Here is a 132,563-nt window from a genome sequence, read left to right as displayed (position 1 = left end):
GTCATCTCTGAAACGCTGGTGCAGGGCAGACGCTCGGGCATGACGGCGTTCCTGGTGGTGTACTGGGTGCATGTTTCTGGGTATGGGGGAGATGTAGATGGCCTTTTGAAAGTGAGGAGGTAGTGAAGTCTTGGTTCCATGTTGGATGGCGTACGGAATGCTTAGTTTCTGCTGTAGAAGGCGTCATGTGTGACTGCTAGATAATCGCTGGTATTTGGCTGTGCACTGCGCTTCTACAAGTTCCATTAGAGTATTATGGATCCCCATAGCCATGAAGCGTTCGGTGGATGCCGTGATGAGAATACCAGCGGCCTGCTTCTAGGCTTTGCGTATTATGCAGTCAATTTTATATTGGTCAGCTTTTTTGAGGTAGAGGTATGGATTGACATACGTGATACGGCTTATAATAAAGGCTTCCACTAACCGGAGGAGGTCGCGCTCCTTAAGTTCATGGTGGCGGTGCGCAATTCCTGAAATAAGATGGCTTATTTGTAGTGAACTTGCAGAGAGGGCTTTGATGGTGTCCGTATTGGAGCCTGATTGATGAATGCGGAGTCCAAGACACGTATGCATGGGACGATGGGAATAACACGATCTTCTAATGTGAGCTGAATGTCTGGAGTACCTGGACGATATTGCTTGCCGGGAGGACTGTAGAGAAGAAGTTCGGACTTCTGCGAAGAACACATCAGACCGCGCTCTATGGTGTAAGCTTCCGCTATGTCGACAGCTTGTTGTAGGCGGTCTTCGATGTGCGCTTCGCTGCCTCTAGTCGTCCATATCGTGATGTCATCAGCGTATAAACTGTGATGCACATGCGGGATGGTAGAGAGGAGATGAGGGAGCTTTATCACTGCTACATTGAATAAAAATGGCGATAGGACCAATCCCTGAGGGGTGCCACGATTACCCAGGGAGATGGTAGCCGATTCCATGCCCCCAACCACAAGTTTCGCCGTGCGGTCCGTAAGAAAGGCCTTTATATAGTCGCACATTTTGGGGCCCACATGGAGGTCTATCAGATTGTTAAAGATCGCATCGTGCCGGGCGTGCCACTATGGCTCTATAGTGTCCCCTGCTGGGCATGACTCGGGGTTAATGATCGGATGTTGTAATTGGAGAATGACATCTTGTGCAGAGAGTCGTGGCCGAAAATCGAACATAGACGGTGGAAATAACTGGGAAGATTCCATGGAACGATGGGGACGGGTCAAGACCACGTGCTCCATAAGTTGTTTCCCTACACAGGAGGTCAGCGAGATCAATCAATCAACCGGTTTATTTTCCCAGAAATACATCTGGAGGTGTCCATGGGCTAAAAGCAGACTTAACTGCATGATTGGGCCCATGAACCCTTACACAACAGTGTCAGTATGACGCACGGAACTTTTATACAAACTCTAACATTTCAAATGAAACATATGGATAGCAAACTGATTTTTACACAATGTGATACACAGTACATCATTTCGAAAAAATGCAATTTCACAAATACAAACAAAATGCAAATATGCAACGTCATAACGCTCTGAACTATAAAGAATTAAAATGTATAAGAATGCATAAAATGTATAAAAATGCATCAAGAGAATCTATAAATGGGAATGGGTAGGGAATGTATAAAAAAGAGAAATAACTAAAGAAATTGGGTATCAGCAAAACCATTTGCACTGCAAGGAGTAATGTTTATCAATCAACAAATGGTTGTTCCCAGTTTACTCTTTGGTGGCAAAAAAACAATTTGAGCTGTCCTAAAAAACAATTAGCTGCAAAATCGTATCTATTTTGAATTAATGGCAAATTGTGCTCTAGTGATTGCAACTTGTAGTTATTGCGGAATTTTCGCTGGTGCCAGTTTTCTGTGTTACGGGTATTTATAGGGTGAGTTCGGGCCTGGAGTGATGCCGAATGTATGAGAAAGTTTTTTTTTTATTGGTAACAAAGAAAAGTAGGAGCGGAGAATTCGGAAGTCGTACATGTAATTTGCCTTGATTATGTTGTAACGTGGGAAGAAAGTCCGAGTGGAAGAAGAATAATCAAGGTTTGCGATATGGCGAACGGCTTTCTTTTGTAAGATGGGTAGTTTACTGATGTTTTGTTTAGTTGTAGTAGTCCATACTAAGCTGCAGTAATTTATATACGAGGCAAATAAACCATTGTAGATGTTGAGTTTAAATTTTTCTGGGAAGAATCGTCGCGTGCGCGCTATTGCGCCGGCTACAGAAGAGAGTTCATTACGGGTGTTATCTACATGTTTATTCCAACAAAGCTGGGATTGGAACGTAACAACGAGGATCTTGTGATCATTTACTAATTCTACATCATGATTGGCATATTTGAGCGTATATTTCAGTTCAACTATTCTCTTTTTAGCTCGTAATAAAATTGCTTTTGTTTTCGTCGGATTAACCGTACTAATTCGGTTTGAAATTGACCAATGGGCCGCATACTGTCTATGTGGAGGCTCTTTCCGGGTTATGGTAGACCCACAACGGACAATATGCACGCGGAGTATGGTCGGAAGGGTCGCGCAGTAAATTTAATTTGTGGAAGCTGCCACTGGCAATTCTTCCTCCACGTCGGTTCAGTGGCCACGCGAGGTGGCGGGGTCTGTTCCAGGCCGCGGCGGCTGCTTACCTCGCGGAGGCGCAAAACGAAAACGGCCTTGCGTGGGAAATTTCGGTTCATGTGGAAGTGGTCGTGGCCCGCCACCCATAGTGTTTCATACTAGTATACACTCGAGGGAAAACTTCCGCTCATGTGCCGTATCCCTATATATTCCAGTACACTATAGTGCAGCAATGGGGACCATCATACGTTCCATTCCTACTTGACTTGGCTTGCAGCATGGCATCTTATCACGCGTGACAGGACGACGAAGGCAGCGTTGTTGTTGTTGTTGTTGTTCCTTTGAATATTGGCGCATACCCAATCAGGGGATCGGCCAAACATCAGTCGTTAATTCGAATGAGATTCAAAGAAAATTAGAAAATTAGAATGATTCAAAGAAAATTATAAAAATTTGGAAGCTTTTCTTTTTCTTGTGTTGGAGGAATTGAGTTTGGAATTTGGTTAATATTGAAACAAAAAAAAAAGAAATAAGTAAATAAATAATTAAATAAAGAAAAATAAGAAGAGGAAGAAGAAGAAGGAGGGAGAGGAGGAGAATAAAAAAAAAAAAAACTCAGAAATGGATGCTTTTGGAGGGCTCAGGTGAGGATCCAGAACAAGATACGAATTAGGTTGTAAATCTTTTAGAATTTTCAATGAAGCGCAGAAGAGCATAACAAACATCCCGGCGGCAATATCCCGTTTCTGAAGCCCCAAATGATAAAAGAGCCGGCACTGATAATACCAACCCCAGCCGATGAAGCGGCACTTCAAGGAGCTGACGTCTGAGGCTTGAAAATCGCCGACATGACAAAAGGAAATGGTCGACAGACTCTTCTTCATTACAGTAACTGCACATGGCAGTCTGCGCCAGACGAGACCTGTGGAGGTATCTGTTCAACTGGGGCACACGACATCGAAGGCTCGTTACAATCGCCTCCAGGTCGCGTGAGGGGCACCAATTCGGATTCCAGGAGAATTTTAGATGAGAAAAATCTCGCATTGACAATAAGACTGATTCGTGCTGCCCTTGCAGCTTCAACAATCTACGGAATCTTACAGCGGCTAATAAAGGCGTTGTCTCAATGACATCGACAACAGGCCCGGAGAGTGCTACCCTTGCCAGTGAATCTGCGGTTTCATTAAAGGTGATTCCCGCGTGCCCAGGGACCCAAAGAAGGTCAATTTCAGTAATATGAGGTGGTAGAAGGGATCGAAACGTCCGTAGAAGAGGTGAGTCTTTCGGAGAAGAAAGGGCTAAACCTACGGATAGGGAATCTGTAATTATAAGTGGAGACGACACCGATATGTCAAGCTTTCGTATTGCCAAGACAATTGCCAAGAATTCCGCATAGAATATAGGGATAAAATCCACCAGACGAACCGAAAAGTACCAATTTAAGGAAGGGGAAACTATACCTATTCCGGATTTTTCATCTCGTTGAGAAGCATCTGTATAAATGATAGTATCTTGCTGAATTGAGGCCAAATGATCTTCTAGGATACCATTGAGCAGTCTGGCAGGTAACATTTTAGCATTTTGGGGAAAGATGTTCCGGAAGTTGACCGTTATCGTATGACCCCTATCAAGAGATGGAAGTACGTTATTGAGCGCAACCCCTAATGGAGACACCAAGCTTTGTGCTACAGTAACTTGCGGTCGATAGGACCTGGGCCACTGGGCCGCCAAAAACACAGTTGGTTCATCTACAAAGATAAATTGTGCCCTGTTAACCCCCGCGCCATAGGCTCTCAGGAAAGTATCCACAGTGAGTATTCTAAATCGGTGTATCAGAGGAGGAACTCGGGCTTCCAAATAAAGTAACGCATTAGATGCATTTTTAGGTAGCCCTAAACAGCAGCGAAGAGCCTGGCGTTCCAGGAGAACTAGGCGATGGAGCTTATACGTAGCAGCACCCGAGAATAGAACACACCCGAACTCTAAAATAGGCCGCACGTACATACGGTATATCATCAGAAGAGATTCACGGCGCATTCCCCTTTTTCTATGGCTGAGGCGCCTCAACATGCCAACAGCACGTGCTCCTTTAGTAGCTATACGCTCTATATGTGGACTCCAGTCAAGTTGGCTGGTGTATACTACCCCAAGGTATTTTAAAGAATCAACCTGGGGTATGATGTGCTGACGGTAACAGAGAGTGATATTAAAGGAAAAAGTGGACTGAAAAGCTAGCACAGAGCATTTGCTGGCATTTATTGTGAGAGAGATGCTATCTAACCAGGAATCTAAAGAATTCAGATATGACTGCATTAATACATACAGTTCGTGTATGTCAGAAGCTGACGCGAAAAACGCGATATCGTCGGCATAAACATAAGTCTGGACACCCGAAACCCCAGGGACCGAGCTTAACAGGATATTAAAAAGAACCGGCGAAAGGACAGCTCCCTGTGGTACACCTCTTTTCTGTGAGTGCCGAGAGGAACAAATGTTACCCCTCACACACCAGAACTGCCTGTCCTTTAGGAATTCACGCAGCCATGCTATAATGTATCTAGGGAAATTTAATTTCTGCAAGCGAGACATTAACACAGGGTACTCCACGCTGTCGTATGCTTTTGCTATATCCAAGGTCACTAGAGCCGCAACCTGTTTATATCGACGGGCAAGTTTTATACGACTTTCAAGGTCGATGTGGGCACTCCAAATAGAACAACCTGGGCGAAATCCAATTTGACTTGGGCTGAGGATATTATACTCAGACAAAAATTCCATAATTCGGTGAAGTAAAATCCGCTCAATTAGTTTTACTACGCTCGAAGTCAGAGAGATAGGCCTGATATTATCAATAGCGAGGCCCTGACCAACAGTCTTCGGTATAGGAAGTATTTTAGCTATCCGCCACACATCGGGAATCCATGCATTCCTGAGAGAATAATTAATCATACTCAGCATGTCATCCGGTGCATGATCGTATAGTAGTTTTAACATTTCAGTAGTAATGTGATCCGGACCAGGGGCCGCTGCTGGCATTTTTGACATAGCATCAAAAAGCTCTGCATGCGTAATTTCTGTGAAGTCCTCTACCACTATAGGTGGAGGAGGCGAGGTAGCTAGAGCAGACGAAAAACGAATTTGCAGACCCCTAGCAATCAACTCTAGAGACTCGGAGATTTCATTGGAAGATAACACTATAGAGTCTAAATTATCAGATTGGGGAACCGCTTTCCTAGACCGAAGAAATCGAAAAAGGGCCCGCTTATTAGTGGGTTCAGAAAGAATTGAGCAGCGGTGACAGTCATAGGCCTGTTTGGCATTAGAAACTGCTCGTTTGAACATCGCGGAATGATACTTATAATTGCTCCAGTTCAGCGGGCAATGGTTATAGCAAAGCTTCTTCCAGGCTGCCTTCCTGCGTCTAAAGTTGCGTGTACATTCTTCATTCCACCAGGGGCTAGGTGACACAGCTCGCTTAGACCGTACTTCAAATAACGAGGACTGCGCCGAAGTGGTTAGGGCAGCACAAAGACCCGTCGCCCGTTCAGTTGTGTCTTCTGCAGGCAGAGAAGATACGGCCTCCTTCAGAGAGATTTGGAATTTCTTATAATCTACAAAAGTGCAACTTCGCCGGACGAGAGAGCGAACAGGGCACTGAATCTCAAACAATATTGGAATGTGGTCACTGCTAGTCCCGCTGTCAACAGTAGACCATGAAGAAACTTTAACACCCCTAGAACAAATAGTTAAATCTAAAACAGATCGAGTTATTCCCTGTATGTAAGTAGGAGAACCTGAATTTATACATGCCAAATTGTTGTCCGTAATCCAATCTAACAAGCGAAGACCGCAGGAATCCGTTCGGTAGCCCCAAGAAATATGATGGGAATTAAAGTCTCCCGCAACAACGACGGGAGGTACAGCCGCAGCAAGAGCGAGATCTAGGGGTTCCGAATCAATAACCCCAAGTGGAAAGTAAACGTTCGCCAAAGAGAAAGGAAGACAGCCAGGGAGTCTCATCTCCAATACCAAAATTTCACAATCTGATCTTCGAAGCTGGAAGGATACTTTGGTCTTATGAGCGAATTTTGTTGAAACTAGAATCAAAACGCCGCCCCCTCGTGAAAGTCTGTCTAGTCTGAACGTGTGGTAATTACATAAGCTAAAGCTTTGGTTGCTATTGAGCCAGGTTTCCTGAAGCAAAATTAGATCTGGATTGAACTGGGAGCTCAGACAAAGCAAGTCCGCGAATCCGGCTGTAACAGATCTGCAGTTCCATTGGAGTACTTTAAGGGACCCTATGACTCGGGGAGACCAGCCGCTGCAACTGCAGCGTCTAATATGCTTTCTTTGATCACTGTTCGCGGTTTATTTTTCTTGTTCTTTGGTTTCGGTTGAGTATCTAGGGACCCAGTACCTGGGGAGCCCGATCGTTTACTGGAGTGAGAGATTGAACCCAGAGGCCAACTTTGAAATTCCATGTCCGAATCTGAAGTGGGGGAAGCCGGAGGTAAGCACTCCGAGCCAGTTTTGGGATAAGACGAGGAGCCTGCATCTGAACAAGGAAGCTGCGCGGGTTCATCTCTTGGAGGCGTGACAACCGGTACTTCGTTAGCGGAGCTGGGGGCAGAACACTCTGCTGGCGGTAACGAAATGTCCGCAATAGAGGACACCTGTGGAATGCTATTTGGAGGAGAGTTGTAAGTGGCCGGAGCCAGCGGCAGGAATGGCGCCATCTGAGCCACTACTGTCCGGGACACACACTCCGTGATGCTAGCTGTTAACTGAGTCACCACTGAGGACACCACTTTCTCTACAGCCGCTGCTATAAGCGAAGCAAAAGCTGGATCAGCTAGCGAAGGCTGTTGAACCTTGGACACCGCTTTTTCAACTGCCGCACCGATGGCGTTCAACACAGCGGGCTCGGTCAGCGATGAAGTTTGTTTGGCGGCTATTCCAGCGTAGCCATGCGCCCTTTCTTTAAAAATGCCGAACGCTTCCTTACGTGAGCAGCGGCGCTTTTCTATGATATCAAGCACTTGGGCTTCTTGAGCCCTCACAGGACAATTGGAGTAATCTGCTGGATGACCAGCGCCACACAAACAGCATTTGACGTTCTCAGAGGAGCACGAGTCGGCAGAATGGCTGTCACCGCACGAACGACAGCGGGTAGACGATTTGCACGCCTTTGCAGTGTGGCCAAAACGCCAGCAACTGAGACACTGAAGAGGCCGAGGAGAGAGGCGCTCGACTCGGTAAACCAGAGGCCAAGCTTTAATCTCAGTGGGGCATGAGGAGCCCACAAATGTGGCGATCACGGACTCTGTTGGGACCCTGTTGCTCTCCACAACGCGGCTGCAACGGTACACTGATGTCACTCCTGCCACCGCAAACTCTTCGAGAATCTCGTGCGGAGTCATCTGGACATCGACACCGCGAATAATGCCCTTCACGCATGCCAAGTGGGGGGGAACAAATGCACTCACCTGGTGAGAAGCGAATGTTGTGCATTTGAGGAGGTCTGCCACACAGGTCTCATCTGATGACTTACAGAGGATGCCGCCCTTTCCAAACGGCCGAACCTCGGATATTTGATCAAACCTCTCGGTAACAGCCCGAAGCGCCGCCTGCACGATCCGGGGGTTCTTTAACCGGATGGCTCCGCCGCTCACTGGGACCAGAGCTACCGGGATGCAAGTCACTCCACTGCGCTTTAGAGTCTCCACCGGCAAGTCCTGAGGTCGAATGGAGGCCGCCCAGGGGGAACTCCCCCAGCCCGGCGAGTCACGAGACATCCCTGCGCAGCTAAGTGCACCTGGAAGGCAACACAGAGAAGCGACAAACGACCAAAGAAACAAAAACCGCCTGACGGTTGGCCGATCACCTGCAGCGCCAAACCTCTAGGGCGAAACTACGTCCTAGCAAGCAACCACGCTGGCAGACACGTCAGCGCTGCTACAAGTGCAACTTTTTCGTCGTCGGCTTTGCATGGAGCTGTTGAAAAAATTCCTGACAAATAAATGTAAGGAGAACTATATATGTCTTTTTTTCATGCAAAACCTTCAAATTGTCATTTAGCAACAATATTGTGGCTTTTTGAAGCCACCGAAAACTTTTGAGCTTATTCATGAGCCACGCCAAGTATAAATGAAACTCTCGTCCGCGGTACACGGCGGCACGCTCGTTGAAGTACGCCTGGCGTAGGCCCTAGCGCCAGATTCCCCTCTACTATATATTAGTATGAAACTCTAGGCCGCCACCATAATCCTTCCATTAGGGCACATCTCAGAGTCCAATTACCACTTAAGCGTGTCAAACCCCATTTTGAATGTTTAGTTCTCAATTGACCCTAGAGAGTTGGGTACGAGCATAGTGAGCGCAGGTGGGCAACGGACAGTGACGAATTCTGTCATCCTCTTCGTGTTTGGTGACCTGGTTTGCCTGTGCCTGCATATTGTCTCCCGCATCTAAATTGTGAACGTACACTCGGCCGCAAAATTTTGCGGGATCTGAAGTGCGTGGCGGAGCGGCGCAAAGCTAGGGTGCTTCGATGCCAGCGCCACCGTACCGTGAATCAAGGCACCCTACGCAAAACGGCATTGCTGCGCCATCTTCCGCCACATACGGCCGGGTCGAGGCATCTATGGGTTGAGGCTTACGAAACTTGCACGCCAGGCACGCTTTGCGTATGCCTGTCCTTCCTTTGTTATCAGGCATCTCTGGTCACTCGCTTCCCGGTGGCATGCTTATATCCGCGGCAGCCGCTGTGGCGCCGCGTGACCATCGCCGCGGGTCTGCCTTACTGATGCAACACATCGCGTAGCTCGCACCCGCTTTTTACGCGCGCATCAACGTCGTTAAAATATATGCTATCTCCCAAGTGATGTGCTGGTCGAACATTAAAGTTATAGAGCGAAGTTATAAGCTAGGTTCTGGCGAGAACTGCGTGCGTTCCCAAGGTGTGCAGAAAAAAGTCTCGTCGGCAAAATTCATTTTTGTTGCAAAGCCAACTTTCTGGTAAATGCTCTGTGGCTCAAAATCTAATGTCACTATCTTGGAAAAAAAAGTCATACTAAAATTGGCCGCTAAAATCCAGTGCAAGCGACAGGCGGAATCCAATCATCCAGTAGCCTAACTTTCGTGAAACACTGTGGACGTAGTCTTTCCAAAACCAAGCCAGACAGATCTTTCGCTTGTGGTAACTGATTTACATGTGTTAATCCTGGCCCATTTTGTTGGTCTCGGCCACTGTGCTTTTCTTAGCGGAGGGTATATGTACAGCGGAATAAAGTTGTGAATGACGAACGTCGGGCCATACGAAAGTACTTGATTGATTGATTGTGGGGGTTTAACGCGCCGACGCAACGCAGGCGATGAGGCGCGCCGTAGTGGAGGGCTCCGGATTAATTTTGACCACCTGGGGATCTTTAACGTGCGCCGAAATCTCGTACACACGGGCGTTTTTGCTTTTCGCCTCCATCAGAAAAGCGGCCGCCGCGGCCGGGAATCGAACCCGCGACCTCGTGCTCAGCAGCGCAACGCCTTAGCCACTGAGCCACCGCGGCGGGTCCGAAAGTACTTAGTTGCGTACCTGCAAATTTTCCGCGGTAGCCGTGCATACTTCGCTGTGAAATGAAAACACATAGCGGAATGGGTAACGAATCAACCGAGGGTAGCAAAAATCTCACTGCTGTGGCTTCTAAGCCTACTACTACTACTACTACTACTACTACTACTACTACTACTACTACTACTACTACTACTACTACTACTACTACTACTACTACTTAAAGGGATCCCTTTAAGGTTTTGTTCATGACTCCATTAACACCAATAAAAAATTCGCTAATTACAAATTGCGCGGGTCTGCAGCCCCTTGGGGCTGAACAATCTGGCCACAGGACGCGCCTCTCACTCTGTCGCCAACTTCCAACTCTACACCGGGAGCTCACTTTAAAGTCAGCAGTGTCCGACAACGCAGATGGCGTGGCAACCTACCTATCCCTGTTTGCACGTAATCGATATGGCCCTGTCCTTCACGCTGTCCGATAGAGTAGATTGTGGTGTTTAACGCGCCGAAGCTACTTCTGGGGCGGTATTCTCGAGTTTTGTCCCTTTTGCGTCCGTTTCAAAAGTGTCCCTTTTGCGAGCCCTGATTGGCTAAAAGCAAGCGCCGCGCAAAACGCAAGCGCCGCGAACCTGCTGCCAACCTTCCTCCATGCTGCCAACGTCCACTGCTTAACCGGAAGTACGTCATGATGAAAGGGACGCAAAAGGGACGTTTTCAAAAGGGACAGTTACGAGAATACCGCCCCAGGTCTATGAGGTGCGCCGTAGCGGAGGGCTCAGGATTAGTTTTGACCTCCTGGAAATCTTGAACGTTCTCCGAAATCTCTACCCATGGACGTTTTAGGGGCAAAGCTCCTTAGGGCGTGGGTCTGTCCATCCTCGACGTATGTATGTAGCCACCTCTAGTTTAGTTCTTGGATTGTTTACTAGATGGCGGTACTTGTATATGATGAAAAGATGCGCTTGGATTGTTTACTAGATGGCGTGGCTACCTCTAGTTTAGTTCTTGGATTGTTTACTAGATGGCGGGGAGCGTTGTAATAAAATCCGTTCGCTGTTGGCGCGCGCTCGGAGTCGCCCGATGGATAAGGCTGCAGATGGGCGAGCCCGCGAGGCAGAAGCGCTCCGTGAAGCTGCGCGACGCCGCCGCCAAGATCCTGCCGTACGAGAGCGGGAGGCCGAAGCGTGTCGTCTGGCTGCGCGACGACGCCGCCAAGATCCCAGCGTTCGAGAACGAGAGGCCCAAGCGTCACGGCAACGGCGCGAGGACCCTGCCGTACGCGAAGCGGCACGGCTGCGGCGCGAAGAGGATCTCCAAAACGTCAGAGAACGGGAAGCGGCGAGAAAGCGCGCGTATCGGCAGGCAGACCCCGATGCAGTGAGAGCTCGTGAGGCGTCTGCAAAACGCATCAGGCGAGCTCAGCCCCAAGGTGCCGACGCGCGGTTTAAGCGAGACTTTCTAGACGTTACGTTCGGACACAGATGTAGTGGGCGAACTTTCACTGAAGAGTCACGGTTTTACCGATGATTTCCCCTCAGGAGCTTCGCCCACTCATCATCATTCACCCCGTGGATATGCTGTGAATTTTTTTTTAAATTTTTTTTTCCTCCTCCATCAGAAAGGCAGCCACCGCGGCCGGGATCGAACCCGCGTCCTTAAGAGCAGCAGCCCAACCCCATATCCACTGGGCTACCGCGGCGGGTCTATCCGATAGAGTAGCGCAGATCCACCGAATGCCAGAAGGACGCTGCAAGCACGCCGGCTAAAATTGGTCGCCCAATATTGGCGAGGGGTGCTGATGCAAATCTTTAAGGCAGGCGTGGCGCGCGCCGTAACAGAAAGGAGTCACTTCCGGTTATGACGTCACGCCCACTTCAGTGACGCCATCGCCCTCGAGGTCACTGCTGTGCAGTGCGGTGAAGCAGCAACGCGTGTGGAACTAGGGGTATTCTGGGAACGACGTGAGTTCAGAACGAGCCGATTTCTAACTCAAATCGTCCATCTTACCAGATAAATTATTTATTCACACACCATAGAACTTCGCTTAGTCATTCATGACTGTTCAAAAATGTGTGTACCGATTTCCTGATCGCCGTGCGTGATTTCTGCTGTTAAACGGGGACTCCAAATAGGTTTTTCGGTTATGGAAAGCTTTGCCCAGCTAAAAATATAACTATGCGGTTGGCGGTCATTTCCGAAAACGAAGGGATAGGCCAAATCGGGAAATGATTACCCCGTTAAAAAAAGAAAAACAGATAAACATGCCTGCTGCATCGTCGGCGGATTATTTAATTTTCACTGACGAATTTTGATGCTATAGGTATGGGGGGTGCCCGTACCCCGTGCCGTGAAGGACAATGTGTTTTCGGAGAAAAATTTCAAGTGATTTGAAGTTAGAAGCGAATTCTGCATTATTTGATTGGGGTTTGGGCAAAATTTGGAGTTTACGGTAGGGCTAAGGTCGCGGTTAGTTAGTGTTTTGGCGATGTTGAGGGTGACGACCTCGACCTCAATGACAAGGTAGAGATTGAGAATAGCTGGGGAAACCTCATTTATGTTTGATGTAAGGTCAAAACTATAGTGCTACCTTTTGGTCACCTTTGCACTGCAGCGGTTCTTATCGGTTCGTTGTCTGCTTCTGGCTCTAAGCTTTTCCAAGTCAACGAGGAATTACAATACAAACGTTGGTCCAGACATACAGCCCTGAGACATGTGGCCCTGCGATCATTGTATTGCATGGTAGCCCTTGCATCGTTTTGAAAAATGCCTGGGGAAAGTAGTAGGTGTCCATTGTCATCTATAAAAGCGCGTTGAAGCTGCTGGCCTGATCAAATGCTTGTATCAACTGGCAGTAGTAAGTATGCGTTAAATAAGAGCAAAGTTATTGCAATGAATTAATCACACAGCAGGAGTCACAAGAAAACATTTTACTGCGATCAAACAAGCCGCATCGTTGAGAGGAGTGAGCTACGGTGAAAATTTTCAAATCATGGCTGAGGATTTGCAGCGAAAACATGTCCTTTTAACGATGAACAATTAATTTTAAAAAAAATGGAACCTAATAGTAGCTCACTGAACATTTTTGTTACTTACTCTGGTAGTGTTATTTGAGAACTCTGCACGTAAACTGGGCAAATTTTTTTTTTTGCACCTCGAAGGCATCTCGGACTCCTCGTTCCATGAGTGCTTCTTGGGTATGAATGCTTCTTGGCCTCACAACTTCGACTCCGACTCTCCAACAGCGCGGTAAGAACCGGGGAGTTTAGAAATAGTCAAACCTCGATATATCGAACACGGGTATATCGAATTATTGCCTATATCGAACACTTTATATATCACGCGGAAAATCACATGCATTTTTAATTTTTTATTTCGAACTGGGACGGACATGAAATGGGTACATCGAACTCCGCCACCCCAGACTGCCCAGACCGCTCGCGCTCTGTTGACAGGCGGCGAGCTATCCCGCAGTACCCTCGAGGATAGCGGTGGCGCGATGGGCGTTCCCGACTGCTGCGCATCGGTTGCACCGAAGTAGAATTGGACGGTGCAAAAGAAGAATACGAGCTTGAAGAAACCTGGGGCCAGCTGGAGCGCTATGTTGGTGCTGAGCCACGAAGCATGTGCATTGATGACTTTGTTGGCGGTGACGACAGCACCGGAACGGCGGCGGAGTTGACGGGTGTGGAGATCCTAGCGGAGGTTACTACTGAGCGCACAAACGAAGACGCTGCCGAGGTTGTACCCGCAAGCGCTGATAGTGCCCCGCTCCCGACTTCGACCGAGGCTTCAGTGGTGGCCCTACCGCACCGCTACTGCAGCGCCATAGAAAGCACCGGCCTGTCGCTTGTGGAACGTTTGGTGCATAAAGTGGTGTATAACACGCCAGGCTACCCTGTTGCAGTACTTTAAGCCAAAAGAATAAATACTTTGAAGCACCAAGTGAGTATTTACTGCACCATTCGTTCATTTATTGATTTGTACCAGTTTGTGACACGTTTTTACATGATTATTATATATAGAATTCTGATTATATCGAACTATTTCGCGGGCACCGCGCTGTTCGATATATGGAGGTTTCACTGTATGCACTCTTTTTTAAGTCCCACCACTAGAAGTAATTTTATGCCTATGCGCTTGAAAACAGACTTCTACCTCAGGTCTGTTCTGCAAACGCTCTGAGACCAGGCGCCAACATTGGCAGTTCCAGGGAGGCGCACCAAAAAGTAGCACAACAACCCCTACCTAGGTACTACCAAGCGCTACCACTGCAGTTCTACCAAGCCTACGGTATTCTCTGGCTTTGCTATGGCCTGGCTATGGCCTGGCTTTGCTATGGCCTTGGCTTTGCTTTGCTATGGCCTGGCTTTGCTACGAAGTGTCCACCTGACCCGTCCGCCCCATCACCCTCGTCGGAGTGTCACTCCGGATCCGCCTCCGTGCTCACAGCACCCTCGCAGCACCTTCAGGGCGCAACGCCTGTACACCGATAACGCTCTTGTCGCATTGCAATTGCATGGTAGTAATTTTTATCACTAGGATGACTCAACGAGAAAGTCTCCAATAATAAGAAGAGCGCCTAGAAGTTTGGGAGGCAACCGGATACTACACAAGGAAGACCTTCGTCGGAGGCGAGGATTCTCTCGTGTCGCCTCGCCGAATAGCGACAACCTGGGCCCGTCTTCGTGGACAGAAGAGAACGGCAGCGTCTACCGCGTCGCGGCAAAATAGCCGCGCGAAAGAAGCGCAAAGTGGAGCAGGAAAACAAATGAAGACTGCGATGCACGGCAGCGAGGAGAAGAAAGCGAGGAGAAGAACAAACCAGGTAAAGGCCGTGGTTAAGCGCGTGCCAGCGTCGCTGAGGAGGCGCTGTCAATGACCCGTAGCACACGTATCTGGCGGTAGGCGGGCAGCGCGTCCTCCGATCGTGGAAGCTTGCCCGCGTCACGTGTCTCTGTTCGGACCTCGAGACCAGTCAGAGAAGTCGGCCGCCCAATCCACTCGTGACGGTCTGTGTTCCCCAGCTAGCCTGCCATTTTGTTAACTCAAACGCTGGGTTTTTAAAGACTTGGCGTTGTCAATGTCACGTGCGATATCAGTTACCCCCAGTTAAGTGAGGTATGCAGCCGTTGCAATACAACAGGTATGCTTTCAACCCGTTTATTATTATTATTATTTTTTGCTTTTGTGGTTTACACCTCGGTAATCCGCCCCCTAAAAGCACTGGGGCGTACTTCCCCGCAACGCACCTGAAAGAACACTCACTGCTGTCAAGGGGGAAAAGTAGGCCAATGAATAGACCAGTAGACCAGCGCAACAGACCCCTTTCTATAGTCTAACCGTGCGTGTGGCCTCGTCATCGGTAACATTTGCTCTCTTGGCGGCAGCGATTGGTTATTCAGACGTACTGCAGCAAAGCCGACCCACAGCGCATATTTTTTTCTAGCTATACTTGGAACGAAGGGGGGGGGGGGGGGGATTAGCCTGCTTTTACGAACTTCTCCTCTGTTTTCAGGTCTGTTTTCTTCTACTCTAAATACTTCCCGTGGGATTTATTGGCTTGTTGCTTCCTTTTCTATTTATACTTTTTTTATCAACGTTGTGTTTTCATTGAACGGCCACATTTTCTGTTGCGTTCGAAACGATACTATATATTAATTCTGTGATTAACAGACTCATTGAAACTCATACATGCGCTCACCCGCGCAAACACAGACCACAGTGAGTTGTGTACCAACTAATCAGTACGTTTGTTTCGCAATAATTCCAAGCAAAAAGGAGTCTGGCCAGTACTCGTACCTCGGGAATCATTCCAATTGCTTGTTGCTACAGAAGACCCTTCACTAGTTTGTAATAACAGGCACTAATGCATACTGTCATTATACTAGCACTGATTGTCTGCCACGTTTGTACGAAGAGCAAAAAGAAAAATTACATCTACGCATTACGCCCGAAGACTACACCTGTTGGCCGTGACGTAGAGCAGCACTTCGCATTAATTTATTTCGAACCCACAATAAACGCGGCTGGCATGACAAGACACTAAACCCGCTACCTGGAGCTTATCAGCTGGACACCGTAGCCACTGAACAATCGCAGCCGTTACATCACAGATGAGAGGCAATTTCTTAAGGCTGCATTTTTTTTTGCATTTCTTCGACGTTATTATACAGTTATATGTCCCTGCATGTCCGATGTCGGCTCCAGGAATTTATACACCCCCCCACCCCAGGAGGATTTCGACACCCCCAAAAAGATTCCACAACCACGAGCACCCCGCCCAGGGATTTATACACACACCCCCAACAGCCTTCCTCCCCCCCCACCCCTCTCCACCCCAAATTCGAAATTCTGGATAAACCTTTTGGTCGGCTCAATGGCTAAGGCACTACTGACGAGAATGTCGCGGTTCGTTTTCCGGCCGTGGGGACTGTTTCTCTTCTGGAGGCGAAAAACAAAAATTCGCCTGTATCCGAGACTTCGGCTGCCGTTAAACATCCCTACACGGTTTAAAATAACCTATATGCCACAGCACGTCTCGTAGCCCACGCGAAGCGTATGCGCGTTAAACCCAAATTAGAATTTCATAAAGTACGCCATACCTACAGCTGTGCGGAAAATGCCTATAGTCACATCAGTCCACCAGTCACCGGCAGTGCACCACTAAAGAACTCCCGCGATAATGAAACTGCACTAATGACAGGAATGTGACGAGGATCTGCAGTGCCGTGCGCTCTTTTCTGTCGCAGAGTCTGCAGGGGTGGGTTCGGTTGAGCAGAGTGTGGAGTTACTATTGACCAGCACCGTCACTGAAGAACGGTAGACCCTCAGCGTTTCACTACAAAGAAAGCTAAGCAGGCTGCTTGCGTTGTGTGGCAATTATTGAGCGGAAACAGTCTATGAGAACTTCCACATTTGCGTGCGGTGAATGGCTGAGGAACACCGCAACAACGTAACGCCTGGCTTAAATTTATGCATACGAGGCGACAGATGTCATTAGAACGACTTTTATGAATGTCATGGCCTTAATGGCAAGACATGCCTATGAGGCTAGAAAGAGCAGTTTCTCACAGGACACTTGAAAAATACAGTAGTTTCGCACCCATACGACTCTCATTCCAGTCCCCATAACTCCGAAAATTTTAATTTTGTTTGTATACAGCGCATGTGCCGCACGAAGGGCGAGAAATTGCTTCGAGCGTTGCGGTGTTAACCAAAAGGAAAAAAAAAAAACATAGCGCACTTAGTTTCTGTATTGTTGTCAGTTTGTGTATTGTGAATTTGTCTGTGTATTATTTCTTTAGAGTATCCGCCCAAGGCATCTTGTATCACTAGTGCCGAACCAGACTCGTACAGCGTGCTTTCATCGATATCTCCTCGCGCACTATCAGACCCGTGCGCCGGAACTTCGCCCAAGATGCGCGTGGTTGCACGCGTCTTTCGTCTTCCACGATTTGGTGCTCCCCGAGCGTGTGAGCCGCAGGCAGAGGAGAGCAAGGGGGGTGCGGCAGATGGCAAGCTGCAAGCAGTTCACTCGCTCGTCGCCGGCAACATCCTCGAATCGCTGCCGCTACGGCCGAGGCATATGCCGGCCGGGTTGCGCAGCGGTTTGTGTTGTAGCCCACGGGCGTTCCTATCCGAGCGTGTAAAACCGCCGGCGGACGGCAGCAGCAGTGAATTCAAGTCGGCCGAACAGCGGCGGCGGTCATTGCCAGGCAACCGGTTCGGCCGCGCCCTCGCAAACTGGAGCAGGCCCGGCGGGGGGGACCGGGTGGTCTTCCTATCGCCCCCGAGGAGAGTCGCGGCCATTAGTGGGGGCCCGCTGCGAGTTCGCGCTACCCGAAACCAAGTGCGGCCTCCTTAGTCGAGGAAAGTGATCGCGGTTTCCCCAGTGACGACGGTGACGACGCCCCGATCGGTGAGCCTCGGGACACGTGCACGCACCGTCGGTATCCGACGGGGGATTTCGGGCCTCTGCCCGCGTACCCCCATTGCACGTGCGCGCGCGTATGGGCTGGAAGAGAAGCCGTTGCGTGCGGCTACCCCAAGAAGTCAAAAAAAAAAAAACATGCCGTTACGCATGTATAACATCTCGCAGCCACTGTCGGACATACGTGAATGAAGTTGGTTGCTTTATAGAACGCTTCCTCAATTACGCGTAATTGCCGCTTCGATTACTGCACGAAACAAGGCGCTTAGTACCAAAAGTGCATGGATGCTTGTGCAATACGTTACTGTGAGGGCATATAGAAGTCACAGTCGCGTGCAACTTGCAATCGCTCTCGTTGCGGTTACTACCGACATCGAAGGTGTCATTGCTGCTCGCAGCAGTCGCATTGTTGAGAGCGGCGGATAGCATCAATTCTTAGGCATGCATAAGGTTTTTCCTCACGCAAATAACCCGGAATTTTTCTACGCACAATAAAGCCTGGTATGAAACTACCGGTATGCAACTGCTACCACGCCGCGAATTGCGGAATGTTCAACGATCGCAAATAGTTGCTGGGAAGTTATTTTTGAGTGGTTGCCGTCACACTGTGGTGTCCCGGCTAATGCACTTGCTGCAGTTTTTTAAATGCAGAGCATTTCAGTAACTCACGATGTCACCCGCGTTGACGTCCGTAGTCGTAGTCCGCACCCCTCCCCCTACACTATATAAAAAAAAATACTATCCGGCGCCTGGTTTCGATCCCTCGACCCTGCGGGCGGAACGCAATGTACATGGTGATCTACCCACTGCGCCACAAAGCCGACACAGAATGGGAGGCTACGAACGCGCCTTATATCCTTGACTCATTCAAACTACGTCAAGAAGCTGCTGATACAACGCATTCACTACCACCAACTCCCCAAACACTAAACGTTAACGCAATACACCCACCCCCTATGCGACGCATTTACTCGAGTCCCCCTCGCGGGGAGATGGGCCCAATTTTTTATTTTCCCCGCTCCGTGTCGGACAAGCAAGGACAAAGTCCTAGCTATAGTCTTTTCAGGAAATAAACGTTTATTTCTCTTCTCCGCTCCGTATTTTTGGCCACACGGCATATAAAAGGAGGCTTAAAAGTGGGAAGAGAGAAGAACGCAGGAAAACAAGAGAAAGAGAAGAAAGTAGGAAATCAAGAGAGAGTGAGAGGGGGGTACAAAAATCACTGATAGTCAGGAAACCGATAACAGGGGTCCAGTCTACGGGTAGGCATGTAGTCCAGTTTTGTCCAGAAAGTTCACTAGCGACCTAAAGAATCTGTCTTCTTGCACCCAGCGGTTGAAGTCATCTGGTTGAGGTCACCGGAGACCAGCCCATCTGAACGCGTTGTCCCGTGCACATCCACAGACGATGCCTGGAATTAGCTTCAGCCGCCGGAACCGGACAATTGGGACAATGTCCTGGGTCTTATGGGGTGAGGGGGGTCCCCAAGTCCAGGTGACTGAAGGTTTGAGGGCCACCACAACCCGAAGCTTCTTGAGAGAAACTTCCACCACCCGGGAAAGGTTAGGGAGGAGGGAGCAGACACATGGGAAAATTAGTGCACGTATGTCCAGTCTCAGAAGAGATTTCCGGGCTACAGTTGCGCTCTATCGGCAGGAACCGCGGGGGACAGCCAGTCAGTTTTCCTGCTGCTTACTTGATCAGCATGCGCGATAGCGCCGCCCAAAACCTCATGCGGCCTTCGTAAATTCACCATTACGTGTAATTGATTCGCGTTAATTTGTGAAAACGGAAGGCTTCAGCGTTCCGTGCCGGTTGTGCACTCTCGGCAGCTCGCCTCCACCACCTTTCCACCACCCTTCGTGTTAAATGCTGCCGTGGAAAAAGCCGTGGAACAAATATCCATAGCGTGTCTGCAGAGCGCCGTGACCCTGTGGGCACTTTCCCTGGGTGCTTCCCACCTGAAGTATGTTTCAGGTTTCCACAGCTGATTGTCTTCTGTTTCCGCCTGGTGGCAGGAGCTTTCTATCTCACATTCAAACTTCCCGTGGATTTTCTGCACAGCAAACGTCTTGCGCAGGGTTGTAGCCAGAAATTTTATTTGGAGGAGTTTGGGGGTTATGAGTTTTCCGAAGGAATGAGTGTCGCTTACGCGCTGCCTGGAACAAATTTCGGAGGGGTAAAAACGCCTAACTCCACCCCCACCCCCCTATCCGCCTACGTCCCTGGTCTTGCGACTCGTTTTCAGTGATACCATGCGACTTGATTTTTCCTGTTTGTTTCCGTTTATTTTACCGTCCTTTGTGTCCCCCGTAGTTTAATAATTCCACCTTCACCCTTGCCCAAACATCCCCACGCCGCGCCTTCCATCTTCCCCGGGAACATTTCGTGCCCCGCATTTGCGACACAGTTCTGTTTTGTGCTTCCTTCCACCCTTTCTTTCGCAATATCTGTATTCGTTGCATGCAAGATCGTTGTACAATAAGGGACCGGGTAGCTGATCCGGTGACGCCACGCCTCGGCGCTCCCCTCGCTGCTGGAATGGGCCGGCGCATTGGAGTGCCTTCCCTTGTTTTGGTTGTGTTTGCTTCGCGCTTTTAATGTTTCGGTGTTGTGAGCTGATATGTCCAGTGAAACGAAGCTAGACGGACGTGTTGGCTGCACGAACAGTACAGAAACTCGTCGGGCGCTTCTAAGTTTGGGTACGAAGACTGATTGGTATGGACAGTTCTGCGTTTTGCGCCCCTGTGTACAGGCTCCGCCCGCTCTGAGTACGAATAAAACTATCAGAGCTACTATTCATTTGTGCCGGTTTCAATCACAACGGTTTCCGCACCAGCTCCTGTAAGGTGGGATACCTGAATACGGTTGGTTTGGAGAGAGATGCACTTACCTACGGGTTCGGTTACTGTGCGGTCGCGGAACCGTGGCAGTTAACAAATTTTTCTGTCGCCGTAAACTTTGTTCCCTCTGTTTCCCAGGATTGACGGCACACGACCGAAGCACCAGTTCTCAAGCCTGCTTGCGTGCTATGAATGCGGAATCATTGTGGCGATGGGAGTCGGTGAATCGGCTGTGGCCTCTGATGGCAGCTTTCGTCCTCACTAAGTTCACTGGGCAATCTTCCTGAGTGGATATGGTATGTGGAAATTGTTGGTGGGTATGTTGAAGTCACAGTCAATTAGGAATTGGTGATTCGGTTGCGAGCTTCAAGGGGTATACCTGACAAGATCGAATACGATTCCGGACTCCATACTGAGAAGCTACGCATCTGTATTGCGGTATTTTCAGGAAACGAGTATGACGCAGACACGATTCAGTAGCAAAGTATCGATAAGCAAAGCCATAATGGTAGCGACATAGATATGAAGAAAGGAAAACGAAGTCCCTGAAACTTATCGCCAGCGGAAGCCACGTAAGCAGACTTAAGTGGCCCGCAAAAATTTTCCTCTCTCCTCCGTCCTTCATGCTCCTCCCCCAGAGTAGTATGGAGGCGACGACGACAACTTGCGGCAACCGTATCTGCTTGCCTGTAATACAGAGCCTTCTTTCTCTCTTCCACCTGCTTAGCTCATACCCACCACAGTGCCACACCCAGAGGGAGAGCTTGGCCACAGCTGTTTATAAAACGGCTAATTAAATAGTTTCAATCAGCAAGTTTCAATTAATAATTGAAGGAAACAATCAATACATATATCTATTTTAATGAACCGCTGATGTAATCAATAATAAATTCAGCTTGCACTGACATTCGCAGCGCCATCGGGTGGTCGTCCTTTAAATTTTGAACACAAAATTACTGGGGGCATTTATGTAACTACGACATCAACATATACCCGCCGACATTTGGGCAGTGAAGGTGACGGCCGCTACCAGAGGCTCACGGCCGATTCACCAATTCCCATTGCCATAATGATTTCGCATGGCAGAGCACGTAAGCAGGCGTAATTAGTGTAAATGCGCCCATATTGTTTCACTGATTCTACATTTTTGAAAACAAAACCCTTTTTAACAAGAAATGAAATATCTATGGTTGGATATTTAAGAGTGCGTGACAACATTATTCCTCTTCCTCGCAAACGTGAAGCTGGGCTTGATGCGCCTGAATGTCACTACGTTTTGTAGTGTACCAGGGGTATAAAGTAGCCTCCAAGAAAATTGTCTCGCATATGGTTCCACTTCGACAACTTGAGCTGCGTGTTTCCTATTAGTCCGCCTTCGCTATCCTGAAAGTGCATGAATCTACGAGCTGTCATCGCAGTTCTTTTTTCAGAGCGTATACAAACTGACAGCGTCATTCCAAATTTGTTGTTTACTACAATTGATTTTTCACATTTATGTGTTATCATAATATGGGCCCCATAACAAGTCATGTTCAAGGGCAGGAATGTCGCTTCTCTTTCTTCTGCTAATCACTTTTTGGCAACACAAAGTTACAATTTTTAAGCGTATAGGCTTCCAGAATTCTGCGCGGTTTCTCACCTTCTAAAAATCTGAACAGTCCCCATCCCGTGCAGTAGCACATTGGTGACGGGGTCGGCGCATGGCTCAAGAACGATGATTAATCGATTTTTTACGGCTACGTGAGCTCAGTGTCGTTATGGGCGTACATCTTACCGCATGCTTTCCTCTAGTTTTTATTATTCGACATATAGCATTTGGTTGGTTTTCTTGCAAATACGTGGGTATTTTATATTTATTTATAATATGCACGTATAGTAATGCGTGCAAATTTCGGCGGCCAGCAATTCCTGTGCGTTATCTCGTGATTCATTGTTTCTTCCTGTATTTTGTCCCTTTTTTTGTCATGAAGGGGCAGGGGTACCGAAGGATCATCATCACTAATTCCTCTAACAAATAAAGTAGGGGAGAACGAGAGTCTTTATATATACCGTGGGCGCACGGGGCTCAGCCTAACTATTATGGCAGGTGCACTTTCGCGCCGCCAGTGTGATGCCTAAATGTCAGCCATAGTAACGGGCTTCAAGCAGAAGTCTGTACGCCAGCAACGTCAACTCTATGAATAGGCTTCACAATACTTTCTCGTCCTCCATAATCATAATCAGTCTATTTATGCTCACTGAAGGACGAAAGCATCTCCCGTTGACGAAAGCATCACCCGCTCCTGTCCTGCGCCGCCCGAGTCCATTCCTCGCCTCCTAATTCTCTTTAGTCTCCCCATCTCGATAAAGGCCTTCCCCTTCTTCTAGTCCCGTCTGTCGGTAGCCACTGTTACCCTGCAGGTTGGTCCACCCAGGGGCGGATCCAGGTTTTTTCTGAGGGGGGTGTCAGCCTCTATCAGCGATGATGATGATGATGGTTGTGATAAGGAGTGGGAGGATAGCAGCCTTTTTTATTCACCGAAATTTCGGAAATTCGAAATTATAAATTCTAAAATTAAGGAAGGGGGCGTGGGGTCAGGACATCCGGACCCCCCCCCCCCCTCTGGATCCGCCAGTGGGTCCACCTGCTGTCATTTCGTCTCACAACATTGCCAGCCCAAGTCTAATCCTTTTTCTTAATTTGAGCTACGATATCTTCCGCTCGAGTTTGTTCCCTGATCCAGGAGGCTCGTTTCCTGTGCTTGAGGGTTGCCCCTATCATCCTTCGTTTCATGGCTCGTTGAGCTGACCAAAGTTTTCTCTGCAAATTGTTTAGTAATGCGCCCAGTTTCCGCAACATACGTTATCGCCGGAAGCACGCATTTGTTGTGTACTATTCTTTTTAGGGGCAGAGGTAGCTTATTTTTCATTATTTGGGAGTGCCTGTCCAGTGCACCCCAGCCCATACATTGCGCCGGATTTCTTTCTCGTGGTTTGGATCAACACTGACAATATGTCCGAGGTACTTTTGCTCTTCTACTTGTTCCTAGCGTTGCGTTACCTAAGCTGAATAGGGCGCTTTCAGCATGATTATTAATCATCACTTTGAAATTATTCATATTTATTTCTATCCGCGACCAAGCTTTCTGATTGTAAATCATCACGCTATAATAACCTGACCACATAATTCGAGGTTCAGAACGGCGGATGTTTCCCGGACCCTTGTACAAATGATTAGGGACTACCCGAGGCAAATGTAGGCTCCAGACATATTTCAATTCTCGCTCGCAATTCAAACTTCGCCCATTGTGAATATTTTTTTTTTTGCGAATCTTTTGTTTGTCTGGTTTTCTAGCACGACTGCGTGTGTTGCTAAAAAGCCAGCTTAGTGAAGAGTGTTGTTCAAATAAATTCTGCTGTGATCGTGTGTTTAGACAAGCAAGTTCCACGGAGCACTTAATGAGGAAAATGAAAAGTTGGTTCGATATTCGCGACACTGCTTAGGGGGGTAAACTGGACAGAAGGCACCGATCTCCGAACTGGGCGATAACCGGCTGTTGTGGCTCGAAAATTACTTTACTCAATACATGAACCAAACACAAGCAAGCTCAATCGTCACCGAGAATGGGGCTTTCCCACGTGAAACTTTAAAGGTCCCACTTTTCACTGCAAAGTCAGCAGTGGAACCAAACCGCCACCAATACATCAATTACGCGCTTATTACTCCGTCGTTCCGGCCGACCCAATCCGAATCTTTTCCTCGTGGAAGACATGAGCGAAGTCTTCCTGAAATTGATGTTAGAGTGCACGTACACAATCATAGAGCGCTTACGATTAAGATTACAGCGCACGTACACAAAAAGAATTCCGTCCGATTTTTTTTTGTTTTTCTTCATTTTTGTTGCCTGTAAAAACAGTTTCCCTTCGATATTTTCAGTGTTTTTTTTTCCACAGCTTACATATCTATGTGTGAGCTCGACCTCCAAGATTAGCTCCGCCGGAGCTGATAGCGGAGATTGTGTCGTGAGGCTGCCGCCTGGGACTGAAAGGGGAATTACATACAGAGTGCAATCCTTTCGATGCTACCGCTGAGGTGTTTTGAAATTCGTAATCAGGCTAGAATTATACGCACCGCATATCTTGCTTCTTTCAATTTCATAAAAGACGAACGCTACCTTGTTTCTTTTCATAAAAGACGAATGCTGCGGGTTTTAATTCATAACCAACTTTAAACTATACAATTGCCGCCAGCGCAGTCAGCATAATTTTATGGATCAAAGTACTCCGCTACTTCTATCGCATCGTAGACTCTAAACGCACCCCTTGCGGGGAGAAAGCACAACCTGCTCTAAAAAAAGCGTAATTACAAACGATAATTAATTCCGTATGTTAATCTTGCGGGTGTTCACAATAATAAAACATTAGCCTCATCGCGTACATTGCCATCTGCCGCTTTCTTACACCTGTAGAGAACTTCAGCAGTATTGTGCGTTTTCATGCTATAGCGTTTATACGAACATGTTTTAATTTGATGTTTGGCAGTTTATATTAGTCGACCATAATGCAGTACTGCTTCAGTATTTTATCTGAATACTTCTTTGTTACTGCCAGCGTACTCGATAGAAAAATTTCATCCATATTCAGGAAGGTGCAATAAGCTACAAGACCATGAAGCTACCCCAAAATAAGGCCATACGTGTTCATATTGTGGATGCCAGGCGGCCCGCAATTCTGCAAGGAAATCTCGCGACACACGTTTAACCTCCATGGCACTCACACCGGCCATTCCCACAGGGTCACAACTCGCCCCACCCCTAACAAGGATGAAGAGGAGACCATTCCCCAACGAAAATATATTGATATACTAGAGACTTGCAGAAAGGGATTGAGACACTGGCTACGTCGACCCCATACGAACTTCACCAGGGAACAAGCAGTCGTTTGGAGAATGTTACAAACGGGAACCTACATCCCCAGCACCTGGCTACGTGCGATGTATTCGAGCACATACCCTAGGAACGATAAGTTTTACCTGTACGTTGATAATACTCTGTACCCCATATTGTAGGAATTCAAGAACCAACCAATTAAGGACTCCTCGAGGCCCACCATCAACCGAAGACCAATGGGTAGCTCTTTGACGGGTCTCGACGCCAATGACCATTATATGCTGGCCGCACAGGCAAAAGAAGCAGCGCAAGACTGGTTTCTTAGAATGAGGAAACCACCATTCTAGGGCTAAGACAAATCCCGGTCATTAAATAACGTTTACCCATACTGCCTCAAGGTGGCATATGCCGTTTGGCCGAGCGCTTGAGCGGGATCTTTTGCTTCAGAGGAATTAGAAAAGTCGCTATTTCAATCATCATTGTCATTCTTGACAAGCTACACCCCTGCTCCACCTAGGAAGAACAGAAAGCTGTTCAGCCGGCCGTGTTGGAGGGTAAGCCAAAGGCGATTCGCACTTGGGTACCTCGGGCACCACCGCCTAGCAGCGCATGTGACGAGTCTCTGTTCGCGATTCGACTGGACGAGGTCGAACGGGCGGGGAAGATGAGGAGAGGCCAGCGGCACAAGCGGGAACAGAATGCGGCGCATGAGCTGATGAGCGCCCGTGAAAGCGACGAAGATGGTAAAATGACGCCGGTTGTCAACCGCTTGAGCCATATGGACCTGGAACTGGATTTTGACTCTCCTCGTGGGTTCTGGGATGAGGCGGCCGCCGCATTGTCGAGGTCGAGGCCGGCGCGGCAGCGGCCCGCAGCGAAGCCTTCGAGGCCGGCGGAACCTGCAAGGCCGGCGGAGGCCGCGAAGCCAGCGGAGTCCCGGGCGGCAGCGAAGCCCATTTCGAGCTCCTATACCGTTCGCCACTCAAGGGCCCGACATCCCGCCGAAGAAGTGTTGAAGCTGTTCAAGGACCAAGCTAAAAAAGTGGCCACCGACGAGCTCACGACTTGGTCAGTGCGCAGGATGGCTAGCTATGCTTCTTACATGGACATTTCCACTGTGGTTGCCATTCTCAAGGACCTCAAGACTCCGGACGAGGTTCGTGATCATGTGAACAGCTTTTTTGGCAACGACGAAAACGCCGCGGGCTTCGCCAACGAGTTCCTGAAGAAGCGAGAGCAGTGGCTCAAGAAAAGCTCCGAGGCCACGTCGCAGGAACCAGTGGTGACTACGCCGAGGGAGGCTTCCGTGCCCGGTGGGGTGGACGACGCAGGCGGCGACGGTGCTTACAGGGCCGGCCGCGCCAAGAAGAAGAGGAGGAGGGCCCGCAAAGGGGACAAGGTCCAGGCCAACACGTCCAAGACCAACGCCGGAGAAACGGACCCGGGCGAAGGACAGTGACGCCTGTCCCAGTCCATGTGCCATTACGGCGAAAAAAGTAAAGATAAGCGTCGCGTGCATATGCTGTTCTGTAATTCAGGGTATGGAGCGGGGAGGATAGAGATGGAGCAAGAGGCAAGTAGCGGCGTAACATGGCCTGCTCCTTTTTTTTTTTTTTTTCGTCCTGCAGGACACGCATGCGAGAGCTGTCAAAGCGTTGTTTTTTCTGTGATCTTTCCGCATGTCGCTATACACCATTTATTTTCCAGCGACCGTCTTTCTGGTACGCGGATTTTTTTTTTGTGCCCCGACTTATAAGCAAACAGAAATGTTTGGGAACTTCTTACGATGCTGACAGCGTAGTTCTGTATATCTTAATGCTGCAAACCATGTGCGATAGCGACAGAATGAAGCTGTTCAGCTTTGCCAGCAGACCATATCACGGGTGTTTGCTCTTAAATTTCACGATGCTCGCAAAATGGTTTGTACCGTCGAATTTTACTTATTAACGAAAAAGTACACATTACCCTGCAGGTCAAAACAAGGTAATCAAGTTGAAAAGAAAATTGGGCGAATTTCTGCCTGTATGGTAAGTGAACCCACGACCTCCAGAATGCCAGACGAGCACGCTTCCTTAATGCCACGACGGCTCAATGTCTCTGGTTGACTAAAGGTCTGCCTAGTGAATTCGTTGAAGACGTCAGCTTTTAAAAAAAAAAGTTATGTGCCGTATGGACGCTGCGAAATTGTATGTACGCGAAGCTTTTACAAAATCACTGCACCTGCTGAAGGGGATATGCAGTGTTTTATTGCTTTTGAGTAATGGTAGAGGCTATCGATTTGTGGCCAAGACGAACGCAACCGCTATCCGAACCACGTGGTGGGTTGATGGCGATCGTTGTAGCATATGCATGTGAGCCCAAAGTTGTCTGAGACGAAAGCCAGGAACCAGACTGTCGTGTTTCGCCGGTGTTCTCGCTTCAGTCTTGCAAGGGGCTTACGTATGAAGGCGTCGAATGCTGTTTTAGATTTTCCAAGGGTCATGTACACTGTGAGGATTACCATTGTGCCGCTGCTGTTTACACCTCAGGCGTCCGCGCAGTCGGTGGCATTGTTTCAGCGTGGGCGCTAAATTCAAAGTTGGTCACATTGTGTGAGTATTGGGACTTGCACGAACCGGGAATTCCCACGGAAAGTGTCAGTCAGTACACCTGTGCCAGTAATATGTGCTGTTCTGTGGGAATGTCACAGACTCGCACCGAATGAAAGACCCTCTGGTATAAGCGTTGGTCAATATACCTAGCTGTGCGGGTGTGTACACAGTGTGCGAGTATTGGGGCTCCAACGAGGCGAGAAATACCGGACCATGGAAGTTATTGCTGTGGCGGGTGCCGCTTGAGCACTGCAGGACCCACCCGGATTGCCAGAGCCGCGAGAGCCGTCTGGATGTTCTTGTTGGGGCTGAGCAGTGCGGCCTCCCAGCTTGATTCGTCGTGAATAAAATTGTTTGTCTGCATGGTGGCAATGGTAAATCACTGCCATTTCGTGTGTTGCATGTTGGCCCAGACTCCGCAGAGTGGACCGAGCAGGCTGTATAAGGTAGGGTATACATTGCTGTGGAAGAGAGGGTGTTCGTCTGGATTTGTCATAATGAGGTCGCTTGGTATCGAGTGAGTGAGGCGTGCGGGTGTGGGTAAATGCATCCAGTGTCCTTGTAGTGAGTTAGGGCGTCTTGAAAACTAAGGAGGGGGGCTGAGAGAGGAGGAGTGACCGGACGAGGTGACGCCTGGTTGATGAGCTCGCAGGCCAGCTCATGAGCCACCTCGTTCCCCTCCAGGCCCGAGTGGGCGGGTTCCCAGAGGAGAGGCGTCTGGAAGGTAAGTGCGGTGTCTGTGGGATGGTGCAGCTGAGGGGCTGCACTTGCCGTTAGGGATGTTTTGCAGGGCGCTCTGAGAGTCAGTGACAACCGCGAGCGATCTGTGCAACCGCAAGGGTGATGACTGCCTCTTCTGCGTCTGTGATGTCGCCATGGACAAAGTGCATGCGATTTCCTGGTTATTGGGAAAGTTAGATATGACATCGCAGAGGGCGGGGCGTCCTTTATATGGGGAGGCGTCAGACATGTGTGGGGTCTTGAGAATGTGGGTGATGTAATTCGTTCGTGCTCGGCGCCGACCGTGTTGAGAGCCCGCTTGCATGTTGTTAGGGAGAGGGGTTGCCTGTATCATGGCGCGCCCGTAGAAAGGAATGGACGGGTTGCGCAGTAGGGCGTTCAAGTGGGACCGTACGGCTTAGCCGTTGTAGGATATTGTTACGGGAAAGAAGAGTTAAAGGCTGGTGCATTTGCGTAAACCACAGAAGCCAAGCCTTGGCAGAAAGAAGCTGGCGAAAGTCGACCAGGCTGCGTTTATCATCTTCCTTATCTTTTCCTTGTGCAGCGCCGGACACGATGGTCATTCCCTTCATTTTGATTCACCGCCACCTTGGTACATACTCCAGCTACATCAATTTCTCAGGCCGACCTCTTCTCCTTTTTCAATAAACATTTACTCTCTCTCTCTCTCTCTCGCAACATAGCCACCGGGAGCAAAAGCACCGACCAGGTGCTGGCTATGAAGCACGATATGCGGCAGAGGAATTGTAGGGCTTGAGTATTTCTGCTCGTTGGCGTGCGTGCGAGGTGGTGAATGTGAGAAGTGCGCTGGGCCTCAATGAGTTCATCAACCGTATTACGGATGCCCAGCTCCAGGAGGCGGTGGGTAGGAGCCGTCCCGGGAATGCCTAGCACCTTCTTGTATACATATAGTACGGCGCAGATTATATTGCTTTTCCATTTTAAGCTAAGTCAGCTGCAGATAGGGGGTGGCATAGGTTATCTTGGAGAGTATTAAGGCTTGTACGAGGCAAAGTAGAAAGTGCTGGGATATTCCCTGTCTCCCTGTCACCGATTAGCTACCCGAGTGAGCATGTGACCGACCTGGGTGGCATGAACATCGAGCAGGCGAATGGTTTAGGAGTTGAGACCGTTTGCTTGAATGTGCATCTCCAATATGCATCTCCAGAACGTGCCTCTCCAGAAGCAGGAGGGTTATGACGGCCTGGGTACATAGATAACTAACAGTTCGTATTTCTGCAGGGAGCACTGTAGCACCTTGGTGTTGGTGTAGCGTTCTACCGTTTGGATGCCTGCTTGAAGGGCGCCCTGGATGTCGCCGTCGCTACCCCCGGCTATCGATCGAGGGATATCGCCCGGGTATAAACTGTGGCGGAGATTACGTATCTGGAATAGGGCTGGCAGGAGATCCCGCATCACCACGTTAAATAGGAAGGGCGAAAGCACTGAGCCTTGGGGGGTCCTCACATCGCCCGGCAGGTTGGGATCGGTTTTGAGGTCCACGATTGCAAGGCGTGCCGTACGGTGGGATAGAAAAGCTTGTAGGTAGTGATAGGCTCTAGGGCCTGCATCATGTCCGTAAGACCGCGTAGGATGGCATCGTGGCTATATTATCGGAGACGATCTTGAGATCTAAACCAAAGACGGCCCGGGTGTCCCGTGGCGAGACTCCGGTGCCCAGTATGATGTCATGGTGTAGCTGTATCAACACGTCCTGCGCGGAGAGTCCCTGGAGGGACCCGTACATGGTTTCGGGGAGTAATTGGTGTGTTACCACATACGCAGCAAGACGGTGGAGAACCCCTTGGAGTAAGAATTGGCCAATGCTCGTTTGCGGGCATGTGCTGTGGTCCTTGTTAGGTTTAACATCTGTTAGCCACAACGTGGAGCCTGATGATGATGATAAACTTGTTTCGCCCAAAACTGGGTAAAAGTGGGAGGGGTACGTGGAAGTCTTCCAGGATTCCTTCCGCTTAGATGACGGCCTGCAGCACTTGGACGCGAGCGGCATCTTCGGCCAGTTGGACGACCTTCAGCTGTGTTTCGGGGTCGAAGCAAAGCAAAGCAACTGCTCCGAACTACTAATGGGTAATTGTACTCGAGTTTGTGGCTGAGCATCACACGTCCAAATTATGTGAGTAAGTGAGGCTCGCTGGATGAACCACTTGTAGAGTTCAGTATAGATGTCGCTGAATGTTGCAGGACGGGGGAATGCATTCGCCTGTAACTGACGTCAGGCTACAGGCTGACGTCTGTTAAGCATGCGGGATATTTCTAGCGCTCTATGCGATAGTGTTGCGTGGTCTCCCGGTAGGTCGCCAGCCTGTCTTTAGCCTCCTGGTCCGAGCCAGCAGCGTCGTCTGGGCAGTCCCGGGAGTTGAAACCTCGGGCCGCCTCATGTGCTAGCTCGCTGCGTGGGAGAGATGCATGGGTCGGTGTCCAGATTATTTGAACATTGGGCATCTGAGCGGCCGGGACCGAGCGTATAAGATGCGTACGGTTGTGTTGGAGATCCTGCCCATTTCGTAGTTCCGGAGGGCTGTTTTGGAATTGCTCACGATATATGTAGTTTTAGCAGTCACGGAGGCAATGGCAGGCGCGATAGCTGTCTCTTCTTCCGCAGCGTGATGCGTGTATAAATACAGGCTGATGCCAGAGAGTTGCCGATAGCGTATACTGTCACGATGGCATATATGGTGGTCAGCGGCGTCAGGATCATCTCGAAAACGCTTGTGCAGGGCATACGCTCGGGCATGACGGCGATCCTGGTGGTGTACTGGGTGCACAATCCTGGGTATGGGGGAGGCGTAGATGCCTTTTGAAAATGAGGGTGGATCCAAGTCTTGGTTCTGTGTTGGCTGGAGTACGGAATGCGATTAAGTTCCTGCATGCAGTAGAAGGCGGCATGTATGAGTGCTGGATAGTTGCTGGGCTTTGCGCTAAGCTTCGACGAGTTCCAGTAGTGTATTTGGATAACCGTAGCCATGAAACGTTCGGCGGACGCCGTGATGGGGATGCCCACGTTAAAGACTAACTTCTTGCCAGGCGGAGCCAAAGTGATTGTACATTAATCTGCGGGTATACACCATTACCCTCGTTACACTTCAAAGCGTAATGTCAGTCATGACGTCAGAGCGTTGGCCAATACTCACATGTGAATATGTACCACTGTTTAAGTTTTGGTATAAGGACGACACACGCACGCGCACGCACATACGCACACGCACACACGCGCGCGCGCACGCACGTGCATACATATACACACATGCATGCACGCACGCAGGCACACACACTCACGCACGCACACACACACATACACGTGCATACATACATACATACGTGCATACATACATACATACATACATACATACATACATACATACATACATACATACATACATACATACATACATACATACATACAAACAGCGCTTGTCATAAACCTTTTATTCATAAAAGGAAGTTTGCAGTTCTTCAGTACTAAGCATCGTGAAGCGAGTGTTGACTTATTTGGGAAGGATATCCGCTTCGTATTAGACCAGCGCTATACCACTCGTGTTAAGCCGCTCTTAATACAGACTACCATTCGCGATGTCATATAGACGAAACTCAATCCGGACAGGCATGCGGTCGTCATTACAAGCTGCAGTTGTCCCACGCTTTCTAATGCAAGGAAACGGAAAGGCGCCCATGTTCGTTCATATGGGCTGCTTTTTCCCGCTCAGTGTGATGGAGAGTATTAGAAAGCACTGCAAGCATTGCACAAATGCTTCCTCGATCGGCGATTAACCTCCGGAGAGATCGATGTTAACAGGCGCCACCCGGCGCACTGTGCGCAGAGGCGTATGCAGTTGGCCGTACCGCGTAGTTTAGGGAAAACTTGCGCTTCTAGATGCGGGGAACAGCGCCGTTTTTCTACGCACTTCTCAGCCACATAGACACCGGCACGTCGTTTCGCCTGGCCGTTTTCGGGCCTCGAGTGCGTTACATCGGCGCACAAGCGCCAACGGCAGTGCCGCAGCGCGCTTCCTTCGGCAGTCGCACGTCTCGGCGCGGGTCGGGTTTCAGTCGTGCGGCCGCCGCATAACTCCGTTCGGTTAGCGCGCCATTTCTATTTATACTCACGCGCACGCCAATAAAGCGGACGACGCCCGCGGGATCGTCGGTTTTGCGCGTTCGGCTGAGAAAGTATCATGATGCGAAAACGTGAAATAAAGAAAGGTATACGGCGGACAACGCAGGTCACGTTCTTCAATGGATTAGCCATTTTCGGCATTATTACTATACCGTGACCATAAGATGTGACACGTGTTCTGGCGCGAAACCACGTTGGCAGCATGCGATATTTATAGCCATCCAAAACTTGGTTGCAGGCGTCCATGCTGGAGACAGACAGCTTTAGGGACTTTATTGTGAGTCATCACGGCGTGACCTCCAGCACGAAGACTCCCGTGGCCACAGTGAGAGAACGTGGGAAGCCCAGTGCAGACGTGACACGTCGAAGGAATGTGGTACTCAAAATTTCTAAGAGCTCCGGGACAGCGCGTTCGCTCGCTGAAGCAGAACGGGCGAGGCAGACTCACCACACACAAGGAGTGTTATGTGCTGTTCACCCAATGGCACGAACATTGGCAGCAAAAAATGAATGCAGTAGTCAAATTAGCCTTGAAAAGGTACATCACCTAATGTTACACCCGACTCGTATACTCATCTACAGTGATGCATAGTTTAGTGAGCCCAATGTCAATAAAAGAACGGCGATGTCAGCATAACAGAGTGCGGAGCGCCGTGAGGCTGCAGAGTTTGGAAGTAAAGAAGCGGAAAAGCAGAGGTAGTATGACCTAGAGAAAGATACAGAAAGCTGAAGGAGAATTGAGAGAGATATACAGAAGACTCACGAAGATACGGGCTGCGAAAGAAGCACAGAGAAATAATGCAACGTGCGCAGAAGGCGCGGAAAGGAGAGCCTGCAGATCGTGAGAGCAAGGCTCGAATTACAACGCGTATAGAAAACAAACGAGCGTCTGCAGCAGGCCGCAGCGTTGGAAGGGAGGCTAGCTCCAAGCTTAGGGTCTGTGAGAAAGAGAAACGCCCTCGACGCGCGAATTCGGTGCGTGAAAGGAATCGCGCGTAATCAAAATTTCGGGAAGTTTCGTGGGCTACCTTGGGTATTAGAAAGCTTTGGTTATCGTAGGAATTTGTAAGGATTTGCACAAACGCCGGGACAAACAGGAGATAAGCATGCAGTGCTGTGCGGTGCGCTTCTCTTTCTGTCTGGCAGCCCCATCGTACGCGCAAAATCTTTCTGGTCATATGTCAGTGCATCGCAGGAGGCGATGGTCAGTGTCAGACCAAAAGCCACCTGTATCGCGTCGACGAGGCTTAGCAATTTTGTGCCACACGTTTAAGTTCATTTTTGCGTAAACTTTTTGATGTAGTAGTGGTAGTAGGCCTTTAAAGTTGCTGGTACACCAGTTTCATGCTCATCGTTAGCACGCTTTGCTTCCCTGCACAGCGTCAGGGTTGTGCAAGAAAACCAAGGGCGTCCGCAGAACTTTTTGCAAGAGGGGGGGGGGGGGGGCATCTATAGCTGGGGGGGGGGTGTGTGTGTGTGGGGGGGGGGGGGGGATACGGTTGGATAGCGCCAAAAAGGCGCTATTTGTGGTTTAAACTACGCATATGAAACAAATTATAAACAGCGAATTAGAACCAGACTTGGAGAATATACATTGGATCTTATTACCGAACAAAGAACTAAAGTTAATAACGAAAATGCGAAAAGTTAATGTCACTTCGTAAAGAAAAGTGGTAAGTCTCGTTGTGTAAGGCCAACTTGTACAAGAAGATGTGACGGCAAGGGAGGTTGTTACAGTCTCCCTTCTGAATGTAGCGGTCAAGATTTTTTCCGAGATAAAGCTGGCAATTTATTCGAAAGCTGAAGTTCTTGCGGATAAACTGCATAAATCTAGAGTTTAGAAAAAGAAAACGTCAAACCTTTCGGAATTGTTCGCTATCTCAGCAGCCAGCACAGGCAGTCTGTTTCACTGCCGTGACATGACCGGCAATGTTAGTCAGTGTTTGATGTGCAATGTTGACTCGCAGTCCTGAATGGCGTTTCATACGGATACGCAGGACCTGAATGTACTATTATTTGAATAGCGTGGATTGTTGAGCTAGTTGGCTCACGTACATAATTAAAAAAAAACTGCGCTAAAGGACTGGACAAAGGAGAGAACGTCGGTGTCCTTCTCTCCTCTCTTCCGTCCTTCAGGGCCAATTATAATTACGGGCCAACAAAGCTGTGCAGCTTTGTTGTAGTGCATAAAAATATCCGAAACTCCAGGGGGGGGGGGGGGGGGGGCGGTTCCCCCCCCTTCCGGACGCCCATGAAGAGAACCGACTTATTATGCATGCAATGTGAAGAAGCAACAAGTGTGCAAGCTCTGAGGCGAAGCCGGCTTTTTGCCCCATTTCCAAGGCTAGGTAGAAATAAACGGCGGAGGGGGGCGGTCTTCGACAGAATCTCTATCCGCTGGTTATCGGCTTAAGATTCGTATTGTTCTTTCCTTCCGTGACGCAGAGACTAGTTAGGACAGGATTAGTTGAAATTCCAGGAATATACTGAAAAATAGATCCAAGGTTTTTTTGTGTCCCTTATCTCCTGGCAAAGGGCTCCGATTGGTTTAAAAAAAAAGTAATTATGCGAAGGCGTTAAAGGCCCATGGAGCGAGAGTTTCCGTGTAAGCGTAGACGTCGGAAGCCGGATCCTAAATTCACGTGAGTGCGTAGTTTAATAATGCACAACTACTACAACAGCAACAACGACAACGACAACGACGTCGACGACGACGACGACGACAACAACAACAACAACAACAATTAACGACGACGACGACGACGACAACAACAACAACACCGACGACGACAACGACAACAACAACAACAACAACGACGACGACGACGACAACGACAACCGCGCTACTCAGAACACCGGGGCAGGCTCAGAGCCACGTGTATGCGCCGCGCTCGCTTCCCGGCTCCGCAACAGGCACCAGGAGCCAGGCCGCTTTGTGCGGCAGTATGAATTTTGAGCAATATCATTCTGATGATTCCGTTTTACAGCCAACATGCTAACGTAGAAACTCTAACAAGTAACCCGCACCAATATCATCGCAAAACTCGGAAGCATGCATGACCCGCAGCAAAGCGCGAAAACATTACTCGGAGAGCAAAACTAGGAGCGCTTAGCGGCTTTCAACTGGAATATACATGAATGCGTTAGCGCTCACAACTCATGAGAAGGCTTTAGTGTCCTTGGGTTTCTTGCGCCGAAATATTTCTGGTACACATTCAGCACAATTGAATTCAGAATTTTTTCCCAAATCAATCTCGAAAGAGCAGGATTATACTTTACAGAGGACTTCATTTATGGGCAGTACTGCGCGTTTCTGAGAGAGCATACTCAGGGGCCCTGTGATCGAAGCACCGTATGGAAGAACCGTGAAAATGATGTTCGAAATTAAGAGGTACGAAATTAAGAGGTTCTTAAGAACTGTAGAGTGCGCTACGGTTACTAGCGCACTGCACACAATTAATGCATGCGCGTCAGTGGTTATTATGTATTTCTGTATTTTTTGCCTTACAAGGAGTAATATGAACAGCGCTCTCGCATAATTTTTATGCGTTTTCATTTTGATAAGTGAGAGCCAAGCCAAGAAAAATTGTTTGTAAGAATGTGTAAACATTACTGCATTTTTGTACTTGCTTTTGTATTTTGCGATGAAGATCTCTGAGAAGCTCCTACTGTGAACATCCCGGTCGGTTCTACAACTTTTGTCTGTTACAATCTAGCTTCATCTATTCTGAACATGTCACGAGCCGTTTCCATGATTTTTCGGGCTTAATATGCTTATAAACTACTGCAGCGACAACAAACTACGTGGGAAAAGGCCGACGATATCACGCATTGATAAGCAATTAAGCAAGGTCCTTTCAAAACGCGCGCGCCCGTTGACATCCGGGTCCGTCTCTTAGGTGGGGTTGTGGACGGGGTGATACTATGGTCCCTAGGAAGTGATACCGTACATAAGCTATTATCCGTGAAGAAAAAAAAAAGTTTTTCTTCCTCCATGGCTCTGTCCCGGTGTTTAAAAAACCCGGGTTTAAAGAATTGCAGGTGGCGCTGGAAGCAACACATGGACATGGATAGAGGAACTCCATGAGGAACTCTACACATGGTACACATGGGTATTTCTACGCTTGTGGACAATTTTTAGCTCGTAATACTTGGTATTATCTAGTATTGCGACTTTTAAGGGGAAAATTTTAAAGAAAATGGCTACTTTTTGCGACTTTTTGTTCATCGTTCGGGGATATTGATGGGATATCGACTATACAAACTTGATGGCAACCCTGCAAGGCGGGTAGCGTTGCGTGTGCTTTGTGCCGCGAAATTCACTAGCCAGCGGTAAGTGTGGATCTGTCATATCTTGAAATGGTGCTCTTAATGTTTTCTTTGAAAAAGTAGTTGAAGCAACTTGTTTTACTCTATCTTTCACTTGTAATATTCATGTGCTTACCCCTGTTACTTTTCCAATTTTCTTGCTTCGCAGATTGCTCGCTACAAACGTGAACCCCCGCGTTTCACGATGCCCGCTGCCTTTCGCCTAGTCTAAGACCTGTCAATACAAGTCATAAACAAGGTGAGAATTTAGTACCAGCATCCGCAGTATCCGCCCGCTTGTGCTTTTCTTGAGTTCCGTGCGTTCGTTTTTCTTATAAGTCCTTTAGCTCGTACCACTCGCCGGCAGCGTCTCGCCATTGCCATGCCGAAGCGTCGGAAGACACGGTAAGTTTATGATATTCTTTCGCTACTTGTACTAATTAGTACAATTAGTTTCACTCACATAGATACGCAAAGCGGTACTCCCAAAGTTTTACCAGCCGGCATTTCGTTGTTTGCGACAATGAGCCGGCGGCTTCGCTTTTCATCCGGCGTCGTTACCCGATTAGCAGAGCTGCACAAAAAAAAAAAAAAAAAAAAAAGGTGCGAGTGTTAGTAGTATCGGACACCTTTGCGAGCCAGTTCGCTCAGGCTAAAGGCAAACACGTGCTTGTGCGTTCAGACATCTAGTTCCTTTGCTTGAACACAATGTTCGGCGCTAAATTATACCCGAGCTCCACTGGCCTTCAGAACGCGGTCAAAACAAATGTCATCCGACTCAAATGATTTACTTCAAGTGGGCATCCGTCGTGCTTTACTATGATTTCGGTCGAAGTATAAAAATGTATCATTCACTCGTTATGTTGCCGTGAGCTGCTGCCGGGAAGTTGCGTTTTCATACCGTAGTACAACTTTTAAAGTAATAGGTAATCTTTCGCAATGAAAGCATTGCCACCTGTATTGAAAGTTATAAACGAAGTTTGGCCGTTTTTTTTTTCTTTTCTTTACCAATTGCAGATCACTTTCGCGTTGTTTGCTCTCCGCATTGCTGGAATGGAGAGCAAGTCAATAAAACTTGCATGAGTACTTAAAATTCAGGGAAAATTAGATGCACGATGCAATTGTTAAAAATACTTCATGTTAACTGAGTTTTCGGTTCCCAGTATTAATTTTAACTGTGGCTAGCGTTCCGTCCAGATGGAACGATAACAAGTGCTAAAGTTTCGTCCAGACGGAACAAAGCGCTGCGGGTAACCTTCCATTTAGACGGAATCCAACTGAGAGCAGCTTATCGTTCCGTCCAGATGGAGCTGACAGGAAATTTATGTAGTTCCGTCCAGTCCAGATGAAAGCAAAACCGGCCGATTAATGCAATTCGGAGTTTCGGATTTTGTGTAAGGGTTGCACCTCGGATAATGGAACTGTCATCCAGGGTTCGATTCTCTCCAAGGTTGCATTTTTTTTTCTTTGTGGTTGTGTCAGCATTTTGTAACGGGTAACTTCATGCTCACCTTACGATTGACGCGGTGAGAGCGGTCGGTCTTGATTTTGTACTCAACCGGCCGCTCCGCTACCGCTCACTAAAGCCAAGGCCGACGTATCCATGGCCAGAGTTACATCCGCTTATCTGTAGTTAGTCAGTGAGCGCAAGCGGTTTGTTCGGCTGTGTAAATATCAAGACAGGCTGCTCTTGCTGTTTGCTAGCTGTGAAGCGGATGTGATCGAGCTTGGAGTTTCGTTTGAGGGCTGATCATATCTAATCATTGACAGGGATTAATAATCAAATGTGACTCTTGCTAGTCAATGAGTGGAAGTGATTTGACCTGTTGGGTAAAAATCAAGAAATCTCAAGAAAGGTGACCTCTAACTCCGTCAAACGAAACTCCAAGCTTGATCACGCCCGCTTCACAGCTAGCAAGCAGCGAGAGCAGCCTGTCTTGATTACACAGCCGAACAAACCACTTCTGCTCACTGACTAGCCGGAATCACCGTTAATTATTAATCACTATTAATAATTACAGATGAACGGATGTTACTCTGGCGATGGATACGTCGACTTTAGCTCTAGTGATCTGTCTGTAGTCGAGAGGCCGGTTGAGTACAAAAGCAAGACCGACCGCTCGCACCGCATCAACTGTAAAGTGTGTGTGAAGTTAGCTGTTACAAAATGCTGACACAAACACCAAAAAGAAAAAAAAAATTGCAAACTTGGGGAGAATCGAACCAGAGACGACAGTTTCATTATTTTTTCTGTGACAAAACGACAACAGTTCCATTATCCGAGGCGCAACCCCTACACGGAATCCGAAAACTCCAAATGGCGCAAAATCATCTGGTTTTGCTTTTGTCTGGACGGAGCTTTATCACTTGTCATTCTGTCGCTAGCCACAGTCATCAATTTTTCTCAAAAGCTTCGTGAAGGCAATGGGGCAAGGGTACAGACATCTGCGTCTCAATCATTTTGAGATTCTCAAATGTCCCCTGTGATGATCATTCGGCTCGAAGAACATTTGAGGCTGAACGTCATTGAAAAACCTAGTGAACAGCATAACATTCGCATTTGAGTTGGCCAATAATCGGTTTAAATGCATCAGTGACGCCAGTGGAACATGGGCATTAGACGGATGAAAAAAAAAAAAAATTGGCACAGTCTGGACTTACAGCAGGACTTGCAGCCCCTCTCCCGTCGTTAGAGGCCCGGCTGTTGCACCTCACATTTATTTCTGAACTTGCGGCTGAAAGTTTTCCATGACTGGCAGGCCCAGATTTTTTCGTCTGCAGGCTTTCACATCTCTTCCAAAGTGGACCGCGTCAGTATGCGCTAGATCCTGTGGCCAAGTCCAACGCCCACACTACAAACCCAAAGGAAATGCTGTGCGCCCGGAATGCGATGATAGCACAATTGGATAGATGGCAGTTTTGTAACATGGGGGACCCAGGTTCGATTCAAACCACTTGAAGCTTTTTCTTTTTTTCCTTTTCGATTGGCTGCACATGTTGTTGTTCCCCGCCGCTGCTAACGCCGTACGCCTCTGGCCTTTGGGGTGGCCCAGTGGTTGTGTTGCCGGTTTCGTGGCGTGAACGTGCCGGGTTTGACACTCAAGACCTCCCTAACCGCATTTTTTTCTTGAGGCCTCGAGGTTTTTTGGTGCGACGGGCAAACAGTTCGGCCTAAACAGCTCTGCTGTTGAAAAAATGTTGAATGCTGCTGCTGGCAACTGTTAGCAGAGCACTGGCCTGTTTAAAATGTGAGACCTGAGAACAGGGGCATAGCCAGGGAGTTGTTTCGGTGTCAGAACACCTCCTGACATTTATGCATGCATAAAAATGACTCGGATATTGTTTAGGCATCCAGCGCAGTCGCTCTTTCTTTATATATATTTTTATTTTCTCGGTAGCATATAACAGCCCCCGAAATATATTTCTGGCTACGCAAGGTTTCAACGAACGCAGGGTTTTAGAAAAGTTAAGTTGCTGCACACACTCATAGCAATTATCGTATTTGCTCGATTCTAAGCACCCCCTTTTTTCCACGATCACGATACCCGAACTGAGAAGGGGGGGGGGGCGGCGGCTTAGATTAAAAAAACCTAAATTACAGCCCCCACCGCCACTTTTTTTCGCGGCCGTATCTCGATGACACTGGCGCAAGGAACAATGTTTTACTTGGCCATTCAAAAGACGAATAGGTACAGACAGTGGACCCGCCGCTTACGTCTGATACTCAGTCACCCTCACTATCATTTGAGTCTGTTGTGCAGCTTGGGCCACCGCTCAGTATCCCACAGCAGGTCGTCTTCCGTTCCATTGAAGTGGTTTGTAATTGAAAACTTCATAAATGACTTGGCCCCATCATCAACTTGGACCCGCCTACACGCATTTGAAATCCACCTTGTGGTGGTTACTTAGAAGAGGGGTTGCTTAGATTCACATGCAAACTTTTTTCCAATTTTTTTTCCCCGATAGTAGGGGAGGGTGCTTAGAATTGCAAAAATACGGTAACTGCCAGGAGGTCATTTCCTAGCTGTTTTTTGGCAATTTTACTGTTTTATCTTGCGATACTAATCAGTTAGCTCTGCAAGATTCTAGAAGTTGCGTAACTGCGGCTTGGTGACTGGGAATGGGCAAGCATGCTCTTCCCGCCTTTTGCCAGGAGGAAGTTGGTTTTTAGCACAGCGTGTACATGCAAAGGAGGGAAAGCACCTTGGTGGGCTTCCCCTGTGCTGGCCGTCTAACACGTGTCTAAAACCGACCCACATGACACTCTTGCCACACTTCCTATGATCAATAAGAGGAGACATTGGAGCAAGTGGTGTCTCCTCTTCTTGATCCTACAGGTTTTAGCCGCCTCCTCTAACCCAGTCCATGCTGCGAGCTCTGCCTGGTGCTAACGTTACTTTGTGCATCAAGGACTTGTCCTGTGATGCTGTTATTCTCAGCTCGGTGCTTTGTGGCTTTGCTATGGCCCCTACATGCCACGGATGTGCCTAAGCTGTAGATGCACACACAAGCCTCTTACTGAGTACACTCGAGCAGATTGCCCGCATTAGTTAACGTTGATCAACACATGGTGTTTCAGTATTTGCTGGCACCTTTTTCTCAAAAGTCATTTTTTGGCTTGAAAATTTGCGCTGATGGATTCACATTAAAGGGGCCCTGCAGCACTTACCATTGGCTACTAGGAATGTATTTTGGGGTAAAGTCTATTGTCCCAGCAATCTCCTCCCGCAAGAATTTTGAAAATCCTTTCCCTATCACTGAAACTACACGCGATGAGGAATCGCGCATAAATGTTCCCTCTCAACTCGACTGCAGACAACGCGACGAAAGCTGCGCGCTCTCTCCCAAAGAGGGGGGGCGGCTTGCGGCTTTCTTTTCCGCGGCCTTCGATATATCACAGGCTGGGGAGTTTTCTCCGCAACGTGGAGGGGTCTGTTTCCGGTCTGGTGCCAGAAAAAAGCAGGCATGGGTGCCTGCTTGCAAGCGCGCATTCGGGCTGGTAGGGCGTTTTTGAAGCAATAAATGTTTGTTGTTGAGTGGTCTGGTTGAAAGGGAAGTATTGGGCTCATCACTCCAACTCCGTGCGCACTCAAAACACAAAAGAAACGGCAAAACTGTGCCTACAGGTCTGGGCATAGAAGAGGTTCGTGCACAGCGCCAACGACGGTGGATCGTCACGGGAAATACGAGAAATTAGCCACGAAGTTGACCGTGACAGTCGATCGGACAGCCATGGCTTCAATGACGTTGCTTAGGCCATGCCAGCGGTGTTTAATGAGGAGAACTGAAGAGAGCGCGGTTGGTTTTTCTGCGTCTTCCACAGCGATTTGCGCGCTCACCGCTTCACGTGCATGTTTAATATTTGGCTCAGGTATTTCTGATAGTGTAAGCTAAGCGTCGTGCAGGTTTACTTGCACTGCTCAAAGAGTGTTGTAGGGTCCCTTTAATAGTAACCAGCTGATAAGCAGAACTTTTTTGTCAAAAACACTAAATTATATCGTACCTTTTACGCTTGCTAAACGTACTTGCCCATACGTGCACAGAGGTTTCCCCCACAGCTTTTTCAGTTTTAGTTCGCATTTGAGGGAAGCTGTGCTCCACCTTGACGCTAGACACCAGAAACGAAAACAACTTCAGTGCTGCACCCGAGAGACACTACGTTAATACATTTGCAAAAAAAGAAAAAACACTGCTGCACTTTGGGCACCACAGTGTGGATTGTTTTATCTCCAGCATCCTTATACGTTACCCAAAGAATACCAGCCAGAAAAACACAGGAGTTGCTAGACAGCTTAATTTTGGTAATTCAGATCTTAACTCTCGTCAAGAAAGTGGAACACATGATGAACCTTGGTGGCTGCACGTTATGACTGTGTTGCATATATGTAGGGTCAATGCGCCCACTTGCCCTCTATAGGCTCACGGGTGGTAACAAACCCTTCAATTTGGCAGTATAAACCAGTACAAACCCTTCAATTTGGCAGTATTCTTCAGTATAAACCGGATTCTTAATGTTGGAATCAGGGGCCACTTTTCAGCATTTCTTGGTAAGTGCCAGAAAATTCGACCCCTAGTAAGAGGCCCGTTCGTCAGGCACAACATTTGGTAGTTGTTCTCTGTCGAAGGGGAACCAGGTTTAGGAGCGGCCTGTTGGTGGTGTCTCGTTTGAACGCTGTCGTTGGGCTCAAGTAGTCGCATACCTTTACGCAAAAGGGAAGGACCAGGATTTTCATCCTCACAGGAAGTTGTAGCTATGCAGTTCTTCCAAGCATTGTGTAGTTAAAGGAGCCATGAAGACAAAATGGTTTGGGTCATACAAAAGACGGCATTGACACGATAACAGTTGTACCAATTTTAACAGCTATGAAGACCAAATACAACTTTATTAAATTTCAAAGAACTAGACTTTGGTAATTCACTCAGCTGCGTTTCAGCTGCAATAGGCATTTTTTTATTTGAAAAAAAATGCAAGAAATATTGAAAAACTTTCAAATTTCATATTACTCTGATGTAATTATGGGCCAGAACTGTAGTTATCAGTTCGTAAAACGGAACTATAGGCCCCAGTAGAATTGCCCAGTTAGTTTTCTGGGCGCTGCTAGCGGCTGCCAATTGCACAAACTAGATTCTCTGGGCGCTGCTGGCGGCTGCCAATTGCACAAACTAGATTCTGTGATGTAAAGAAATAGACGGAAAGGGGCTAGGAAGTCTCCACTGCTTTTAAGTGTTTTCTTTAAAGGTGTGCCGACACGAAATTTCAAACCTCAGATAACTATGTAAAAAGCTTCCTTTGTATATAAAGATACCCCTCCCCAGAAGTTTAAACCATAACCGTTCAGTAGAACTTATTTTAAACCAATTTTAATCCTTCCGCGCACAAGAAAGCTCACCCGCGTCATCGCGCAAGCTCATGACATCATCTGCGCTTCGACCCAAACGGCTGACATCAAGGCTCCCATGGTGAATCGAGGCGGCCGCGGGGCTGTTGGTGCACGCTTTTCCAAAAGCCTTGTGCATTACGTCACAGTTTTTGGGACTGACGTCACATGCAACTTCGGCCGGTCTGACGCGCGTGCCCAGACCGGCATCAGCTGTGGTGCGATGAGAATAGTGACGTCAAATGCGTCTTCCCGTCATGGGGGCGGCCTCAGTGTTCGCTTCATGGAAACTGAAACTGACACGAATAAACAGGGCTGTAAGTAATTATTTATGCTGCGTTCGACAATCTTATGTGCCATTCTATGATTACTGGGCTCGTAGGCGCCTAAAGCCGCGAAAAAATTAACAAAAATTTCGTGTTAGTACTCCTTTAATATCTCGATTATTGGACGGGTGCAGTAGAATTGGTATCATTGTTATCAAGGTATCCAGGTGTCTGTACGTTGCAGTATTTTTAATGAAGAAAACTTGTATTTTGTCTTCAACAGAAGCTTTGAACAACTAGGCTAAATATTAAAGGAAACAGACGAAGCTGTGGTGACTCACTAGCCCTGTATGACGTCACTGGGACTTGTTTGTGCGACTGGTGGGCACCGACCAAAGCCACTGCCAGGAAGCACGGCTGTGTATTTTATGGTGTCTCTAGTTCCATTTTGATCACATCACCTGATGGGTAACATGCAGTTAACACACTCATAGCTGATGGCTCTGTCCCCTATTACGTCACGGCTGATGTTGTGCTGCACAAAAGTTTTATTGTTCTTTTTTTTTTTTTTTTTCGGTTAAGAAAATGTCCTTTGGGGCTGAAATTGAGTTGAACGAGTTACCAAAGGCTGGTTGTTTCAAGTTAAGGTAGTGTTTTGTCTCTATGGCTCGTCTAAAGCAAGCACAGTTTAAGCAACACAACAACCCTGAAAGGCTGCTTCTGTGTCGATTGTGAAAGAGATGGTTCGAAAATCAGTTCCGTCCCAGATGAGCTAAAGGTATATGCAGGTGGCAGTTCTTCCTGCACCACATGACTGGCGTAGGGAAGCATGAAACGGGTGGTTGTGAATCTTTGGCAAAACAAGTGTAATAATGTCCATGTCTATTTAAGTATGCAATTTTCCTTTGTGCTTAGCCTTTTGGTACACTTTTTAGTTATGGATACTTTTCATCTACATGGCTACCTTCAACGGACGCTCTGTTTGTTCAATGGGCCTCTCGTGAGTTGCTCTGTTGACAGGCTGTTTATCGACAAATAGAATCAGTAAGAAGATAGAGGATTGTTTTTGTGTGTTCAGTCCTATGTTTATTTTTGATGCACCTAATTGGAATCGTTGGGGCAATCTCTGGGGGAATTTTTGGCCGAGCTTTTGCGACCAGCTGCTATGTCTGTCTTCAGTCATGCACGCCCTAGGCTGTTTTTTTGCATGCTTGGCAAAGCGTTCTGTGTTTTTTTGCCAGGTCTTGGCCTCGCTGGTGGTGAATGGAAGTGGTACAAGGTAGTCTGCATGTGATTGCATTTAGCTGTCATTACGGTGCCCTTGTGTATCATTATTGTGGCTGCAGCACTCTGTGTGTTCTGTGCCAATAATTTGCTCAATTCCTTCGCAGTTTTGGTCATGGAGCCAGATGAGGCTGCAAACTAGTTTTCATAGTAGGCTGTTATTGCAACTAGCTTTCCGAAAAGGTGTTTTTACCCTTAGCCCAGCGATGAGGAAGTAATGATGGGAGAAAATCGCAATTAGTGCCGGTGATGGCATGGGAGTTGGGCAAAAGGTCCGCTATGTACATGTCGTGTTTTAGCTTATTACGTGTGCTGCATGCTAGTGCTGATGGCAATTCCTTGCTTTTTTTTATTTGTGCGTTTTAATTGTTTCCTCGCATAAGTCTTTGTTTTTCATTATGCAGGCAAGCAGAAGCTGCCGCACAAGTAATAGTCATTGATTCGGACTCCGATGCTGAGCCGGCAGCAAGTTCGAGGGATGCTGTCATCATCTCCGATTCTGAGTCCGGGTCCACCAGCGACGAAGATGGGCTCCCTTCAGTCACTAAAATCCTTTATGGCCCGAATGCCAAAAAATTTTCACGAAGTAAGATATGAAGTTATGTATTAGAAACGCAGATTGAACTAGGTTTTTTTAGTGTATGTCAGCTGCCATAACTAGAATAGAATGAAGGAACGTACAAATGTGGCTTTTTGGTGTTGCTGCAACTGAACAGGTGCAGGCAGTGCTGTACTTGTCTTATTGATTTTAAAATATAGAATGAGTGCAAGCCAGATCATAGAGACTCAAGAATGCCCAACGGGAAGGTTACACTGCACGATAGCACCAGATGTGCGGGTAACACAAGTGTTTTGATTAGAGGGCCAAATTGGACTACCCCTAAGCATGACATTTTCTTAGGTACCGAAAGCAAGCCACCGGGGAAGAAAAAAAAACTACAAAACAAATGAATGCCAGAATAAAAATTGACATGGGGGGGGCATCAGCTGCAGTGGGCTCGCTAACAGGTAGCATAACTAAGGTTTATTTTGTGCAACATTGCATTGGCCAAATGACAAGGTATGTAGTCAAGCTTGGTTGTAACGAACAGCGTGATTCAGTGCAATTTGTTTGATATAACCAAACAAATATAACCAAGTTTGATATAACCAAACCTGCTTATAACAAACTTTAGCACCAAATTCACTATGTGCATTGTTGTGGACAGTGATACGAAAATGCACTAACGGAAGGAAAGTCTTGCCTTGCACTGTGAATACGTAATTATTCCAGAAGTACTTTTGTTGCCCAGAAAGGTACACATATTTGCAGCAGGCAGTGATTTTGCCTGAACGCTGCGTTCAGCTTTATTATTGAGAATCCCATTTTCAACTCGCGACGTCATTTAAATAAACTCCAGTCCGCTTCCCTGTAGCCCCAAGCAGTATTTTCGCAGCACATCGCCAGCAGAAAGGGCTTCGTGTAATGTTGGGGAGGGCGTTGGTCCTGTGGCGGCCGCCCCCCGACAACGTCAGGCATGTTGCTAGTAATTTCAGTCTTAAGGGGTCAGCGCCTCAACAGCATTGTCTTTAACTGCTAAAAAAAAAAATCTGGAAGGCGAAATCCAACGAAGATTGGCTGGAGGCGCGACCAGGCAGTGCAGCTGCTTGGTGACAGTGCACTCACTTACAGTTTGAAATATACAATCTGTGGTTTGTTATGAAAAGCATTTTACGTGCAGAATGAGTGGAGAATTTCGAGTGTTTCATATTAAGCTTATTTCGCTCAATTCAAGTTCGTTTCATTTGGGTTTACTTTAGCTACTTGCCATCATGCCCGCTGTAGCTTGTGATTGCATTTTCCAAGCCATTGTGTAACCGGTTGTCAAACTAGCTGAGCTAGCTTGCTAACTTGAAGGGCATCCACTGCAGCGATTCCGGTGAAAAGCTTCAGAAACGTCAGAAACACTGCGTGTCCCTTCCTGGGTTATGCTTATGCAGCACCTCCTCTACACTGAACATGGAGTGGAAGCGAGCAGATAAATCGTCTTCAAGTTTTCAGTCTCCGCAATAGCAAGTTCTCCCTGGTAGTAAGCAGCAAAAACGCCTGTGTGTCGAGATTTTGATACGTGTAAAAGATCCCGAGGTGGTCTAAATTGATCCGGAGTTCTCCACTACAGCACACCTCATAGTGCAGGTGTAGCTTCGATTCGTAAACCCCCTAAATTTAAATTTGAAAAGTTAAAATGATTTGACCCATGAGTTGGACTGGACCTCACGTACTGTCTTATTAGAGCTTTGACTGTAACTGATAACTCTACACACAATGGAGTTGGTTTTTTGTCGTCAGTGGTCCGTCAAGGCATCACATGCCAGAAGGCACTTGGGCAGTACACTGCGCTGTCCAGTACCTCTTAGTGCCCCACTTGCACAAAATCTGCATGCTGCAGCTAATTGTGGAGCTATATCTGCCTTTCTAGTTTTTTTTTTTTTTTTCGTGTTTTTGTCTTGTTTTACTTTAGGCTCTCACTGAACCCGCCGCGGTGGCTCAGTGGCTAAAGCGTTCTGCTGCTGAGCAGGAGGTCGCGGGTTCGCTTCCCGGCCGCGGCGGTCGCTTTTCTGATGGAGGCGAAAAGCAGAAACGCCCATGTGTACGAGATTTCGGCGCACGTTAAAAATCCCTAGGTGGTCAAAATTAATCTGGAGCCCTCCACTACGGCGCGCCTCATTGCCTGCGTTGCATCGGCGCGTTAAACCCTACAATAAAAAAAAGGGGGGGGGGGTCTCACTGACAGTGTCACTCGGCTATTCTTTTGTGTTGCGCTTCTCCCTGGGGCCATGAAAGCAAGTGTTCTCTCTTATACAGGCTTGTGAACTAACCGGCAAATAGGAACCTAATTTGTCAGTGGGGCCTCATGCGTAAAGGGGACCTAGAAACACTTTTATGCGGTTGCAGTTAAATGTGTTTGTGTTTAATTCGTAGAGTGGATGGTTAAGAGTATTCTAGCCAAGTGTGAGTCCGGTTCATATTTAAAGGGACACTGAAGTGAATTTGTCAAGCTGCCGTTTTTGCTTGCACCGTGTGGACTGGCTCAAATGAACAAACTTTTTATCGTTTATCTGGGTGATAAGGCGGTATTTATTTTATAAAGCCTGAAAGAATAAAAACTACCATGTGAGGTTTGCGGCGGCTGCACCAACTAACCGCAGTGACATCGGTTGAAGGTGCCACGTGATTGGACGATGTCCAAGATTAGCATTCAAACAAGTTTCGGTTTCGGTTCTGTGAGACAACATGCTTGGCATCCGATGTTATTGTTGCATGGGCATTCTTGAAATCTCAATAATCGCCATACCGTGCTTCTGTCATGTTGCAGCTGTAAAATGCCTAAGATAAGCCTACCAGGATAGCTTGGAATCGTAGCAATCACTAGCCGAGGCCTTTGCAGTGGATGAATGCCCTTCGCGTCACTGCAGACGCTCAAATGCCATGCGCTTTTCCCCCAATTTTTAGAGATTGCCTCACTCATGCCCCTATTGTAAAAAGTGTGTTCGCACAAGGCCAAGGGTCTGCTGATTCTGGCCTGTGCCCACTGCCCGCAAGCAGTCGGTGCTTATGGCAACAGCACGCCAACGAGAACTCGCTACCGTGTCAGGGTCAGTCTGCGCGCGTTCTGCGAACTCGCTCATGGAGCAATGAACGTTACTGCCTAAAAATGGTGAATTCAGTATAGAAAACATCTATCGAAAATGAAGCCAGCTTACAAAAAAAAAAAAAAAAAAAGGATGTGCCCTCGGGGATTCAAACTTTGACTTGCAAAATAACATAATTTGCGCTCCAGACCACTCGGCCACGAGCCAGTGCTGCCGGGTGGTGGAAATATAAGGTATATAATGTTTAACCAGTTTACATTTTTATTTAGTCTTTTTCCACAATATCTCACATCTAGCAATTGCATTTCTTAGATGGAAAAGCGTTTGCAGATGTGTGGTTGTGCTGCTGACCACTGTGCTTGTTCACCCAGCACAAAAAAGTGCTTCCTGCACCCTAGTTTTATGCTGTACGGTAAAAGTTTCAGTTGATTTTATTTCCTTAGTACCTATATTAACGTTGCTGACTTCTCCCACCTTCAATTGGGCTTAGATTTATCTACAATCAGTGAAGCGACGCATGTGCACTTTCGCATGTGCGCTTGTGCAGCGCTTGTGTGGAGCGACCTGGACTTGGAGCTTGATACAGTGTACAAACTAGCAAACTAAATAAAGGCACATTCTTCCATTCATAAACGTGTCGTGGCTTAGTTTCAACTGGGCGAACGAATTGCGACGACCCGTGGGCGGCTGGCGGACTAAACGCTGGGCCGACTGACTCTGTTTTGGAAGGTCGGCGAGCCACGCAGTAGCGCAGTCAAGCCAAGTCATGTTTTCGTGACTTCACACGAAAACGCCACAGAAAATGGGCGAGGCTGCAGAGAGGAGGACAGCATTTTCGAATTGATTTTCCTACTAAATAAATTCGCATAAACGGTCCCAGAGTGGTTGAACATTGTCTAGGGACTCCGGACTACAATTTGCGCTAGTAATCCCACAATGTTTACAAATTACTTCAGTGTCCCTTTAATGCATTGTCTCATTGGTGCTTGAGCAGCCAGAGGCCATTTATAGTTTGATGAAGAAGCGGTTTGGTGTCCCTAAAACTTGTATCGAATGTGCCATAGGTAGTTGACATTCTGCTTTTCTTTCCCGACTACCGGTTAATTCTTTTTTTCTTTTCTTTTTTTTTTCGCTTTTTATGGCTGGGTTAGCATTTTGTGCTGATAGTTTGTTTCGTGTTTAAACACTTTCGTGACCGCAAAACAATCGGTTGTTTTTGGGTGTTCCAAGATATTTTTTTTTCTTGCCACAAAAAATGATTGATGCTGAAGTGTAAGATGCGAAATGATGAAAGAATAGGGCGTTCTAACAGTAATAATTTGAAACAACAGATTCATTACAAATTTTATTAAAAAAAATATCCAAACAAAAAAGTAATAAAAAGAAAAAAAAATGATGAAAATATCTGCCACTTTGCACAGGCTGCACATAAAAAAATTTAAAACATACAATTTGAACATGAAGCCCTTATAAAGTAATACTGCAAAAATGAGCTCTGTAAGTACAAAAGTTATTTACATACATACAATTATATAAACACTAGTGCCTACCAGTTGTTTTTGGGTAGTCCAGGGAATATATTTTTTTTCTTGCCATAGAAAATGATGGATGCTAAAGTGTAAGTTATGAAATGATAGAGGATGAATTGGGCTTTCCAACAGTAATAATTTCAAACAACATCTATTACAAATTTTATAAAAAAATTGTGAAAACAAAAAAGTAACAAAAGAATTATAATAACCTCAATGCTACTTTGCACGCGCTAGACATAAAAACAATTTGAAATATACGCTTTGAACATAAGGCTATTATAGAATAATACTGCAAAAGTGAGCTCTGTAAGTACAAAGGTTATTTACATTCATAAAATTATCTAAACACTAGTGCCTACCTGCTGTTTTTGGGTAGTAAGGAAAAAATTTGTTTCTGCCAACAAACCCTTGGGGATATCCAACCTCGGGTCGATATCTCTGACTTCGTGTGCGGGCAAACTAATGGAACACATGGTGCTAGACAGGCTGACATCTCACATGGAGGAACCAACAGAGAGATGAAAAGGATTCCCGGACACCATGTATGGGGTCTGCCCCAACTTGTCCACTCAGGACAGCCTGTTACAAATAAAAGAAGAGGTCATCAACAACCTAAGCACCTCACAAACAAGCACCATCCTTGCCTTGGACGTCAAAGGGGCTTTCGGCAATGTGTCGCATGCGGTCATACTTGAAACCCTGAGGACTACCCAATGCGGAGAGAAAGCCTATAATTACATCAGGGACTTCCTCTCACATCGCACGGCAACGGTGGGACTTGGCAAATTACGGACCGACAAACTCGTCATCGCAAAGGGCACTCCACAGGGCTCGGTCATCTCACCATTACTCTGAAATTTATCAATGAATAACCTACCTGACCAGCTAAATGCCATCCCAGGTCTCGGGCATGCCATCTACGCCGACGACGTGTCCTTTTGGACTACCAAAGGCCCAGCAGGCATACAACAGGATGCCCTGCAGAAAGCCGTTGACTGTACGTAAGCCTATCTGAAAAGATGTGGGCTGTCTGTTGCACCGGAAAAATCTGAAATTCTCATACTCAAGAAGCGAACAAGAGGTAGACACCCCGCCGAGGCCCCCGACCCATAAATGACGCTTCATGGCGCTACCATCCCAAAGGTCGATACGCTCCGAGTATTGAGTTTGACTTTTCAAAAAGACTGGGCAGGGGCTGCCACCCTCCAGAAACTACAAAACACTGTCACCCAGTTAACCCACCTAATCAGGCAAGTAACAAGCAAAAAACACGGGTTGAAAGAAGAGGACACAATCAGAATGCTACAGGCCCTGATAATTAGCAGAATCACCTACGGCACCCCTTACTTGGGGCCAAGAATCGCTGAAAGAAAGAAGCTCGACATTTTAATTCGTCAAATCTACAAATTAGCACTGGGACTACCAGCCAAGACCTCCACAGAGAAACTTTGTCAGGAATCCACAACACATGGCGGGAACTCGCCGAGGCGCATAAAGCCAGCCAAGTGGAGCGAATCGAGCTTACCCTGACTGGCCTTGTACCGCCTTGCTACCTTGCACCGCCTCGGTTACGAGCCAAGTGTGGGACCCCAAGACCAAAAGCGACGCATCCCCCATGCCTTGAGGGAATACATCATGGTTGAAAATGTCCCACGCAACATGCACCCGGTTTACCACGAGGGGTGAAGGGAAGCCAGGGTCAAGGCCTTGCGAAAAGCCTGGAGCAAGGACAGCTCAACAAGATACGTCGACGCTGCGAGGTACCCAGCAAGAACCAAATAGGTGCACATGGTTTAGTGTGACAAACAGTAAAGGAGATGACTTGTGCTCAGCAATGGTCAATACAGATGACACCGCTCTGCGGAGGAGACTGCAGTTGTGCTTGCCACCACCACAGTACCAGATGCCCAAGGCCGGGTGACCGTCATCACCGACTTGCAAGCGGCATGCCATAATTTTCAAAAGGGCCGTATCTCAGCGATGGCACTTGCTCTACTAAGTAAGGCTTCACAAGCAAAAAAAACTTCATTGGACATTTATATCATCTGGACACCAGTTCCTGAGTCCTTAGAGGGTAATGAAGCGGCAGATACTGCAGCCTGAGGCCACTCACACCGGGCTTCAACGCTCACAGGCACTCGCCACTCTGCCGACAACCATCTGTCTATCCCTAAGCGCAGCAGACATCCTAGAGCACTACAGGCTATCAAAAAGAAGGTACCCACCGCTCCACCTGAAGCTAACCAAAGATGAAGCCACACAATTCCGGAGACTGCTGACAAATTCATTTCTGCATGCCACGCAGCTGTCCAATATACACCCCACGCTCTTCAGCTACAACTGCAACTTCTGCTCTGGGGCGCCCAACATCCTGTACCACATGGTGTGGGAGTGTAAAGGCGTCGCCAAACTACCAGAAGTCATCGCACCGACACCGGAGCAGTGGGAGGTCCTGCTGACAAGCGATGTCGTGGAAAACCAGCATGGCCTGGTGACCAAGGCCATTCGAGCTGCAGCTGGCCATGGCATCCCGGACTAGCGACGCCACCCACCGTGGATGACCAAAAACCATCTTGCGCTGCTTTCTTCCCATTCAATGGAAGCAATAAACGTTTTTTCCTCCTCCCTTCTTGCCGCAGAAAATGACGGATGCTGTAGTGTAAGTTATAAATGATACAGAAAGAATGGGGCTTTCAAACAGTTATAATTGCAAACAACAGATGCGTTAGGTATTTTATCAAAGAACTGTGAAAACAAAAAAAAAAGAACAAAAAGAAAAAAATTGACGATAACCTCAATGCTACTTTGCACACGGTAGACATAAAAACAGTTTGAAATATGCACTTTGAACATAATATGCTTATAGAATAATACTGCAAATATGAGCGCTGTAAGTACACAAGGTATTTACATACAAAAATAAACACGAACAGCCGCGCTTTGCTGTGGAGTGCTACGCCAAGGTCAACTCTGGGCCGTCTTCGTAGAGAAAACTAGATTCTCTCTGCAGCCGGCGCCAAACGGTCTTGCCTGAACAAAGTCGACGCCCTGCAGATAAAAGCTGTGGCCTTTAGAACAGGGCCGGATCTGTTTACAACAATGCGCAGCCGCGATAGGGCGACCGGAGAAGAAAGCGAAACTCACCGGCGTACACCTGGGGATTGTCCTGGGGGTCTTGACGCACTTCGCTGCTCATACTAAAGTCTGACGAATTGAGGTCGTGTTCCATGTCTTTGCTGCTACCATCATGCACAGATTCAAGCTCACATACATCGGAATCCGTCAAAATTCGACTTTTGCGCGAAGCATTGGCGAGCGGTGGCGACGTCGTAACTGAAACCACGTGAGCTTGCCTCCCCACTGGCGAAGGACATTTAAAAATCCCCCCCCCTTCGTGACGGAAAAACGAAACTCGAAAGCAAAACTGATAAAATACTTCCTTCTTTACCATTTGGATAGCGTTAGCAGTCCAGAAGCGCTCGCTGAGTGCCAAAATTTAAATTTGTATTCATCGATAGCATACTATCGATGGGAATAGGCGCGGTCACGAAAGTGTTAACGGATCGCACTATCTGCAGCTTTAGTAGTGCCCATCCCTAGCACCAGCAACGTCTGTTTCAAACAACCCACATCTGTCTTGGTGTGGAACAGTGCCTGTCCTGTGTTTTCTTCTGTCATCTGTCCGTGTGCACCACTCCACACCAGGACAAATAGTTAGTGACTCGCCCAACTCTCTATATTGGAATCTACGTCTAGCTAGCTACTTCATTGCTCGTGTCTAGGTGGGCCCAAGCTACTGGTAATTCACATGCTCTGACCAGCCAGTTCGTCTTGCCCTGCTTCGTCAATCGAAATGGCTGTTGCATGTAGGGGCCAACCTCAAGGTCATCGATTGCTCAAGGGATAACCTTATCTGGTGCTCAATAACTTCTTGGGGCTCAGCATCAGTAACACTGCAGTGTGGAGCAGCCTTCTTGCTGCCGAGTTCTGCCTACCACAAGGAAGTCGGAAGTTTTTCAGCTTGTTGAGGCACATTAGCGCATGACTAGGGTGACAGGCACACTTGTGGTTTGGTGTAATGCAAAAATGACATGGCACATAAGCAGTTGGGGGCACGGAAGCATTTTATGTGGGCATTTGGGCTGTACATGTCTGTTGCATTCGAACCATGCATAATGAAGGTTGGAAAGGGATTTTCTTTTCTGTGTTGAACTGATATTTCAAGGAAAACAAAAAGCTTCTTTTTCTTGTCTCAATTTCGTTGCTCTATTGTATGTCCATTAAGGCATACCTGCTATCAAAAATGCTACCTCGCGCAAGTTTGTTAACCATTTATAAACATCTTTGTTCCCACCTGAAATTAAAAGGGGTGCTTTCATTACTAGATTGAAATTTTGCAGTTCTGCAGCCTGCACCGAATTTGTGCTGTTCTTTGGTCTGCTCAGAAAGGCTGCTTTATTCTGTTATGCAAGATGCCTTGTGCACTAATTAAACAGCTTTAGTCTGGCTCATGATCTTATTGTGCTACATAAATATCCCTTGAATAAACTGGTGTTTGATGAGGCATGCCTGCTGCCTTGTCGGAATGTTTGGATGCCTGACTGCACGCCATTTCTGCAAGCTCTAATCGGCGTGCTGAATATACTGCAAAATGGCGTTGTGCTGCTGAGCCCAAGAACATGGGTTCGATTCCGGGCTGCGGCGGCCACTTTTCTGATGGAGGCGAAAAGCGAAATCGTGTGTTCAAGGTTTCGATGCACGTTAAAGATCCCCAGGTGGTCAAAATTAATCCAGAGCCCTCCACTATGGCGCGCCTCATCGCCTGTGTAGTGGCGACGCGTTAAACCTAATAATCGATCAATCAAATCAATATACTGCAAAATGATGTAGTGTCTGTGCAAATCGTGTGCAGCAAAGAAAATGTCTGGGTATGCGGCACCTACCCTGCTTCAAAACCAGCTGGAAATGCAAGGATGCTGCCTAGTTTAATTGGTTGCCAACGATGCATGGTCTAAAAGATGGCCTCGTGGTGTGCGTGCGTGCGTGCGTGCGTGCAGGCTTGCTGGTACAAGTTGCTTTGCTGTTGCATTACGTATGCTGCTGGTGCGTTTGTTCCAAGGTTGCATCCTTTTTTTTCCCTCTCCTGCACCACTTTCTCTATTCAGGAAGGGCACGGTCATCAGAGTTGGAGCCAGCTTTGGAAGACACGGACCCGAGCCGGTATCGAGTGGTGATTCCACCTGTGGACCCTCTGGCAGCTATTGCCACAGGAAACAATACAATGGTCTACAATGAATCGACAACGGTGTACGACGTGATGCTCAACCAGACTTGCCTGGAGGCCAACCAAAACAAATTCTACGCCATACAACTGCTCAGGGACAAGCTGTACGACGACTACTGCGTATGGTTTCGCTGGGGACGCATTGGGGATAACGGAGCTCACGCACTGAAGAAGTTTGGCACCAACCTTTTCCAGGCAAAATTCCTGTTTGAAGACAAGTAAGGGCACTTTCTCTTCATTAAGTGAATGCTTTCTGAGACATTTTTGTACTGAAATGTTGTACAGCAGTGATGTTTTGTTCATTGTGTTTTTTTGCAGGTTCTTCAAAAAAACTGGCAACCAATGGGCTGACCGTGGAAAGTTCACCCAGCGCCCTGGCAAGTATCACATGGTCAAACGGGATTACTGTGAACAAGTGAGTGCACGCACTGGCTTGTGGCCATTGAGGGAGGGACATTCACACAGATGCCTCTTCTAATGGTGGACTTTTTTTGTTTAAGGAGGGGGCCAACTATTTTGAAACACTCCTTGCGAGAGCTGAAGAGAACGACGTGAAGTGCAAACTGCCACCCAACTTGCATGTACTACTACACCATCCTTCAGTCCCCCCTTTTCTTTTTCACCAAAGGGAGGCAGTATGTTTACTCTTAACCCTTGAATCATTTTTCAGCGGCTCATCAGCCTCATATCGGACGTCAAAACCCTGGAAAAGAGAGTAGTAGGCATGAATTTTGATTCGCAAAAAATGCCCCTGGGTGAGTGTTGTATCAGCTCATTCAAAGGCCGCACCTGCAGTTCGGTGTTTCCTTACGTGTCTTCCATTGCAGGGGCGCTTAAGCAAGAGCAAATTGATGCTGGCTACAAGGTGCTACGGCGAATTGAGGACTGCATTGCCAACAAGGCCCCCAACACTCAGTTGATGAGTGCCTGCAATGAGTTTTACACCCACATACCTCACAAGTTCCGGTGAGCAAAAGTGCTCAATGAGTGTCTCAGGTGCGTGACTCTGAGAGCATGAGAGAACCTTCCTCATTTCAGTCGCAGCCAGCGACCTGAGCTCATCAGGACGGATGACCAAGTCCAGGAGAAAGTGCAGCTACTCCAGGTGGGTGGCACAATTACACTTTTAGGTTCTTTTACACATTTCTTAAAATGGAAAATGGAAGTTATCTATCAAGGTTGACTTGCAAAAACTGAATTACTGTTTTACCCAAAAGAAGACAGGTGTGCAAGGAGTGAGGCCTAGCCGAGTTCAGTTTCTGTATTCCTGTTTGGTGTGCCGAAAGCTTGGGAGCGTACATGTAATTGAAGGTAGTGGACTAGACTTTAGTGGTGTGTATAAGTTATTCAGAGGTTCCAGTTTGCTGCCAGCTTCCACAGATCACAAAGGTCTGAAGGTTTTTGACCCTCTATATTGCAGTGGGTCAAAAACCTGCAAAAAAAAAGTGGGTCAGGGAGCAAACTGGTGTTAAAGACATATTAGTAGAAATTAAGAAGAAACGGACATGGGCAGGGCATGTAATGCGAAGGCAAGATAACCGCTGGTCATTAAGGGTAACAGAGTGGATCCCTAGAGAAGGCAAGCGCTGCAGGGGGCGGCAGAAAGTTAGATGGGCAGATGAGATCAAGAAGTTTGCGGGGATAAATTGGTCACGGTTGGCACAGGGCCGAGGTAATTGGAGAATACTGGGAGAGGCCTTTGCCCTGCAGTGGGCGTAGATAGGCTGGTGGTGATGATGATAATGATGATTGCAGTGGTGCAGAGTTTATCAGTACTGGAGAAATCAGCTAGAAACCTGCTGTCTCCAGTGTCCTGTGTCAGCTGACCAGCAGTTTCAGCAGAGGAGTTTACTGACAATTGTCTTTATTAACATGAAGTTTATTAAATCATGTCTGGTAGGGAGGTAAAGGTCAAGCAAAAAATAAATGGCAGCGCATGAACTCTGCAAGTGCTTGTTGGGGGATTTCACATTACGATAAGTGCGGGCCGCAGTGCAAGATATACTCTTGGGTGAGGACACTGTATGATGTTGAGGCAAGTGCCCTGATGAGGTCCCCTTAACTCTTTCGCTACTGCGCCTATTCGAAATCATTCCTTTTGAACGATACCTTGGGAGCCCCTTTTCATAGCCTTCCAGGTGTTGCTGGAACAAGCAAAGCTATTTGGAGTTAACTTAGAAAATGTCCTTTCAAAATCAGTTTTGTTTTCATTTTTGCAACAAAAACGTGATTTTTGACACACGTTCACATCACCTGGGTGTAGAAAAGAGGCGTGGTCATTGCACGTCACTGTTACCAAAGAAGAATGCGTGCTACTCGTAATTACTCTGCATCAGTGTTTGGTTTTTGTTATCAGGGCATGAATGGTGAATCAGAAAATGATTTTCAGTCGTCAGGTTGGCACTCTAACTGTAATAATCCCTGAAATCGGCTGAAAATGTCAAGCAGTGCCTGTTTGCAAATCTACTTTATGATTTTAGGCAGTTTTATCGCCTTTGCACACGTTGTTCTGAGTTGTGTTATATAGTTCTACTTACTACAGGACCATTCACGGACAGTTTACAACAGTTTCGGTTTCGTTTGTGCATCATGAAATTCATATTTGGCACTTCTATGCAGTTACCCAACTTCAAGCCTCCCTGCCATGGCGCCTTAATAAGCGTCCATGACTGATCCTCGAAAAAAGCATGCCGCTCCTAATTTCACCCAACCCTAACCCGATTTCTGCGATAAGAACTTCCGATGCAAGTCAAAAGATCACACCCATTCGCCAGATATCTGTTCCGACGAGGAGAGCGCTTCAAACCGGCTTTACACACAGCCAGCTGTTCGCCTGCCAGTTTCATTTCCATACGAGGGTATCTCTGGGGGTCTAGTGTTGCTTCTCAGTTGAACTGTCTATTTGGACGGAATACCCAATAAGTTTTGTATTGTTTTGTTTCAAAAATGTTAGGTGGCGCTGCAATGCAAGAGGCTCGTAGTGCTGATCTGTTTTATCGTGCAACAGCTACTCGGCCAAAGTTTTCCGGGTACGATTTTAGCGCAGTGAACCTCATTCCTGCAAGCAAGGCTACAGTAGCAAGTCAGGAGATGATAGTAAAGCGCAACTTTATGTTTTGAGACATAACTGACGAACGTCAATAAGCATCAACCCCAGAGTTCCGTTTTCAACTTCATGCATGTTTTTCCGCATCGCGTGCTTGTCCCAAGTACTGTGCTGGCCATGAATGCAAAGTCAGCCATTGGCAAGATGTTTTTACATTACGTGGGGGCACATTGGGGCCTCTGATAACATCAAACCGCCAGATCTCTTCCAGAGAACCACCCTAAATTGCACATTTTGAAATGGAGGTTGGGCTTCACCGCCTGGCACGAGCACGACGTGTGCTAACATTTTTTTTTGTATCTGACAAACTGCTCTGCGCAAGTTGACATTTTTTCTAGGGCATGTTTTTAAAATGTTTCCCTCCAAAATGTATGCTCTAATTTTTTTATACTACCGGTGGTTTGTTATACACAACTGCTTTTTTATCATTCTTCGACAACTTGACAAAAACTTTGATTTTAATATTTTTTTTCGCAACTATGATGTATGAAAACATTTAAAAAAACCGGTGTTATTTGAAAGGCTGTTAAATAATCTGCATTTTGTATTCCTGTAATTAGTGCCCAACCAATTTTTTTAGCAGAAAAATGTTTTTTTCTTGGACCCCTAAAAATCAGTCAATTTTCCCGCGCTCACGAAAGAGTTAACATGTGCCAGGTAGACTTATTCTGGCAGTATTATCCTTTGCCACAATAATGCTGCTGTAAAAAGAAAATATCTGATTGCTATGAGCAGCCACAATTGTTGGATGTGCGCTTTACTGATATTGTGGCATCACAGGGATGCCTGGGCATTTTTTGCCTGCTGATATTGCAGTACTGTTAACATTTTTTTTTCGATAGGATGAATGTTAATACGCTCATTTATTTAGCCAGCCGTGCTCTAGGCTGCAGTCAGTGGGGTTGCACTGCTTTGCCAAAGGGCTTTATGTTGCTTTTTTTTTTTTTTTTTTTTTTACACTGATTTCAGGCTCTTGAGGATATCCGAAAGGCCCTGGTTGTGTACAACGGCTTGATGGGTTCCCAGACAGTCCACCCCTACGACCGGTTCTACGCCTCACTCGGTTGTAAGATTACAGAAGTCAGCCTTGCGAACAGTGACCGAAAGGTATCGAGGCTTTGGAATTCGCTCGCTAACTGTGGGTTAGCTCCTGGAAGCATAGCAGCATGCCTTGATGGGAGGGACTTGATAACTACGGAACCAAAGGTCCTGAGCTTGCAAGGGCCATTCCTTATAAGAGAGAGAGGGAAAGAGGGAAGGAAGGACAGAGAGAGGGGGGCACTTCCATGCCTTCTTTTGAGCTGCCGTCTCCCCAAAATGTGGTTGAAGGCTGGGAGGCGACAGCACTGGGGCAGAAAGCCTGGGAGCTTATAGATGAAATGGCTCATCCCATCTAGCCTCTCCTTGCACTCCATATGCACAGATGGGTCCCGCTTTTTGGCTTGAGCCCTTGGATCACCCGCCAGCTGTTGGATGAGCTTGCGGCGGTACCGCAGCTTTCTGTGCTTTTTTGCCATGATTCTGCAGATGTGTGTGCCTCCAAATAAAACTATTGACAATGGAAACCTCTAGATGCCAGGAAAAAAGATTTCGCCACCATTTCATTGTCTTTCAACAAAATGGGTAGCTCACAGAGTAATGATCCACACGGTGCTGTCTCCACCGCCGTCGAGGTCTGCGTCACTTGCTTCTGTCGAGTCACCATCATCACTAACTGATAGAGGAACGCAATTCTCTTCCTCACTGAAGTCATCATCACTTTTGCACCAATGTAGAACGCATGTGATGAGAAAGCGGCCGTGCTTCTCAGCAAACAGTGCACACGTGAAAACGCTCTGGAATCAATGAGGCATGTGCTGAACATTGTGCTGCACCCTAGTGCAAAAAGAAGAAAACTTCAACAAAGTTCTCTTATCCCTCAAGAGATGGTGCATCATGTATACAAAGAATGTGGGCACATCGCAGTGAGAAAAACTGACCATGAGCACCCAAGTGAGGCGTACCCCGACAGTAAACCGCTACGGCCGTGTTGCATTTTGCATTTTCGGGCAGAGCCCGACAACGGACTGCAAAGGGTTCATGATGTAGATTCCTCCCATGAAATGCGTCCACCAGTTGACATGTCCCTTTAGCTAATGGAGAACAATCATGGAGTCAGTCCATGCATATACATCACTGAAAGAGTCGGGAAGGTCTTGTTGCATTGAGTCGTGCTGCTACGAGGCTACCCAGAAGCTCTAATCTTGCCTGGCTTATCTTTGTAGGAGTGATCCAGCACTTGCTGAGCAGTATTGTTGTGAAAAATTGTAATGTTGATCGAGCATGCACACGTATGCTGCGGCTCCACGATCTCTAGGGCTTGCACATGTGAGTAAAGTTAGAACCCCTGTTGTGGTTCTTGGCGCAAGATTACCTTTCTAAAACTGTGGTCCGTGCTTAGTACATCCATGACGTGCATCAAAATCGCATGGTAGCCATGCTTCTTGTGTGTTTTCCATGTAATACCCCTGTCACACGGGCACTTTCAATCGCAATTGAGTCGATCCGGATCGAGCTCAATCTGAATTGGGCCCCTGCTACACGGCAGTTTCAATCACGATCGAGCTCAATCCCGCTCGAACTCAATCCTGGTTTCTCAAGCGCGATCGAACGAAAGCGGCGATACTCTCGTCCCCGCTCAATAATGGCACACAATGGAGCAACTTCAACTAATGCCACAAATTGTGTCAAATAACTTGACCCAAATAAGCGTGAGGTAATATTTACATAGTTACGTATACCTACGGCCGTGCGAAGTCACCCGACGCCGGCCGCAAGTACATTGGTAGCGCCATCTGGCGAACACAATTGCAACCCATGCAACTTCTCGATCGCGATTGAAACGTGCCGTGTAGCAGCGGCAGTTCGTCGAGTGCGCTCGAAAACTCGATCGCGATTCACTCAATCGCGATTGAAAGTGCCGGTGTGACAGGGGTATAATATGGGAGTCAGGAAAAGGTCTAAACTGTGCCACTCTTAAAAAGGCAGGCATAAATGTGATTTCACCCAAGCTCTCTTCATTGTCCCTTTGATGCAATTTCTTGGCTGTTAACGTGGACTGCAGGTTCTGTACTTCAACATATATTTGGATGATAACGTTTTTCCTGCATTGCACATTTTTTTGTTGTACAGTCCACTGAGAAAATTCTTGTTCTACTTGATATGTGTATCCGTGCTATTTATTAACCTGTGTAATAACTTTTTTTCCCCGTAGCTCATCGAGCTCGCCATCAAGAACACACACGGGGAAACGCACAAGAGCTTCAAGATGTGCGTGGAGGACGTCTTCAGTGTGTGCAGACCATCCGAGGAGCAGCGGTTCACCTCCAAAGGAAACCACAAGATGCTGTGGCACGGCTCAATGGCGACCAACTTCACAGGCATCCTGAGTGAAGGGCTTTGCATTGCCCCCGCCCACGTACCAGTCAACGGGTACATGTTCGGCAAGGGCGTCTACTTTGCCGACAGTGCCAGCAAGAGTGCCAACTATTGCCGCACACGAACGGGCAGAGCCAAAGAGGGTGTCCTGGCCCTCTGCGAGGTGAATGTCTTCCATTCTCGACCGTTCTTCTTATTCCCCAGCAGTTTCGTACAATGGTAACGATTCTGATAACTGCAAAAGGCCTTGATGGGAGGAGCTTCGCTTGAGTGGAACTCTACTGAACTGAAGCAACTTAGAACAAGCATTGAGGAGCAGTTTACTACTGTTGCTACACCAGTGTCACTGTCACTGCATGCTTCCAGTGCTCACTCACTAATGGGGCAGAAGCTTGGCATTTTGTAAGGCATGTTGGAAGAAAACCTGCCGCAGCCAAAGGACGAACAGAAATGTAGATGTGTATGGCTCTGTGCTCAAGGATGTTCTGTACTGCAAAAAAGCCTCAGCTTGTATTAAGGCCCATTTAAGGCCCATTTCCTTGGTTTTTGTATGGTGTGGGGTAAATTTGATAACGTATTATTTTCAGTTGTGGTAGTGTATTCAAAATAGCAGTCAGTACTCAGAAAGTAATGTGGTCCACATAAAACCTTTTTTTCTTCGTTTTCCTCTGCCAAAAATGCTCTCTTCTCTTGAACTTTGCTCATAATCACATATTTTGGTCTACCCTTTCCATCTGGAAACTTCACACGAATACTTCCCTGGTTCATTGGCAATAAATAGAAATCTTCTGACGCACAAGAGAAAAATTCTTATCGCTAGAATGCCAATCACAGTGCAGAATGGCTTTTAACTGCAACAAAGCCATTTATCATGAACGCCTTGCAAGCAGGCATCGTTAGCATGCTCATACTACTAAAAATGGACCATACAGTGTTAATTTTGGGCAACGGTTGAATTCTAGCCAACAAGCAGTTTCGCTTGAGGCTCTTTTTCTTTTTTTAAGCTCTAAGGAGAGCCATGTTAAATGCGGTATGTAGTGCATAAAAAGTGAATCCTAATTAAACGTTAGGCATCATGACCCCCAGCCAACTAAGAAGCCAGTGTTGCTCATTCAGGCAGCCTGCACAAAGCCAAATAAATTTTTGTTAATAAAATGGTGCCAGGTTCATTTTGTGCTGTGTTTACAATGGCGCAAAAAGAAACAAAACAAAAAAACAAGCTCACACTAACACGTAAGGCTTGAAGGTAGTGAAGCTGTACGCAGGGCTGTAGCCAGAAATTAATTTTTTTCAGAGGGGGTTATGGGTTACGAAGAGAGGAGTTTTGCCGAAAGGAACTCTAAGCCTCGCTTACACGCCGCCTGGAAAAAATTTTGGAGGTGGTTTGAACCCCCAAACCCCTCCCCCGGCTACTTCCCTGGCTGTGTGCAGCCTTCATGACCATCACATCATAAGTCCACCATTGCAGCTGATTTGTTTCTTCTTCACTGCCACAACGACCTTTACTTAATCGTTGTTGCTATAAGTGTGAGCTTCCTTAATTTTTTTGGAAGTGATAATCATGCACATCACCTTGCAGGGGTGTACGCTATGACGTGGCTCGTTCCGAGCAAGTGTTGCCATGATTACGGCAAAAGCTCTCTCTCTCTCTCTCTCTCTCTCTCTCTCTCTCTCTCTCTCTCTCTCTCTCTCTCTCTCTCTCTCTCTCTCTCACACACACACACACACACACACACTCTCTCTCTCTCCTCCTTCCCTCCCCTTTGAGTGGGTATGCTTGGCTTGACAAGCGTGCGCCGGGGACACTGGGCGGTCGCCGCCGTGAGGCACGCACACGAGCACTCGGCATTTTATTGGTTTTTTTTTAACTGTCGGGCAGTCACCGTGAGGCACGCGCTCATGTGCGCTCAGCATTTTATTGGTATTTTTAATTCCGGACCCGAAACTGTCAAAAAATCTGAGAAGCGTTATCTGTGAAAATTTCTCTCCCTGAATGCATTGGTATTGAGCCCAGTTGCGCTCTGCTGCAGCCTTATAGAGTTTGCACTAATTAAATCTTTGCTCAAGCGAAATATTTTTCTGTCAACTGTTGTAGCCTAATTGGTACATACTGTTAACACAAAGCTTGAACTCTTGTTTCAGACTTTTTGCTAGGTCCTGCGTATTTTGTGAATTCAGGTGTAAAATAAGGGCTACGCTTTTTTCTCCTTTTTTTTTGTTATCTTTCACTTGTAAACTTTGTAACTTCTGCAGACCTTAGTGAAGCATTAAATTGTAAAAATAAGTTTGCCTGTATACTTCCGTTACATTGCTAAGAATACAACTGAACTGCTTGCAGCAGCAGTTAATGCAAAAGGTACAAAATTGGTATATCCGCCCAGTCAAAGAAATTTTTTGCACTATGATATATGACAACACAAATTTTGAAAGCTGAAAGCTGGTTTGTGGGACTTGCTTAAAATTTTTTCCAACAGGACCAATACTATAAGTGCCTGCAAATGTAAAAAACCACATCTGACAACTTTTGTTGAATGCACTGTTTTAAAAGGATAGACTGAAGTGTGTAATCATTACCAGACTGATAGCCTCTCTTAAATGCCACTGGTGGTCAACTTCTTTAAGTTATTATTTTGGTCGCTCATTTTACCTCGGTTGAAAGTTTCAGGTTCAGTGCATAATACTTCATTCAGTCAACACAAAGGCTGCTATTGCTGAGGTTATCAACTACTTCGGTTGTTATTGAGGGTCACTGCAACAGATTAGGTTTTACTTCTAATGATGCGAGTTGCGACCACTGCCCGTGTTATAGGAAGCAAAATATAACGTATTTTTTACGTCACAAAATGTAAGTGATACAGAGAAGAGAAATGCCATTTGATTCTAGAACAAACTATTGATTGATTGATTGTAGAATTTAACGTGCCGATGCTACATGGGCGATGAGGCGCACCTTAGCAGAGGGCTCCAGATTGATTTTGACTGCCTGGGGATCTTTAACGTGCGCCGAAATCTCGAACACACGGGCGTTTTTGCTTTTCGCCTCCATCAAAAAAGCGATTGCTGCGGCCGAGAATCGAATCTGCGTCCTTGGACTCAGCAGCACAACACCATAGCCACTGAGCCACCACGGCGGGTCCCAAACAAACAAAGCATGCTTCGTCGGGCATTTCTCTCCCCTCTGTATGCTTTGGTGTTTACCAAAAAAGCTGCGAAACGTCCAGTGTTCAACTTCAAGCAAATTGTTAAGCTTTTGGTGTCTCTTTAACTCTGTTACATGAATCTGTGACATATAGCCTTTAACTAAGTTAGTACCGGCAAGCAGTACCTGCTAATTATGACCGCACTTGTCACCTGTCAATTTTTGGATGCCTTTCGTTTTGCTTCGCACTTGTTACATGATTTTCAGAATGGTAGTGTTCCTTGGCACAAGGCTCTTCCATGTGCATGCGTGTATTTGTGGGCATGTCGATGAATAAAGCCATTCGTTTCAGCTGTGATGGGCACGAAGGAGATTGTAAGGAGCCGCTCTAACAGCCATGTGCTCTTCCCGCGTGTGCAGGTTTCTCTGGGTGAGGAGCTTGTGCTGCAGCATGCCAATCCGTCCATAACTTCTCCACCCCGGGGAAAGCACAGCATCAAGGGCCAAGGCCGCTTCAGTCCCAACCCCACGGGCAATGTGGTCATGTAGGTGGCCTTCCTTCAACTTGATATCCCTTTGTTTTGTTGGGCTTCTGCTAAGCTGACCGCTTTGTGTGCACTGTCTAACGAAATAATTACCGTGTTACCCAGTGCATGGTGCCACCACTATCGGCCTCTTTTGCTTTAAACAGCATTTGTTCAGCATTTGCAATTATAATGGAGGTGAGGAGGGGGGAGGTTGCGTTCTGGTTCAGTTTCCCTGAATTTGGTCAAGAAATCTTTGGGACTTGAGGGTGGCATGAGGCATGGCTGCCTGGGAGAGAGCTGTGTCCTGGAGTGGATTTGATGTCACTTGACGTCCTTCAACACATCCCCACCGGTTAGTTGAGGGCGGGCTGAGCAAGTTGAGCAAAGCATGGCATAAAGTGAAAGCATCCAAGTCTAGGCTGTGTATGTATTGTGCAACTTCACTCATGTAATCTGTTGCTGGACTTTTTTTTCTTGAAGCCCAGAGCCTTGGGTTGTCTATAATTGGTGGCAGAAGCAGTGGTGGCGTTGCTGCACCAATTATGCCACATTATGTCAGAAGGCAATTCCTGTTACATTTCCTACAATTCCTGCTGTAATCTGCTCCAGACTTTGATTTTGTGATTTGTAGGAGCAAAACTCAAAACTTACTGTACGGGCTCCTATTACCTTGCAATCGAGAGTGAAACTGTTCATAATACGTGTGTCCAGTTTCGTAAATAAAGAAGGTGGGTTTGAAAAACGGGGAAAGGAAAAAGTACAGGTAGCTGGGCAGTCTGCCTCCTGTTTGGGGGGTGTGGGGTGCTGTTTGACCGTAAACATGCTCCACTTGTGGTAAATAAGCGATTTAGTACAAGAACCTTTTCTCTTTTTGTTTTTGATTTGATTATGATGCACACTAAAAGTCATAGTGCAGTTCACTTTATTTCTTACATATTTGCCCAAATTGGGTGTCATGTGCCACTTCTTGCTATGATATAAGCGTGATTGCATAGGTGGGAAGCTCTACGTTCACTTTCCAAAAAGACAAAAGAAAAGGGGGCAGGACTGGATTTCCCCCTTATTTACATCATTTTTTTTTGGGGGGGGGGGGGGGGGGGGAAGGAGAATGAATGCACATTTAGTGTTTTAAACAAATATGATATTTATTTTAATGTGTGTGGGTAAAAAAGCAGTTACCCTGCATTTATATTTCTGTCGGTGTGTGTTGGGCACAACAAAGTGCCCATTGTAAATTATCTTGCATTCATTCAGAATACACTTCCAAGAGAAGAGAATTATTGTAGACACGAGGACTGAATAGGAGCCAGTTATCAGGGTGTCTACCAAACTGGAAAACAGTGAAAGCTGGGAATTCTCAGTGATTTTGAATAGTCTGGAAAAACTCAGGGAAAACTCGTGGAATTTGTGCTTCTATCAAGGAAAATTGGCTGTACTTTATGAAGGAAGCGAAATTCACGGTAATGCTGGCTCAAGTAACAGCAAGTAAAAAATGCACAGCCCTCCGAAGCCGTTGTTGATGGTGCCATCTGAAGTCGCTGGTTCCAGTGAGAACTAGCTTCATACAGCGTGCAAGTCACCTCCCACCCCCCTCTCGACCCCCTATATGCTCCTCTTGTGTTCTGGCGTGTTTCCCTGACTCCTGAAAGGCGTCTGGGAAAGCTTATTGTGGCAGTGTAAGGGAGTCGACAGGGGCAGGGGCAGTAGTAGATTTCAATCCTATGCTGGAACACTGGCACCATCTACTGTGGTTTCTAGTTAGTTGACGCACACTGTGAATCTCTGAGTTGTGAATCTGGCTTAATAAAAAAAGCACATTTCTCTTAATTTCCAGCTTTAAAAGTTTGCAGCTGTGTTTAAAATACGTCTTAAAGGACCCATGAAGAGAAAATACAAGTTTGTGTTATTCGAAAGATTTCTTGTTTTATAGTGCCCCCAGTCCTTGTCCAAATGCAAACGATGCTTTATGCACGAGGAAATTAATTAATTGAAGTTAAAATTTTGATTTTCCCGCTAAATCGTGCGTTTTCGTGGTCTGCAATGACATCACAGGAACCGACCGCTCTGCTATGTATGGTCCCTAGAAAGATATTTCTAGGGACCATAGCTCTGCAGCCGATTGGGAGTCCTTGTTTGCCGTTAGTGAACCTAGATAGCGCCACCATACCGTAGCAAGCCGTTTTCTGCCTTTGGCAGGGATCAACAGTTCCTTTTTCCGTGGCTTTCGTTTGTTTTTGACCGTATTTAAACCTGGCTTGTTTCTGTTCACGGAGAAAATAACAGTTCCTTGAAACAGTTCTCGCTTGACAAATACGGTCACGTAAGACACCGTCGCTCACGTCAATCGGCCAGTGTCATCTGCGACAACCCCAAAGCCCCGCAGTGCTGTGCATCTAAACAAACCATAGTGCGCACAGTACCAACAGCAGCATGCATCGGTACTTCTATGTTTACGTGTGCTTTCGTAACTTCCAATGTTTGTCCCACCATTCTTACTGATATAAAAAGAATGTGCCCTAAATTTAAGCGCAAACTGCATGTTCGGCAAGCTTATAAGTTCTGCCTAATTTGCATTTGCTTTTGCCATTCTCCGCCAATCCCAGAGCTGTCACATGTGACATCATAGGTTCTGTTGCGGGAAATAAGCTAGTGGGTCGCATGGCCATTCCCTTTTTTCCTAATTATGTAGCTTATTTGAGCGAAGTTTGCGTTAAAATGGTGTCAGTATGATTCTAACGAGCCAATCTTTTGAATGAACCAAACTTGTGTTTTCTCTTCATGGCTCCTTTAAGTATCAAATATAGACATTGTACCGCACTTTAAGAGTTACTTTTAACTGCAAGCCGACACTATATTCCGCTGCGTAGAAAGACGGCATGTTTCAGCGCTGTAGCTTTCGCTGTGTGCCAAAAGAACTTTACGTGGAGTCACCAGGCGGAGTGTAGTTGAGGTGTTTCTGGTTTCCAATGTGAATCCCAAATAAACTCTTCCCGCTCATCCTGCGCAGCGCGTTGATGCTAGAAGTATGGCGGCGTTAAAGGGCACACAGCGTGGCAGTGTTTAAGATGCAGGTGTCCCTTATCCAAACCAGAATAAACTCTTCGAAGCAGTGAACTACAGCATTGAGGCACTGAGTGCGAGCTGAGAACCAAGCAGTACAGTTTTACCACTTTTTCGATATTCCATTCATTGTGAAGTTTACTACCACTCTGTTATGTTTTCATTTTGAATGAGATAAAAGTTACTGGTATGCATTCAAACTTCATTATGCCATATTTTATAGGGTGCTTTTTAGAGGGTGACAGCAACTGGTGAAGTGGTGTCAGCCCGTGTTAACATAAAACAGAGTTCGGTGTCACTCAGGGAATTTATCAAAAAGACTCAGGGAAAACCTGAAAAACTCGGGGAATTTGAAAATGTCTACTTGGTAGACACCCTGGTTATAGCCAATGTTCCCTTTAGGAACAACTCGTTGCATATAGCTGAATGTAGTTCTTCTACAGGAGTTGGAGGTGCCATTTATCTCATAATCTCTGGTCGATATCCTTAAAGGCCAACTGCAACGAAAATTTACCTGCCCCGAATTCTGCATCAAAGTGTGGTATACACCACTAAAGTCTCTTGTGGCCTAATCTGAAACTCCACACACGCGCAGTATCTTTATTAAAACCATTTGAAAACACGCCACTTCAGCCGACGCAGCACCTAGCGGAGTGTCGCCACAACTGCCTGCCACTGCGGCGAACTTCCGGATGTAACATTAAATTCAGGACTCCCGTTCGTCCGTCACTTCCCCTTAGTAGCTCTTTTACGTGCAGCCTCAGGCGGGTGAGCAGCATAATTTGTGTTACATGAATAATTGCTTTCACGCGTTTCCGAAATGCGTGAAGCTGAAGAAGCTTTGGGTTTCGGAGACAAAAAGAGCAAATTCGAAGAGTGCTGGGGACGGTCGACGTGAAGCGCGCACTGTTTGCAGGCGAGTGTGGCAATTGCCCAGTGGCAGATTTCGTGGTTGCGACGGCCGCAGCAGGCTCTCGGTTGACTCTACAAGCACACAAGCCACGAGTACAGCCTACGTCAGACGGTATGCTGTTGTTGCAGCTGGTCGGGGAACAAATTGGTACGGAAGCTAGCTGTGCGGCGCACTGCACAATCATGACCGGGCGTCTCTGCGAGTGTGCAATACGCGAGGATGGCCGACTCGATACGATGTGCTGTTGTCGCAGCCGGTCGGGGAACGAATGGGTGCAAAAGCTAGCTGTGTGGCGCACTGCACAATCGCGTCCGGCACGAGGCGATACACTGTTGTCACTGTTATCGCAGCCGGTCGGGGCGCAACCAAGTACAGCATGCGGCAAACTGCACGGAATCGTCATAACTTCGTCATAAAATAAATAAAAACTGCCCTCTGTTGGCAACATTTCGCTCACCGGTTAGGAAAAAAAAAAGATAAAAAAGGGAGGCACATTTGGCAGCAATGAGTCTCGAGAAAGGTCACTGTTTCACGACGTCAGCGAAAACACTACAGTGCTTTTGCCGCTGCGTGGCATCATTATCTAAAGATATGGCGTGGGCACCTGGCTAACACAAATTTACTGCCTGTGTAAACAAAAAAAATAAAATTCTGGATTTGAACTTTGATAATATGACCTGAAACTGAATCCTTACACGCTAGCCGGTATGTTTCGGCGCTTTCCTTCAGAGCTAGCTTTTTTTCTTCTCTCAAACGCAAAATTGTTCGATCAACACAGGGCATATTGACTGTGCCAGCGACCATCTAGCACTCAGCACTGCCTTTTGTGTACCTATTTCCTAGCTCCCAGCTTCACCCTGACGGCTCGCGATGCCTGCGTCAGCTGCTCACACCGAAGCAATAATGATTGCATGAACCTCCCAACCCCTTTTTGCGCATGTTTTTTAAGTTTTTGAAGACACGGACGACACGAAACAGACTGCACGCGCGCCGTCCTCTTGCAGGCAGCTGTGGGAGAAACCGCTGGCTGCGCCTACTCAATTCCTGACTGATACGTCACTTTAGGCCGGCCGTAATGGCTGCCCTTTTTTACGAATTTCGGTTTGAAAAGAGCATTTTTGATTTTCGTTTACGATGCAGTGACACATATTTGGGCCTCCAAATTTTGCACATGGTGCCTTTTATAGTAATACTACCGGAAAATAGTGCATTTAAGAGGTCGGAAATTTTGTTGCAGTTGGCCTTTAATTAACCTCCTGCGTAGGAAAAATAATGGAGAGAATTATTCTTCTGCGGCTTCAGCAACACCTTGATGACACACAGCAAATGCCTGGCTCTGTGTTCAGGTTCAAAAAGCACCTGTGCACCTACGATATCCTCGTTCAGATCAAGGAGGACATACTTGCTTCTGCCACCAGGCACTAGCCCCAGGCCATACTGGCACTTGACCTCAAAGGGGAGTATGATAACATGTCACATAAGGCAATCCTCCATAACCTGGCAAAAACAGGCTGCGGGGGAAAGGATGTACAATTACGTTGCCGATTTCCCCTCCCACTGTAAATTGTGAAAATTGTGCCAAACTGCTCCAAAACAGCTTCATAGGCAAGGATTTGGATGCCCACATCAGTTTTGGTTGGGAAAAAGGCCGAGTTGACAACAGCGGTGCATGGCACCAGTGCAGAGAAATTTCTGTAGTGCCGGTGCAGTGTACAGGCACAGTTTTGCTGTGCCGCGCAACATGGCTGCACCGTCAGCAAGCGTCCCTGCGTGTTTACAGTCGAGCGAGGTGCTGGCATAGTTGTGCGGTAATCATCCTCGCCTGTCGTCCTGTACAACTCGAAGTTGACAACAATTTCGGTTGGTCAGTTCGATTCCTGTTTAGTCATTTATCTGTCGTGGTACTGAACAGTGGCGCTAACAAAGGGATGATGTTGAGAACAGGTGCCAGATTACCAGAAGTAGCACACCACAAGATTACCAGAAGTAGCACACCGCTGCGGTGTGTTCAGGCATGTGCAACTGATAGGACTGGTTACACGAGTAATAATAATTGATGTATGTGAAATGTAATTTAATGCCAAAAGCGAGGTGGCTAAACATAGCAACAGTACTCAAATTACGATTCGGTTGAACGTGCACCTCGGTGATTTCAATGGGGCGACGACCGCCACCTCGCTTTGTGTAGCTTTTGATGTGCTTGTACACTCGTTCGTACAGTGCAGTCAGGCATTAAGAAAATAATTCCAGCATTGAAATCGTAAAGAAAACACCATACCATGGCAGCGGCTTTAAATTTGAAATTTTTATAGTATTTTGCACTGTCTATGCCTGCAGCCTCAATACAATTTAAGGAGTTTGCAAGAAGGTAGTGCAGTTTGTACCTTGTGATACCCTGTTAAAGACACTTTCTCTAAAGGTTCGAACTGATTTTAAACTGTAAGGTTGTTTCAGTGTTACTGGTATTCTGAACTGATTTTAAAGGGTACTTCTCCCCCAAAGTTGCTGCAAAGTTGATTTTTAAGCTCCTAATACAATGTATTCAATGTCGTGAAGTGCTCCAAATCAAGATTATTCTGCTCCAAGCTTGAAATTTTGCTGCTCCAAAAATTGCTACCAAACCTGTCTGGGCTGTCTCACTCCTGCTTGATTAAAAAACTAAAGACGACCACAGAACAAGTCACTCAGATGCTATGCAGTGTGGTCAACAGACAGAGAGTAGGAGGGGGAGGAATATTTATTTCACGAGCGCTGGTGCTGCTCGTGGGGGCAAGTGGGGGGCAGGTGGGACGCCTCCCACCTGCCCGGTGGGGGGCGTCCCTAGTCCGGGATGCCCTGGCCTTGGATGGCAGTCCAGGCCCTCTTCACCATTGTGCGCTGGGTCCCAGGTTCCGGACATTTCAGGCAGGCCACCCACTGCTCTAAGAGAGGGAAGGGTTGGGAGTTAGGCCTGGGGTTTGTCCGCTCTCCCATACTTGATGGTATAGGGTGCCGGGTAAGGGACAAAAATTACAGGTGGCCGGGAGAACTGAAAGAGCAAGGCACCACCAAATTGGTCCAGGCCTTCATCCTCTCGTGCATTACCTACACAGCCCCGTATGTAGTTCTGACCAAGACAAGAAGAGCAACTCGACATCCTCGTATGTAAAGCCTACAAACAGGCACTGGGAATCTCCATACGTGCTTCAACAGCTCGACTGCTACAGTTACCATGTAAGTCTGAATGTAGGTCAAAATTTTTTACCAAAGAAATTGCCAAAAAGTCACTCCTCGACTTTATATACCGGTCATTGGCCTAATATTAGTTGTCATCTGGCAACTAGGGAGCTCATCGGGCCAATCCAAACCGCAAAGGCACCATCGCCACCACATCAAAATCAGACGCACCGCCATCTCTGTTTTGTGTGCGTACTATTTCTTCCTCAAGATAAGTTCAGGCCCTTGGTGCCAGTTTCCCACAGCATTTAAAAGGAACTTTATCAGTATTCCCAAGCCAAAGCAACATGTCCGACTAGTGCCGTTTCGATGTCTCCTAGAAGAGTGCACACTCCTGGTGTAAGCTGAAGGGGCACCTGTCGGTATGCAACAACGCTCGGAAGACCTTGTTTCGTGGACGCCGCGCTGTGCACCTGGAACTGACGTATGAGGTGGCAATTTTTGTCCGCGAGCATTGTGTGATGTCGCTATGGATAGATAGAGAGCAATGGTGGTGGTGGTGACGACTAGAGACAAATGCCTCACCAGCGCAACCATTCCCAAAACTACTTGTCAAGAAGCGGAAGCAGTGGCCCGTGTACTAGCTATTACTCAAACCAAGGCAACTATGATGATCTCCGACTTGCAGCAAGCCTGCAGAAGGTTCATTGCGTGAATGGTTACTCCGACAGCACACCACCTCCTGTGCAGAAACCCCCCAAACCAGAAGGTCATGATAGTTTGGGCCCTGGCACACCCCTCCTTTGCGGGCAACGATTTCAGCCACATGACGGCCTGCACACTTGCCAGCCAAGCCATGGAAAGCGAGCCTGTCCCAACCCCTGTTTTGTCCTACCGAGACATTAACTAGCACTGCAGACTAGAACGAAGAATCTATTCACCACCACACCCCCAATTAAGTAAACAACAAGGATCCACGCTTTGATTATTACAAACCTCAACACATTCCTTCATCTGGTTCGACTTCATTGCAGTATTTCACTGTAATGCAAGTTTGTCGGACAGACAGGCTCACTGTACCACATAGTTTGGGAATGTAGTCGAAATCCGGACTTGGCCACCCCCTTTCCATAGCCCCAACCTCCAGTAGTGGGATACTGCGCTGTCCAGTGCAGGGTTTTCTTCATTTACATTCTGTTGGGTTTTCATTTACATTCAGCAGTGCGTCAAGGTGTGATAGAAGAAGTAACAAACACTGTTTAGGGATCAAACATCTCTGCTCCTGACAGCGTGTTTTGATGTTCCCGTGGGTTGTTTTTCTACACTAAAAGCAGTTTTACTACTCCAAGGCATGCTTCTCCCTGCTCCAAAAGCCAGTTTTGTTGCTCCGATGTTCTCTTCTTGGCTGCTAGAAAATCCCATTTTGCTGCACCAAAGTGACTCGGGTAAATCACATCGTTGAAGAAGCCACAACACTATGTGCCATTTGACTGCTATCGACTATCGACTGCTTGCTTGTTCAAACACAGGCTAAGCATGCCAGCAGTGGGCTAAACTTTGGCCCTAAGGGCCCACAAGTGTGTTGTTGTTGCTGACTTCGGCAGACCTTTAAAGGGGCACACTGCTCTTAGAAACTTTTTTTTTTTTTTTTTTGCTTTCCTACCAGTTTAATAAAACTTCTTGGGCTTGCTCAGTTCAAAATAACTAATTAATTTTATGTAAAATTATTAGTTTTGGAGATAATTGAAAATATCTTGATTGTTCGTGAGAAGAATAGAAAAAAAAAGCTATCGAACAAAAAATTACCAGCCAGGCATGAATAGATGCTAGAAATTGTGGAGAATTGCAATGTTGGAAGCAGTTTTTTTGTATGGCAATCACATGCAAGTTTACATGAGTTCTACCTTCTAGATTTAAAGTACTCCTAACCAGTTATAAACAATACTAATTAAACAATTATGGAAACATGAAATGTAAAATTTGTTTTCCTTATTGCAAAGTTTAAATATTCAGCTTTGCTGCAAAAAAAAAAACAATCTTTTTAACAATCGTTCTAGCTCCACTACATGCTGGGATGTACCTCAACAATTTCCAAATGCTGCGATACCGCTCATGTTTAAGAAGTGGGAAATTATGGAAAAACTTTTTTTTATCAAAATCGGGCCTGTACGGCTTTTATAAGTACCTGGTTCTGTTCAAGTACCGACTTCTCAAAAGAAAAACTGTGCAAACCAAGAGAAAAGCGATACCTAAAAAAAAATTCTTTAGGCACTATTTAGGTCCCTAAGACTTATGTGCTCCCTGAAGTTAGTTGGTGTATCCAGCATACCTCGGCAAAGTTGGCGCGGCTCACTCAAACTCACTCACAATTTTTTTTCGAATCACCACTCACTCAATTTCAGGCTCAATGCTAAGCAGCACATCTGCGCTCACTCAAACTCAAACTCACATTGAGCGCAATACTCAAAACTCACTCAGACTCAAAACTCAAAAAGTACTCAGAACTCAAAATGTACTCAAACCCAAAATGTACTCAAAACTCAAAATGGACTCAAAACTCAAAATGGACTCAAACTCAAAATGTACTCAAACTCAAAATGGACTCAAACTCAAAATGTACTCAGAACTCAAAATGGACTCAAACTCAAAATGGACTCAAAATGTACTCCAACTCAAAATGTACTCAAGTCCTCAAAACTCAAAATGGACTCAAAACTCAAAATGTACTCAAACTCAAATGGACTCAAAACTCAAAATGTACTCAAACTCAAAATGGACTCAGAACTCAAAATGGAATCAAAACTCAAAATGTATCAAACTCAAAATGTACTCAAAACTCAAAATGTACTCAAATCAAAATGAACTCAAAACTCAAAATGTACTCAAAACTCAAAATGAACTTGGAACTCAAAATAGGCTGAGAACTCAAAATGGGCTCAGAACTCAAAATGTACTCAAACTCAAAATGTACTCAAAACTCAAAATGTACTCAAACTCAAAATGGGCTCAAAACTCAAAATGTACTCAAAACTCAAAATGAACTCAGAACTCAAAATGGGCTGAGAACTCAAAATGAATTCACAACTCAAATGGCCTCACAACTCTCTCGTGCTAGGAATTTACTCGGGCTCAGATGGACTGTGATTTCATTAGCATTCAGTGTTTTCAAATTCACGCGTGGTAAAAATGTTACGGGTGCAAATTCGGGAGCTCAAACTCTTGCATTCGGCACGACATGACACCGTAGCTCCTGTGAGGTCGGAAACAATTTTCGTTGAAGATTTAATACAGCTATACTTGCTGCCCATGATGATGACTAGCGCCGGTTGTACGTATATATTGGATGCCAAACTCTTGATGTAGGCTCCGTGTTCGTGTTCATGACAGAGGCAGTCCAGACTTGATGGTGTGCTAGGTCCCTGGGTCGAAACAAGCAAGATTGGGCGAGGGGACGTGCGCTCCCTGCTCCGTTCATTTACGTCAAAGCTGTTTAGGGTTACAGTTCCGTGCATTCTTGCTCTGCATCCTGAAAAAAAACGCCTTGTGTCAAAGCGAACCGTCCACGCGAATCTCTGAAGCGCGAGGCGTTCATGGATATACCTTTGCTGTTTTATTGCATAGCATTCTTTGCCGAGTACACCCCTCCCCCTATCCGCGCCATGATCTTGTAACGCCCTGCATATACACAAAAATGCAGATATCACGGAAGTTCAACCAGTAATCATTATAAAAGCGTAAATGTAGGGAATTGAAAAACTAAATGTTAAAAAACTAAAAAAAATAATAAGAAGAAAAAATATCGAAAATGGCGAACCGTGTAACACGGGAGTCGTGGATAGTCTCAGATTGGGTTAAAATTCAGAGAGATGTGGCGCTAAAAACAGTGGGGTATCAAATTGAGGGTCTCGAGGAGGGAAATCACGTGGGACAAACAAAAAAGTGCCTCGTTTGCTGAGGCACTTGTATTAGTTTTTATTAGCATTTGCTAGGCGGGTTGAGCTCTCGCAGCTCGGAAAAGCACCACGCTACCGTTCTAAGCAATTACCGCCACCGTACCCAGCTGTTAACTTCCAGCACGCACGCGTGTGCGTGTGCGCGTGCGAGTGCGTGTGCGTTTGCGTGTTGCATCAGTCATCTGTTCTTTCATTGTGTTTCACATGTAGTTGTTAGATAACGGCAGAGCCCGAGTTAATTCTTTTCCTTTACATTGTTATCATGTGCTAGTTTTTATATCTTGCGCTGATTTCTTATTGTAAAAAAAATCAGTTCGAGCACAGACACAACCTGCGCTTGCTTATTTTTCTTAAGTGTTTTCCTTCTGTCGCAATGTCTGTTTATGTCTTGGTGGCTCTGTTGCCTCTCTATCTCCTACACTCTAGCAAGGAGTTCATGTCTCACATGTAATTGGCCAATTCTGGATTCGAGTGCACGTTGGTACACTGTGGAAAGGAAATTACGGACATGAAACGTGGCCGCAAGGCTTATTCATAAACAAATGTGAAATTCGCCTTTCTGATAAGCTCTGATGCCCCCTGTTACCTATGGTCGTCCACAATTTCCACGACACCATATGTGTCGAAGGATTTGCTTGTTTGTTGGGACACTGGGAAAAGGAGGAAGTAACGTTTGAATGGCAGTTATTAGCAGAGAGTTTTTGAGGCTGGTGATTTAAGTTCGAGAGCTTGGCATGGCTTTTGTTTTTACCCCATGCCATCCTTCCTCGATGATTCACCAATTAGATGCCAATATATCTATTACAAGGGTTTTTTTATTACTAGGAAGCAATGGACATCGCTGGACAAACCGTCGCATGTATATAGCACAACTGCCTTACGGGTTGGCAAGGAATTTTGGTTAAACCCGACCCAGCACTTAAAGAAAGATACCTTTTGCTATATCCTCATAACTATAACCAGAAAGCATTTTTATATTTCTCCCACGTGATCCCCCTCGACGAGACCTTTAATTTGATACCCCACACACCCTGGCAGGATCATATGGAATTCATACCAGTCAAACTAACCATGACTCTCATGACTGTAACTAGGACGCATTATTTAAATGTCCGACGTGATTCCCCTAACTGAAACCTTCAATTTGACACCCCACATGCTTTAGCAGCCACACCTATTTAACCCAATCTATGACTCATAATGACTATCTCATGATTAGAACCACGAAGCCTTTTTTTTATTTGTACCACGTGATTCCCCTCGTCAAGACTGTAAATTTGATACCCTTCACGCCCTAGCGGGGTCACTTCGAATTTTAACCCAATATAAGACTCGCCATGACAATCTCATGGTTATAACCAGGAAGCATTTTTGTATTTCTCCTACGTGATTCCGCTCATCAAGACCATTAATTTGATACCCATCACATCCTAGCGGAATCAATTTGAATGTTAAACCAATCAATGACTAACCATGACTATTTCATGATATAACGATATCGCATTTTTGTCCCACGTGATTTCCCTCATCGGAACCTTCAATTTGATGCCCCGCACACCCAGTGGCGTCATTGTGAATTTTAACCAAATTTATGACCCACCTTGACTATGTCATGATAATAATCAGGAAGCACGTGATTACCCTCATCGAGACCTTTAATTTGATACGCCACAGGCCCTATTGTCATGAACTTGAATTTTAACTGAATCTATGACTAACCATGACTACGTCATGATATAACCATAACACATTTTTGTTCCGAATGATTCCCCACATCGAGACCTTGAATTTGATTCCCCACATGCCCTCGCAGCGTCATTTTGAATTTTAACCCAATCTATGACTCATTATGACTGCCTGGGGACTACAATCAGGAAGCATTTTTTTATTTACCCTGCGTGATTCCGTTAATCAAGGCCTTTCTTTCATTTGATACTTTACACGCCTTAGCGTCATCAGTTTGACTTTTTACCCAATCTAATGCGGTCATTATTCTGTCTAAAGGGGCGTTGCCCAGTCAATTCAGCTAATTCATTTGAAACAGCAGAAGGGACAGCCCCCGCCCCCTTTTCCCCCGGCTCTCACCTCTTCCTTTGTGACCCCTAGTATATCAAGTCAACAGTAGCAGGCGAACAACCAGCAAGCAAGCGCCGCCGTGTGCTTTTCCACAACCCTTTCCCATCCTCTTAGTGGATCCACCAGGAGGAAAAGTTAAGACAACCCTTTTTTATCACCGGTCAATTATCACACGCGCCCAGCCGCGAAAACTTGGTATACAGCAAGTGCTTAGTGTCATGAAAATTCAACAAGAAACTAAAAAAAAAAATCAGACACCCCCTCCCTCCCAACCGATCATGCGGATCGCGAATGGTGCCGTACCCGCAGGTGACCTGAATTACGAGCCAACAGCGACGCATGAAACTTAACAGCCAACCATAGCTGCCTGCTAGGCTACTCATATGTACTCAAACTCAAAATGGACTCAAAACTCATATGTACTCAGAACTCAAAATGGACTCAAACTCAAAATGGACTCAAACTCAAAATGTACTCAGAACTCAAAATGGACTCAGAACTCAAAATGTACTCAGAACTCAAAATGAACTCAAACTCAAAATGTACTCAAACTCAAAATGTACTCAGAACTCAAAATGGACTCAGAATTCACTGGGTCTCAGGCGTACTCAAACTCAATTGGACTCAAACTCAGTCCGGCTCACACGGCTCAAACTCACTCAAGCTCAAACTCACCATGCCACACTAGCCTCGCGCTCACTCAAACTGCGTGAGTTTGAGTCCAAATGAGTCTGAGTGAGTGGACTCATGAGTGAGTTCGCCGACCTCTGGTGTCCAGTAGGCGTGCCTACTAGTAGTATGCCTATTCAGACCAACTACTTTAACCAGTGCACCTCAAGTGCACTGAATTAAAAAAAGGGCAAGTTAACCCCTTGGCTGCCACCGAGGTAAGCAGTCATGACACTAGGCAGCCCTCAGCTCCAACTCCAAGTTATTCAGGTGAAAGCCTTAAAGGGACACTGAAGTGAACTTGTCAAGCTCCTGTTTTGGCTTGCACTGCGTAGACTAGCTCAAATTAACACACTTTTCATTGTTCATCCAGTTGATAAGTTGGTAATTATTTTTTAAAGCGCGAAAAAAAAAACTACCATGCGCGGTCTGCGGCGGCCGCACCAACTAAAGGCTGTGACGACAGGAGGAGATGCACCGTGATTGGACCATGTCCAAGATTAGCATTCAAACAAGTTTCGGTTTCGGTTCTGTAAAACAACATGCTTGACATCCGACGGCGTATTGGATGGGCATTCTCGATCTCTCAGTAATCGTCGTACCGCGCTTCTGCCATGTTGTCAGCTGTAAAATGCCTAAGATAAGCCTCCCATGACAGCTTGGAATCGTAGCAACCACTAGACGAGGCCTACGCAGTGGATGAATGCCCTCCGCGTCCCTGCAGACGCTCAAATGCCATCCGCTTTTCCCCCATATTTGGAGCTTGCCTCACTAAAGCCTGTATCGTAAAAAGCGTGTTCACACCAGGCCAAGGGTCTGTTGATGCTGGTCTGTGCCCACTGCCCACGAGCAGTCGGTGCTCATGGCAACAGCACACCAATGAGAACTCGCTGACGCATCAGTGTCAGCCTGCGCGCTTTCTGTGAACTAGTTCGTGGAGGAATGAACGTTACGGCCCAAAAAATGGTGAACTCAGTATAGAAAACATCGACCGAAATGAAAAAATCAACCTACAAAAAAAAAAAAAGAATGTACCCTCGGGGATTCGAACTTGTGACTTGCAAAATAATATACTTAGCGCTCCAGACCACTCGGCCACGGACCAGCACTCCCAGCATTGGAAATATGAGGTATATACTAATGTGTAGCCAGTTTACACTTTTATTTAGTTTTAGCATTTCAAGCAGCTTAGGTGACTATTTGTTGTATGGCGCTCGTGCAGTAAGCGTCCCCCAAATTTCCACAATATCTCACGTCTTAGACGGAAAGCATTCTCAGATGTGTGGTTGTGCTGCTGACCGCTGTGCTTGTTCACCCAGTGCAAAAAAGTACTTCCTGCTCCCTAGTTTCACGCTGTACGGTAGAAGTTTCAGTTGATTTCATTTCCTTAGTATCTATATTGACTTTGCTGACTCTTCTCCTGCCTTCAAGTGGCCTTAGATTTTCTACTAGCGTACCAGCCAGTAAAGCGTCGCATGTGCGCTTGTGCAGCGCTTGTGTGGAGCGACCTTGACTTGGCGCTTGATACAGTGTACAAACTTACAAACTAAAAAAAGGCGCATTCTTCCATTCACAAACGTGTCGTGGCTTAGTTTCAACTGAGCGAACGAATTGCGACGACCCGTCAGTGGCCGGCAGACTAAACGCTGGGCCGACTGACTCTGTCGGAAGGTCGGCGAGCCGTGCAGTAGCGGAGTCAAGCCAAGTCATCTCCTCCTGACGTCACACGAAAATGCCACAGAAAATGGGCGAGGATGCACAGAGGAGGGCAGCATTTTCCAATTGATTTTTCTACTATATAAATTTGCGTAAACGCGCTCAGAGGGGTCGAAACAGGGCCTAGGGACTCCGGGCTACAACTTGCGCTAGTAATCCCGCAATGTTAACAAATCACTTCAGTGTCTCTTTAAATTCCCCATTCTGCAAAAAAAGCATGGTGGTTGTTGTCTGGTCAAGAAAATGGCCACCGCTGTAACGAGTAAATAAAAAGGTGTGATCTTATGGGATGTGATTTGACAGGTCTGTACTATAACAGCCCGTTGCTCTACCAACTGCTAACTCCACCTGTTGCGAGTGACGAACAGGAGTAGTTTTTTTCAATGTTCCTTTCTTTGTACATGCACATTTGGGGGATTGGCCAGGAGTCCGGAGCTTTGGGGGGCAATGTGCCCACTTCACAGAATTCACAACGCTATGACTTGGAAATGTAGAGGTTATACTAGAGCACTGCACAGGCCCGGGCTTAATGCCGTGGGCCTGGGCCGTGCTCGGGCTCGAGGCCTAGGGCCCGGGACAGGCTCAGGCTTGATTTCTTGGGCTTGGCTGTTAATATTTACGACATGAAGTGTAGAAAAGAGCATTAAATGTGATGTGAGTTTATTTCTACGCGCCTCTTGACGTTAGTTCTATGCATTGTTCTAAAAAGATGTTTTCTGCACCTGGTAGTACCTGTAATTGTATTTCATGTACTGTGTCCAGATTTTATATTTTGGGGTATAACATACCAAAGATACGATTGCAGGGAATGACATAGCGCGGAAGGGATTAATTCGGAAAACCTGGAACTTTGCATCTGTGTGTGAACGTGTTTCACATGCCGCACCCAATGAAATGCGGCTGCCGTGGCTGGACATTGAACTCGCGTGCTAGGGAAACAGAACCGCTGAGAAACCACTGCAGGGAAAATATTTCAATGCACGTACATACTCGTGGATTAAAAGGCGGCGCCAAAAATTTCAGCATACCAATTTGTGGCCGAGACAACGATGTTACGTTGCCAAGAATCTGGTCATGAAATGTGATGGTGTCTCTAAAGAATACAAACTATCAGTATGCCGATGTGACGCAAACTGAAGAGAGTGGAAGAAAAAGTACGTGCACTATTTAACTCCAAATTTTTGCCTTCAATCCATGATGTGTTGTACAGACGAGATGCTCCGTCTGATTGCCCGCTACGAAGACATTCAACCAACTACATAATAAATTTCCTCCAGCATCTAAGCACGAGCGTGTCACACCCACACGGGCCCTCCTTAGGCTTGAAAATAAATTACCGGACCTGGGCCAGGCCTGGGCTTAAGATGACGGGCCCGGGCCGGGCCAAGGCCAGGCTCACTTATAGACGCCTGGGCCCGGGTTGGGCCCGGGCTTCATATAGCGGGCTTGGACCGGGCCCGGGCCCTAAAATCAGGCCCGTGCAGGGCGTTGTGCAATAGTAAATGCTGTATAACACCTGAGCACGATTGCACATAAGGAGAACAGGTGCACACCAGCTGAGCAAAACCGATTTCAGGGAAGCTGCGGCGTGTGCCAGTCTGCTTGCGAACGTAGTTCGCGCTGCAAGACAAAGGAACGAAAGGGAAGAAAGAGACGCATACACAGTGTGGCAGAAAATAAGCTGGTCGGAGCAATTTGGGCCAAAAGATGAAGAAACAAATACGAAGAATGAGATGCAAATGTGATGTTGCAGCAAAGGAGTTGATAAGTATCACCAGGCTTTCACCTTCCAAGCTCAAAAGCAGAGTTTTGCGCCTCGAGGAATTTTTTGCATTAAAATTTTCCCATGCTGCTATCCATCTCTTTCTTTCTCTCTCCCCCCTCCTCACTCTTTTTAAGACCCTTCCTGATGACCATTCCTGCTGAAGTCTGAAGTTATTGGGTTTTATTTTTTCTCAGATTAAAGCTGGGCCTAATCTTGACACCATTGTGGAGTTTCAAGATCGTGAGCGCCTTGAAAAGCTTGAAGCATTTTTTTTTTCTTTTCTTTTTTTGTTATTAAACTTTTTTTTCCCCCTTTATGTACAAATGTCAGTTTTTGCTAGTTTGGCTGCAAATACATGCATGCTTGATAAAAGGTCACCTTTTCGTTGTATAAGAGCAACAAAAAAGAGTGTTCGTTAAATTTCTTTTTAATTTGTCAAAGCAGTGAAGGGTTCAAGGAATATTCATTTTTAAGTATACATAGCCTTCATGTACATGGTAGACTCAGCAGTGCAGGTGTACTCTGTTATACGAAGTTGTGTGATTGTTGCAGAAAGCCTTCATGCAGTGTTGTGTAACCTAGCAAGTAAAGGTCACTAATGCTGCTTACGTTCAGAGTATGGGGGACTGTTTCAATCCAGGGCTGATATAAACAGCGCAGTTTGGAGTTGGAATCAAAACATGTGGGACTCCACCTGCCGGTATGCCATTGGGGTACCCGCCGCAGTGGCTCAGTGGCTAAGGCGTTGTGCTGCTGTGCACGAGGATGTGGATTCGATTCCCGGCCGCGGCAGCCACTTTTCTGGTGGAGGCGAAAAGCAAAAACGCCCGTGCATTCGAGATTTCGGCGTACTTTAGAGATCCACAGGGGTTCGAAATTGATCCGGACGCCTCCACTACGGCACGCCTCGTCACCTGTGAAGCGTTGGCGAATTAAACCCCCCCATTCAAATCAAAATCAAATGTGCCATTGAAGTGCTCATTGGGGCGTTCTTGGGAAGAAAAGGCAAGTTCGTGGGCTGCCATGGGGCGCCGTTTCGCATAATTGGGGGCAGTAAAATGGAATTAACAATTACACTTGCAGTCAAGCCACTCGATGGGGTGTGTGCTGTTGGGGATTCGGCAGCAAGGCCTTGCAGTTTGGGGTACGCATGGTGCGTACCAAGAGCAGCCACAGAGCTAGTAGTTGGCAGCCGAGCATTTCTTGCATGCAGTGCGATAGGCTGCTTCGAGTGGGTTCCCATTGAGCTGCCTTGCTACTAGTTTCACACGCATCCATTTCCTGTGGGTTCGTGTTTCTAGATATACTTTGAGACTGCCGATAGGAAGGCCTTCTGTGCTTGTTCCGTACTGGGCTATAACAAAAAGGCCCGTGCATTCGAAATTTTTGGGATACTGCATAATCCAAGTTGGCTTAAAGTAATCTGGAACCCCCCACCGTTATTGCACCTCACGGCTTTAAACTCCTTCTTTTTCTGCTTCTTTTATCTGCAGGAGCAATGGCGCCACACTGGCATGCGGCAGCCTGGTGGAGGACAAGGCGGTCCACTCCCAACTCATTTACAATGAGTACATAGTGTATGACACCAAGCAGATTAAGCTTCGCTTCCTCGTTAAGGTGCAGTTTTATGACCGGCTAATTTAGGACTCACCTGATGTGCACCTCAGAGCCAAAGAGGGAGTATGGGTGTTCATTTAAAAATTCCGGGATCAAACAACAATTGTGGAATAGTTTTTTCATCCTTCTTATCCAGACATGCTGTTCATTTGTCTGCTGGCTAAAACAATGTCAGCAACCGTGTTAATTTCACTCATAGTGGTTATATTGTGTACTTGTCATTTAAATGAAGTTTCAGTCTTGTGTAATGTTTTGTTTTTGTTTATTGGTATCGTGTGTTAGGGAAGGAAGTCACCAGACGCATACTCAGAACCCAATTAGGTGTTCAGGTTTTATGATGTTTTTCGGTCTGCTGGCTAAAACAATGCCACCAACCATGTTAATTTTACTCATACTAGTTGTATTGTGTATTTGTCATTTAAGTTTTGTTTTTCTTCAGTAGTATCACATGTTAGAGATGGAATTCAGCAGAACTCAGAACCCAATTAGGTGTCCAGGTCTTTATCTGTGATCAAACAACCATTTTGTTTTCATCCTGTGCATAGAGACGTGCAATTGCATATTATCTGCTGGCTAAAGGAATGTCGGCAATTACCTATGTTCATATGTTCATACTAATGTACCTGTTGTGAAATAAAATAATTATACTTTTTGCAAGGTTTTTTTCTTAGTAGTATCGTGGGATAATCACATCCCGAGAACTTGTCTGTATAATGCAAGTTTGCACTTGTTGGTACTTCTTGCTACATTGTTGTGGTGGGAATGCAGTGGGAAAGTGCAACAATATAAACATAAAAGGAAATATCTGAAGTACAACTGTTAGCTTATTTTCTTATGTGTTAAAGCATCCATGTTGTACTAATGTACTTTGTCTCATCTCAAATTAAAAGCTACAAAAGTGCTTCACATTGCAAGTACAATGTTAGCAGTTTCATGAAAGGGGAAAAAGTGAAAGTTTCAAACATGAGCTGCACTGGTTGCTGAACCAGCACTGGTTCATTTGTACACTTTCCTTAGTCACCACAATTGGGATGAAAATCTAAGTAGTATGGATGGAAAAACAAACTTTGGTCAGGCCACACACTTTGCAGGATCAATGTAACCAGTTGCTAGGTGTACTTTAGTCACTGCATGTAATAATCGCACGTGCGTCATACCAGAATCTGGCTGAAGCCACTTGAAAGTGACGTTTGCAGAAGATGTGCATTCGCCTTTGACCCTCTAGTCCAGTGGTTTGCAAATGGGAGTCCTGCAGGTCCCCCTGTGACACTCCCTCTTTTTTTCTTTTTTGCCAAACTTTGCCAAGAGCAAAAAAGGAAAAGGGCCTAGAAAAAGAAAGAAGCGGGGTAGCTTTTTGTGCAACATTGCAAATGTGCCAGAAACTCAACAGATGGGCATAGAAATAAGTGTGCAGCCAACTTTGGCTACAAAAGTAAATGGTTTAAAATTATCACTCGTACCAACGTGCTTAATCATGGGGTCCCCCTTTATCCTTGCAAGCCCAGAAGTTGTCCCCAGCATGCTCATGGTTGAGAACCATTGCTCTGGTCCATTAGCAGCTGCTATTGCAGGAACTGCATAATTCTAATGTGTGCAGTGAGAGCACCAGCACTACACCTTGTATAGTGCTCTGCTCAACCATAGCCAAATTAAAGTTTGCGACTTTGTGCAGCTCCCAAAGCCAGATTTTTGTGAACTAGAAGCCCAGAAAAACCAATTGCTAATGTCCTGCACTCCTTCAAAAGTCATGTTTATAAAAAGATTGCCCCCAATCACAATAACACTTTTATAACACACACCTCAAGCAAATGGTCTAGATATTAAGTAGTCCGCTTTTCTGATGGAGGCGAAAAGCAAAAACGCCCGTGTGTTCGAGATTTCGGTGCACGATAAAGATCCCCAGGTGGTCAAAATTAATCCGGAGCCCTCCACTACGGCGCGCCTCATCGCCTGCGTTGCGTCGGCGCGTTAAACCCCACAATCAATCTAGATATTAAGTAGTGGCAACCACTTTCTAGCCAGCTCCTTATGACGTCACTTAATTTGTGATTGACGAGTGCGACCAAAGCCACCACCGAGAAGCATGATTATGCATTTGTAATGGCGCCTTCAGTTCCGTTGGTTTGTACTACTTGAATGCCTATGTGCAATTAACATTCTCATAACTGTTTTTATTAATTTCCATATTGTGTCACTGCTGACATTGTGTTGTGAGCAATTAGTACGTGTTTTCAAGTTGTTTTTTTTTTATGTTAAAAAACACCCTTAAAGACCACCAAAATATTAAAAAAATTAATTGCCTTGATGTGAAAAATTGTCTTACGTTCGCTTCACCCAGTACCTCTGCTGCATTCAGGTGCCTCTGAACAAATTTCACAATGGAGAGATTAAAAAGTGACACATGAAGTAAGCGCAGCACACATGAAGGGTGCCCGGAATGACTTACTTTTGCCGTAAATCTGGGCTTCAGGTGGTTTATTTGTGCATAAGAGTGCATGATGAAGCTCGCAGTGCCAATGGTGCATATCAGTATATTCAATGTTTTTGTTAAGCCAGTAGTATTAAAAGTAGGGTGTACCCGCCACGGTGGCTCAGTGGCGAAGGCGTTGTGCTGCCAAGCACGAGGTCGCGGGTTCGATTTCTGGCCGTGGCAGCCGCCTTTCTGATGGAGGCGAAAAGCGAAAACGCCCATGTGTACGAGATTTCGCCGCACAGTAAAGATCCCCAGGTGGTCAAAATTAATCCTGAGCCCTCCACTACGGCGCACCTCATCACCTGTGTTGTGTTGGCGCGTTAAACCCTACAATCAATCAAAAGTAGGGTGTACTGCACTGTGTGCGAAACAGGCACAGGATGCAGCACAAGAGTTAATAGTAAGAGGAAGAGCGGAAGTTAATAGTGAGAGGAATAGCTAGAGGAATAGTGGGTAAATCTGCAACTTTTGCAGGAGAATAGAAACAAGATTTACCACTAGTGTCTGGGAACATTGCATTGTCCTCATTATAAACAGCGTACTGAGGTCCAGTGTAGGACAAAGTCCTCTCCCATTGACCTTCACCCACTCCAGTCTTGCACTGCTTGAGTCCATTCCTTGCCTCCAAATTTTTTTTTTGTCTCCCCTTCCCCTTCTTCTGTGGTATCATGAACAAGAGCCAAGGAAAACTAAAACATTAGCTATTAAGAAACAGCTAATACCGTGCTTGTAACATCAGTGGCATCACTTTATTTTAAATGGCACATGGCGTCAACATGCATCTTTCACAGTTTGTTCAATTTAAGATACCTGTGTAGCATAAAAGTTGTAGCAATATGGCATGAATTTGGGTGAAGTTGTACTGGTTGAGATGGTGATGTCTAAGGAAATGGGCTTGCAGAGGTAGCACATTATTGTTACATTACTGAAAATGAGTTCTGGCTTGAAAAAGGGCAATAGGAGGAGGGGGCCAGTAATTGTGATGACAAGCACACAAGGAATGAACTCAACATTAGAAATAGTCTCAACATTCTTGGGAGGAAGTGAACTTTTCAGATAAATTAGTTTCCATGCAGTGACGGTGGCACCATAACTGGGATGAAATGTGCTTGCAGCTTGGCATTCAGCTGTGCAATTTAGGGGTGTTCCGTTTTCATTTGCTTCAAGGCCAACTGCACTGACATTTCACCTGAGCCAAATTCACATTGAATGTACAGTATGTACTACCAAACCAACTGGTGCATGGCTGGTAGCCCCAAGAAATGCGTTGTGAATCAGGAATTTTTCAAATAGCTCTGTCGCAGGAGATGCTGCGCTTGCTGGCAGATTGTGCAAACAGCCATGAAGCGGGAGTGACACTGCAGCCAGCCCTGTGCTTTTTCCTATGGCTAGCCAGGAGAACCAGTTGAACTGTGCTGGGAGAGCTTCTAGGTCGAGGGCGAAGCGTTGCGCGCTGGTTTGCTTTGGCAGGCTGGTCGCGTGTGGCCGCTCGCTCACTGGCCGAGCCGGCTGGAACGTCACTTTAGCATGGCCGTGGTCCTTTGCGCTGCTGATACTCGCATTTGAGCTGTCATTTTGTGCATTGCAGTCTTTTTAACAGACTATACGAAAACGTTTTCAAGAGGTTGAAATTTTGAATGCAATTGGCCTTTAATGATTTGGGCAAATCGTAGCACGCCCAACCAAGATAAACGTACTAGCATCAGACCTCCTTTTTCGTCATCAAGAAAACACTCGTATTTGTCATCTTCTGACAGTTGTTAGAACAGCATAAGTACACGATGTCAGATATGTCTTTTGTTCCCGTTAGGACATATGCAGCCAAAGCACCACTCGTCACAGCGGAACCGTGGAACTGGTTTGTAAATGTTTGAACATGTTACATATAACAGCAAGAACCAGTTATACATCCCAATGCACAAGCGAGGTAATCAGGAATTTTTGAAAACCCTTCCACTCCCTTTTTGGGAATGAAAGGCCGGGCTGTTTTCAAAAATCCCGAAATTTCAAGCCTCTAGGTCCCCAGTTTCGGTGGTTGGCGTTGATAGGTCAGTCAGTCATTTAGTCGGTCAGGTCTTTCTGGCGGGCATTTAGACAGTCGCTCCAATTTTCGGGAACGCAGTGTCTAGAGTGCCGTCCGACGGCACTCTAGCTGATCGTTGTAGGCATGGCTAGGGTGCCGTCCGACGACATTCGAATATTTATCACTAGGCTAGCACAGCCCAAAGAGTCTGTCGTTCTAGTGTAGATGATCCGTCTTAGCTTCTTGACCTCAAAGTTAGTGGTTCGAGACCGGCTTTTGCCTCGTTTTTTTTTCCAATATTTAATTGAAGTCTAATTTTTATGCCTTAGGTTAGTTTTGGTGTTTAAATGATTTCTTTGTGTGCCTTAGGTTATCTTATGTTATGTTTAGGTTAGGTTGCCTAGCCTTACGTTATCCGATGTACTGCCAGACGCGGCAATTTTGCCACAAAACGCCGGTGGACGTCGATATAGTGGAGTGATTATAATACCGTCGGACGGCACTCTAGACACGGCCTTTCGGGAATTAGTTGGAAGAGCAGTTGCAATGCGAATTCTCAGCTTTTGAGAAATATTCAAGCATGTTTGCCCGATAAAACAAAGCTATAACCGTACGAAATTTCATGATGCTAATTAACTTACAATTATGTGCTTGAGCTCAATTTCAAGACGGTCGCAGTTCAGTATCGCACCCATTGGTTAGCACAGCGTCCTGACACACTGTGGTTAAATTTCGCCCCGACAGCCTGCACATGAATACTCTCACCTGCTGCCCTTTCGTAGAGACCCCTTCCTTTCAGTGCGGGTTTTTTCCCTGTTAAAATGTTGCTTACACTCAAGCATTGTAAGCAAAAATTCTGTATTTTGTATCCAGTGCCCTGTAACATAGCTTCTGAGCCAAGCCCTTCCAAAGCCTTGTGCCGTCTTATATATAGCTGAAAGCATGGCTGAAAGAAAATAAATTGAAGATCCATCGGTGGATCTTTAGGTATGTCCGTCTCTCTCTCACAAAGTTGAGGCACGACTCGATGCACATGCTTTGCCACGTTTTTGGGCGCCTGCATGCGGCATTTCTTTTTTCGTTTACCATAATCGTTCCTAGTGCACTAACCGTCTCGATGGTCATGTTTGCTTGCTTTAGCAGCAGCATTGGCTTCCTGTCACTCCTTTTTTCCCCACCAGTGTCGGCCTTCTATTGCGCCCATTCCCAATTTCCTTCCTCTTTTGCCCCCCGCATGTGCTGCACACTTGTTCTACAACACGTACAAGGGGTGGCAGGAGTCATAAAACCCGTTGAAACGCAGATGAGCCGTGCTTAGACTTGTCTCCATGGCTACGTCGCCAGCTTTATGAAGGCAGCTATCTCCACTCTATCATTCTGCACCTTATTTCGCTCGCTTTACACACCAACTGGATCGACGTGGAAATTTTGCCGACATGTCCCATTTATTGCTTACACAATAATAATCGCTTGGGATGGATTCCACCACAGAGGCAACACAAATAACGCTTTAAGACTGTGAAGCAGGGAAAACTACCTATCAAAGCCTCTGCAGACACCTCCCAGAATGGACCTTTTTCCAGTAGCGATCTGCGCATGCGCGGGCTGCCGGTCTGCCATTCTTGGCAGGCGCCTCGGGCAAAATAAACAAAAGCGCGCCCCTCGGTTTCCTGCTTAGAGAGCGGCTATAATCTGCACGTTTTCTTTTTAAATGCAGAGCATTTCAGTAACTCACGATGTCACCCGCGTTGACGTCCGTAGTCCGCACCGTCGTTGTCCCTACTATATAAAAAAAATACTATCCGGCGCCAGGTTTCGATCCCTCGACCCTGCGGGCGGAAAGCAATGTACATGGTGCTCTTACCCACTGCGCCACAAAGCCGACACAGAATGGGACGCTACTAACGCGCCTTATATCCTTGACTCATTCAAATTACTGCTGACGAGCGCTCTCTCGTCAGCAGTTGCCACAAGTGCAACAACATTAACGTAACGCAAACTACTTAACGTCGTGCGCCCCCGGAAATGCTCTGCATTTGATCGTGCCCCTCGCGAGGGGGATGTTTCACTGCGTCTTCCTACTGGCCATATAGAGTTCCTGTATATGCTCCCTACGGGAGCAAGAGTTGCGCCTTTGATTTCCATTCGCCGCTCGCGACCCTATAGGCCTCCTGCGCTGCCCAGGGGGCGCTGCGCAAGCGGCTTCCGGGCAGTACTTCCGGGTAGTACAAAGCTGCGCGGGTCCCATAGGATCCCGTGTTGACAGAAGCAAAATGAGCTCGACGCTCCCGATTTAGTTTTATAGGTGGGTTATTAAGCGCATCGAGAAGGCCCAGTCGAAAGTAGGAGAAAGATCCCTGCAGTGAGTATCTCCTATTCGAAAGGAAGAAGAACCTGTAGCCCCGTCAGCATGCCGCAACGTTTCGTCGAGCATTCAAGGGGTCACGGGCGTCCGATATGGTAAGGTTATGTGTTCGTGTCTTTTTTTTTTTCCTCACGGCACGATTACTAGAACTTGACTGGTTGATTGATTTTAATATTAAACAGTATATAGACACATGTGCGTCCGATCAACCCAGACGCACACGTGTCGATTGCCTTACTTTAGGATTCATACGAGGCCCCGAAGGGCCTGCCAACCGGAGACTGCGAAAATATACCTGAGGAAATATCAGCTCTACTACATCATATTGCATCGAATGCTTCAGCAGGCAATACAAGATGGTTTGGACATGCATTGAAACGGTGCCGCGGGTCACTCAAACAAGCCTTCAGAAAGTGCTCTTACGTTTGTAATGAATGCAAAAATTGCCTATTTGGCTGATACCTGTTGCTTTACCCTGTGAAATGAAAAATGTAGTTTTCTGACGCAGCCCATTCTTTTTATATCACTTTATTTTTAAATGCAACATTTAAGTGAAGAAAGCGTATTTATAATGCGAGAAGCGCACATGCTTTGATTTTTAAAATTTGGGTGCGCTTGGTTGGCGCCTAGAACTGCCGGTGCCTCAGCCGACTTGCCGACTTGTGGGTGTACGAAATTAACCCGCTGACATCGGTTAACTGTATGTCACAGGGTTTTTTCTAACGGTCACTGCCGTCTCGTTGTGGTTGTCGTGCTTGTCCAAGGGCGACCGAACGCGGGAGTAGCACGCGCCGTAGTCGAGTAAAGACCACCCGCTGAGAAGACGTAAGGGCCCGCGTCGCGGCGCCACTTAATGGTGGTGTCGCTCTGCAGGCGACTAAGTAAAGTTGCTTCTATCTATCTTCTAACGGTCGCTGCTGTCTGTTTCTTTTTAATGCGATAGATTGCCCTACGGCATAACAGGGGGGTTTAAAGGTACAACATTGCACCAGTTGCACGCAGAAAGCCAAGAAGAGACCGTTACTGGGGTCCCCATATCCAACGCTTAAGATCGGGGCGTCTCCCAGGATGGAGGCCTGTGCCTCGGAGGTGTTGGATTCTGGCGTTTCTAAGACCTGAACAAGTCCACAACAGGTGTTCAACGTCAGCTTCTGGCGCAGGAGTCGCACAGAAGGGGCAGGTGTCCGCAAACGGGTTGTGGTATCGGGCAGGCCAAGCGTGAGCAACTGCTCGCAGTCCGCAAGATCGTGTTACCGCGGCGACATGCAACGCCGCCGCAGAACTATGTTTTTTTTAAATGCAGAGCATTTCAGTAACTCACGATGTCACCCGCGTTGACGTCCGTAGTCCGCACCGCACCCCTCCCTACTATATAAAAAGTGGTTTCCGAGAACTCGTGCACAAGATATCCTGGTCCTGCAGCCCCTCCCGCACTGACCAGTCACCCGCACCTTTCACATGAATGTCACGGTAGCAGGCGAACGTTCTCGTGACTAATCTGCCGTGTTCGAAGCGCCCCCCCCCCCCCTTTTTTTTTTCATTTTCGTAACCCCCTCACTGGCAGCCATGTGCTGGGGCAGCCTGGTCAGTCTCAAGAGTTTTCGCCCCTTCTCTTAGAAAGCCATTATTGTATGCACGTACGAACCCACCACGAGGAGTCCAAAGAGAAAAAAGCGTTCGTTACTGCAACTGAGGGAAAAGCGGCCAGCAGCCGCTACATGGCCTCCGTGACATAATTTGGGCCGTCGAGGAACGTCAAGACCTGGAAAGAGAGAAAAATCTTCGGAGCGAGTTTCCAAGTTATCTGATGGGCATAGAGCAGCAATTCTTGGCTGAGGTACTTTGCGACCCCCTAAGCTAAGTACTGGGTGTGTTGGGTGTCAACGTTCTGCAAGCATTTAAGATTTCAAAAACATCCCCCTCGCGAGGAGCACGATCAAATGCAGAGCATTTCCGGGGGCGCACGACGTTAAGTAGTTTGCGTTACGTTAATGTTGTTGCACTTTGTGGCAACTGCTGACGAGAGAGCGCTCGTCAGCAGTAATTTGAATGAGTCAAGGATATAAGGCGCGTCCGTAGCCTCCAATTCGGTGTCGGCTTTGTGGCGCAGTGGTTAGAGCACCGTGTACATTGCGTTCCGCCCGCAGGGTCGAGGGATCGAAACCTGGCGCCGGATAGTATTTTTTTATATAGTAGGGAGGGGTGCGGTGCGGACTATGGACGTCACCGCGGGTGACATCGTGAGTTACTGAAATGCTCTGCATTTAAAAAAATACTATCCGGCACCAGGTTTCGATCCCTCGACCCTGCGGGCGGAACGCAATGTACATGGTGCTCTAACCACTGCGCCACAAAGCCGACACCGAATTGGAGGCTACGGACGCGCCTTATATCCTTGACTCATTCAAATTATTGCTGACGAGCGCTCTCTCGTCAGCAGATGCCACAAGTGCAATAACATTAACGTAACGCAAACTACTTAACGTCGTGCGCCTCCGGAAATGCTCTGCATTTGATCGTGCCCCTCGCGAGGGGGATGTTTTTGAAATCTTAAATGCTTGCAGAACGTTGTCACCCAACACACCCAGTACTTAGCTTAGGGGGTCGCAAAGTACCTCAGCCAAGAATTGCTGCTCTATGCCCATCAGATAACTTGGAAACTCGCTCAGAAGATTTTTCTCTCTTTCCCGGTCTTGACGTTCCTCGACGGCACAAATTATGTCACGGAGGCCATGTAGTGGCTGCTGGCCGCTTTTCCCTCAGTTGCAGTAACGAACGCTTTTTTCTCTTTGGACTCCTCGTGGTGGGTTCGTACGTGCATACAATAATGGCTTTCTAAGAAAAGGGGCGAAAACTCTTGAGACTGACCAGGCTGCCCCAGCACATGGCTGCCAGTGAGGGGGTTACGAAAATGAAAAAAAAAAAGGGGGGGGGGGTGCTTCGAACACGGCAGATTAGTCACCAGAACGTTCGCCTGCTACCGTGACATTCATGTGAAAGGTGCGGGTGACTGGTCAGTGCGGGAGGGGCTGCAGGACCAGGATATCTTGTGCACGAGTTCTCGGAAACCAAACTTTTGGGGGTGCGCCTTACTGCCATTTTTAGTTCGCCGTGGCGGCCGCTAGAGGGACCGGTACTGGAAAAAGGTCCATTGAAGGCCACAGTGCCTGGTCACAGCAGGGTTTGCTCCGTACACCGTCTCCTACTCATAAGATCAGTTTCATAGGTTCTCGCCTCTGAGTGCTGTGGTGTTCTTTGTTTGTTTGAGGCCTTTTCTGCGTAGTTGCGGTGAGCACCTAACGGCACCCAGGTGGCAGGCCAAATATAGTAAGCAATGCTATCAAATAGTGTGGGCAATTAATGCTCTCCAAGGTAAGGTGGGCTGTGAAATTTGTTACTGGCCATAAAACAACAGTGTAGCGACTGTAACGAAAGAAGACCAGCGTCTGGCTTCCAATGTGGTGATCGAATCGATTAGCGAGGCAGTCAGCGCCCCTCCGATCCTCCTCTTCCTCTTCTCCAACCGTCGCTCCCTGCCTGCGCTTCTTTATTTCTCAACACACTCCCGCCCCCGCCAAGTTGGTTAGGAGCTAGCTGGCAGCTGCACGGGAAGTGGGGAAGTCCGCGCCCCACTACGACCAGTTATCCGGTTTCGGTAACGGCGCATGATTCCACAGTATCTATGCTTGTAGGCTGGCTGGCGGATCCAGTGGAGCATTTGGCTGGGTGTCTCGGTGCTGTTGACCTCTGTAGAGAGCGTTGTCATTCGCGCGCGGCAGTACAAGCCCATAGCCAGCGTCACGGGCAGCGAGCGCTTCCGGAGTTCCTGGATAAAGTCACTTAGGGGATAAAAGCGAAGATTGCGAACGTTCATATGGTCAACCGGAAAGAGAGACCATGCTCCTGGTTTTCAGTCGCCAGGCAGCCGCCAGGATCAAACGGGAACAGTTGATGTATACTGGCAAATTTCCAGAGAGCGTCACGGTAGCGTGATGACATTGCCGTCGCCTCCACGTCTGATACTGCTTCCATGAGGAAATACGTGTGTTCGTTCGATCGGCGTATCCGTTATCTCTGCGAACTTCGGACTTCGGACTTCGCTCTCGCCGTGCCCAACAAGGTACAAAGGCTCGTCCCGAATCGAGTTGCGCTTGCTGAAGAAGGGGTAGTCACCATAGAAGCATCTGTTCTGCTTCGACACGAGGATACCTCCCCACCGGGCCTTGACGAGCGTGGCCGAAGCTCGCTTCCGGCGTCGAAGCTCGCTCATGGAGCGCCGGAGGAGCAGGCGCTTCGTTATACCCAGACGCGAGTCAATCTTCTTCACGAACGGTGTTTTTGTTGCTGAACACAATGAAAACTTATTTGACTCGTACCCAGGTTGCTGAACTGCTGGCGAAAAGAGAGATGCGTCGCCGACGTAAGGGTCGCAACAGGGAAACTCGGAGGTCTCCGAAACAAGAGTCGCATCATCGAATCTAGGGCCGTGGCAGAACGGGTCTGACGTCTCCGTGGCGGTAGTCAAGTCGTGAATGCGAGGGTTGCGGAAGGGCTGTAATGACGCCTCTGACGTGAGAGCCGCGTCGGTGACGCCAGCGCTGCGGCAAGGCCGGTCAGACGTCTCGGAAACGATGGTCGTGTCAGCGACGGCGAGGTCTCGGCAGGCTCCCTCAGATTTCTCTAACTCGGAAATCTCGGCAACACCAGGGTTGGGCGGTCGCTGGAGCCACTCTCCCGGGCTGAGCCCCTCAGGGTCTTCTTTAGCATCGTTGTAACGCGCAGCGCCCTCTTTGTCGTCGTGTTTCTCTACCCGTACAACAGTCATTGCCCGAGCAGGCGGCATGTCACCCGTGACCTTTGTGGACACCGTCGGGCCGCGCCTCCTCGGGAGGCGAGCAGAGGGTCGAAGTCGCGTTGCAGGTAGAAAACAGGGCTGCCCTAGGTTGCGGGACGGGGCTTGCGGACAAGTCTTGGCTCGCGGAAAAGCGTACGCGCGTTCGCAGGGCGCAGATCCGTTCATCGTAGTCGATCGCGTTCGAAATGTCCGCTTCGAATTCGTCATCCGTCAGGTTCGCTTGAATTTCGGCGTCGAGCTGGTGAAGGCTCACTTGGTCATGCAAGATGAGGTCGAGTACATTTTGCCTATCAAGGGCCGTTGCTGCCTGACTCCGCAGCAAGGCGTCGAGGACTGTCATGGTCCCGGAGACGGTCGCTCGCAGGACATCTCGGCGAATACGAAGAGCGTCCATGGCACCAGTCGATGAAGCAAGACGCTGGGGTTGCGAATACCAAGGGGACAAGGGCGGGCTTGGGCACGAGCCGAAAGGGGCGGCGGCCGAGGGCAAGGCTTCCAGGATAAAGCAGTACGAAGGTATCCAAGCCTCGCGTGCCTCGGAGCCGCTGCGCCGTCGAACGTAGATTCGCTCGTGCGCCGGTTCCCGGGTTTCACGGCACCAGAAAATGTGTAACGAAAGAAGACCAGCGTCTGGCTTCCGATGTGGTGATCGAATCGATTAGCGAGGCAGTCAGCGCCCCTCCGATCCTTCTCTTCCTCTTCTTCAACCATCGCCCTCTGCCTGCGCTTCTTTATTTCTCAACAGCGACTTCACAGGACCAGCTATGACAACCAATTCCAAAACATTTTTCGGCGTAACTCCTGAGAATGTAAACTCCATTGCGACTACATGCACGTTATAAGTGCTGTAGCATACATTCAAGTGTTCCAATAGAGTAGGATTAGATTTGCAATAGCCTTTTTTTTTTTTCAGTGGGATAAGTCGGTAATGCCATTTGAATCTGAATTTATTGAATGCGGTACGTGGGGTTGGGGTGGGGGGTAGTTTTTCGGGCTAAGGTAGGGCCTAGGGGTGGAGGAGGTGCTGAGCCAGTCGTGGCAGGTGGGCTGAAAAGTTGCTGGGAAACATAGCAGCCATGTTAAGATCCATGAGCAAAGCCAGGCGGAGTGGAACAGTCCTCCTGTGTGACTGCTGCCCGTACTACGGGGAGACGTGTGAGGCAGCCTGTTCAAGTGCGGAGGTATGTAGAGCCGCACTGCGAACCTTCTCCTACAACTCGCTCATGGAGGGGAGCACGCAGACCAGAAGGCTGCCAACTGCCTGCAGCACTGCCTCCAGTTTTGGCCCTTTTTCTGCTGCCGTAGGGCTCAGCTCGTCGCCGTTTACGTTGTGAATGAGGCTGAGTAAGGCCTCTGTGGCGATTAGGTAGTCGTCCTGGTAGCTTTGTTTCCCCAATGTCGCCGATGCCTTGAGGCCATCGGCGAGGAGCTCCACCAGGCACGCCACAAGCTGGCTGCGGGCCGATCCAGCGAGGCAGGCTGTCTTGTCAGACTGCAGCAGTTCAGGGCACTCGGCAAGCCCCTGCGCAGAGGACAGCCGGATCTGTACTGAAGTTTTACGCTACATTACGAAAGCTGGCATCCAACGATTGTTAAGTGTATACGAAACGCGGTATGCATTTGGAGGAGTATAAAGTTTGCATGAACGACGTTCGATGGTCATTGCAGGAATGTGCCCTACCGCTTTTATTACTTGCTTGTTTAAGGGGCCTGAACAAATAGTCATCATCATCATCGGCCTATCTACACCCACTGTAGGGCAAAGGCCTTTCCCATAGATCTCCAATTGTCCAGGTCCTGTGCTTACTGCGACCAATTTATCCCCGCAAACTTCTTAATCTCATCTGCCCATCTAAGTTTCTGCCGCCCCCTGCAACGCTCGCCTTCTGTAGGGATCCACTCTGTTACCCTTAATGACCAACGGTTATCTTGCCTTCGCATTACATGCCCCGCCCACACCCATTTCTTCCTAATTTCTACTAATATGTCCCTGACCCACTCCGCTCTCTTCTTGTCCCTTAATGTTAATTATACCTATCATTTTCCGTTCCATTGCTCGGTGAGTCGTCCTCAATTTAAGTTGAACTCTTTCAGTGAGCCTCCAAGTTTCTGCCCCATAGGGGAGTACTGGTTAACATACTTTCTTCTTCAGGCACAATGGTAGGCTGCCATTCATTATCTGAGAATGGCTGCCGAATGCACTCCACCCCATTCTTATCCTTCTAATTATCTCTGCCTCGTGATTGGGATCCAGGGTCACTACTTGGCCTAAGTAGATATGTTCGCTTACCACCTCCACTGACTCGACACCTATCTCAAACCGCTGTGCCCTCCCGAGTCTATTGAGCATTATTTTAGTTTTCTGCATATCAATTTCAGGCCCACGATTCTAATCACGCTTTGCAATTTGTCCCCCGAGCTACTTAGCAAGGCAACGTCATCAGCAAATCTGAAATTACTGAGGTATTCTCCATCAACTCTAACGCCCACCTGTTCCCAATCCAATGTTTTGCATACCTCTTGTAGACATGCTGTGAATAATATTGGAGAGATTGTTCCTTTTTTCCTGAAGCCCTTCCTTATGGTATTTTACTGCTGTCCTTATGGAGGACTATGGTAGCTGTGGACTCATTGTAGATAACCTCTAGTAGCTTTACGTTGTGCTCGTCTACATTCTGATTCCGCCATGTCTGAATGACTCATGAGATTTTGAGTCAACAGCTTTCTCATAATCTATGAAGGCTATATAGGCTATATATAGGGGTTGAGTATACTCCGCGTCTTACTCTATCACCTGATTGATGGTGTGAATATGGTCTATTGTTGAATAGCCTTTACAAAACCCTGCTTGTTCATTAGCGTGACTGAAATCCAAGGTGACAGAAATTCTGTGAGCGATTACCTTTGTAATCACTTTGTAGACTACAGTAAGCTGATCGGCCTGCAATTTTGATGCCCTTCATGTCACCTTCCTTATGGATAAATATGATTGCGTTCTCCTAAGATTCCAGTACACTCGCGGTCATTAGGCATTACGCATACAGGTTTTCCCGTATATATACTGAAAAACTGGAAAAATTAGCTATACTCGGGGAAACCTATATATAAGTTTCCCCGAGTATAGCTAATTTTGTTTACGATACTTAGTACCAATTTCGTAAAACATTGGGTACGCTCGAAAACACAGTCACGGAAGACGATGCTTCCTATGCCAGTTGGCTAGTGACAGCTCAACACGTCGGAGGTCTGTGCAGCTATAACCGGCATAGTGCGCGCACTATGCGCTGGTACTTCTATGTTTACGTGTGCGTTCGCTACTTCCATTGCTTACCCCACCATTCTTATTTTTATAAAAAATATGCATTAAATTTAAGCGCTAATAGTTTTTTCTGCAAGCTTACAAGCCCTGGCTAACTTGCGTTTGCTTTGGGCGGCCTCATCCAATCGCACAGCTGCGCATAATACGTCATAACTTCAGTATGGAAAAAACAGCTAGGGTGTCACGTGGCCATTCTCTTTTCATAATTACAGAGCTTATTTAAGTGAAGTTTGCGCTGAAAGTGGCGTCAGTGTTATTCCAGTGAGACGATCTTCCGAAAGAACCAAACTTGCATTTTGTCTTCATAGCTCCTTTAATTCAAAGTCACTCCCCAATTTCGAGCACCGTTAGGACCATATGCTGCTCACCTTCATGGATGCTTCCCTGTGAGGGAGCCAAGTGGCTGCTGTGAGAAGGCCGCCGTCGCACTCGAGCCCCGCTCCTTCAGGCAGCTCATTGAAAGGCCCCGGCGTTGGACCGGGCAGCCTGAGTGCCCCGTTGGAGTCGCTGACAGCTACGATACGCATCAGGTTGCTGCGTGTTCACACCGCACTGAATATATTTACCTCTGTAGGCTCTATGCCGTAGGGCACAGAGCACTCGCTACGAGCCGTGCTACGAAACTAGCAGGACAGACTGTAGCTGTTTAAATTTTTCTTTGTTGTTGTTCCAACCGCAAAAGTTTGAAAGAAAAAAATGGCGGCAAAAAAAAAAATTGCCCTCAAACGTTGGTCTTGGTCACCTGCAGATGATTTGCCTTTCACCGCTGACAAATTTCGATTTGTTTTTTCAATCGCCAATTACTGCGCGAAGACCGATGGCTCTCACAAGTTCGTTGCTACAGGGCTTCCTAGAATACACTAAAGACCGGCGGTGTGGGCACCCAAAGCTTAAGTTAAATTTCGCGCTCAAGGTTCTTAATTCTTGCCGCCATAAAAAACGTCCGTTTTAGGGCCGATGTACGTACCATGTACGTCCGTTGGACGTCCGGTTTTAACACTTCTGTACGTCCAGTCGGACGTCCCAAATTGGCTGTATTTTGGATGTTCAGTAAAAATTTCCAGAATTACATAACAAGAAGCTAATGTTCTTACAACGAATAGCACAGTAAACCGCGCAAGGCTAATGCACTACCGGCCATACAGCATACATGAACACGGTGAACTTGCTTCACGTTTTGTTAGCGGTTCTCAATTCTTATATATCCTTCCCCAAAGAGATAATCGTTGGAGTTGGTGAAGTGCTTCAAAAAAATTAAAAAATAAGGCCTAATATTAGAAATATGCAGATGAAACTTCCAACCTACAAGCCAGGGCGTTGATGCAAAAAATCTTTTTAATTGAAAAGCACAGTAGCTTTTTCGTTTTTGCTTTTATATTCAATTTACGCTATCATTTGATGCTTAATAGTAACTTTTTACGTCCGTTGGCGGATGTCATTCGGACTTGTACATCCGTTTCTGGATGTTCACTGTACGTCTGAAAATGTCAGAGTTAATACTACTGACAAAAATGTACGTCCAAACATGGACGTACATAGACGTACAGTGGCCGTCCAAACTGGGCCTTGGATGTTCGGCTCTCCAAAGGACGTCCGTGGTTGCTTGCATGGCAACAATCGAAGCACTTTTTTTTACTTAAATTTTAAAACTGAGTTTTGACTTCTTTTATGCTTTGATTTATAACCTTGCCTGGAGCACCAACTTCGTAATCGTACGTGCAGGTGTTCATTGCCAAAAGTTTACATACCACAAGGATACAAACGAGCTACTTTGAAGCTTGGTATAATATTCTGCAGCGTAACCCCAGCTTCAATGCATGCACATTTTTTTAGTACTCTTGACGTTAAGGGCATCCAATATTCCTCGCAGCACAACCAATATGCACTAAACTATAGATGTATGCATTGGTCATAATTATTTCCCTAAAAATTTAATTTGCTAAATGCTACGACAGTAAGATAATTTTTTAACGCGTTGGTAATAATAATTTTCCTTTAAAAATTCAATTTGTTAAATGCTACGAAAGTAAGGTACATTTCTAACGCCGTCAACATGTTTTTATTCCCAACTCAGACCTGTTTGCATGATAACTGGAAGTGCACGGGAAACGTTGCGCAAGAAAGCGATATGGCTCGCCCGCATCGCGGCGCTCGTATACCGCAACATGTGATACTTTGGTTATCCCTGAAATGGCCCTTCAGGTCGCTTTTAAGATTAAATCGAACGTCATAGTAATTACAGTACTGGCGTTCAATCGTACCCGGTTGCGCAGTCAGGCGATGCTCCAACGCGCAGCAGCTACGCCGTGCGCGCCGCAGCTTTTGACGCGTCGGCCGTTTTAGCGTGTATACGCATCGCAAATCAGACGAAAGTCCACTTCGCGAACCGCACATACGGCGTTTCACCCTCCGGGGTAAAGTCACGCGCACCACTAAACGTTCGATGACCTCCGCCTTTCGATTCACGCAACATCCCGTAATCTGGCTTGTAATCTCTGGCATTTCCATCTCGATAATGTCCGCGTTGAATACCATAGCAGATAAAATGACTGAACAAAAAAATTCGCTCCAATCCACCCTGTGAATGTGGTAGGAAAGCACAGCTGTAAACGGCACCCACAACGATTACCCATGCGGCGTCCCTTACGTCACTCACGTCGCTCTACAAATAATGAAACCAGAGAGAAGTAAAATGCACTTAACCACACTCTTTATTACTTCAAAGAGATATTCCTGGTAAGGTTAAATCAATGATGATGCATGAACGGTGGCTGGTTGAGTTGTATTGGTGTAGCACATGAGTGGAAACTTTTTTTTTTTTATAAAATTAACTGAAGCTCAAAACCGGTGTTAGACGATATCACTTCTCCACGGAGGCGACGAGATCGACGGCCGAGACGGTGGAGGAGGACGCGGAGGAGGAGGAGGAGGAAGTACTTCTATTCAGATTTCTGAACGGCCCAAAGTGCGACTCAGGGGAGTGGTTCCTTCTTCACTGGAGCCCATTAGAGTTCCTATATATATATAGCTCCCGCAGGGATACAGCTCCCTGCGGGAGCTATATGGAGGAACTCTAGAGCCCATATGCTGTCCGCGCCGCCTGTGCTCTGTCCACCAACTGAAGCTGGGTAGGCAGATAGGGGCTGGGCAGTAGCATCTCCCATTGCTCTTGTTGGGTAGTTGACGGAAAGAGAGGAGGGTGCTCAGGGCTAAAGTTCTGAAGGCGATAATGCTGGGTTATGTCCCTAAACGAGACAGGGGGGTGACTGTCCTCGTGCAGCTCCATAGCACGGGGGTAAAAGCACAGGCTTGTTGGTGGGCGTATTCGTTGCCCTTCATGGAAGCGTGAGCAGGTGTCCAGATCATCTGAACGGAACCGTTTGGGAAGTGGGGTGTCCCGACGTGCACACGCAGTGCACGTCGGGACACCCAACCCGCCGGGTAACTCCGGTAGGCTTGTTGGGAATCGGTTACAATTTTCCGAACCCCCGGTTGAGTAAGAGCCAAGGCGATGGTTGCCTCTTGTGCTGCCATCATGTCTTAGGCTTTGAGTGAGGCACACGCAAGGAGGTTGGTTCTGGAGGTAGCCACGATGATGGCGTACTACTGCCCTCGATGTTGGGAGGCGTCAGTGTAGATAACTGCATGATCCCCACCGAGGGTGATGTTGAGCGCTTGAGTCCGTGCTTGTCGACGACCATCGTCGTGTGAGGGGTTCATATTTCTAAGCAAAGGGAGTATCTTTAGTTCCTGTCGCCAAGAGTGCGGGAGTATAATGCCGCGAACCATGCATTGGGTTTGTTTATATGTGTTTTGCTTTTGCCGCCCGGCTGCGCCGGCCTGTGTTATCGCAGTTGTCTCTGTGCCAAGGGAGGCGCGTGTTCTGTTCTTTCTTTCTATGCCGCATGTGTTATCTCTTCTGATAGGGAGAGCGTTCCGAACGAATATGAACAGCCTAGAATAATCTTCGTTGATCTACAGTATTCTGGATACAATTCGACTATTCCAGAAACCCTCGCGCCGAGTGATAAATTCCCGCTGAGCAGCCGACACCAGTCTACGCACGTCACTTTGTTGACTGCTGTTTCGCAGCCTGTGTATTCTTTGAGTTGTTAGGGGAGCACAAGTTCGCTCCGATAAACTTGTTTTTTCTTCAAGACAGCTGCGTCGTCTTTGGCTACTTGACAATATCAAGAGGAGTGACATTCTGTGCTGCCCAGACAATCTTGTGAAGGATGCGGCGACCCACCGCAGTTCTGCTCATTTGGAGCTTCTGGTCAGAAAGATGGCCCTCTATCAGCTCTTCCACCGTGTTGTGGAGCCCCGTGCTAAGCAGCCTCTCTGTCGATGCACTCAGAGAAAGACCAATGGCCTGCTCAACCGCCTTTCTAATCATTATATAAAGCATCTTTATAACCTCCTTGCCGAGAAGAAGACAGGGGGTTGACGCAAGTGATTCTCGAGAGGACAAAAGCTTGAAATATATATTCTAAAGGTATCGGATTCCTTGAGGCCTTGCTTCTTCGTGGAAACTCTCCTGATCATGTGTATGATTTTTTTGATGCTATGTTTGAGGCGCTGCAAGGATACGTCACTCTTGGTGTTGGCCTGGAGATGTAGGTCCAGGATCTATAGATACTGGGGCTTGGAGTGATGGTCTGGCCATCAAGGAGTATATTAATGTGTTCCTTGATGTGTAGTTTGGCGTGAGGGCGGAAGACAAGGAGCTGTGATTTTTTACGTGAACACTGGAGGCCACAGGCTTTAGCACATTGGCGTACTAGGAGTGACATGCATGCGTTGGTGTGAGCGTCGTTTAATTTTTGTAACTCGTAGCACACGCGCAAGGCACGCACAGAGCCGCTACACGTGCCGTAGACGGAGCGCACAGCGGCGAGGGAGGTTGCGTGACGCTATCACGTGGCATTCAGCAAGAATGCAGAGGATAAACCCGTAGATGTGCTTGGTGAGTCCACCACCTGTCTTCCCCGTCTCCGCGTGGGCTCGTAGCTACATCGGTAAGACAACGGGCTTTCGCTTTGTTACGCTATTATTTCCAGGTTCGATTCCTGGTGGTGCCAGTAAATTCTTTTATTCGTTCGCGGGAGTTTTCTGTTGACACCAACGGTCGCGAAAGAACCACTGGGGGGTAGAGGTAAAAAGCCTTGCTTTAAAACTTGGCCGAGCGAAGCAGCGAAAATGAACGCTGAAACGCGCACTACGCAGTTCAGGCGGCCGCGATCTTGCATTGCCGCTGCGACGCCCAACCAGGAGGGCCGTTTCAGCGCGCGCCGACTGGAAGGCCATTCGCGCTTCAGAATCTATTTCTAGCTTCGTTTGGGAGTCTCTTTTTCTGCCGTTCGTGAATGAACGAAGATAAAAGAGATGGGTGGGACCGGAAAGAGGGTCGCTTAGCCGATCTAGCCAATCCAATGGTACCAAAATGGCCGCGCCAGGTGGCACCGTTGCGGAGTACAGTGAACTAGAATACTTGTAGTTGCGAGATACAGCGCTCCGAAAATTGCTGTTTTTTCGCCCTTTTGCGCTGACATTTTGTCACCGCGGGTAGCAAAAGTATTTCTTATGCCACTTTGCGATGGTTTTCGGCCGAAAAACTTTGCAAACGCACAGGATAGAAAACATAGAAACCGAATATGTTGCTTTCAAAAGAACGATGTTTTGGTCATTTTTCCCGAAGTTGAAAGCCGCATCCCCCATTAAACTAATCAATCCAAATATTCGATAATAGCCGATTATTCGAACCCTTCCGAATATTTGAAATGTTTCAAATACGTAGTTTTTGAAGCGAATACGAATATAACATTTAATATTCGAGTAATATTCAAATTTTTCGAATATTCGCACACCCCTAGTGGAAACATACAGGCTCAATTCTGGCTGAACACTTACGCGGGTCACAGAATATTGTAAGATTTTCAGTGTGTACTGGCCACGTATTGAACACAACGGAAGGCGCGCACCTGGATGCTAAGGTATATATCCTAGCACGCCTGCGGTTTCGATAGCCAGCTCCGCTAAAGCAGTGTAAGCAGTGTTACCACGAAGTATTCACAAAGAATGTTGTGCCAGTTCAGAATGAAAATAAATAGTTTTTTTTTCACCTTACGTGTTAGCACTTCCTTTCTTTCGTACAAGCGCTGCTTTTCGACGATTCCACTAGAAACACGCATACGCCTAACTTTGTAAACTAGATGAGCGCCAAAAAATATTTGCCGGTTTTATTATACCATTTGATATATGCCTGCTAAAAAAATATTTTTCCGCTGGTCACAGCATCCCCTAGTCTCGATATAACGAATAAGGCGGGAAACTGACGGGAAACTGAGGCGGGAAACTGACTTTGTTATGATCGGTACCTCGTCAAAAGCGGCGACACTTCGTTCTTCCTAAACTGTAGTTAGGAATGTAAAAAAAACTTCGAGGCTTGGAATAAAGCGGTTTCGTTATATTGAGGGTTCGTTACAAGGATAAACGAAACAGAAAGCGAGAGCTAAATTTCGCGCCTTGTGTAACGAAATTACACGCCCTTTTTTTAGCATATTCCGCCCGCTTCAGACTATTGTAGCAACTGCCACAATGTTTTTGAACAATGACCTTATCTATCATATCAGTCGACGGAATTACCTGAAGCGCCGTTTCACGATATGCCTGTTGCGGCTGCAATCACAACAGTGCCTGTGTGTGCGTGCGTGCGTGCGTGCAGATAATCGGAATATTTTGCATTAGCGATTACCAAGCGTGCATATCTTGGTTCTGGCTCCCAGATGAACTGATGGAACGGAGCACTTCATCTGCCTATTCAGGGCGTGCCATCGAAGTAATAAGAGTTTCATTGTCCGGAGTCAAAGCACTTGATAATTGTTCCTCATGATTCACAGAGTCCGTTTGTACGACGAAGCTTTATTGTGAACGCTCAGCAGAAAACTGCTGCCTCTAGTTTTGTCAAAACAGTCCTAGCTAAAAACAATTATATGACAATATGCCGATAACACGACTCTAGTTTCATATATTTGTCGTACTTAGTTCACAGTGAAGAGTAAACGTTACAGAATTCCCGCCTCCTGTCAATACGGGGGTGCCTGTACAGCATACGGGAGGAGTATGGCAACTAAAAACGGCTGTAACTGTTAGTTTACGGAAACGGTACTACCAAAAAATGTATCATGATCGGCCGCTAAGACAACTATCATTGCGGCGAGTTTAATTTACTCGTCTCAATTAGTTCACAGTGAAACTGTGGTCGTTGAAGAATCCGCGCCTCGTGACGATACATGGGCTTCCGTGTAGAAGAAGGAAACAGACAGCACCGTGTTTGTCTGCTTGAATTAAACACTAGTCCTTGGGAGCCATTCCACTCTGAAGCTGGACGACCAGCGAAGTTGCATAAAATATACATCACACGTAGTTAGAAAATGTACACGTATTTTTTTTTAAAGCGAAAGCTTTCTTTGTGAGACCGATGGCGTCCTGGCAAAAAACTAATGCATCGCCCCATGGTTGGTCGACCGAACAACTCCGACAGACGGCGCAAGCGTGAAAGCGGGCTTCCATTGCGTCAAAACGGCTACTTGAAAATCGCGAAAAAAAAAGAGCGGTTCTAGGTAAGACAATTACACGCGTCGATCACGAAGAAGGAGTACAATACAATATTTACAATAGTATACCTTTATATCATAAACCACGTATCGGTGTATACATCGCTCGTAGATGCGTTTACTTGGTGCGCGATAAATCTTCACATGGGTCGTTCTTCGTTTGCGGTTTGGGTGTTTGAAGGTTTGACGATCGATTGGACGCGCTTTTAGCGAAAGTTTTTCGCACTTTTGACGCATTTTTGATGTCAGAAAGCTGTCTCGCTTCTCTCATCTTTTAGGAAGAAGTGGTAAAGTTTTTTTACAGGGACTATGACTTTGTGATTGCGCAATCAAACTGGGAAGTTCGAGAGCTTTGCCATATACCAGAGAAACGTAGGGCTGTACGTTTCCCTCCTGTGGAAGCTCATACATTGACGGGAGTTCTCCACGACTTCACTGTTAACTAATTATTGCAAACAATGAAATTCGGTGAAATTATACAGTATAATCTTAGCGGCAAGTTGTCATATAAGGTTTTTTTAGGAAAGTCTCAGCAAAACGGAAGTTAAAGCCGTTGTCTGTAACCGCACTCGTAGATGCCAATGTATTTGCAGTAGACGATAATTCTGCGACGTTTACAACTCCACCGCGAAGTAACAAAGATAGTGTAAAGTAACTCGGAGTAATGATAGAGTCGTCTTACAGTGGCCATCTGGAATATTTGGTTTTTGGTAAATTCGGACAAAACGAGAGTTACAGCCGTTTTCTGCTGAGCATTCGCGATAAAGTATACTTTGCCGCAAGGCATTTTTGCCACCCCAGCTTTGTTGACGGACGCGAAAAATCCAAGGAACCCTATAGCTATAAGCAACTTCGCTGTAATAGTGTAGATTTTCTAACCGTGTGTCATAACCATCAGCAGCCTATCTAAGTCCACTGAAGGAAAAATGCCTCTCCCATTAACCGCTCCTGTACTTCTTTATTCATTCCTCCATCGAGTTAACAGCATTAATTTTTTTTCTAGATCAGTCTGTGAGCAACCACGATGTTATCCTCGTGCTCCACCGGTTCTCATTCGTTTCACTACATGACCAGCCCAAGTCCATGTCTTTCTCTTTATTTGAACTATGATATGAATCATCTCGAGTTTGCTACCTGGTCAGGCCACTCGTTTCCTGTCCCTGAGCGCTATTCCTAACATCTTTCCTTCCATGACCCGCTAAACCGACCTAAGGAAGTCTTTGCAGTTGTTTAGCGAGGCGCCAAGTTTCCTCCCCATATGTCATGACTGGTAGCACGCATTAGCTGTATACTATTCTTTTGAGTGATAAAGGTAGCTTACTTTCCATTATTTAGGAGTGCTTGCCGAGTACACCCCAGCCCATATCCTGTGCTGGGTTTTTTTTCTCGTGGCTGTGGTCAGGACAGACGTCCCGTTCAAGATTTGTCTACTCGTTCTAGCATTTCGTTTCCTAGGCAGAAGAGGGTGCTTCCAGCGAGTTTATTTAGCAATATTTTAGATCTATTCAAATTTATCTTTCACCGTACGGTCAAGATTTCTGACTCAAAATCCACAAAGCAAGACTATATCGTCCACAAACCTCAACCGGCTAAGGTACTCACCAATTGTTCCACAATACTGTGCTCTCCAAGTCTGGCTTCCTGAATAAATCGTGTTCTCTCGAGCGTTTCGCGACATCATACACCCAAGAGCACGAACTCGGCAGCACAAAACTCTGCAACACTGAAAACTCAGCGGATTTAACTCGGCCGTGTAACTCAGCGAGAAGCAATATTCATGCATTTTCGCATCATAAGAGAGAGCTTAGGTGCCGCCGTAGTTTTTTGAGGCCTTGCTACTAATTCGGTGGGTGGGTCACCCTATATGTTACTCTATCTAGCATTATTGCCATCCTTTGCGAGCTGGTTTGCCAGTTGTCGATCAAGGTATACTACCTCTGAATCTGTCGCTGTCTTTCTTTGGGAGAAGCCAGGACTTGGAGGCGAGCCTTTGCGACACAATTGACTACTGTGCCGAGTTGGAGGGGCGTCCCTTGACCTGTCGAAACGCCGTCACTGGGCTCCGAAAAGGTCCGCTTGACGTCGTCCTGCGTATCCTTAAGCACCTCCAAAATTAGAACAAGAAACAGTAAAAAACGTAGACATCCGAACTTTCACATGTACAAGACTTTTATTCTTGGGAGTGCATTCGTAAACGGAGAAATCTATTATGCTGGTTCGTGGCTAGTGTCTCTGCGGTAGCATTCTCGCTAGCGATGCATGGTCAATGAGTTGAAATCCGCGCGCCGTCTCAAGTGTCCCCAGTGGTGCAGAACTGCAGTGCTTCGTTGAAGCCACTGAGAGGATTCGCCTAGATTGGTAAGGGTTACAGGAATCAGTAAGCATTTTTTAACAGAAAGATCGCGCATATTTCGTAAAAAAAAGGAGAGGAAAGAGAACCGATGCGCTGAAGTTGCGTGCGTGCGTATTTGCAGACGTGTGCGTGTATGCGTAGCGAAGGCAAGCGGCGTTAGTGTAGCCCCTGCGGCTATTTCTCTATTCCTCTCAAATGGTTAGTGACCCTCGTACGTGTGACAGCTGTCGATTTCCCCTGCTTCGCTAACTTTCCTTACGAGAAACAACAACAAAAAAATGAGTTCGTGAAGTTGGCTTTTTGTTTGACATTTACGTCGTGCGGTACAGTGGGCTGCTGTAACTAAGGTAAGCGCTAAACTGTATTTGCAAATATACCCAAAGTAGCTTGAACGAACCGCACCCGCCGTGGTGGCTCAGTGGCTAAGGTGTTGTGCTACTGAGCACGAGGACGCGGGCTCGATTCCAGGCCGCGACGGCCGCTTTTCTGATGGAGGCAAAAAGCAAAAACGCCCGTGTGTACGTGATTCGGCGCACGTTAAAGATCCCAGGTGGTCAAAATTAATCCGGAGCCCTCCCTTACGGCGCGCCTCATCGTCTGCGTTGCGTCGGCGCCACGGTCGGCGCGTTAAACCTCACAATCAATCAATCAATTGAACGAGCCGCCACAAAAGAGGATTCTCGTTTTGAGGGGCAGGAGGAAGAGGAGGAGAAGGAGGAGTAAACTTATTCAGGCGAGCCTTAGACGCTGAATTTCAATTGGGTAATTGTTGACAAAGCAGGAGTTCAGCCATTTTCTGACGAGAATTCGCAGTAATGTTAACTTTGCCGCAACTCGTTTTACTCAGGCACCGGAAAAATTCACGGAACCCTAGCCATATAAAGCTTGACTTTAATGCATAACCGTGGCATGCGGGCGGTCTCCGCGATCATAATTGGTTGCTCAAAGGTCCGCATACCCCCTCATTTCGTGTTGCGGACGACGGCTCTGGCATCGGGCAAAACCATAAGCGGACAGACACGCGCAAGCAAAAATAACGCAATTCTACTTCATTGTCGCCAAAAGCTCTGCGCGCTGTATTCATCCGCGTACCCGTTCGGCTCATCCATGGCCTCCGCTCATCCCATTGGAGACCAGGCCCCGTCGTGTGTAGCTCACCTCAAGCATGGAGGTGACATGCGTGTGGCTGTGTGGGCATGGCTCTTCTCCGGAGTCTTGCAGGCTGGAGGGAAGCGAATTGGTAGCTCCCTCGTCGGTGTCCATCATAATGACCGAACAAGCAGCACTGTTCGATCGTCGGCGCTTTGCGGAACGAGACTGGCTCGCGCAGTTTAAGACGGATGATGATGATGATGATCGTTATCCTTGGTGATGGAACATATCCAATCAGAGGAGCGGCCAGTCATCACAGCATGAAAAAAATCCTTGGCCGGCTATTAAGTACCGTGTGTGAGAAATTTATGAGGCCGTATAAGCTTCACAAAAAGCAAACATTAAAAATCGAGAAGAGTATGATAAACGGCAAAGGAATTCCATATGTTGCAAGAATAATACAAAGCAGTTATAGCGATTGATTGATTGATTGATTGATTGATTGATTGATTGATTGATTGATTCAAGCTTTTATTTGAGGGAAGCAGCGGCCCAGAGGCCGTGCATGGGAAATGAGGAGGGAAGGGAGGGAGAAGTAGTCGAAGTTCTTAGTCAAACAATTGAATGTCTCCTGGAGCACAAATTTTTCATCTCCATTTAGTTGAGGCCGTTTTCGGGATGCACAGTAGAAGCGATGAAAATTTTCAGTGAAGCTCAGGAGGGCTCCCAGTCTCGTAAGCCCCGAATGAAGTCATAGAGCGCTGTCTTGTACCTACATCTGTTTTGGTATAGGTACAAGCCAGGCACTTCCGGTGCGATGCACAACGTTAATTAAGCGTGTTCATATGTCACGCTCGGCCCCGAAACCGACCTCAAAGGTACCAAACCACCCTTCTTTTACGATTGTAATGCGTATAACTCAAGCAAGAGAACAATTTACAGTAAAAAAATCGCGGGCCTTGAAAAAATAATTGCACCTGGTGGGGCTCCATCCTAGGTGGTTCGCGATGAAACCCACGGTTATACCGCCAGGGGAGCTCTTTTAGTGGTTGCGTAGAAGTGTTCCCAGCGAACCAGTAAATGGCGCTCAGCGCGCACAGGAAATGCCGGACTTGTATACCCACAAGGGAACGGAATCTCGCTACCCGGCATGACGTGACCACGGGCTGTGGATGATGATGAGGATGACTATCATGACAGGGCGCAGACGATCATGCTGACGGGCGCGGCCACGGTGAGGTTGATGATGCCGCTACAAAAATGTGCCGAACAGAGATGCTGATCCCCAGTCGGTGAAGTGGCATTTGAAGGTGCTTTTGTGTTTGACGCCTGAAAATCGTCGACATGGTATTATCAAATGACCGACAAACTTTGTTTTGGGGCAATAACTCGACGGGGCTGATTCCGTCAAGCGAGATCTCTAGGTTGCCGCACGAGCGAGGGTAGTTATATTTACCTCAAGGTAGCGTGAAGGGGATCACCCAGAATTTCAAGACCTATAGTAGCAAATTGAAATTGCTCGAAGATAATGACACCAATTCTTGCTGACCAGCACCCTACGATATCTGTGACCGGTGATAAAGCCGTAGGCGGAAAATTCATCTGGCGAGTCGGCGGCTTCGTTGAGATACCCGCATGCGCAGGAACCCAACAGAACGAACTTGGTGAGATCAAATGTCAGGAGGAATCTAAACGTCCGTTAGAGAGGGGTGTGTTTAGGGGCATTAAGGGGCTGAGCAAACATAAAGCGACACTGAAATGACAACTGCAGACAAAAAGGATGAATTTAGCGCTCCTAAGTAGTAAGAACAAAACAATAGCCAAGAACTGAAGTGAAATAGAGCTTTAAGGGAGGAGTAAAATTTTTCATAACTGTGAGAGGCGTGTGTAGAAATTATTGCATCGGTGAGGCTGTATGGAGGTGAAATGATCTTGTCGGCCGTGATTGAAAATTCGACAATATAACAGTTCGGCATTTTTCTTTTTTTTCTTTCAACATGTCGTATAGGGTGATCGAGAGTGGAATAACCCTATATAAATAAGAGGAGTAAGCAGTTTATCCCCACACCTGATGACAAATAAGGCTTTTATCTAAAGTATTTTGCGGATAGCAATGTCTGGGCCACTAAAAAACGTAGCCTGGTTCAGGAATAAAAATAACGGGGAGTATTGAATGCGAACGCAAGTGACTGCCGCTGGCACGCTATGGAGCCACGAGGGGAGTCCGATCATCCTAAAAGCGCTTTTCCGTGTGGCATTGGCGCATAGTAGAGTTCAATCAATTGTCTGTATCACCGTGCGTACCTGGGTTCGATCCCCCTCGCTTCCACAGTTTTTTGTACAGGGAGGCATGCGGGCTTTTGGTGCCATCAGCTGCTCATGCACAACGCCGTTTTTGTTGCTGCATGGGCCACACATTGCTTCCGCATTAATAGATGACGTGCACCCTGTTAGGTGCGCTTCCATGGGCTCTCAGAAAGGTCTGCACAGCAAGTACGCAAAACCTAGTCAACCACGAATGAACACGCGCTTCGAAATAGCGTACTGCATTGCCAGCACTCTTAGGCAACCGTATGTAAATAAGGGGAGCCTGGCGTTCCTGAAGAAACAGACGGCGAAGCTCTACTGCAGACACTCAGAATATTACACACCCAGTCAGTAAAATAAAGCGAACGTACATACGGTATATCACCAGAAAGGAGTCTCTGCGCACAACCTGTATACCTTGTATGAATCAGCCGCCGCACAATGCAAACAGCGCGCGATTTTTTCAGCATAAGGAAAAACTAAATGTAGCAGCTATGAACGCTACATGCGGACTCCTGCACTAAAATTGGCTGATCTATAGAAGCCCAAGATATTTTAGCCTTGATCAACCTTAGGAATTATGTCCAGGCAGTAATAGAGAGGGATAAAAACAGGGGTTGAGACGGGGAAGACCAGGGGAGGGCAGAGCGTTAAGAGGCCCCGTGGAAAGACAAAGATTCCCTATCCTAAATATTCCACCCGGGTCTACCATATTATATACCGACGCCAGTATACAAGAGACTGTGATTGCCACTGCCATTCATTGCACTAGCCATCCAGCCCTCAGCAAGACGTCCAGATTTAAGGTCCCGGAACCTCCATCGTCGTTCTGTGCAGAACTTGTAGCCATTAGAGAGGATCTGATTGCTGTAACCGGAATCACTTTGCAGCCCGGGCGCGCATCGTAGTTCGCACCGATGCTCTACAAGCAGTCCGCCTACTACGGTTAGTTAGTCGTAGCCACGGTCGTAGCCCTGTGCTGGCTCAGAGTATTCATCAACTTGCGGCAGGAATCGCTCACAAGATTCTGATTGAATGGGTTCCACGTGACCTACTCTGCAAGGCAGACGCAGCAGCCCGACTGGCAGCATCCGTTCCATCTCCGACTTCCCCGTTAGAGCTGGATGATGCCACTCTCCTGGTGACCAGAAAAGAACACCTCCGGCGCCGCACACGTGCTCTCATTCCACCGTGTGCTGCCACCCTCCCCCCGGGTCTTACCCGTGCAGAGGAGGTTGCGCTCAGGAGGATTCGGGCGGGTGGCCTTAACTCCCGCCGTGACCCGCCACTGGCCTCAATACCGATGTTCCTTTACAAACCCTGGTTGCCCAGTGTGCCACCGCAGCGACGCGATCGCTGACCTTCACCACTTGCTGTGGTCCTGCCTCGCCTTGAGGCCGACGAGACTGCCCCTGGTATTCTGAGTCCTTCCTTTACCCGACCCTCCAGTGGAGGGGATCCTTGAAATCGATTTGCCCATGCATTAGCATTGCGGAATCCTCTCCTCAGCCGAGTGGAGGAAGCAAATAGAGTGGAGGAGAGACTCAGAATACGGCTCTGCGGCACCTTGCGGCGACGGGCCCCCGCAGAGACGACGCCTCCGCATACGCCGCATGTATACATGGGCGCCATCATCGTTCACTCCTTGACTTCATCCGCGAAGCGAACATTTTCATTTTCATCTAATCACCATCACCTCATAATCCCATATATATATATATATATATATAAATATATATATATATATATATATATATATATATATATATATATATATATATATATATATATATATATATATATATATATATATATATATATATATATATATATATATATATATGCCTTGTGGCAAAATAAACGTTCATAAAAAAAATATTGCCACAGTGCTGTTGAAAAAGACAAGGAACAAACTGTGTTTAGGAGTGTTATCGGCGGTCTAAGAAGGGATTGAGGTTTGAGAGAGAGAGAGAGAGAGAGAGAGAGAGAGAGAGAGAGAGAGAGAGAGAGAGAGAGAGAGAGAGAGAGAGAAAAGACGGGGCTTGGTTTTCACATCATCTGACGAAAATGAATTTTTTTTTCAATGACAACAAACATACAACAAAAAATATATTTTTTTTTTCATATAAGGAGGGTTTGCGGTTAAGGGATTGACCGCCGCACTGTCTAACGTTAAGAGCGAAAATGTGAGACCAGGATAGCGCGACCTAATCACGAACTAGGAAACAGTTTGGTGAATCCCCCTCCGCCCACAAGTTCTTGCTTTTGCAAATATTTTTGCCTTGTTATATGTAATCCCTGTTCATAGGAAATATTTTATTTTAACAATCCGTCTATACAACTCTGTTTTAATTAAACAAAGCAACATTAATTTTTCTCCTCGCTTTTTACAACACAACCAGATCCACAAGCCATGCAGCGTTCTTATTTACTAGCTTAATTTCATAGCATACCAACCCTTCTTCTGCGGAAGCTGGCGCATATATCTGACTACATCTTCGTCTCCAGGTGAATTAGCGCGGAGGGTATTTCCAGCGAGTACTCGCGTATACTATAGCCGGCGTTTGGGCCTGTGGTGCACATGAAGGCGTGTGGGCCTTTCGAGAAAGCGTCGAGCGAAGAAGGGAGAGTTGGCTCGCGATCGCTACTATCCGCTCTGGCCGCGCCCTGACCCCGTTGGAGGCGTCTAGACACACAAACGCGTCCGGCGTGTGTAAACAGCCTCGATGATGGGTGTCACGCCTCAACGTCACTGCTCGTGCGGCTCGCCGATCTGCGGCCCGCTGCTCCCTCGGCCTGGCTCTCGTGGCCGCCGAACCTTGAAACGGCCAGGCACATTTTTGCAAGTGCGTGGCTTGGAGCAGGGTGAAATCACAATTCCTAACATCTGTCTCACTCCACCCCGCTTACCGATATCAGCCCTAACGCTGCCATTACACTCTAGATTAGGGCCTACGTGCACATCCCCCCCCCCCCCCTCCAAACACACATCCTACATACAATGAAGAACGCCGACTTGCAAGGGCTAAGGCTCTCAAAAAACCTTACCCCCCAAGTTCCCCCGCACTCTATACAGATGCGACAGCCCATCCTACTACAGACACCATTGCAGTGACGGTCGTGAAATCCCACCTACATCCTATCGTTCAAGCATCATTCCCAACCTAGAACCCGACTGCTGGAGAAGAGATTTCTATAGCCTTGGCGATTGCACACATACCCTACCCAACGACCATCATACTTAGTGACTCGAAAACGGCCGTATGGAACTACAGCTCCAGTACTGCGCCCCCACTCGCTATTCAGTTCCTCCGTAAGGCAAGACCCCATTCAGGCAAAAAAAACAAAAACAAAAAACAGTTATAATCGAATGGGTACCCGCCCACACCAATCCCACCAGCAATACGGGAGCGCATGAGCAGTGCCCGAGGATCTCCCTCTCGTGTTCAGCAGAGATGTCCTCCTCACCAATTCGGATGTCCTTTCCCATTACAGATAAACAAGACAACAGTTCCCACCAGCTCACTCACACGCCAACGGGCCACCACATCCCGCATACGACAAACTCATTCCCTCCTCACTCCGAGACCAGCTGGCGACGTACACTCCCAACTCTACCGCGATGCATGTCCATATTGTACCGCCTCATTTGCCTAACTGCAAAATATTACACATCCCACGCACATGCCCATCCAACTGGCCGGGAGCAAGCGCCTACACCCCATCATCACCCGCACCACCTCGCCATGGTCATAAGAGGCCACCCTGACTGACCGACACGCCTCCCTACGAGAACTGTGCCGCCTGGAGGAGGACAGCGCTCAAAAGAATAGCGCGCGCAGTGACATCACACATGCCACGTGGGTGCTCTGTGCCGCGAAGGGTTTGGAATCACGCGCCCCGGTGGGATGCGCTGCACCCGTAATGACTAGCGCACGTACCTTTGCGCAGTTGACGGTTCTGCAAATAGAGCTCTCTCTCTCTCTCTCTCTCTCTCTCTCTCTCTCTCTCTCTCTCTCTCTCTCTCTCTCTCTCTCTCTCTCTCTCTCTCTCTCTCTCTCTCTCTGCCATCTTAGCGAGGGCGGAAATTCGCGCGGTTGCCAAGAGGCTCTCCCTGCAAGCCGTCTCGCAGTCCTCACTGTCCACGCTTTAATTAAAAAAAGGAACGAAAATATAGCAGATGTTTACAGTGCTTGCCACTGTGACAATATAAAAAGTTGTTTTTTTCTAATTGCAAGTCATCATCACTACTATCACCATCACCGGCCCATTGATGTCCGCTACAAGACTAAGGCCTCTCCCACAGACTTCCAGCCAGACTTACCCTGCGTCATCGGAGTCATTCCCTTCCTCATAGCCTTTCTATCTCATCCCGACACCGTGTTCACTGCCTGTCCCCACTTCTATTACCGTCCCTCGTCAGCGATTCTGTCACTCCAGTCGTCCCTCTTCTGATGCATGCGTGCAGTACAGCAGAACATGTCAGCGCCCTATGTCCTCTGGCTGTTCGTCCTCCGCATCGCATATCCCAACTCAACCTTTTTCTCTTAATTTGAGTAAGAAATCCTATACAGGAGTTTGTTCCCCAATACTTGACGCTCGCTTTTTATGCGCAAGCCTTTTTTTTTTCACATCTTTTTTCAACTGACCAAAGTTCAAGGTGGGTAGAGAGACTCCACTTACCCACGTAAGTTCGCACCAGACGTGTGAATTGGTTGTATACCATTATTTTTAGTGGCGAGCTGTTCGTCGCCTGGCTGCAGTCTCTGTGATTGCACCCCACCCTGCACCAATTCTACGCCTGTCTTCTATCTGGAGGTTAAAAACACCCCTCATTAGCTTGGGATAATTATATTCATCCTCTCGTTCTATATCCATATTCGCTTACTGCTTCACGGCTATATATTCTTTTATAGTTATCTTTAAACATACGATAAAAATGTCTCTATGCACGTCTTGAACAATTTTATATACGCCCTGTCCGAGCTCCCTCAGCATGACGACGTCGTCCGTAAATTTCAAGGGATTTAAAAAAAAATGTTGTTGAATATTTCTTGCTTATCATTCGAAGTTTAGTGAGAAAAAAATCCCTCGGGCTTTAAAATTTTGTAAATCCGTACATTGCAGCTGGAACTTACATGCCACAGTACACCTAAAAACGGTGTCATGAATCCATCTATAATAGGTAAATTAAGGCTTATTAACCTTAATATAAGCTAGGTTAATAAAAAACTAGATTAATAAAAACTAGGGTAATAAAAACCTCCACAGTGATGTTTTCAGGGCCTATGACAAGCAAAACCTTTATCGCGAAGAGCAACATGACATGAAGCTGACTGTCTCAATCCCCACATGTGTTTCATCGCTATGGTTATTGTAAGACCTTTACTGAAAATGTGGCATTGAGTTGTAAACTCTTTAAGACTGTTCGGTCATCTTAATTAAAAGGTAGGGGTTATTGTCGATCATGATTACACTGCTCGTGTAAGGTCTCTCAATGTAACAACTCTTAATGTAATGAGGCGTAGCCAATTGTCTGTGGGTCTGATGGCTGCGTGTTGGATGTACTGAAGGTTCGTTATTATCCAACGAAGCCTTCCAACCACTTTGGAATGGATTTACCTGCGGACCTTTGCTCTGCACAGTCTCAGGCAACCGTGGAATACCCGACGTGGAACACCGAAGCCGCTGCTTTGCCAAGCTGCCCCCTCCCCTGCCCCCTCCCCCCCGACACACACACACACACACACACACACACACACACACACACACACACACACACACACACACACACACACACACACACACACACACACACACACACACACACACACACACACACACACACACGCACGCACGCACACGCACGCGCACACACGCACGCGCACACACGCACGCACACACGCACGCACACACACGCACGCGCACACACGCACGCGCACACACGCACGCACACACACACGCACGCACACACGCGCACGCACACGCACACACACACACGTGAGGCCAACTTTCGGGGACATCCCGAAAGCTTCGAAAATCTGACACCACGTGGCGTTCCAAGGTGGAGACTTTTTCTTTTTTTTTTCCTTCCTTCTCCCCTACTCGGGAGGCCCGAAGCGCTCACACACACGCACACACGCACGCACGCACGCACGCACGCACCACGTAACTTCGCCATCTTTCGCCTGCGCCCTCTCATTGTGAGCCACGCAGCCCATCGAAAACTGCTGCGCAACCGAAGACACGTCTTCTTTTTGTATGTTGTTTCTGTACTCCTCACTATGTGGAGTGTTGTGCATCGCCCAAGCACTGCAGGCGACCCACGTGAGTGCTTCACCCGCTGTTTTGGGTACATGCTCTCTTCTAAGTACCTCGGCGTCAATCACTATTACTGCAACTTTGCGCTCCGTTGAGTACACTTACACTTGTAATGCTGTCATACAGTCGCAAAAACGTTTGCCGCCCGTATTTTCTCTCTGCGGGCGAGAATTATAACGCCTTTTCGAAACCGTCCTTCCATATCGCACGCATGCATGGGAGTTTAATCGAGTTTCTCACCATGACACGAATGCGGAAAACTCCGCCTATTTGCGAGATTCCTTCACAGCTAAAGACCAGCGGTGGCAAAATCTCGTCTTATAATGCAACCGTAGTTTCCAGTTAGTCCACAACTTCGCTAGTCTGGCTTTGAGTGCTCTCCATAGCGCCTGAATGGACTGAGAAGCTTCTCGCCAAGTATCACGGCCGCTTCCGAATCTTGGTGAGCACTTCCCCCTCAATTAGTTCGTCGCGTCCATACACCTTGGACATACGATGCTCGAAACGGGATATTCTTTATCTGCTCGCTTGTAGCGTTTTCATTCGCTCATCCATAATTTCGTTTGCTGCATTTTTTTCTGTGGAAGTTACTATGAGGACGAGCGAGCCAGCATACTTTCATCAGATATCATCGGCGACGTGTATTACTACGTCGCAGAAACATCACCAGCATGCAGAGAGAGAGAGAGAAAGAGAGAGAGAGAGAGAGAGAGAGAGAGAGAGAGAGAGAGAGAGAGAGAGAGAGAGAGAGAGAGAGAGAGAGAGAGAGAGAGAGAGAGAGAGAGAGAGAGAGAGAGAGAGAGAGAGAGAGAGAGAGAGAGAGAGAGAGAGAGAGGCTGATTGCGATTCTGATATGTTATTTTCTTGCAAATTGTCCCCCCTGTGACGCAAATATTTCAATTCCCCATTCGTCACGTCCCTGTTGTACTTACAAACCCGGCTACCTTTTCCTTGGGGCCGCAAATTTGGGAATTTCCAGTGCACGCTATCCAAAATTACGCTATAAAGCCTATCTTTGATTGCTTTCTCTTTTCCTAGATCTAAAAAGCGAGCCACTAATTTTATAACAATTCGTCGTTCATAGGCTGCATTTATTCTTGCAAAAATACGACCATTATATGCTTCGAATGAACTAAAAATGAACTTCCTAACCGACAAATGCTTGTGGCAGTCACTGACGCTCGCGTTCTATGCCTGATGATGTGGCGACACGCCGGTAGGCGTGAATAGCATACTTGCCGTCCTTAGTCTGTAGAGCGAGCCTACAACCCTTTTCTGGTGCTTCACAATGAAGTAGTCAATTTATGGCACTACCTACGATGCTGAGATAAGTGGGCCCGCGAAGAAATAGCCGATTATCTACTTGCTTCCCTGCAAATGACGTGAAAACATGGTAGCGTTTCAGCCGCACTTACTATGTAGCAACGCCTCTCCTTATGCCTTACCACTCCTCTTTCCACGCCTGCATATTTCGCTCCACGGCTTTTCTCCTCTCCCCTCACACTTTCCACTACCTTCTCTTTGCTCCCTTTCTCCCCTCAGCTCTTATCCTGCTCTTTCCCTTCACGCACCCATTCTCCCTCTGTCCAACACACACTTGCTCCACTCAACGCTCCACTTCATTTCCCTCGCACTCCCCTCTTATGCCATCATTTAATGTCCTCCCTTTTAACTCCCCTTTTTCTACTTCACCTTTCCATCATTCCCAGCATGCCTCCGTTCAACTTCACTTCCAACCTGTCCTCGCCCTCTTCGCTTCGCCATTTTCTCTTTCCCCATTCACTACATTTTTATTTCAACACCCTTTCCCTCCCCCATTCCTCTTTGAATCTGTCCTCTCTTCCTTCTCTCTTTCCCTCCCGTCTCCTCCTCTACCACATTCTTCCCTTTTCTCTCTAACTGCCCTCGTTTCATCCCCTTCTTCCTTTGCCGGCCGCACGTTTGTCGCGAACCTCGCCCGTAACTTTCCACGTAGGAGCAGCACAGCTGGACGAAGCCTTGTCCAAGGCACGGTCTGGAGCGTGGAGAACTTGAGGAATGCGTGGAGCAACCGACGTCCTTGCTCTGCTTCGTCCTCGAAGGTCGCTTTGGTTCCTGGTGCCTCATGTTGTTGTTGCTGTTCCTTAGTTAAGGTATGGCACATACCCAATAAGGGGATCGGCCAAACTTCAGGGGTTGGAAAAGAAAAAAGTTTCTTATCTAATTACGGGGCGCTGTATAAACGTAATTTTACAAGGTTGGAAAGCATTTTGGATTCATAAATTAGGAAATAAAATAACTGAAAAAATTACAGTGAGAGCAAATAATGCAAATTATAATGGGAATCGGTTAGTATTTTCAACAAAGCTAAGGAGGGCAGAGCATACATCCCAACGGCTGAACCCTGTCTCAGAAGCCTCTAATGAAAGTAAAGCCGGCACCGACATGGCAAACCCAAGGCTGCGCAGCGGCACCTCAAGGAGCTGGTACTTGAGTCTGGTAAAGCGTCGACACGATAGTAGGCAACGGTCGACGGACTCCTCTTCATTGCAGTAACCGTACTGAGGTGTTTCAGCCACCTGGGTCTTATGAAGGTACCCGTTTAGTTGGGGATGGGGAACTGGGCAGCGAAAAGCCGTTACTATGACCCCAAGATTGAGCGAAGGGCGTCGGATTTCCAGGAGAACGTAAGGTGGCAAAAACCTCTCATGGACAATAAAACTTATTTCTGCTGCCCTTGTAGCTTTAGCATCCTGCGATATCTAGCAGCAGTGATAAAAGATGTTGGCGGAACGACATCTACGGCGGGCCGCTCTTCTTGCTAGAGAATCAGCGGCTCCATTTGAAGAGATGCCCGCATGCCCAGATACCCAAAGGAGGTGGATCTCAATCAGACGAGGTGGCACGAGCGATTTAAAATCACCCTATCGATTCTTCACTACGGGGAAATGAGGCTTTGTACTAAAGTGGTTTGCGCGCAGTATGATCTGGGCACTGGTGCGTAAAAAACGCCGCTGGCTACACAATACAGAAAGACTGCTTAGCCCCTGAATCATATATGCTCTCAGAAAGGTTTCCACGGTAAGTATGCAAAACCTATTTAGCAGCGGACGCAGCCGCGTTTCAAGATACAGTATGCAGAGTTAAGCAGCAGCGAAGAGCCTGGCGCTCCCACAGAACCAAACGACGAAGCTTATACGCCGCGGACCCAGAGAATAACACGCTGCCAAACTCTAAAATAGAGCGGACGTACATTTTATATATCATGAGAAGGTAATCTTTGCGCATTCCATTCTTTCTATGGCTGAGACGCCTCAACATGCCAACAGCGCGTGCACCTTTAACAGCTATATGTGGGCTCCATTCTAGATGACTGGCATATATCATCCCCAGATATCTTGAAGAGTCAGCATGAGGGATTATGCACTGTCTGTAACTGAGAGAGATATTGACAGGTGTGTTGACTGAACAAACTGATCAGTCAATTTTGCCATGGCGTCAGCGAGCTCTAAGAATGTTAGCTCTGTATACAAAGTCGTCCGCCACGGCAGGCTGAGAACAGGACGCCGCTAAAGCAGAGGGAAAATGAGCCTGCAGCCCGTTCGCAATCGACTCGAGGGACTCAGAAAGTCCACCTGGAGATAGCACCGAAGAATCTGTATTATCTGGTGAAAGAAGCGCTTTCGCCGATCGAAGAAATCGGGAAAGTGCTCGTTTATTTTGATTCTTATAAAGACATGAACAACGCTCAGAGTCATAAGCCTGCTATATAGCAGAAAAATATTTGCAATTCTTCTTCTTCTTCTTCTTCTTCTTCTTCAGCGTATGGCCGCGTACCCACGGAGGGGGACTGACAAGGGCTTGTGAATAAGCAAATTGATTAAAAGTGCGTATAACGGAAAAACAATGACAGGTTGAACAGAAACCATATACGTACAGGGTGTCCCAGCTGTCATGCACCAAGATTTTTAAAAAAGAGTAATGGCGTTACTCAAAGAAAACCTACTGCATAATGTTTGAAATACTGTGGGAAAGCAGACAGTAATTTTTTTCGTTAATGAGACTTAATTATGAATTGTAATTAATTATGTAACTCGAAAAGTACTGCCCTAATCTCTAAAGAGTCAATTAGGTATTTGTAGGTACGCACGAGGGGCATCTAACTGAGGTATTTTCAGCGACGAACTAATTGCGTACGCATTGATTTTGACTGATAAGGAAAACCCGCGAAATATGAAAAATACCACGTGACGGCGCAGGCGCGCGCATCGTGAAGCAATGCCCTCAAACAGGCTGCCTCTGAGTTAGTCAAAATGAAATAAATAAAAGAAAGAAAGAAAGAAGAAATCGCGACCGAGTTTGTGCCTTATCTGCCACACGCGCCCGAGAAACTTGCTTTTCCTGCTCCTTTCGTGCATCCCAATATCAAGGTGATGCGCTGTCTCTTCGGACAGGTGACAGGCGAAGCAGTTGCTTTCAATCAACTTATTTGTGGGTGCTCACCTGCAATCAACTTATTTGGGGGTACGCTGCTTTACGATGCGCGCGGGAGTGCCGTCACGTGGGAGTTTGCATATTTCGCCGGTTTTCGAGTCAGTCAGAATAAATGAGTACGCAATTAGTTCGTCGCTGAAATACCGCAGATAGATGCCCCTCGTGGGTACCTACAAGTGCCTCACTGACACTTAAGTGATTAGGACAGTACTTCTCTGATTAGATAATTAATTACAAATAATTAAGCCTCATTAACGAAAAAATTACTGTTCGCTTCTCCACAGTACTGCAAGCATTATGCACTAGGTTTTCTTCGAGTAACGCCATTACTCTTTTTTAAAATCTTGGTACATGATAGCTGGGACACCCCTGTATGTATTCCGCAGGGGCGGGGGGAGACATGAGAGCGAGTAAACTTTATTTGAAAATAGGAAGACGGGAATGTGGAAAGAGTTATGGGTGAAGTCCTATTTCCAGGACTCCAGTAGCAAAGGCTCCCAGCTTGGCTCTCTCTAGCAGCTCACGCTGTGTCGAAAGGCATAAAATGATCCGTATTAGTGACAGTGACGATGATGAGTACGATAATAATAATAATAATAATAATAATAATAATAATAATAATAATAATAATAATAATAATAATAATAATAATAATAATAATAATAATAATAATAATAATAATAAAAAATCCCCGCATTTCCCCGAGGGGAAGAATGTGAAAGTGCGAATGCACGAGTTGAATTTGCGCCGTTCGGTAATGTTCGCGAAAGAGAGATCACACACACACACACAACTACAAAGAAAGAAAGATGCATTTATTCACAGACACCTATTTGTGTTGTCGTTGTACTTGATTGCTAGAGCGGATCTCAGCTTTGAAATTTCGTGTCAGTACTCCTTTAAGCAGGTGCATTAGCTCTTCTCACGCCCGATTCTTGGCCAATCCCCCACGTGAGTATGTGCCATGTCAGCGGCCAGGCAGCGCGCGCCCATCTCCCCCCGTTGCCAAGGAAGACGAGGAGATTCCTGGCCAATCCCCCACGTGGGTATGTGCCATGTCAGCGGCCAGGCTGCGCGCGCCCATCTCCACGTGCGCGGACATCGCCGGTGGACGCAGGTTCAGGGTCGCGAAGTGCATTGCACTTAATAATAATAATAATAATAATCCGAATTCGCACCATCCTGTTCATCCTCTTCTGCGGTTGGTAAGGGATGCCGGCAGCAAATAGATTTGTCACCAGGCACCACCCACAAAACGTCTTAAAGCGTCTTACCTTGATACAAAATCGTGTTCGACCTTTCTGTTTTACACCGAAGCTGTATTATGCTATTCTGCTTAACCACGCCCATTATTCTGATTGGGGAATATATTACAACAAAGCTGTCTATGGCCTGGATCTAGCCGGTCGCCTCCGGTGAGACTGCGCGTAGGCCAACAATTTTCAGAGCATAGAAAAAAGTTCATTCTGAATTAAAAGGTCCTAGGGCCTCCATATTTTGATATAAAACGGCTTACATTGTCTCTGAAAAACTGCATTCCCAGCAATGCATTCATGTTTAGAGCTGAAGCCGACTTTAAGGATGTCAACGGTGTAAGCCTGGTACTTGTAAGCTGGCTTTGCTACGTTGTGTGTTACACAGGTAAGCATGGCCACCTGCGGAGGGAGTACGACACTTTATACTCCTCTCCACTGCCGTCACCTCTTTCCTGCCACGCCTGGTGTATCTCTACCCCCTGACATTGCGCAATGCCACGCGCTCTGCGGCGGCACCCTGTGCGGCGCACCAGATACGTCATTGTCTCTACCCACCAATCGTGTGCGTACGTAGTTTGTGACGTAGAGATCGCGCCACCGTCCTTATGATTCAACATAGCCATCCCCAATATAGCTGAAGCCGAACATAGGAAACCCCACCAGAGCGCCAGAAGCTCGGCTGGACTTCCCTCTTCAGAGCGAAGAAAGGTTCGGATTTTTTTTGTTGTTACCGCGTTCCCTGCACGTTCCTCCCTAAAGAACTTGCAGTTGAATTTCGGAATTTAGTTTCTGTGCTTCCAGCTATAGGGCTTGCCGCATCTCAGCCACAGAGAAAGGCTAAGTCACAAGCATGCTTCGGGTCTAGCAGGGTTTTGTTAGATATCTCATCAAGGCGCACTAACAGCATATTGGGCACTGCAAGTGCAGAGTAATCAGGTAGGTAGTGGCATGGAGCTAAGTACCTGTGTCAGGCTCCCCCAACAGGCGCCTGTTTAACCATAATAAAATTTAAAGGCAGCATTTCGAGTTTGAAATGGTTTCGCGCAGGGAAAGCGGGGCAAAAGCGGGGGCACAGTGACCAATACCATAATGTCGGGACATCTTGGGACGATTAACGTCCCATCAACGTTAGAAATGGTTGTTACCCTTGGTTCGGCAGTGATGATGAACCGTCAGAAAAGAAAGAACAGGTTTAGCACACAACTTTGCGTGGAATCCGGAACTGAGTGGCGTTAGAAACGATGCTAGAAACAACAAGTCGACGTTTCACGGCTAACATGGGCGATCCCTGTTGTATTTTGGCTGGAAGGGCCCCCCGAACTAACGGCAACATGCATTTCTTATGCCGATACAATGCCATATTAAAAAAAAACGGCTGTCATTTTACACATTTCACATAATTCGCCCCTGGTAACCTTCCTTTCTTGAGACGCGTTATTGTTTCGGGGAAGGCATTAATCCCTTGCTCCTGTGTGATACCTCAGCCACAGTTATTATAATAAAAGACAGGTAACGAAATATTTCATAACAAAGCTTGTAAATAGACCAGGGGGCATGTTCTAAACGTGTGACGTTTTGAAAACCAACCTTTCCTACATGACGGCCAGGGCGCAAGTGGCTACAGCCATTCAGTGCTCGCTTTGCAGAGTATTTTTAACAATGTTTTCGTGAGTAAGAAACAATTTAAATATGTTTCCAACTTATCGCTTGCAGTGCTCGAACTTGCACGGAGTGCCCAGCCGGTGCTTCTCATCAATCCGTATCCAGCTGAGAATATGCACGCAGTTTCAATGTGTTGGCATCTAAATTGGGACTGCATGCATGTGTTCTTGTCACAAATAATACATGGCCGATCGAACGTAAGCTCACGCACCGCGGTGGCTCAGTGGATAAGACGTTGTTCTGCTGAGCCCAAAGACGTGGGTGAGATACTGACCGCGGTCGCCGCTTTTCAGATGGACGCGAAAAGCGAAAACGCTGACTGTTGAGATTTCGGTCTACGTAAATGATCTCCAGGTAGTGAAAATTTATCCGGAGACCTCCACTACGGTGCGCCTCATAGCCCAGGTGTGGCCGTAATTGAACGTCCGGAATGCTTCCGCATTCCCAGTGCCGGGTGGCGCATTCGTATTCCTTGTTCCGTAGGGGCAATTGGCACACCGCGTCATCCAGGGCGCGTTTGAACATATATCCATGTGCACGTGCTCTTGATACTCTGTTTAAGCGTTTCGTTTCTATGTTTCGTTTCTTGATAGCAAGCTCGTGAAACTGAGTCGAAATCCCATAAGCGCCAGTTGTTTTTTGAATTGTTTGTTTTACTTAGAACACGTTTCTTTTTGTCGCGCGTGTTATCTTTTTAGGGTACCTTTGGGCGTCATTAATGGGATTTCGTGTAGTTTTGGTCCCTTGGATGAGCATCAGCTTTTTTTTTTGTACTTTTCGTGTTTGATCCCTTTTATCTCTGTTTCGGCTGCTTTTGTTCGATATTTCTGGACACTGTTTTATCTGCGTTAGGTGAGTTTTGGTTCATAATTTTTTTTTTCACTTGGGTGGTTTTGCCTCCTTTAGGTTGGTTTCGACTATTCCGTAGGTAGCTGCGAAGGCTAGCTGCGGAAACATATAGGCATTATTGTTTTTTCGCGATTTGTATTGTTCTGCCCATTTTACGTGTACTGTTTTACCGTTTTATTATTTCACGTAGGGTGCTTCTTACCTGCTTTAGGTAGGTTTCTGCTGCCAACTTTCCCCTAGCCGTTGTGTGCCTCTGCAGGATATGGATTGCTAATACGCTGCTTGGTGTGCGTGTGGGACCGCCCCCGTTTTGTAAATTATACCTGCGACCAGAACACGATAGAGACGTGCAATGGGCGTTCATTTATTTTGAAGTTGCGACTGTCCTACTGCTTCCAAATTTTTATTCATGTGTAACCTCGTGTGTCCAGAATATAAGCGAGGCTTGGGGCCTTGCTACAATTTTATGTGGCACGTGCTAAACAAAGTTTTAGGTTTTTAAATCGTGCACGTGCTATAGCGAAATGTGTATTAATGCTACACATAATTTTCCCGTCGGCTATTGCTGTAACGCAGGATGTACTGCGAAAATTACTCGCGGCCAGTAATTGCACGATCAACCCATTTGAATCTAGCTCCTGGAGGCGCCACTGATGCACTCTTTTTCTATTGATATATATGCTTGCAAGCACAGTGCTTCACTGCGCCAAGACTAAGTACTTATTCAGTTATGGTTACCTTCGCTTATGAAGCAGTCTATCAAGGAGGCTCGGAGCAAGGTCTTCTCGAGAATTCGCAGCACGAAGTGCCTCAAAAGTACAGCCCTTGAGCCCTCAAAAGTACACTGAGCCCTCAAAAGTACATTGAGGGTACCCACGTAACAAACATTGTATAGACACACCGAAAATTGCAGTTTCGTGACGCTACAGTTTTACAGGCAATGCCGAAGAATGAAAATATAAATTCGTCCGAAATAGCGCAGGAAGTTTTGACCATGCATTGAAATTCATGTACGGCACATGATACGACATGGGAAGGATAGATTGAAAGACACCATAGTAATTTTTTCCCGCGTCCATCCAGGGACTTCCTGACCCCCAACAGGCATGCGAATTGAAATGGCAGCAAAAATACCGTCGAATTAATAACCCCAGCCGACAACGGCTTGCCGACGCCTCACCACCTGGTTTTCTTGCTCCTCTGCAGTCCCTGCCAAGAACACGAGAAATTTTTTTTTTTTCAATAAAGTCTACGCTGACTCAGTCTACACTCCAAACGTCTTCTCCAAATGGACAACGCATAGGCACCTTGTTCTTGGTGCCCCTACTGCGGCAGCAACAATACACCGAACCCTTTCCACCTCATCTGATCTGGGCATGTTCAGCTTACTCAACTGACCGCGACCAGTTCCTTTCAACGCAAGTACGCCCGACGAGTTCTGAAGAACATGTCCAACATGTCAGAAACAACCCTCAAATTTTGCAGATAATTACAGAATTCGGTTTCAAAACAGGTCTCTATAAAGTAGTATGATGGCGGATCGTTCACCCACTCTCTAGATGTCCCCTAACCACACCCTTTGTGGCTCCTGAACGGCTCCTTTTGGATACCCCGATCATGGTCGTATTAGAGTGTCCTCGCCACAAATTCAACTGCATATCGTGCCAAGTGAACGTTCACTATTCAGTGAAAAGACTCATATGAACCACCCTTCCCTACCCTTTTTCCCATGTCCCACAACAGGGCCTATTGGCCTCCTCCTATAATAAAGTCATCCATTCCATTCCATTTCTGAAAGCTATACAAATAATCCAAGAAGAAGTAAACTGACAAAAAAGATCCTCGGTGCACTAGTCTGTCTGCTTACTTTGAAGGCGATAGCATTATGACTCTCTCTGGCAGTACCTATGATAAACTTAAAACTTGTTTAATGTATCGTGTTTGCGTCCCTCCCCCCCCCCCTTTTTTTTTTTTTGCTTTCGCTTCTTCGTTTTTATGGTGCGAATTACTTCTACAGGCAGACAGGCAGCACTTCACGCCACCGCTTCCTCAGATGCGGAGTTCTTCGTAGATGGCGTGCACAGGCCTGTTATACTCACGTGCGTGCCGTCACGCTCACCTTCCGCGTGATATGACGTGAGTGGCGCTCGCAGTAGGCTTACTTATGTTCCGCCGCTGGCAACGTTCTGAGGTAGCGTGATGATAACGCACTCGGCTACTACTCTTGAAACATTGGTTCAATTCACTCATGGACTTAAGCGAGCGTGTTTTACTGCGAAGCAGTATACCTCTAACCAGCCAAAGAAATTTCCGTGTCCGCGTCAGCAGAAAACTCCCAGGCTACTACAGGCTGCACAAATAAACATCCCAGGCTGCCACTGGCTACTGGCTACACCAAAGCTACACAAACAAACTACTGGCACCGCCAGGGATCGAAGGAGGAGGAATAAACTTTATTTAAGAGGCGTTCATTGCGAACTCCACACTGGACGGAGGTGGATCCCTCTTCACGGAAATTCATACGCTGCTCCCGCCGCCTGTCCCCTGGTGACCAGCCGGGGCTGGTTAGCAAGAGCTTCCATCTCTCGGGTATACAGTGGGGTTGGTGGGGCAAGGCTCAGGTAAGGGGTGCGGGTGCGTCGGGGTAAACCCATTGCCCTGTCATGTGCTGCAGAGTGCCTAATTTTTTCATTTGCTATTTACGGCGGCGGCTATTTTTTGTATCGGGCAACAACACCAACGCCGGTTTTTCGCACAACGGGACACTAAAGTCTAAAATCACCATCCAGTGGCTTTATAAGCCATTAATTAAGTCACTGAATCATTGACGCCTGCACTAATGAGCGTCAGGATGGATCACATTTGTCAGACAAAAGAAGGGAACTGGCGACCGCCTGGTGAGCATATACAAAAGAGCGATACTGACGCCGTCAGCTCTAACGGGGAAAAAGATTATCATCCCGCATGTGTTCCCAATCGGAATGCCGAATAAAAGTCGCCAAGTTGTCGGGAAACTTGAATTTGAAGGCGTGCATATGTAATTGGCTGCACCACATGCCAATTCATAGCTAGAAAGAAAACGTGGAAAACATCAAGGCACGTAGGAATACATATTTCTGGTTTAAAACATTGTGAGCCCTTGAGGCTTGAAGGAGCTCGAATCCAGAGTTTCCAGCTCCGTTTAAAGCAGCCATGTTGCACATCAAGTCACCGAACACCCTTGCAACTCTGCAATTCCGGAGAAATCTATAATAATAAACTGGCGTAAATCTCCGAAGACCAAACCAAATTACGGAACACTTTTCGATGCGGAGTTGGGGGCTCGTTATTTCACCGAGGTAAGTATACCTCGACACTTCTGCATTCATCAAAACCGAAAGCGACAATTCGATGAGCGTAAGAAGGACCTTAATTGCACGATTTATTTAAGCAAAATTTATTTTGAGCACTTGTTGCACCTCCCTGCCACGAGTACCCTCGTGCATCGCACAACACTGGGTGAACAACCTGGGAATGAAGTCCGAGGAGCGCCATGTATACAAGCGTTGTCTCTATGTCTGTACGCGCAGTTTAACGAGGCCCCACTGTACGATGACGTAATGAGGGACGTCGTTCAATTGCGCGTAACAGTATTGACCTTAGAATGATTAACGAATCCGTATGGCCAAATACTTGCGACACTATTCAGTCAATTGAGAGTTAAACTTTCGACCTTATTGCGGCTAGCGAGTGACCACTCTCATTACAGTGGTCAACGAAAACCATAGCCTAACGGGCGTAGATCAGCAGTCCAGCTGGCACATGAGGGAGACACGGCGAACTGTTGGGTACACAGAGCGTGCAAATGGAAAAATCTTAGTGCCCATAAACACTGCGTGCAGCGGATGGAGGGCGACGTCACGTGGCGCATCTGGCGCTCCATTCGTGCGCAACAAAGCGGGCGTTCTTGAAGCCCGACAGCAACACGGGCAACCCGAGGAGCGCGTTGTGCTCACGATTCTCATCTCTGCCAGGCTTCTGCAATGGATCCAGGTACTTCTCAGCACCGGACGC

At 47.0% G+C, this 132,563-nt stretch overlaps 1 protein-coding gene across 1 annotated transcript; it reads left to right on the top strand.

Moving 5' to 3' along the window:
- The first annotated feature begins 37,399 nt into the window (after positions 1-37,399).
- LOC144155550 (poly [ADP-ribose] polymerase 2-like) lies at positions 37,400-86,194 on the top strand. The gene is made up of 14 exons (XM_077687067.1): positions 37,400-37,579; positions 37,725-37,816; positions 37,896-37,960; positions 46,388-46,569; positions 56,314-56,650; positions 56,751-56,847; positions 56,933-57,013; positions 57,103-57,187; positions 57,260-57,398; positions 57,471-57,537; positions 60,508-60,645; positions 62,792-63,118; positions 66,515-66,639; positions 85,423-86,194. Exons 3-14 carry the CDS (start codon positions 37,938-37,940, stop codon positions 85,571-85,573), a joined length of 1,752 nt encoding a protein of 583 aa, XP_077543193.1. The 5' UTR covers positions 37,400-37,579; positions 37,725-37,816; positions 37,896-37,937; the 3' UTR covers positions 85,574-86,194.
- Positions 86,195-132,563: the final 46,369 nt, after the last annotated feature.

The sequence above is a fragment of the Haemaphysalis longicornis genome, unplaced genomic scaffold (assembly GCF_048455015.1).
Source record: "Haemaphysalis longicornis isolate Haplotype H1 unplaced genomic scaffold, Haemaphysalis longicornis Haplotype H1 scaffold_1, whole genome shotgun sequence".
Classification (NCBI taxonomy): Eukaryota; Metazoa; Arthropoda; class Arachnida; order Ixodida; family Ixodidae; genus Haemaphysalis; species Haemaphysalis longicornis.
This window is presented reverse-complemented; position numbering and strand designations above follow the sequence as displayed.

What these genes read in the sequence shown, in the direction of transcription:
- LOC144155550 (XM_077687067.1), top strand. Translation starts at nt 37,938, where the DNA reads ATGCCGAAGCGTCGGAAGACACG. An exon ending in TTCGCAAAAAATGCCCCTGG is followed by an intron (nt 57,188 to 57,259) that starts GTGAGTGTTGTA and finishes CTTCCATTGCAG; the next exon opens with GGGCGCTTAAGCAAGAGCAA. An exon ending in CCCACGGGCAATGTGGTCAT is followed by an intron (nt 66,640 to 85,422) that starts GTAGGTGGCCTT and finishes TTTTATCTGCAG; the next exon opens with GAGCAATGGCGCCACACTGG.